Source organism: Polypterus senegalus, chromosome 1, assembly GCF_016835505.1.
Source record: "Polypterus senegalus isolate Bchr_013 chromosome 1, ASM1683550v1, whole genome shotgun sequence".
Lineage (NCBI taxonomy): Eukaryota > Metazoa > Chordata > Cladistia > Polypteriformes > Polypteridae > Polypterus > Polypterus senegalus.
The window spans coordinates 34644874-34765640 of NC_053154.1; the positions used below are offsets into that span (position 1 = coordinate 34644874).

General features: G+C 39.3%; 2 protein-coding genes across 10 annotated transcripts; both read right to left on the reverse strand.

Annotated features, from left to right (window-relative positions):
* Positions 1–6853: 6853 nt before the first annotated feature.
* Positions 6854–44075, reverse strand: lpcat4 (lysophosphatidylcholine acyltransferase 4). 6 transcript variants are annotated; one of them, XM_039745992.1, is made up of 18 exons: positions 40887–44075; positions 40392–40527; positions 37121–37838; positions 32354–32438; positions 28942–29036; positions 28717–28859; positions 24856–25076; positions 20417–20529; positions 20230–20290; positions 18813–18871; positions 18098–18132; positions 16534–16588; positions 15877–15959; positions 15487–15612; positions 13144–13297; positions 12528–12626; positions 9196–9337; positions 6854–7590 (listed from the first exon to the last, which is right to left on the reverse strand). In XM_039745992.1, exons 5-18 carry the CDS (start codon positions 29005–29007, stop codon positions 7385–7387), a joined length of 1563 nt encoding a protein of 520 aa, XP_039601926.1. In that variant the 5' UTR covers positions 29008–29036; positions 32354–32438; positions 37121–37838; positions 40392–40527; positions 40887–44075; the 3' UTR covers positions 6854–7384. The 6 variants fall into 6 exon arrangements, 5 of the variants coding, with proteins under 5 accessions (XP_039601926.1, XP_039601938.1, XP_039601932.1 ...); XM_039746004.1 differs by lacking the exons at positions 32354–32438; positions 37121–37838; positions 40392–40527; positions 40887–44075 and adding an exon at positions 29798–29996; XM_039745998.1 differs by lacking the exons at positions 32354–32438; positions 37121–37838; positions 40392–40527; positions 40887–44075 and adding an exon at positions 29186–29610.
* A 12481-nt stretch (positions 44076–56556) lies between these two features.
* Positions 56557–80885, reverse strand: LOC120524141 (G-protein coupled receptor 4-like). 4 transcript variants are annotated; one of them, XM_039746029.1, is made up of 3 exons: positions 80865–80885; positions 77940–78114; positions 56557–59953 (listed from the first exon to the last, which is right to left on the reverse strand). In XM_039746029.1, the coding sequence occupies exon 3, from the start codon at positions 59316–59318 to the stop codon at positions 58392–58394; it is 927 nt and encodes a 308-aa protein (XP_039601963.1). In that variant the 5' UTR covers positions 59319–59953; positions 77940–78114; positions 80865–80885; the 3' UTR covers positions 56557–58391. The 4 variants fall into 4 exon arrangements, with proteins under 4 accessions (XP_039601963.1, XP_039601956.1, XP_039601979.1 ...); XM_039746022.1 differs by lacking the exon at positions 80865–80885 and having other exon boundaries at positions 77940–78248; XM_039746045.1 differs by lacking the exons at positions 77940–78114; positions 80865–80885 and adding an exon at positions 74746–74804.
* Between the last annotated feature and the right edge of the window lie 39882 nt (positions 80886–120767).

Consider the following 120767-nt stretch of genomic DNA (forward strand, 5'->3'; position numbering starts at 1 on the left):
AGCCCATTCTTGTTGTTAATTAAACCCGTTATTCAAAACCATGGCTTGTTGGGCTCTTCTTCTCCAACAGCAGACATTTCCAAATTTTTTTCTAAGACCCCCATCAAAATATTTTATGGACTTGAGCTCGTCCACATTACTGAGACTGTCCCCTCTCTTTATTTTCTGATATTGTATAATGGACACCATTTAGCTGGTCATGTGTTGGCTCCTTTATATTTCAGTATTGTTTGGCTGCTAATTAATGAAAACATCTTATATATAAACATTGTGGTAGGTGGCCCGGACACCGATGGCTCAAACACCAATACACGTTTACTGTACATATTTACAAATAAAGTGACACACAACCCCAAAACTCCCCCAAAGTCCAGGCCTATCCAAAATGCCTCTCTCTCTTCAGGCCACCTCCACTCCTCTCCTCCTGAGCTCCGTCCTTCTCCGCTCCCGACTCAAGCCATCAAATGGAGGGAGGTGGCCCTTTTTATAATCACTCGGACGTGCTCCAGGTGCCACCTGATAATCTTCTCCCGGCACCCCGCGGTGTGGTGGAAGTACCGGCTGTGCACCCGGAAGCACTCCAGGTGTCCCTGGTCATCTTCCCCCCACTTCCGGGTGTGGTGGAAGTGCTGAGGACCAGGGCTCTCCAGGCATTGGGGCGCCCCCTGGCGGTGACCACAGGCCCCTATAGGGTTGAGCTTCCAAGCTCAGTTCCCGTGGTCCCCAAAGCCACCAGGGCGGTCGCCCGCTCGTGGTCTGGAGGAGGCGTAATCCCTCCTCTGGTCTTTCCAGGCATCCCGGCTGGGTGCCACCCCCAGTCGCTTGCCACAACGTCTACACGTGGAAGTGTGTGCGTCTGTCTGTCCAGCCTGGAAGTGCGAGGCTACAGCATGAAGTTGAAAGAGCCGGCAAGGCGTTCCTAAGTTAGCAAGTCGGAAGAAGAAAGAAGTTCTGGGCTGTAGCATGAAGCTGAAAGAAAGCGACTCTGTCACCAAAGTGAAATCACCGAGAAAAGACAAACGAGAGAGAAACTCACTTAGCCGCTGATAGACAAGGGGGGCGAGCACGTCCACAGAATGAAACTGCTGACTGGCCATTTCAATCAAGTAGCAGCCCCTGGGGCAAAGCAGTGCACTGGGGCCTCTACTTACACAACTACTCACAGGAATAAAAATGTAAATAATTGATAAAACTAAACTATTAAATTATACTATACTTATACTTATTGTATTGGTGCTTCCAGCAAAATAAGTGTTTAAACATTAAAAAACATGCTGTACAGCAAAGATTAATCAACAAGTCACAACACACATAGATTAGCACAAGCCCCCGGGCAACTGCCCAGTGTACCCATGCATTAAATCTTTCAGGGCGGATGTCGACTTTTGTCAAAAGGAGGAGCTGACGGTGGTAATTGACTGTAAACTGTGACCAAACCTGCTGTTACGTTTTAGGTGGATTTTTGTTGCTAGAGGGAAAGTTAGCTTCATTGGTTTTCACCAAGATTTCCTGCTCTCGTGTGAATAGCAAGGCGCAAACAGCAGCAAAAATGGCACTGACATAATGGTGAGAGATCAAAGCGAATGCGTAAAGCAAAATACTCTGACGTTTTGCCTATTATCTCTGAACTAGACTATGACTTATTAGACTCTGATTTTGATACAAGTGATCAAAAATGAATGTGAGGTTCCAGCTTCAGCTGACTGGTCCCCAGCTAATCGTGGTGCTGAACAGGTTCGTGTAGCTGACACGGCTACGGGAATGTTCGCCAGGGAGGACTGCCACTTAAGAACGATAGGAGGTAGAAACCAGATTGCAGTGTACTGCGACCGTGACCGCTGTTGCTGCCCCAGCTATGCAAAGACAGCCTGGCAGCAAGTCTGCCGCACATTCTTAGCAAATTGGCAGCCACAGCATGCAGCAACATACGTTTAATGTTGATTTCTGTGTGAAATTTCTTTTCAGAAACTATGTTTTTTGGAAAAAATTATCCAGCCCTCAAAGAGTTAAGATGGCCCTGCTCCAGGACCAGAGCTGGAGACCCCTAATGTAGAGTATGTTTCCCTATGTGTGCACACCACAACTTCAAAAGAGAGCACTGATGTGCTGCTTTTATAATAAATACCTATTTATAATAATTTTATAATTTATAATAAATACCTATTTAATTTCATACTTCGTGTCATAGAACTAATATTAAAGAAGCCATACCATTATAATCTCTATCAAAGTATGGCAAGAAAACAAAACATCCCGTGAGGTAGGCTTGTGCTGACAGGCCATCATCACTTATATTGCGGATGGATTTTCCTTTGCCGATCGTTAAACAGATTATAAATGCCCACTTTACACTGGGCACATGAACAGAAAGATACAAATCTGTTTACAATTTCTCTCTATTATAATAAAAAATCCTGGGATGAGACAAGACTTTTTAGCCTGGGACAAGACGTGACTTTTTCAGAGGCATACTTTCATGTCCCGCGAGACGAGACTTTGTGCCAAGAGATTTAACCACGCCCGGGGCTGGAAATAAAAGACAAAGAGTAGAAGACAAAGTAGAACGTTGTAAAGAATTCAAAAACGTTTGCGCGATACACATGCAGAGCAGATTAGAGGTAATGAAAGTACTAAAATTCAAAAGTCTTAAAAAAATGACAGTAAAGATCGCATTAGTGCAAACAAACAGAAATTATTACTTGGTGAAATAACGGAACACCGAAAAGAGATCGAATATATTGTTTGGTTTTAAATTTTAAGTCGGAGACTTATAGGTCGTCTTATTTGTGTTGCCATCAGGGAAAAGTAGTGTTTCTTCCCAATGAAGAGGCCTATCCGCGAGAATTAAAAGATTTATTGTTTAGTGAAAGTGAAATCCACATACGCGAGCAGCAGACATGTGAGACCGTTACTGCTACCCACTATTTGTCAAAGACTGCAACCTCTCTGGCTGTCCAACAAAAAAGAAAGGAGATTTTGAAAATGTACTCTTGTCAAAAGGTGTGTCCCAGCCGGCGTTATAATAATACATTTTTATATATTTATAAGTGCCTTTCTAAACACTCCAGGACACAGAACAATAGACAGAACACACTTTATAAACAAAACTAAAAATACAAAAATTAAAATCAGACAGTGCAATTATAATGAAAGAGAAAAGCAGTCTTAAACAGATAGAGTTTATAGTATCTCACCACTTATTCCAGCCTTCTGGAATGAACAAACTATCAGTCAGCCATCACCGTTGTGCTTTCTGCAGGAGACTTACGTCAGGCTCCCACTAGAGAAGTGACTTGGCGCAGTGGGGAATTCGATGGCTCACACGTCCGTCACTGCCCCAAAATGTACGTAACACGGATTATTAAAACACAAACGGATGGCACTTAATTTATGTCCAGGCTATAACTGACTATCTTCTGTCCAGGTGTGTCATTTTGGACGAGTTGAAAGCTGACTGACGGATGTGGCTTAGCAAGATAAACACTCGTGCTTTAAAACGACACTTTGGAGATGATGAATAACACAAACATTTTTTCACAAATAACATGAAGTTGCTGTGATACTTTTATGCCCATCTTGCACTGGACAGCTTATATTCTGTGCTTTTTTAAAAACCCTGCAGCACCAATAAAATTAACAGCCAGTGAGACAAGCCTTTAAATGCTTGTGGTAGCAACACTCTTGAGTTTGTTTGTGAAATGTTTGTATTTGCAACAATCACTTTTCTACTTAGCCAAAAAACAACTTGGGGTACATTTTTCTGTTCATCATGCTTACTTATATTGAAGGCAAATGTTGCCAAGTAGGCGGTTGGTGTTGGGATTGGTGTTTGGGTTCTTCTTAGCCACCCATTTGTGCTTTTTCATATGAAACAAGGTATTTGTTAATACCCCTGCATTCAAACAATGACAACAATTGAAAATTACACGAATTACAGAAAAGCAATGTTGGCTTACTCAGGTAACATGGTCAGGCTGAATCCCACTAAGCTGCCCTCCCTTCCCCTCTAAAAAACTACTGGCGATGTTTATGGGGACAATCGATCCACCTGAGAATTTTACACATCACCCAGTGCTACTACAGGGTGAGCCAAAAACAAGTACCACACTTCAAACGTTTATTCTACAAAGATGATAGATAAAATAAATTTCATTACGACACAAGAAAGGGAATACAAAACAGACTTTTTTCACTGTGCTTTACAAATGATGTCTTCAAGGTGGAGGCCATCATTAGCGATACACACTTTAAGACAATTTCTGAACGCTTGCATGATTCGTTCGGCCATTTCAAGGGGAATAGCGGTGATGTGGCGAATAGCGTCCTTGAGGGCTTCAAGGTTTTCAGGTTGGTGAGTGTATACCTTTGACTTGAGGTAACCCAAGAAGAAATTGCATGGAGCGAGATGAGGCAAACGTAAAGGTCACCCGACATGACTGCTCAGGGAGAACAGCTTCCCCAGGAACATCTCCTGGAAAACTTGCATGGATCTCCATGCCGTATGAGCTGTTGCTCCATCCTGTTCAAACCAGGCATCCACCACATCCATTTCTTCTAGTTGGGGCCGCAAAAAATTTCTCTAGTATTTCAATGTAATGTTCTGAATTGATGGTGACCTTTGCTCCCCCTCCTCAAAAAAAGTAAGGGCCTACAATGCCAAATTCTGCAGTGGCGCACCAAACTGTAACACGCTCACTGTGCAGGGGTCTCTGAAGAAGTTCACGAGGGTTGGTTTCAGCCCAATAACAAAAGTTTTGCTTATTTACGCAACCATTCAAATGGAAATGTACCTCTTCGCTGCATAGGCTGATGGCATCTCGATGAACGGTTTGCAGAATGTTCACACACAAATCTCTACGGCTCTCCCAGTCTCTCTCAGTGAATTCCTGCACCACCATCATTTTGTATGGATTGAAATTAAGGTCCTCATGAAAAATCCTCCTCAAAGATGTGCTGGAAATGCATAAGGCAGAACACACTGAACTTATAGGAGATTGCAAAATTGATGCCCTTACAGCTTGGATGTTTTCAGGTGTTCGTACAGTCCAAGGATGGCCTAGAGATTTTCTGTTCAATGTTACATCTGTCTGTCCAAATTTAGGCAACCATTCAAGAATTGTTTTCCGATTTGGGACGTCACCGTTAGGAGGAATGCTGAAGTGCGTTCGGAAGGCGTGTTGCGTAGTGATGATGGGTTTGTTGTTTTCGAAGAACAGTTCGACAGCAAAGGCATGGTGAGCACCGAACCAAGGCATGTGGCCCACTGAAAACTACAAGGGATCGCCTATCAAAGGACCCCCCACCCCAACCCACTCGGCTGCCTCTACCTCATGCAATGACCTTGAGAAATGTGGTACCTTATTTTGGCTCACCCTGTATAATGTTTTGCAGCCCCAACATGTTTCTGGGTGTACTCTTTGGTTGATAATTTTGTTGAAGGTCAGATTTATTCCTTCTGCGCAGGGTACACAAATGAAGAAGTGCTTATACTTCACAGGCCTTTACTACTAGGATGTGCATAAAACACTGCGGCTGTCAGATAAATGTAACACATGGAATGTACCTTGAAAACGCAAACCATTCACGAGGTCTGAGATCTGTCACCGTGTTTCCAGGATTTTTATCTCCATTGACGCCATTAACCAGGTGAGTTTTTTATTTGGACTTGGAAATAACCACACTGCTAGGTGTCCAACGCTCTACTTTAAAGATATGTTTTGTCCCTTTTATTACATTTTGAGTTTGTCTGCTAATAGCTTACATTTTTTAATGAATTACTGTGCTTTTTTGAGTAGAGTCATCTGCAAAATATAATATTAAGGAACAACAAAAACGGGACAGCTGCTGCTTCACATATGCAGTGTCCTGGCTTTGAATCTCATGTCTGGTTACTGCACACCCTCTCCGTGTCTGCATGCGTTTTCCCCCCACATCCCAAAGATGTGCAGGTTAAGCTAACAAGCAAATCCAAGTTGGCTGTGTGCGGGTGTGAGAACAAATGATCTGTGTAATGAACTGGCAACCCTGTCCAAAAATAATGCCTACCTTACACCCAATTCTGCCAGGATAGACTTTCAGCCCTGCTGCCCACAACACCCTAATGGGCTAAGGTTGAGAACATTACTTATTAATAAAGTAATAAATACTGTGATATTTAGTACATTCAATTGTTCCATGTATAAAGAAGGTAACGGTCCACCCCAGTTCATACAGAAGAGAGTGGCAAATACATTATGGGCTCTAACCCCAGTGGGCAGAAAAACCTTGAAGAAGCTAACTTAGCAGCTTTTTTTTTTTTTTGTTCTTTACTTCGCCTTATACAATTTCTCATATTATTAATTTGTTAGTTTTCACATACCCCTTGGGGTCAGAGGGCAGGGTCAGCCATTGTACACCGCACCTGGAGCAATTACAGGTTAAGGGCCTTGCTCAAGGGCCCAGCAGAGTAGGATCTCTATTGGCAGTGACGGGGATTTGAACCGGCAACTTTGGGGATACCAGCGCAGATCCTTAGCCTCAGAGCCACCACTCTGTGTAAAGTGTTAGCGCAATCAGCAGTAGTTTAAGTAAGGATTCTACCTGCGTGACAGAAAGAGACCCACAGTACAAAGTGTGTACTTCTCTGCTACACATGCGATACTCTGAAGTTTGTACTTTTACAGCCACGTGCCAGACGGTTCCTTTGGCTGAAAGGAAAAGTGGAGGTAACCATAATGATGCTCCATGTAGCACATTACAGTTCAAAAGGAAACAGCTGCTGTTTCTCACTGGGTACACAATGCTCATTTTATTTTTTAACGATAACAGCAACACGAATGAGTGAATACGATATGAACATTCCACAAAGGTGTACAGCGAAACATTCAAGATTTAATTTAGTTCTGAATATTCAGTCTACAAAACACAATCAAAGACATTCAAAGTGGTATTGAGTGTAACAGCCCTATTGCACAGTATGACAGCTTGAAAATAAACGTGCTGCTGAACATTGCTCTTAATTCCATCATAATGTTGTCTTTAATAGAAGATTCTATAAATGAGCAGCATTATAACATGTATTATTAAAAGGACATATTTCTATAAAACGTATTTTTAATAAATCAAATTTCTTTGCAGCACCATAAAAATAACATATAACACATTTTACACAATAAGAAACATTAGAAAAAAATGATCATCAAATATAAAAGAACGCTACTATACCTGAATGCACCTGTAAGTTAACCCTGAGAATATTGTTCCTTTGCAAAAGTAGAATATTTCTTTTAAAAAATAAAAAATTTAAATATGTACAAAATTAGAAAATACTGTTTGTGCACAAATTTCTGTATTTTGTGGCTTACATTCTAGCAGCATTAACAATTTCGTAGAGGCTGTGAATATTTCAGTGTCCCTTTTTATCATCTGGGACACCTCCACTTGATTCACCTCTACTGGACACGGCCTTCATTTTTTGTGACCCGTCACTTTCCAGAGCTGTCATATGTCTCAGAGAGGAGCTTGACTTCTCTGGCATTGTAGACAAAGGCCTCAGGTAACATGTAAAAAGTCTCCGGTACTGCTGAGACTTAAATAACTCCTTGACTTCTTCTGCAAATAAATAGAAAGAACGTTAGCAACTAATGAGCATTCTATACAGACGGATAATATCTGGAAATATTTGTTGTGACCACAGATCACTGGTTTTGTCTCTGTATAAGTCATGATTATCCTTTAGGCTTTTTGTCTTTGCATAAATAACAAGGCACATGTTTACTAACACTTACTTAGATTTAATGAAATGCATTGACAACAGAGTAATTTATAGAACAAATATTGTTCCTTCCTGTTAAAAGATACAGAGAGCCTTGGGAGTTTTGGGAGATAGCAGGCCACTCCCTGCATATCACAGCCATACTTATTGAGCCTGAGCTGTGGGGTACAGTTCAAGATGGAAGCCACTTCACACTATAAAGAACACCCAAGTTTATATTCTCAGTCACTCTTCCAAAAACCATGTTGGAAGACAGGAAGGGGTCCATGACAGAAATGAATTGCTTTAATTCCAAAGTATGTGCTTGGGACAAAGGCAAAGCAACTCATCAACCAAACAACACTACACCTACTATTAAGTATGGCGGTACCAGAAAATGATTCTCTTCTATGGGGACAGGCTCTGACCACATTAGGGGGGAAAATGAATAGCACTAAAATTCAAGACATTGCTTCCTTCCAGAAAGCTGAGGTTAAAAAAAAAATCACCTTTCAACACAGAAGTGATTTGAATCACATGGATAAGCTAAACAAGGAATGATTTAAAAGGCAAGGAAGGTTCATGGCCAGCAATGACCCCAGACTGTGACTACAAAAAGTCACTGTCTGCAAAAAAGAGTGATAAAAATGTCAGAAATACTATAATCAAAAATGTTCATGAAAAGGGGGGTACCCTCATATGCAAGCAAGATGTAAGTTTTAAATTCTTAACATTTTTTTCTAATTTTGATCTATTTTTCATTTAAATGTTTTTTTTTTTAACTAGATCTTACACAAGGTTAATAAAAAGTTGCACATGATGTGTGTTCATTTCAACTTGAACAAAAACGTTTATTTCAATAATGGTAGGTGGAAATGTGATACCAATTTTACTTAAAAAGTCCATTTTGCCCATATAGTAGTTTAGGATTAAATTGTGTGGCTTTTTTTTTTGTATGTGTTCTATAAAACAGAAGGAGTCCCTGCCCTGTGGTCACTGCTGCCCAGGCTCCTGTTCTTGGCAATTATGCTCAGAATAAACAGGTTTTGGAAATTAATTGGAAAATATACGCTGTGCTTTTCACAATTCTGATAGCAGGTTTTCACTTGCAAGAAGAACATTTCCCATGATGGTTATGTTTCTTGATGAATATGAAACATTTCTCACATTAGTGAAGGTGTTCAACATTAACTGTGTGCATACAAAAAAATGTCAATCTTCATTTCCGCATCTGTTTCTATTTACAGTATATTGTATTGCTACATCAATATAACGAGAATACGTCAGTTCACAACAATAAATAAACTGTACTGTGCTTAATCTTCTCACTAAATGAATTTCAGGGCCCATATGATACAGCAGCAAATGGGCATTCTAAAGTTCAAACACAAGTGCAAAATCCTTCCCACAGAAATTCAGCTGAGTTTAAAATATCCACATTCCAGCATAATTGAACATCTCACCCAAAGTCAGTCTGGATTGTTGTTTCTTGTACGTCTCCTGAAATATCTCTGCGGAGTCTAAGTCAGGGCAGGTCAGTAAAGACTGCAGAAATGAGGCAAACTCATCTTCTGACAGGTAGCCTTTTCTATCACCATCAAAAAGCTGAAGTAAAAGAAAAAAAAATATTTTAATACTTTGAACATCAGCAGTATGAACTTTAGACATGGATGCCGGACCATTTACTTTTCTGCAGCATTAGGTGTTAGTTAAGCCTTGAAAGGTGGTACAAACAATTCCTACAAGATTTCTGACTTTTGTTTATTACTTACAAACTCTCAGTCTGTATAAATGCAGCTGTAAGTTGGTTCCCTGAAAAAAGGCCTTTTGGTATGAAATTCAAAATTACACTATTATTCTGTATTTGGTATCCTGAACTTTTTTATTTAACCTCTGAAAGTTTCTTCCTTTTTAATTGTATAATTTCAGGCTAAATGCAATTTAAATTGTGCTTAAATTTCAATACAAATTTTGATAAATGGGAGTGTTTAATAACTTCTGACTGGTAGTATGTGTATATATATACAGTGTGTTTGTGTAGTTATGGACTGCCGGGTGGGACTGGCCTAACAACAACCCCATTAAATGGAGTAACAGGAGAATAATGGCTATCGGCACTGTTTCGTCCCCCAAGCTGCCAGGTAGCAACATCCTGGGGCTAAGAACACCCACATACATACCAGTAGGGGAACTTGTCAATTGAAGTCTTTAAGTACAACCCTGATGGACGCCATGAGTGTGGCCAGGGGGCCCTACTCCTAATAAGCACCCCTATCTGGACTGGGGTCTGCCTGACCCGAAGGCACTTCATCTGTGGGTGGCTATGCCTCCAGAAATGCTCACCAGGTCCAGCATAAAAGGAGCCACCTCCCTTAACTCAAGGGTTTGATTGGAGTCGATGGACAGACCTGAAGAGGAGTGGAGTAGATGCTGCCATTAACCTGGAACTGTTGTGGGAAGTGGTGTCTGAAGGATATGGGGTATAGGATCACACTCTGGTGGTGACAATATCAATTCACCTCAATAAAAGTGTTTCTGCCCAGTTGCTATGCCTCTGACATTCCAAAAGATGGTGCCTCACAAACATTTTTAGTAATAAAATGTATTGTATTTGTCATTCTAATAGATGGCGCATCACAAACATTAACACTGCTTTTATGAATCCCATGCCAAATGGCATATAACAGACATATGCATTACATGGTGCACTGCAAATGTAAACGTGGAGGTCTAGGTTGATTACCATTCTTTACAGAAGACACCACTGTAAAATCCACTAAATCAGCTCTACAGTCCAATTTCAGATACGTTTATTTACAAAACATGCAGCACAGCCACATTAAGCCAAATCTCAAACAAGAGGCAAAGTGGCTGTAGATTTTTATTACAGTCAGATGAGTTAAGAAGTGACTACTGAGTAAGTATAAATGGTCTTCTTGGTTAATTATGTAACTAATGCACTGGTGCTTTGTGTACTACCATGTTTTATTTTTTTAAGTAGGAGAGGTATTATAACTTTACAAATGCCTTCCTTGCCTCCTTAGGTGCTGTCTGTGGGGAGTATTCAGTCTGTTACATCACCATACTGGATGGGTGGGAGTCTACATATTGCTACAGGCTACTTATAAAGGTGGACCTGGGTTTGACATGTCAGCCTAGCTGTTAGCCTACAGTGACAGGGACAGAAAAACCACAATCGTGTCATAACAGCCCCATAAACCATAAACAGACAAATTGAATTTAGGTCCCTGAAGCAAACTGACCTACCCATAATCCAAAATTTGATACAACTGAAATATGTCAATCATCTTTAAACATCTACCGTGGTTCCTGTTTACTGTGTTCATGTCAGGATATGCAGACAACACATCATCATCTCAATGCACAGGGTCAGAGAGCTTATCAAATGAGCAGCTGCCTAAATCCTTCAATAAAAATGACTCATTTCTGAACTCAGGCAGTTAAGTTTGTTGAATGTGACCAAACTTAATTATTATTCATGTTGTAGCCTATAATGTTTTGCCCCCCAATGTTTTTGACAACTAGGTGCATATGCCTGTCTCTTCAGTATGAAGACGATTAATGTTGTAAGAACACGACTCGGACAAGAATTGAAGGCAGTCTTAAATGGACCCATGCTCCCTCAAGCGGCACCAGACACTGTTTAACTCCGATGAACTCTTCTGGCTTACATCCAACTTGACCTCCATATTGGCACTTTTAACAAGCACAATTGCAGCTGCATCATCCTCTAAAGGCAAATTACTGGATGAAATCTGATCGATCAATCTTTGCTAAATTATGTGCTTGAAATGCTATTTTGAACAACAGGAACAGTAATCACACTGTCTTCTATATTTTACCTTATTACCGTTTTTACTTGTGTACCACGCGCCTTCATGTAAGAGGCGCCCCCTAATTTTTACAAAGAACATCGCGAAAATAGTTTTGCCCCATGTACAACCCGCGTTGTTATTGTATAGGAAGCGCTTAGGGCACATTTTCCGCCAAATGCCCTTCTGTTTTTGTTGCATGACGAAAGTTTTTCTTTCTTCCGTTGACAATCTCGAACACATGACTCTGGAACACCGTACTTGCAACCTGCTGCCTGATTTTCTATCTCCTCTGCTTCCAAAATCACTTTTAGTTTCTCTCCCACCGTGAAGGAGCGTAAACACTTGCTACTATCCATGCTGAATGTTGACACCAAACTGATTCAAAAACAAGAGCGAGAGAGAGAGCGAGAGAGAGAGCGAGAGTGCGAAAGAGAGACAGAGAGCGCGAGCAAGAGAGTGAGCGAGCCCAAGCAGAAGAAGTAAACATTACAGAATTACAGTTCCTCATGTATGACGCACACCTGATTTTCTAATTCTAATTTTCGGGAAAAAACGTGCGCGTGGTACACGTGTAAATACGGTATATCTTCTTAACATCCTAGAAATTCTTTTAGCATATGATAGGTCATTATCAACACTATCCTTACCTAGTAGATCTTAAAGTAATCCATAACATTCAATATCCACAAACTTAATAGCTGCTTTGTTAATCTCTGACTGAGTAAAGTGTTACCTTGAGGCATGAGGTCATGGAAATCATACGTTTATTTTTTATAAAACACACTTGGCAACAAAGACTTACTGAACTATGAAAATTCCACTTTTCCTACAAAACAATGAAGTACAGTTGCTTGTTTAATTGTTTAAGTGTGATTTCAGAAATAAAAAATAAATGTTTTGTGCATACTTTGTAAACCTCTAAGCTACACTCTTGTCTCTTATGTATACTCAAGCCTTACTTTAAAAGCCAGTTCCAGCACTTCATCCACAGCCCATCTTCGATCTGTGACAGCCAAGCAAACAACAAATACTCTTAAGTCGAGATGTTCTTCAGGACCCTGAAATATACATTGGGACAAGAACAATAAAAAAAATGACTCGCCAAATATTGAGAGAAGTAAAGATGGATTATGTCTGTCAACCCGATGCAGTGATTACTAATGTCAGTTTTGCAACTGCAAACAATATGCTTGCATAAAGTCAGCAAAGGTTTAACATTCAGTGAAGCGTGTTAAAAAATGAATTTAATTCATACACCTTCTAGCGCATTCTGAAATGGCAGCTGGCCAGTTGGAAAAAACATCTCAAAGCATAATTAAAATTCAAACCATGTTATCTACAAAAGAATTACAAATTAACAGACCAACAATCATTTGACTTTTCTTCTAAATTTCAGTCGTGAATTTCACTCATTGTGATCAAGTTATGATCTAAAGATAACAGGAAAAAAGAAGAATACATCTTAGTATAATAATAAAAAGTCACTACAAAAGCAAAGAACATCTTTAACAACCACAAGGCAAAGGCAGTTAGATAAATAGGTCAGTCTCAACAGTGTAAGAATTGTAATTGTACCTTGCCAAAAATGCTGAATATTTTCTGGATGACATTTTCTGGTAGTGTGTTTATCAAGGAACTGAACTGCTCCATTCTCAGCCTCGGGCCCACACCTTTATGACACTTTTCAATCAGCTCTTCTAAGTTCATTTGTAAATTATGTTGCCCATGGCTGTGAAGTATCAATCACAAGATAATTACATATATTCTGATAAAAGTCAAAATGCAAGAAACATGCAAATAATGGAAGATTGTTCCATTTTATTTAAACATAAAAATCTTAAATGTCTTTCACCACCACATCTAGGAGTTAGTTTTTGAAATGCACCTTGAAACATACAGTAGTCATTTACATTTTAAAATAATTAAACACACAATTTGTTTTTACACTTTAAATTTTCTTTTCTTCTGTTTTCACCTCACAAGTCTGCGCTCCTGGGTTTATTATTGTGCCAGCTGCAAAGTCAATCTGTGATGTTTTGCATGTTTCCTACAAGACTTTGTGGGTTTTCTGCAGGTCTGTGGTCCATTCCAAAGGCATGCCTGTGAGCTTAAATAATGACTCTAAATTGTCCTAGTGTGAGTGAAGAAGAGTGGTAGAGTGTGTGATGATGATGATGGTGATGAAGAACTTGGATCCTGTCTGTGGATGGTTCTAGCCCTGCACACACCAACCACAGGACAGGATTCAGTTCCCAGTGATTTTCTTCTACTGTTATGTCCAATAAATCACACATTAGAAAGACCCACCTAGACTCAGGTAGTCATTTGTTTCTCAAACATCCTGAATTTATTAAGCCATGGATGCCATCAGTAGCCTGCAAAACTAATACAAGATAAGAAGGATCCATGGATTCAAGCAGTTTATACCAAATTCTGACCCTATCCTTTGGATATCACAGCAGAAACAGACATGTCAGACCCATTTCCATTCTTCAAATGTAAAGTTTTCATGATTGCGTGGCTATCTGTGTCTCATCTTCGTCTGCTTAGCGGACACAAATTAAACACTGTATGGTCTTCTGGTGCAGTAGCCCATCTGTTTGATTGTGTGTTTAAATAATCACTTCTGCTAACTGGTGTAGTAAAAAGCTGAGTATTTGTGGCTTTTTGGTTCATTTAAAAGAATCTGGTCATTATTCTCAGATGTTTCTGCCTAAAGAACTACAGCTTTCTGATTACTGTACTATTCTCTGTAGTGTTGTGGTAGTGTATGCAACTCCCAGGAAGACAGATGTTTCTAAGATGCTAGAAGCACAATGTTTAGCAGGAAAAATGACAGACACAATCACTTACATTATGCACCTTGTACATAATAAGCATTTTATTTATGTATCTTTGAAAACATGTAATCCAATTTGGAGGAGCAGGCTATTTGTGTTAATGGGTAAGTGGGACAAATAAAGTGGCTATTGAGCATATAAAAGCAAAGATGAGCACAGAAAGAACTGATTCAGCAGGATTAATCAGCAGCCAAGGTCAAAACATTAGAATAATGTCTGATGATGCATGTTCCATCTTCTGTAAAGGGCAAGTGGATGAGGATCTATCACTATCTCAAAGGCTTCCAAAACGATGTCCGACAGAATATATAGAATCTCAACCCAGAGTGTCATATATAGTGCATGATTTTATACTGCATTAGTCTGTGTTTGTGAAAACTCAAATTTTGAAGAAGAAATCATCTCAGTAAGCAATGTGGAAAGATAGGATTCTAGAGGATAACACATCCTGTTTCTGTATATGCTACATCAGGACTGAGAATCCACTGATGACGCCACTAAAAACTGAGTAATGACTGGGAGAAATTCAGCACTACTCCTAAACAGCAGGTAGCAGCAGGCTAATCATCAGTAGATCAAGGGGCCATCACAGGTCACTATGGCATTAACACACTGTACTGGTGTTTAGAAGTAAACCCAAATGGGGTTTAAAAGCTTCTCTCTGTCAATGATATATTAAGCCATGAGACAGAGCAAACGCTCACACACAAGGAAGGAAGGCAGACGTTTGTGAACATGGCCTATTTTGGTACCCAGAAAGCTGGGATTGTAGATAAGCCAACCTATATGCCTATAACTGTGTATATACTGCCTATATCTATATGGTAAGACAGGCAGTTGGCTCATGTTTGATTTTTTGTTTCATACTTTGTGATTTTCGTTTGTTCATACCACCCTGTATATGTATTTAATAAAACCACTTGATTAATGATAAAGCTTTCTTTTACAGTTTACAACTGGCTGAAGTGACCGCTGTTGGCACTCCAGATAATTCACATTGAATATAAGAGTTTACCGCCACAAAATATTTTGAATGCAATAGGATTCCACTGTTGAAATGAAACGTCTGTGGTTTTACCTGGAAAACTGAAGCACAGCCTCCAACTCCCTTACTTTTGGCTCAAGAGGCAGTTTTAGCTTTCCAATGCAAAAGACTGGCATTTTGGATTCAAATTCAAATTCTGTTACAGGAACTCCCAAAGACCTACAAATAGCAGAGAATTGTTTTTATAAAATGCAAACTGCATATTAAAAGTCATAATGAAATAGCAAATTCTTAAACTATCACTGCGCCTTGATGACTTACGGTTTCACAGGCATGCAAGTAATTCACTTTCATTTTGGAAACAGTATTTAAACTATAGCGTCCAATTCCATTAACAAAATTTACCAACTTACAAGTAGAATAATTAAGGCTATACAATCAAATGCATATAACCAAGAAAGAGATTACAATACAAATGCTTACTTTCCCATTAACCTTTGAACATTGCTTGCAAAGAGAACAGGGTTGGACTTTTCATCTTCATCTGGGTAATAAACAGGCAAAAACTACAGTAACAAAAAAAATAAAACAAGATTTTTCTATGATGTTGTTCTTCACATATTAATCAAAAAGATTATGTACATACTGTATATAATATCATCACTTCACTCAACATATACAAGTATGTAGTAATACATTCACTGAATATATATATATGTATATGTGTGTATATGTGTGTGTGTGTATGGATGGTCATGTAAATCAACTTGAGGTTTTGTTTCTCTAATGTGTCAATCTTTTTCTCCTGTTTTGAAACATGTATGGATGCTGTTTAGGAAGCACACCTTTTCCACGGCAAAATGTACACTACTCACATGATATTGTACTTTCAGGCAATAAAATAATACAAGGTAAATATACATCTTAATTAGGGCTGGGAAAGTTAACACGTTATTAAGTGACAATGCCAATTAACCATTTTTCTTTTTCATCTCTAGCCAGGAAGACTAAGACCTAGAAGAAAAACAGTGAACCGAATGCAAACTATGAACCAGAATTGTCTGTCAGACAGACAGACAGACAGACAGACAGATAGATAGATAGATATTGTTTATTTTTGTGTTTAGAGGAAATCCTTACCTCAATCTCAACATTTGTGTAGAACTGGGACAAGGTGTAAAGTAGAACCTGCAAGCTAAACAAAAAGGATACAATAAAAATCTGCCAGTAAAATCTTATGGCAACAAAAGATTACATAGTCTTACTTATAGCAGTGTTACAATGGTTAAATCTTTACTTTAATTCTGGATTACCTGCATGCTTCACAGTTAGAGCAGGTTGGTAATATAGAGTTCTTTCCCACTAATGCCAAATGTTATGTTTCAGTAAAGGTTGTTGCCCTGGCTATGTTTAATGTGTGTGTCTGTTGATTTTAAAATGTCATTCTGCATTGTCTTATGTTTTTGGATAATATCATTTTATTTGATATTTTGTATTGTTATATTATATTCTTACATATATGTAGTTCTGTCAGTTGTCTGCCTAATGGAGGTGGGGCCACCTAATCTTGCAGATCGGGTACTGGCCCCAGTGGTATTTGTCAGGGTCTTCAATTTTGAATATCTTTTGAATTTAATTAAGATTTAACAAATCTAGTAGCCTCAGTTATTTTTGAATTATACTTATAGTTTTATTTTGCTTGTTATATCGCTGCCATTTTAAAGACACTATTGTTGATTCCTGTTGCCAGTAACATTCGGAAGTGGACATGTCATCAGAGGTCGTGGCTCTGTCAATCACAACGCAACAGGATAAAAGGTCATCTAAGGGTATACTTTCACATCTGACTACACAGATTAGAAAACCCTTCAACTCTTTTTAAATGTTTTTTTCCTCTGGTTTTTGAACTCTCTGCAACTCTTCTGACTTTTCTTATTTTGTCATTGGTAGCTGGTTGTTGTTCTTCTAGTTCTGAACCTCACTTCAATTTTTCAACTAGATCCTTTCTTCCACTCTCCCTCTGAAATCTCGGGCTTGCTATGCATAGTAGTATTTAAAGGGTAAAGTTGCACTGGAAATTTGGCATTGCATTTGTTTTGTGATTGTTTGGTTTGTTTGGATTTACTGACTAAAACCTCAGCTTTGCTCTAAAGGTACCTGTGTGTTGGCTTCTCGTTTGTATTTGCCTGTTTTATCCTTTTTATTTCCTTGCCTTTTTGTTTTTCTTTAAAAAAATAATAAATAAAGGAACTTGGAGCTAGAGGACCATGGCTTGCCTCTCGTCCTTTTTGGACATCCTTGTAGTTTTGTTATTTAAATGCCTTAGCCCCATTTTTGGACCTGAACAGACAAAAAGCCTGCCTTTTGAGGTTGGGGCTATGCTGCCGGGGTGAGGTCTACCAAGTGGACACCTGTAAAGAAAGCACGTCTGGTAATTTATTTGTTTATGTCTGAGGCCTACACTCTTATTTTTTTAGCTTTGTGTGTGACATTATTCACAACAAATGTATGCTCACTGATAATGTAGAAAGATTGTAATGCTTATTTTGTATAATGCTTTATTAAAACATCAAATCTTGTCCCCTGTGAAGGAATCCATTTTGAATGAAATTTGGAAGGTTTATCCTTGGATAACGTTTGTTTCTCCATTATTATGCTACTTATATATTCACCACTACAGTAATTAATCAGTCTTCCATCTTACCAGTTAATTCCTTTCCAAGTCCACCTCACTGTATCCTAAAAACAAAGATAATTGTAAATACATCAAACAGAGGTATTATTTGATCACAGTATTCCTTGTAACTCTTCTATAATAATGTCTTATTTGTTTTTTCTCATAAAGAAAAAAAACCCAATTAGTATTTTAAATAGATTGATTACCTGGGAAAACAATGAATGTGTGAGGAGCCATGGAAACATAATTATATATAAAACAGTTATAAATATCTTCAATGGGCTGGCACATTGTGCAGGGACTGTCCCTGCCTTGAGTCCCTGCTGGGACAGGCTCCAGCTCCCATGTGACCCTTGATGGATGGATGGATTAAAAATATTACCATTGATATCATATCATATCATATCATTATAAGCTGATAACCTTTAATACTTCATCAATAATAAATATAATGAAACTTAATAATGAATAAAGAACATTCTGTTGGACTGAGGTGTGATAGAATAAGTGTCCTCTTGGCCACTTATTTGACAGAGAACTGCAGTTCATTTATTAAGTCATATGAGTACACGTAATTGTTGTTGGGATCATTTTGCATAGAAGGTATATTATTTATTTTTTACCATTAAGTGAATTTCCAATGACTTCAAGTAAGTACACATTTGAATTCAGAACATTGCTGGTGTAGGACATGAACAGCTATAATGGAGGAAGTGGAACATAAGAAGACATTAACACTTACCAGTTTGTTTGTATAACGTATGAGCACCGGTTGAATAGGCACACCAGAGATGAAGGCCCCTAGAATAAAAATGTGAAATGTACTTGCATTACTCATGATAAAATTTTCCATTCCCTGTCTGGCGATATTATGGCAGTCAAATCACGCACTCACTCACTCCATTTTTCTCTGTAACTTTACAAAATCCCTCTATAATTCACAATCTAATGATTAGCAACTAGCTCTGGCCTCACTTCACATGGCAATTGACAAAACTAGTAAAAACAGGGGTTAATGCTTCCTTCTCTGGCCCCATGCAACAAAAATAAGTCATTGATTCAGATTATTTACTGACCTAAAACCTACTAAATGGATAGAGAACTTGGAAAAAACAGTCAAATGAAATGCCACTGAGAGAGAACTTTAAGGACAGTTATCCATGTCAAGTAACACTTACACAATTGTTTTAGTATTCTTTAATTGTCAACTTAATTTACAAACCTAAACCAAAGTGACCAGCAAAACCATGCATCTAGGCAATAACAGGTGACAAAGTGGGGCTTATATATATATATATATATATATATATATATATATATATATATATATGAGAAACATCAATTTATACTGCTTACTGTAATTATTGAGAGTCAAATTTCTATTGCAGTATTGCAGAATACGCAATTTTAGTGCATTTGTTTACTTAAACTGATGTTTGTTGTTTTGCTTTAATCAGAAATTTGTTTGTTCCATTAACCTGATACTTGAAGACATTTCATCTACTGTATAAACCTCATATTTTTCTGTACAGGGTGTGATGAAAGTAGAATTCATTTGGCAGCAATGGGTGCAGCTACTACATCACAAGTACACTTGTGCACAATTTCAACCAGCCTAGCTTGGATTAGCCAGTTCAGGCAAAAGCAGGTCTTTGGAATGAAAGAGAAACATACACATTTATGCAGAAACTACTCCAGCTGGAATTCAAATTAGGGTTAAATGTTGTTTAGCTGGAAATAAAATTGGGGCACCACCATATTACCTTTCTATTTTTCATCTGAAAAACAATTCTGTGTAGTAAATTGAGTAAGCTACTGTTCATCATCCCTCAAAGTCGCTGTACTTCAAAATACAAAGCTGAAGTCTGACTATCTATTAAATAACAAAATAGTGTTAAATTGGAGTACACTAATAAAGCTGTCCAAGACACTAGCTTGCCACTACACAAACGTTTCAAGTTTAAATCAGAAAGAGAAACATATTTATTAGTACATTTTTACATCTTTACTTTCCCACTTCTAGGTGTGATCCAATTAACAGAATAAAAATCAGAAACAATTTTGCTACTTAATGTGTTAAAAACAAGACATCTGGTTAAAAAAACTGGTGAAAATAAACTTAAATATAATTCTGAAGCTATTAAAAAACTGAAACATACCAGGTTTAAATTTAATAAGAGCTTTCCCATTGGTTGTGGTACCCTCTGGAAAAATAAGGATCTGCAAACAATAGTGGAAACAGAGGTTAAAGAAAGATTTTCCATTATATTAATTTGTAAGAATGGCTGAAGTTAGATACATTAAATAAACTATCAACAATGGTGGACCCACTGGATGTGCACTTACTTGAGACCACCGGCCAGCAGAGCAGACTCTTCGTTTGAGCTCCTCTACACCTTTCCTTCGTGACTCTGGATCTTGTCGTGACACCAAAATAGACTGACTGAAGCGCAGCAGTGCTGAAAACAAATGTTGAACGGTAATAAGAGATTATGTTTTCATGCTGGAAACAGCTGAGACTGAGTTTCAGGTTTATTTAATTGAGAGAATACTTTGTGTATTGAAGTTGGCTGTTCTCTCAGGGTTTGCTGGCGTAGAAAATGTTTATAAATGAAAGAATACACATTTGGCATCTTATTTTTTTTACAATTAATCTGTAAAGGTCTTTAGAAACAATGTTATTAAAGTGGTGACATGTTACATGTTAATTAGCATGTGCACATAAGAAATTCACTATACTTTGTACACATGTCGATAATGAGCTTTTAAACCTATTATGAATAAAAAATAACTACTAAGCTAATCATATATCATACTAATATGGTTATCATATATTGTAATACAGATTTAATACACTAGATTAAACAATGGAATTTTGAACCAATGTTTGCTGATTCAATCTTTGCTTTAGATGAGTGAATACTTTTCTCCCATTCCCCCTTATGAAGTTGCTTCCTGCAGTAAGGATTGAGGCTATGGAAACTAAAGGAGTGCCTAATACTTCATTCACAAAGTCTCAATAATAACATTCTGAACATCTAACTCTGTAAGATGGTAAATTCAATTTAAGTCACTTATTTACTACAGCAAACAGGTGGCTTGTACAAAATATATAAGGAATATATAGGGGATGAATAAAAAATTGTAACTACTGTTTAAATTCTGCGGTGTGTTGGCGCCCTGCCTGGGGTTTGTTTCCTGCCTTGCACCCTGTGTTGGCCGGGATTGGCTCCAGCAGACCCCCCGAGACCCTGTAGTTCGGATATAGCGGGTTGGATAATGGATTGTTTAAATTTTGATACAGACATCATTGATGGTTGGATTAGTGCTTACATCATAAGCTAAACTAGTCTAATAAAAAATATAATGTTGAGACTGCGGTTTGGAGAAGAGAATATCAGCATTCCACTCAACAGCATATTTCTATGTGCACTTCAAATGTACAGTGCCATCCATAATATTTGGGACAAAGACACATTTTTCCTTGACTTACCCCTCTGCTCCACATTTTTAAATTTCATATCAAACAATTCAGATGTGATTCAACTGCACATTGCAGAGATTTATTTAAGGCTGGAGTTATACTTCACGCGACGCAACGCATGCTGCAGCGGACGCTCCTGCCATGCAAGTGTTGTACTGTTTATACTTGTGAGCGTACTTTATGTAAATCTGGAGGAATCCGCCAGGTGGCAGTGAGAGATATCATCACGGTGAGAACAGGTTCGGCTTCACTGTGTTGTGAATTGCCTGGAATGCCCATTAAATTCCGATGACACCTTACCACAATATCTCTGAAAATGATGTTTAATGATTAAATACATCAATCCAGGGGTGTGTCCATTTCAGCTAGCATTGGGCACGAGGCAGAAACAATCCCTGGACGGGGCCTCAGTTCATCGCAAGGTGACTGCAAGCACTCACATACAGTACACTAGCATCATTTTAGTATAACCAAATCTGCATATCTTTGGAAGGAAACTGGAGCCCACTGAGGAAACCCAGCAGGAAAACATGAAAACTCCAGGCAGGGAATATCAGTGACGTGACTCCCTGTGAGACAGCAGTGCTACTGCTCTGCCACTGTGTAACCCACATGTGTGTAATTATTAACAGCATTCATTATTTAAACTAAATTACGGATTTATCTGTAAAATGTAACATACATACTGTAATGCATTTCATCATGAAAGTGATATCAAGTATAAATCTAAGGATTCTAAATGTGCAGAGAGTTGGAATATCAGACATTTAATGTGCTCAGTGTGGCAATCTAGTGCTGTTTGTCGCTGCTGTCAGGACTGGAGGAAGCCATAGGAAAAAAGACAGCACAGACGACGGTATGTGAGACTTTTAAAATGTATCGTGTCATTACGATCAGGAATATGTGACGCTTGAATATAAAAGCACCACGAATGTATTTGTATGTTGGCATTTTGCTTCACCACATTGAACCATTCATCAAACTTTGAAGCGCGCACACCGATCTCGTAAGATCTGCAAAGTGGCTTTTTTTCACATGTAGATAGTAAGAAGAGACCCTGACGTCACATTCCAACTTTTATCACACTGCGCCCCCCTACTTTTTGCTGGTACTGCAACTCACGCACGCGTCGCGTTAATTTTTGAGGACCTGCTCAGAGGATGCATCAAATGAATGCTGGGAACGCGTGGCAGCCATGATGCAGGCATGTACGCCTTCTGAGCATGAAGTATAAATAAGCCCTAAGAATACTTGCATATATTTCGGTCACACCATGTAGAAGAGACAGCACTTTTTATACATTCCTACCCCACTGTTCACCCTCAAATTCTTTTATCTGAGCATGATGTAGGACTTCAGGCATTTTGAAATTTCATTAATATATTCAAACAACTGGGATATACTCTGATCCTACAGTGGTTAAATGCACCTGCCGAAGAACTACTCAACCCTTCACCCATTCATTTTCTACCTCAAATTTTTCAATTACAGCGTGCCACCTAAGCAGTATTAAGTTCAATGTAGGAACCAGTCTTCTATATCTGAAATGACCTGTACATTTCCTACCAGTCTTTACAGAGGAGATAACATGATGTACCAGGGTGCAGCAGAAATAACTCCCACATTTCGAAAAATCACTGTGGGGTCCCCAAAGCAGGTAGAGGGATGCAGTCCGTTCCGTTAGGTATGGTCCATAATAAAGTTTTCAGTCGTCACCATGCCGTGGTTGGGTAAGCATCGAGGCTTTGTGGTGTTGCTGTTGTGATGTAAGATTTTGCATATAACTTGATAAATGTTTTGTATGTCTTTATTTAGAATTTAGGTGAAGCAATGTAATTTAGTGTTACTTTGGTGAGAGGCATTCGTGTTTGTAATTATGACTTTTGTTTTAATTTTACGACAGGATTTGGGGGATGTGTCTTAAACCAGTTTGATGAGTATTTCTTTGCTAAAGTCTTTGTCTCATACCCCACACAAAGCCAGTTTAGCTTAACATATGGTCTTGGGGGGTTGTAGGTGTTAAAATATACAATTTCCCCCATTGGTCTGAGATATGGCTATCTGGATTGGAAGGGGTTGGACAGAAAACCTATAAATTTGCTTGCTCAACCACATTCTCTCTCTCTCTCTCTCTAACCAACATATGATGAAGAAGTACCTTTCTCTTGCTAACAAGTGATGAAGACCATCACACCATGAACTGACAAGAACAGCACAATGAAGAGCACAGCTCAGCCATTTTGAACAGACATGTGGCTGAAAGCTGAGCACCAATGATGCCTTAACTAGAGACACTTGAAGTAACTACAAGTCTGTGTGCCACCTGAATTACACATCACCATTTAATCAGGTTGTATGGTTGCCAAGATTCAAATGTACTTTGCATTTTGTTATTATTTATGAATATTATCAATAATACATTATTTTATATGTAACTAAACGCCTGCTTGTCTTTTTACTACATCTAATTGCCTGAGGTTATAGATATAGAAGGGAAGTTGGGGATAAGGCATATATAATAATACCTTATAAACAGTGGTAAGTCTGTGAGATTAGGCATTCTAAGGCTACATATTAATAATTCAATAGGGGAAAGTAGAGCAATATATATATATTACTCTACCAAGATAAAACAAAGGCTTTTTTCAAAAACGGCGAATCTGTAGCTGTGACGCAGAGGGTGTTTCGCACGCGGTTCGGTTTACGTGCTAATGAAAGTGTTCCATACCGGAAAACAATTTTGCTGTGGGTTCAAAGAGTAAGGGCAACAGGAGGTTTTCAAACATCGTCCTCGGTCCTTGGACCAACTAAAGGAGGCTATTCAAGAAGAAATTGAAGGAATTTCGCCCGACATGCTAGTGAGAGTGATGGAAAACTTCCAAGAAAGGCTCCAAATATGTATCAGCCGTCAAGGCCACCATTTGGACGATATAATTTTTAAAACTTAAAGTAAAAAAACTTTTTTATATCTACATTTTGGAAATAAAAAGTTTTTGGTGATACCTTGTAGCATTTTTTTTCAATCCCCCTTTGAAATGTGGTAGTTATTTTTGCTGCACCCTGTACTTTTCTTTAGTCTCAACATTTTGACTTGGCTTTACCTGGCCTTCAGGTAACTTTTGATAACAAAAATATTTTACTTTACTATATTATAAGCCAAGGCACTAGTAATATGGTATGGTATGCTATTTTTTTTGCCTATTTTCCCAGTCAGAATCTCACTAATTCTCTGTTCAAATGGTTTACTAGCTGCAGACAGAGGCATTCAATTCACATTGTTGTGCTCCTGAAAAGTGCTCACCTCCCAGCACAGGAATACTGAGATTCTCCGAGCGTGACATTACACTGGCAAGGTCACACGGTATTTCCACAACAGCATCCATGAAACTTGAATGAGGCGCTGCTACAAGAATGGGAGCTTCTGTCGATGAAGCCCGTTGGCCTTTCACTTTTATTCTGATAAAGCCCAAGAAAAAAAAAAAAATTCGACACAAGAGCCATATCGCCACATGTGTGAATGACCTGTCGCAGAAAGAGAAGTGAAAATGAATGAGTTTAAAAATCTTCATTTTTACAGTGTACACCACTTTATTTTTAATGACAATGAATCCAATGTGACTCTAGTTTTCATGTCTCATATCACATAATAGTACCTTAAAACAATCGATAGTTATCTGTGTTTAATACATGTCACTTACTAAAATGCACATCTATTTTATACTTCTAAAGCTTCTATGACTTTACATATTTTTAATAAAAGCAAACTTGCACTCAAGGCATAATACTGTGGGGGTTTGACCCTTTAATTCCATTCCTAACAAAAAAATAAAAATGGTTGGATAGACATGTTTGAGAAAAAGCAAGAAACTGTTTTATTTGCTTGAATTTTTAAAAATGTTTAAATGAGATTCAGCATTACATTATCATGTATTATTGATACAATAATTTCATTCCTTCAGTACAAATGTATAGAGGAGATCATTTGTAATTTTTAGCTGTTTTATGTGAAACGTTATAGATGACTAAATTGAATATACAGTAGGTCAATATTTAAAAAAAAAAAACAAAACATTCTCAAATTTGCTCAATCCAATTCAGAGTTGCAGCATAGGCCAGCATGCAGCTGGCAGCGCTGGGCACAAGGCAAGAAATGCAAGGCCCATAAACAAACTTGTCTGCAAGCTAGCTGTAGTAGAATCTAGTTAGATTTTGTACCCTTGCTTTTTTCTATACTGAAATTCTTTTAAGTGTTTGTTTCTGATGTGCATCAGAATCACTTTTACTCCCAATGCACAAGAATTTAATTTGGTATGTTTGGAGCTGCTTATAACAGAAAACATTACATATAAATAACATAAGTTAAACAACATACATTATAAACAGTTATAGAATAGTGTAATTATAAAGATGTGTAAATGAGAGTGTGTGTGTATACATGCACATGTACACACATACAGTACATACATCGTACATATACACATACACTCACACCTTTTCATACAGTCTATTAAAGAACACCATGAATAAGCAAAAAATACAGGTGAAATTACTGGTTTACAAGGGCTATGGTGCTGGAAAAGAAACTATCTAGGTGTCTATTAGTTTTAGTTATAATTGACCTAAAGTGTTTACCAGTGGGGAGTTTTTGTAACAAGTGATGACCTGGGTGATAGGAGTCAGTGATGATCCTTTTGACATGGTTTAATTTTCAATATCAATTCTTTATTGTCACGTGTACAAGTACCATGTACAATGAAATGCTTGCTTGCATGTGCCCCTGCAGACAGTGAACATAGACATAAAAAACACACACACACACAATAAATAAATGAATATAATTAAGTAAATGGGAGAGAAAGAGAGCAGGCTTGATCTATACCTAATCTATCCTTTTAATCTTCATAATTATAACTTTCAGACAGCCTTGGTCTCACAATCCCTCCTAACCCATTAACAGCTGTGTTTGGGGTTCTTCTAGATGGGCTTAAAGTGGAGAAAAACAGACAAACTGTGATTGCATTCACTACACTTTTGGCACACAGACTTATTCTGATAAACTGGAAGAACCCAAACTCTCCTCTTTTAAGTCAGTGGGAAACCGATGTGTTATATTATTTGAAATTGGAAAAAAATAAATACTCAGTTAGAGGATCCGTACAGACTTTTTTCAAAACATGGCAGGATCTAGTCAGTAATATTTTAAAATAAGTTTATAAAGCACAGAGAATTTATTAATTTAGGTATGTTTACAAGCCTTAAATTTCACACCTTTTGCCTTGCTCTCTCTCTCAGGGGTGGAGATCGATTTGTCCTTAACTCAATTTTTCTTTTTGTAAAAACTTGATTGATTTGTATGGATTGCAATAAAATTAATAAAAATATAATAAAAAGAGAGGAAAAAAAAGAATATAAATAAGTAAATAAACAAAACCAGAATCCTAGGAATAAATAAAGACAGTGGCACAAGTATATGTGAAGGTAGCAGTGGAAGTGACACAAGGTTACTGATTGTTCACGAGTCTGATTGCAGTTGGGTAGAAACTGTTCCTGAACCTGGAGGTGCGCCTCTGAATGGACTTTAGCTGCTTCCCCAATGGGAGGGGGGTGAAAAGTGACAGTGCAGGGTGGCTGGGGTCCCGCCTGATACAGTTCACTTTCCTGAGACAGCGTGTAGTGTGGATGTCATGGGTCGCAGGGAGCTGTGTGCCTGTGATCTGCTGTGTTCCCGTGATTTACTGTGTTGTGTTCACCACCCACTGCAGAGCTCTGCAGTCCTAAACAGGGCAGTTGCTGTACCAGGTTGTGATGCCTCCTGACAGTACACCTGTAGAATCTGCACATGATACTAGATTCATGCAGTTCTGCCACAGATGGAAGTGCACAGCAAATTATTTTCTTAGCTGACCTCACAACGTGCTGCAATTTATTTCTGGGTGGACCATATGACAAGGTAATCTAATATACAGCAATTAAGTGGTATACGATTTTCATTAGTTATTATGTGCAGCTGCTTAACAAAAATTGGTCATGTTAACAGAACCATTTTTGGAAAATTAAAGTGGCTATCACCAAATATGTTTACAAAATGTCACTGTAAAGGCAAGGATGATATATATTTATGAACTGAATAATTATCAGGAAGGATATGTGGCCATAAAAAAATGACTCCTAGGATTTATTATAACTGGTCGAAGTGGGTGAGTCTGAAAAATGGTTGTTAAACTGGCAGGGAGAGATTAATTGAAATGTAGGTTTAATAAAGAAAACAGGGCATGAATGCAATTTTCCTTTCATTTAAAAAAATGTAAAGTCCCAAGGGACAGGTAGCTGACAACAAACATTCTTACAGAGTCCACAATGACTCGTTACACAGTGACTACAAATGCATCCCTCCCACACACAGGACAGACCCACATTTTCTTTTAACCTCTGCATACAACAAAACCTGTTATGTGGTATTCAGTGTGTACATATCAATAAGCAATGGAACTTCAAGCGATATACTCTGAAGTTATATTTTATCTTGGAACAAAAAAGGAAAAAAATTCAAATGCAACAGAGTCTGACCTGTCCTTCATATCTCTAAATTGACAAAAGGAAACAGTGAGTTGAATAAGATAAGAATTTTCATTAGCATGAAAAATTACAGGCTTGTGGTATATAGCCACAACAATATAGACTGAATTTGACAATCTATGCGAAGGATCCCTGACATGATTTATTAAAAGTGTATTTACTATATCATACTATATTTGAACCGGCAGTTCAACCTAACAGGCTCATCCATACTATTTACCAAAATAACATCACGTTGAGACTTGAAGGTCCCTAAAATTGTACTCTCAATCACACTACATGGTAATTTATTGTTTGTGTGAAGAAAAACTTTCTAACATTTGTGTGAAATCTTCAACTAGTTTCCAATCATGCCCCTGTGTTCTTGTTGAAGTATTTTAAAGCACCGGCTATGATTTACTGATTAACTGAAGTACAGTATTGGTGACTTCCTGTTGCAGCAGGGTGAGCAAAGTAAGAGACAGATATAAAGTATTCCACTACTAATTTAAGTGCTACAAATTGAATACCCTTCCTGCAGTGAAATCCGACGCCCATACGACTAGCTTCAAAATATATTATAGTAACTTTACTTTTCTTTCATTACCTTCTCCAGCCAGTGATAGGTGAAGACATCTGTTCTGAACTTAGACCCAAAATCTTCAGCAGACAAAAAGGCCACAGCAGTAAAAAGAATATGGAAGACAGCACTGCTCTGACTGGAACCAGCACCAGGCCCAGCAGTACCATCTGCAGGAGGGAAAAAAAAATTTAAATTAACATTCCTTAAAATTCCCACACTGTACCACTTTAGGGTTTAAAGGAAGCTTACCTTCACTTTCTGCCAGAAAGATAAGTGAACGTAATGCACAAATGGGTTGATATAATCATGATCCATTGCCTCTGTGCTGGTGTCAGGTCCAGAATCTGGTAAATTGAGAACTTCCATTTTAGTGTGACTAAATTTGACAAAATATTTAGAAACTACAAAGTGTCCCAGTTTGAAAAGTAACAAAAAATAAGAAAAAAAGTAACTAGAAAATATAAACTCAGGAATATCAGTGCGCAACACTTACATTAACAAAAAAAACAGAAATGTGTGCCAATACTGGCTCTCATCAGCAGTTATTATCATATAAAAACATAGTAAAATCTGGAAGAGTGCAAAAGTAGGAAGGAAAAGCCAATGCTGCCTCCTGATTACGGTAATTTCAACTCTTTAAGTAAAAAAAATCCTTTCACATTGGGTAGAGAACAACCAGGTGGTGTTGTTTTAGGCAGAAGGCTGTGTTAATACTTTAGAAAGCAGAAACATCCAGGAGCCTCTTGTCTGTCCCACATGCAGCTAAAACTGACAGTTAGGAATTCTCTCTCTCTTTCACTCATTCAGCCACTCATTCTTTCACGCATAATTACAGACACACCCCTTTCAGAGGGGCCAGTGGCTAAATCATTCCTGCAAAGGAGACCGGCTGCCTAGGACTAATGCTGACCTGACTTAAAAGGAAACTACTCAATGACTAAACTGCTCATGCTCAGGCCGGCAATATGACTGGAATGTCTATTTCAATTATTTTTCATTTAAAAAAATAAATAAAAGACATCCAACACCACAGGCAATACAAATAAATGGAAAATATCTCACAAAGGTCCTGAGATGTTAGCAAATATTTTTTAATAAAGTTCACCTTTACTTTTACTTGCCAGTATAATGAGATTAGACAGCTCTGATTGGTACTATTAAAATCCACATTATAATACAGACTGAAAATTCTGTGTGCTCCCCCTGATCCTGTGATATTTCATAGAAATGCTGAATCGAGGCTGATACCGCTTCCTAATCAGGTTCAAACTGCTAGCTGTTGAAAGCTTTCAGAGTGATTGCTCTTTTCCATGCTACGCTGTTGCTTACTGAGGACGGGCGGGAGGTCACGCGTTGCCGTGCGCTAGGGGGGTGTTTGCTAACGCTTACTGGTGGGGCCTTCCTGCAATGTCACTGAACAGGTGTGGCTCGTTTCTCTTGCCTTTTCAGGTCGTGGAATCTCAGAGGACTGCAGGGTGTGGAGTGCAATGTCTGCATGGTGCATTTAACCCCTGAAGAGCAAGAAGCTAAAATAAGCTTTTAAGACTTTATTTGGAATAAATGTGGCTTCAGGGCTGGACGCAGTTACACTAAAAGGAGCTGTGTCCCGATTCCTACCTTGTGAAATACTGAGTGAAACACCAAATACAGGCTGTCTTAATGCGTTTGTACAATTTTGCCTGAAGGTGTTATTAATTCAGCCTCAATGACATTGTTTTTTTTAAAATGACCTGTTGAACTATTTTACTTAAAAGCAGGATCACGCATTATAGTAACAAACTAAATGTATTTGTAGGCATAGAAGAAAGGAAACTGGAGCATTATTATCAAGTTTATATAAAGCAACAAAGGAAAACTGTAATACGCAACACTTCCTGGAGCAAATCCCTGCTTTTCTCAGACCCGCCTCTTCTCTTAACTCATTTCGCTTCCTGGTTTTCCTCAACCAACCCTGTGCTTTTACTATATTCAGTTGATTTGTTTTAGTAATTTTTATGATTTCATATATTGCTTAATCCAATTTCGGTTCTACGATTGATTTAAAAAATGCTTTTAAAGGTTTTAAATAAAATTTTAAAATTAAATATTATACATTTTCACATTAGGTACCAATTAATCCCCTCCCAGATGCTTGTTTATTTTTTAAATGAATTACATACTTTAATTTTGTAGTGCTAGGGTGTTGTACCGTGTTAGCCATTATGACGGTCGAGAAAAGCCAAGCAAAATGACACCTTTTATTGGCTAACTAGAAAAATTACAATATGCAAGCTTTTGAGGCAACTCAGGCCCCTTCTTCAGGCAATCATTACATCTTGCATGAAGATGGGGCCTGAGTTGCCTCGAAAGCTTGCATATTGTAATCTTTTCAGTTAGCCAATAAAAGGTGTCATTTTGCTTGGCTTTTCTCTACATACTTTAATTTTAAATTAGTCAAATCAACCATGGTGTAATATACAGTAGCTAATTAAATAACAGATAACATGTCCGTATAATATCATATGCATTACTAACAAGAACAGCAAAGCTGGCAGTCCGACTGATTAAGATTAGAACTTGGGGCCTTGAGGTTTCAAGATCATTAGAGCCACAAGCTGTTAATGCTTATTTATAATTCTCACTGTATCTATAAAAAACATCTATAAAACGACACATAAAATGTTGAAAAATGTCTGCATTAGTTACAGTTTTGCTTGCCAAGAAATGAACCTGTTGTATCTGTGTGTGAGATTGACTCTAAACTGCAAGATATTAACTACCATTAATTTTGTGAAGCTAGGTTTTATGTGTCATCCATAAGAATAAAAAAATTATATATAGAGGTCGACCTTCACTAGTCCGGCACCATTGAGACCTGAGGAATGCAGGATTAGTGGAACTACCAGATCACAGAATAATCATATCTAAACAGTAGCACCATACCTTGAAAATATCATCTTAATCAGTACAAGTTGGATAAGAAACGAAACAGAAACATTAAATAAAAAAACAAGTGAATTCAAGTTGCACACATCTAATCAGGTTTAGGGGCCTCGACTTTACCATACATGTCCATGATGTAATGTGACATGCCCAGTCATTCATGTCTATCTCAACATGCCCATTTCAAAGCATACCTCGTGCGTCGTTTTCATGAAGCAAATTTACACTATGTTTAAAATTACGATTATGGGAGGATTATCTTACTCCGGAGTAATTACAACCTTACAAACCATGTCCTGTAGTGGGTGTGTTGTGTAGTAGTAGCGCCGTCTAGTGCTGCCAATTGCAGCCAGGCTCTTTTCAGAGTTTCCACTGTCTAAATCATGGGAAACATATAACCAGAATTAACAATACATCAAGACCCTGGGCTATAATGGATATAGAAAAGTTGCTTATGAACTGGATAAAGCAGCAGACTAACAATCAAATCCCTATCCCCTACATAGCACAATGACGATCACAGCAAAATCACAGAGACTATTTTAAATATTAAAAGAAAAAGATGCACCTCAATGTGATGTGCACTTTACTGCTGGCTCAGGACATTTCAAGTGCTTGAAGAACCATTTTGGATTGCACAATGTAAAAGTAAGTGGTGAGGCTGTAAGCGTAGATGCTAAAGGTGCTGAAGAGTTTGTAGAAAAATGAAACAAGCTTACTAGTGAAGAAGTATAATCACCTGAATTATGTGGGTCCACTTAGTGAAGGAAATTGCTTTACAGCTGCTTGGTTGGAACCATATAAAGTAGTTGAGTGATGCATACCTGTAAATACAGGAAAACAAGAAGGTGGTGCTTGTTTAGGTGATATTTACAAATAAACAGTTGTAGCCCAACCGAAACAGAGAGCAGTGGGTGGGTGAGTGAGTTTGGGTGAGTGAGTTTGGGTGGGTGGGGTGGCACGGGAATTTTCAAATTACAATGGCCTGGAAATTTTGAAATCGATGCCAAAATGGAAACGAAACCGGATTGTAGAGAGGCGGATTAGTGATGGCTTACCTGAACTATACATGCACACACCACCTTTCTATGGCAAACAACATCCTAAGGCAGTTTACAAGTCTTATTAGGGTTGTGCAATTGCATTGTGGAAAATACTGTCTAAGCTAGGTCCTAGGTGCAATTCTCAGCCCAGTGATATGTGAAAAATGCTGCCCAATACATGGATGACTTATTTTTTTCAGTTGGCACAAAGGAAGACTTCACAGGATCATGCAGTGAATCAGTGGTTCGGATTTAACTAGCCATGTTGTGCTCTCCTTACTTACAATACCATATTTTCTACAAATCACCTGATCTGCTAGTGCCATCATTTCAGAAATACAGACCTAAATGTATTTGGACTTGTAAGTGGCTTTTAGATCAAACAACTTTTTTCTATCCTGCATCTTCTTTCAGGTCTGGAATAATTTCTAGTAATAACAGACAGAAGGAAGGAGGCAACCCTGCAGGGAAACATCAGCTGTACTCAAAACACATTTATGGGAGGCATCAGCTGTACTTTAAACACATGTATGGAAACATTCATTGTGACTCTTGAGTTGGTTTACAGTCAAACATTAACAAAATATGCACAAGTACAAAATGAGAAAGTAAACCAGAATAAGAACACCTGGAGAAAAGACACAGAAACATAGAAATCAACCCAACACAGATAGGGATTCATCTCAGATACCTAGAGCAGTAAGGCAGCAGTGCCAACTACAAATACAGTAAATCAAAAAAAGTCAATATGTGGTGTGAGCAGAAATTAAATGCTGTGTCACTGGGTAAAGTATTCTGTACATTAGTCTTTATTCAGGCACTGATTTACAGAGTGCTACACTTTCATTAAAGTATTTGCTCAGATGTCTGCATGCATTCAACTATTAATTTAACACAACTTAGTGTTATGTCTATATGGAGGCATATTAAATGAGGTTATATCAAGACTACATTGTAGATATTCCTAATTAAAATATGCATTCATTTTTAGTACATACTGAGCACACTCTAATTTTAGAACTATTAGCATTATTAAACTGTTTGCAGTGAAATATGCCTTATTAAATAATACACATTTGTTCAATGATTGAGAAGATGCCATATTTAAAAGAAAGGGGCCAGAGAAATGATTCCAACAATTATTTCATCTCAATGTTCTACTCTCATCATTTACTTTACCTCTCTACTGGGCTAATCACTGTTTTAAAAACAAGAGATAGAAAAACTTGTATATGCAACTGCAACATTTTAACTTTTGGGCTATACCATTCAATAAAGTTATTTTATTCCAAATTAAAATTTCAAACACTCTGTTTATATCTAGTTTTTACATTCAACTAATACTAAGGTAGTCCAAATGATTTAAGTATATATGGACATGTGAAAAATGAATTACATCTCCAGCCATTTATTTCATTGTCTATATCTAAATACTCAGACCAACATTTACATAACTGCATAGAGCGCCCACAATTTTATATAAAAGTAAAATAAAGACCATGCATCAAACAACAGATAATAACAGATAATGTATAGATAATAATATACAGATAAACAACACAGATAATAACAAACTAATAATAAAAGATTTAAGATAGATAGACAGACAGACAGACAGACAGACAGACAGACAGGCAGATAGATAGATAGATAGATAGACAGACTGATGGCCTTGTCTGGGTCCTGTTTTGTGCCTTGCACCCAGTCTTGTTGGAATATGCCCATGCTCTCCATGTATCGCTATATGCATTTGATAATGTTATGTTGTATTTACTTAACTGCTGTTTAGGGTCAAGAGAACTGGCATATCATGACAGAAGACAAGTATCATTCCTAGATGGGACACGGTACACAATGTACCGCAATTTGTAACCATAAGCTCAAAGCAAATTGTACATAGGTGAAATATCTCAAATACACGTCACAGACTATTTCTTCAGCGTTATTAGTGATACTGTATCTGAATTTTGCTCTGCTTCAGTTCATACATCTACAAAACCATCTCTTGGTGAACAGCTTTGTAGAGCTGACCTCTGAAGTATTCTTCCAATAGCAGACCAGGAAACTCCTCTGAAGTTTTTGTATGCATAAATGTACATTCTTTTTTGCTTTAAAAAAAGTACATGACCATGTTTAACCTACTGTACTGACTTTTTCTATTATATATTACATTCACAAATATACATACCAGATCAACAAACTACTGTTATATTCTGGAAGCATGGTGACACTGGTTAATTCTGACACCTCACATTCCCAGAGTTCCAGTTTAAATCCTGGCCAGGCACTGTCTGCACGGAGTTGGGAATTCTTTTAATTTTAGAACTATTAGCATTATTACATTGCTTGCAATGAAAATGCCTTATTAGATAATACACATTTATTCAAGGATTGAGAGGATGCAATGGTCAAAATGCAAAACACAAACTAGAATGCAATGGACCAAATTCAACAGCCTTCAGACTGAGGTAGTTAAACTCTTTATTAAATGAGACGGATTGAATATGTACTGTAAATTCCTCAAATATGTCACACTTCTTATGTTTTTAGGTCGTATAGTACATTTTAGTATCCTTACTTTTATTCTCTTAGCCTGTTTTACTTTAATTGAGGGATAGACAATGCATGTGCTGGACGCCTTTCGAAATGATTTTTCATGTGCTTGCAATTTAGTTAATAATTTGGGAGTCTGTCAAGCTTTGTTATTTAGGGTTACCAGTTATATCATACCAAACTACCACGATTGCTATATAATTTGTGGCTACTAGTTGGGCTAAATGTATTTTGAGACTGTTCAGGTAATGAAGGCATTAGATTTGAGCTAAAGTAAAGTGGTGACATGTTGATTAGCACATGCAAGTATGAAGGACTTGGGACTTGAAATTTGGAATGTAGTGGCGCTTTTCCACTGCATAGTACGGCACGACACGGTTCAGTTCAGCTCACTTTTGGGGGGTTTTCCACTAGGAACAGTACCTGGTACCTGGTCCTTTTTTTAGTACCACCTCAGCCGAGGTTCCAAGCGCGCCGTTCCGTTACCAAAACGTGACGTGTAAACTCTGCTGGTCACTGATTGGCCAGAGAAAATCGTCATTACTGCCTCACTGGCTATTTTTTTCTTTTAAGTACACACACGCGGAAGTTTGTGTCCCGTCTCTCCATCGCTGGACGCAGTTTGTTGCATAAGTGGATGAATGTTTCTTCAGACATTCGAAAGTTCTCCAGCCACTGAGTGTTTGTAAAACTGGGAACAATCACATCCCACCACTCTGAAGCACGGTTAAATGTCCAAACAGATGGTCTGTTGCGGCGACTTTTTTGCAAAATGTGGAAGATCTGTAATATACAGAATCAGCATTTTAATGTTACACTGGCAGTTAAGTTCATTTTATGCTTTGCAACAGTGATAAAAGTTAGCTAGTGATGTGCTTTTTTTAGATGCTTACCCTTGCGCGTCGTCGAGCTAAAGTGTTGTCGTTGTCTGCGTGTTGTAAAAGTTCCACGGTGTCACGGCAGTAGAGGCGGCACAAGTATAACGACACGTGAATAATCCCGCCCACTCTAAAGCGGTACTAAACTGCAGTCGAAAGCGAAACCGAGCGAACCAAGGTGAGCTGTACTGAACCGTGCTGTGCCGTACTATGCAGTGGAAAAGCGCCTTAGGTTACCCATGGTCCATAGGTGCTCGCTAAGAAACGGTTTTAAAAATTTTGTGATCCAAGCGCGAAAATGCTTATAGTTTTTTAGATCTGTTTGTATGCCTGTCTACTTTTCATGAGAGAACTACTTAACGGATTTTGTTTTTTTTTTTCTATGATTTGCTTGAACATTCCATCGATTTTGCAACTTTCTCATCGTGCTAAGAATCATAGTTCGATTGCGGTACTGGTTTATTATCGCAAATCCAAGACTGACTAATCGAGCTGTGGGGCCCTCCTCACTCACGTGTCTGCCTCAGGGCATAATCTTAACTCCGCTTAGTTGGCGAACAAGAGAACTACTTAAAGATTTAGATCTTTTTCTTTTCTATAATTCGCTTGAACATTCTGGTTGATTTTGCGACTTCTCTCATTGTGCTAAGAATCATAGTTTGCTTGCAGGAGAAATATATTCGTGCTAATTGAGACAGGGGCTGAGGGGAGGGGGAAGAGAGAAATCAGGAGTAGAGTGCTGGGTGGGGCCCACCTCACTGTCCTTTTTCAATAATATGCGGACAAAGCCGCGGGGGATGGCTGGTAAACCTAGAAGAGAAAGCTTATACACAATGGTCACTTGGGACAGTTAGCAACCACACATTTATCTAGTTATGTCCAATGTAATTCTCTTTGATTGCTGAGTCTGTTATTGCAATAGCTAGAATGTGCAACAAAAAACGATCTATGAAAATTGCTCCTTTTTCCCACTGCAAACATCACAAGTTGACATTCCATTTAAGTGTACTATATGTTATGCCAAAAGCCTACCTCCTCCTAGCTCTTGGAGTCTATCATTATGCAGTCCTAATTAAACACATGTCCAGATCACACTGTATAAATAGGTTTCAAAATGAACTTGATTGGGGTCATGACACACCTGCGTTAGGCATCACTGCAGTTTTCTGTAAAAATTAAGAAGAAATGCATTATATTACAAAACAACACATTTATGAGTTAAGTTCCTTTCCATAACAAAGCATGGAAAATATTAATATATAAAGTCCAGTTAAAAGTCACTGTAACACAAATGGATGATCACAGGGATATCAACAATGAATGTGCATGGAAGATAACAGGAGGGTAAAAGTAAAAAAATACAGAACAAGACTAGAAAAACAGTGCCAATGATAAAGCACTGATGTTTGTAAAATAAACTTCATATTGACTAAAACATACAAAAGGAAGAAGAACACAAAATGGTAAACCAAACTGTATTTATTCTGTATTCTTGTCCTGGCTCGCCCACTACCTAAGTCAAACACTGTACTTGAAATTCCAAATGCTCATTATTACCATCATGCTGTCTTCTGGCCAAACATTCTACTTGTCAGCAACTCCATTAAGATCAGCAGTTCCCTGGAATCAAGCAATTACTAAATCCATCCACTGAAGGCAGTGTGGCGTAGTGGTTAAAGCTATAGACTTGGGTCCCTGCTATTGACACTTTGTGATCACGATCAAATCACCTCACCTTACTGTGCTATGGCTGCAAAAACAAAAGAAAAGTAACCAAATGTATTCCTCAAATGTTATAAAGTTGTCTGGCAGCTAAATACAAGCAAGCAAAGGTTAAAATCTTTGCAACCTAACAAAAGGCTTCTGGGGTCAGGAATGCCATTTGAATGGCTCAAAACTAATGAAAAGAAGAAATATATTGCTAATTATACTATGAGAGATAGAATGTCAACAGTTTTCAATAATGCAGTTATATGAAATAAGGTGCTAATTCATCCCAATAATTTTAATTGTCACAAAAAAAGACAACGCTAGGAGGGGGAAAAACATGCACAAAGCAGATTACTCCACACACATACTTGAAAGACTTCCGATTGTGCCACATGCCAAAGAACTAGTTACTAAACCTAAATAACCCATTTCCTAATTAATTTAGATTAGATATCTCCAGAGGCACCTTGCATTTTCCAATATTTGAATCCCAGAACCTCAAATCTATAAACATTTTATTAAATACGAAACCGTGCACTTGGTCTCTTTGTGACATGTGCTTTATTTACCAATAGATGTTTGCCGATTGGGAAAACAGAAAGTGTTTTCCTTCGCAACCCTAGTAACTCAGAGTTGAACTGTATATAATCAGGAATGAGGTCTGTTCACCACCCCATTACAAGCCTTTATTTTGTCATGAGTTATCCCAAGAAACATACAAAACACTGCACTGTTTGGTTTTCTTTTAAGCTATCATAAAACCATCCTGCCACCAAGCCATTTTATCTATTTCTTCTCAAAACGGACAACTGTGCTAGCAACATCAAGGTATATGGCTCAGCAGTCTACCAATTTTCGGCCAGGATTCCCCATAACCAAGTTAGTTAGGGAAGGATTTCTGCTAGGTATCCCATAAGCAAATCACCTTCCACAATCAAAAAACCCATTCTAGTAGATGGCAGCAAGTTAAATTAAAATATGATGTCCCTTTACAATCTTTACATGTAGCGTTCCTAATCAGCTGACATCTTTTTTAACTTAACTAACACAGAATGGACATGGTAATATCATGCTTATGGTCATCTCTTGTAGTAGATGGTGCAGTACAGTGTAGTGATTAAGACTTTGAACATCAAATACTGAGGTTGTGTTCAAATCCTGCTAATGAAGCTGCTACCATGAGCAAGTCACTTCACCCACTTGTGATCCAACTGGAAAGACAAAACAGACCTAATCAATTGTACCTTAAATGTTTTAAGTCGCCTGGGATAAAGGCATCAACCAAATAAGTTAATAATTAATATTAGTACTTGTTATTTTGAGTTAGCGCACAGTTATGCAATCAAGACCTATAAAACTTAGAGAGTGAAGTAGTTACAGTATATGTATTTTTGGCTTTATGCAATACCGCAATCCCAGCATAAATTGTGACTCCACCTATAATTGTTGCCAGAATATGGGTAATGACTCATCTATGGCTGTGATAGCATGTCTTTCTTTCTCTCCATTCCTAGTATGTCCCGCCCACATATTTAAACTTACTGATTTAAACTGCATTGTTAACTCAGCCATTGACGTTTCTTTCTCAACACCTGCTTTTCGAAGTCTGCTCTAGTGATCCAAACAATGTCTTAGTTATTTTTACATTCATACTCAAGTGAGTACTCATCTTGCTTCTCTAGTTTTTCACCATTCACAAAATGAATTTCTTACTGAAAATTGTACACTGTCATCTGTGAAGCAGTATGATTATGGAGCTACTGTAATTTCTGCCCACACTCCACTCATTATAGAAACAGCCGCAACAGACCAACATCTCCTAACATATAATCAATTTCTGTAAATCTTCTTATACATCTTTCCTCTAATGCTGCTTTTTCAATTCTGTGGTAATCTCACAAAGCACACCCATGAGGTCAAATTATATCACACTTCTCAAATTAGAAGAAGCAACACACTAGCTTCTACAAACTGCACAAATTCATACTTTTTTTCCCTAATAGATATGGCAAGGGACACAAAGATGCTCCTTTCCACCACTGCCACTGGGTTGCTCACTATCAGCTTATGTGATAATATCGATGTTATCTGGAAAGGAAACTCCGGACAAAAGGTTTCCCTGCTAACAATACGAAACTCCAACTTTCTTACCGGCCAGATCATTCAATTCCACATTAATTATAGTTTATAAAATAGAGGAATACTTAAAAAATATCAGGGTTCAACTTAAATAACATAAAAGTATTATTTCATGAAAATGTTATTGTGTGATGGTCTAAATTTGGACAGTTTCTATTTACTCACTGCATCACACAAATTAATAAATTGAAGTGTTTTTATTATGTAAATGCTTTGCAAGACTTAATCAAGCAAACTTTTACTATTCGTCTTGTGGGAATCTAACAACCCCTCTACAATTATTCCAGGATATATTTCTTTAAGTCAGGAACAAATAACTTGGTTAAAATAAACATTACCACAAAAATGTATAGTGTCTCTCATTTACAGAATGTTAAAATATTGTGCAAAGTAATTTTTGAGAAAGTAAACAGAGTTATATCATTATTAATATGGAATAAGAAATGTTCCTTACCTGAGGCAGTTGCTTCTCATAAGTAAGGGTTTGGTCTCTCCAGGCTTTCAGATGTCTTAATGTGTAGCGAATGCTACAGAAATGAGACTTTGGTATGAACCATATCCCACACTACTGGTGCCAACATGTATATACACTGATAAATAATAAAAAAGTAATTCACTGATAATCATCCAGCAAAACCTGTGCAATTTTAAATATGTTTCATTACTGTTGATTGCCCAACCAAACTATACTATATTTCCCCCCTTCTTTGAAATGCTATCAATGCTCCTACTAATGCATGCTTTACATCATTTTCTGAAAAATACACCTTTCCATAGTATCATTTCAAGTCAGAGATTTCAAAACTAATACATAGTAAATGTCATTAACCAACTGTATACACAGTTGTGCTAGTTTTAAATCATATCAATGCCTACAAAAAGTTAACACTTAGATTAGTTAAATGGACTAATATGACTTAAAACTGCATATTGTATGCAATGCACCAACCTCATACTCTTCGAGTATTCGATCTAATGAGTGAGAGTAACTGCCAAGCACTAGACTCCAGTGGTCACAATTCTTTTTTTTTTTCCCCACTTCACTTAAATCTTCTTGGAGATTCATTTTCCACGTGCTGCAAGAATTCATTCAAACCTAAACAAATCCTCCTTCACTAATTGACTTTAATGTAACACTGATTCTTAAAATACTAACCTACTGGTTTTTAGCAAGTCATACAATTCTGTCAGTTTGGAAAATCACACATAAACCTCCACCTTGTACTAGTTAAAATAATACTGTATGTCATACTATCTGAAAAGGGACTAAATTAAAGCTTATTTAAATTGGGTGTGTCCAGCTATCCTGTAATTCACAGAAGGCCCCTACTGAATTGCTCTCTTCTTTTTTAACTACCACAGCAATCTTAGATAATAGAAATTAGACATTTTCTATCTCTTCAGTGCTTATTTTCTTTTGGTTACAAGTATAGTATGCTTATTACATTTAGGTGAGAATGTGGAGAGGACTGGATAAATCAGGCGGCAGAAAAATCTTATTACATGTAGTATCATGTTAATGACATGGTGAATTATTTTAATGTTACCAGAAAACTAAACTAAAAGAGATTTATAACCAAAAAGTATTGGGGTAGGTGGTGCTGGGCGATACAGTATGTATGGAGTTTGCGTGTTCCAGTTGCTTTCTGCATACTCCCAAGTTTTCCTCAAACAGATGTTTTTATGATGGGCTCAGCTATTCCTCCATTCTTCTGTCTTATTTCTTACTTGATGCCTACAATGTAGCTTGCATTACATAAACAACTAGTTAATGCACAATGCAGTGATATGTACTGCAATAATTAGGAAGCTGTTACTCCTACCTGTTAATCTGCTGTGATTCTCCAGCAAGTATCCCCATGACCTCTACATAATTTCAGCATATGCTGAACAATTCTTCAAACATAAAGATGTCTAACAAGCAAGAGGACACCATTCAGTCCATCTAGCTCATTTAGTTGTGTAACATCTAGTTGCCTCAGTATTTCATATGGATTAGATTTAAACATGGCCAAAGAGTTGTGCTTCAGCTGCATGACTATATAGTTTCGACTGTCACAATGAAAAACGTTTTTTGGCTGAACTCTAATTTATTTCCACTGGTGTTCTTGAGAGTGCAACCCATTATTTAACTGAAATAATTCTGCTAAATCAACTCCATCGATGCCTCTGTGAGTTTTGAATCCCAGGATTAGGGGCACCATGCAGGTGTCTCTTTTTAAGATTACAGAAATGTACTTCCTTTAGCCTATATCAGTGGGACATGCCTTTTAGTTTCAAGATGCACTTGGCTGGTATTTGCTCTGCAGCTTCTAGGTGCTGCTTTGTCTTTTTTGTAGGATAGTGACCTGAAATGTACAAAACACCTCAGATGCATTCTCACTAGTACATTATACAGGCTGAGCATAACAGTTCTATAATTATATAGATCAGTTTTTACAATTTTTTGTTCTTTTAATTGCTTGTGCATATTGTGTACATAATGAGAATTTTGCATCAAAGCAAACCCCTACATGATTTACAGAGATAATGCCAACATCGCCCATCTTGTATTTATAATTTAAGATTTCTTTGGCCTACATATACTTCTCCCAAGTGTTTGCTCAGTTTCAAAATTGTTTTGCTCTCTGCTCAGGATCAGCTCTCGCTCTAGTTTTGGTGTCATCTGCAAATTGGACAAGTTTATTAACTGTATCATAACAATTTGAGCACACTTCCCCGATGGCTGTTTTTCTACAGTGGCATGGTGAAGCCCTTTAGTTAACAGGGCGAGTTCCTTTTGGAAGCAAGCACCCTTCTAAATCCATTCATCACATGCAATTGCTATACCTCTTCTGTCCCTGGCAAACAGTTATATTCCAGTTTTAAGGATTTTGATTCATATGTTCTCTGTTGCCCAACAGACCACCATTACAAGCTACTGTGGGAGATGCAGTATTTGTGCTTTATTTTAATTATACATAACACTTTATTTAACAACTTATATTTCTGGAGCATATTAATATATGGCAAGAAAAAGAAAATACTTCAAAAATACCAAATGTGTGCTTTTTAGGGCAGTTAACCTATACTCAAGCACACCTTAAACATTTCTAGGAAACATCCAGCAAAGTCATGTTACTTTAACTCAGGTTAAAGGCAAACATATGAAAATATAGACATTAATTGAAGATTCTAATTAAGAGCTGGAAAAGGCTTCCAAATAATTGGAACAAAAAACAGCAGTTACACTACTGATAGACTCTCCGTTAATCAGAGGCTCTGAAATTAAATATCTTTGTTACAATCAAATGATTAGCATTTGTTATTATAAAAACAAGTTTTGTGACAGTTACAGAAAAAAAAAAACACACGTCAACATGTGAGTGATAAACAATGTAGATAACAACAGAAAAGTTCCCACACTGTCAAGTACAACATGACTATCTGAAATATATCTAAAATAAAAGTTAATGTTGCGCAATTACCCAAAAGTACACATTTGTATATACTGTACAAAGTAAACAGTAATGAAGGATGATGATAATTGCAAAGAGTGTGGGACTGGACTCAAAAATACTCGCTAAACTTGCATGTTCTCCAACTTAAGAAATAGCTGTATAGAATTCTGCAATGTGTTAGTTATCAAAGTATCAAAAAAGGCAAAACATACTAGAACATTAGAAACATACTAGCTATAAGACTACTACTACATGTAAAAACAGAAATATGAACACGGATGTTCAACACAAATTCACCTTCTGTTTCTTATCATGATATTTTAGACAGTATCGCATTAAACAAGGTCTTCATCACATTTTCTTTTTTAAATGTTCACACAAAATGCCGCCAATTACAACAAGAAAACAATATTTAGATGTAATAAAAGAAGACATTATTTAGCAGCGCTCTACGCCAAGATCTCGTTCCCATTCACTTCTTTCTATTGCCATACCCAATACGGATGGATGATGCCACTGTTTTTGAAAATACCACTGCAAATATTTTATTCATCATAACTGTTGACACAAATACCAATACAAAGTTTTTTAATGATAATTATATCATTTTAAAATGGCTATTAATTGGTACAAGTCAGTCTAAATTACGTAAATCATGTGATACAAGCTGGCCACCATAACATTATTTAAAATAAATACTACAAAATAAAATAAGGAAAATTATAACAGAAATTAAACAAACATAATAAGGAATATAAGCTTTCATAGTTTTAAAAACTTTGCTCGATGCATTTAAAAAATGGTATAATTTTACAAAAGCTCTTAAATGGAACCTTTCAAATCTTTAGTGTTTACAAAAAACAAGTGATACTTAAACCATTTTCAGGTACATTATGGCATTTCTTCTTTATCATAAGAAAGACCTTAACAAGTTAACCTAATACTTACTCAAGTTTCAGTATTTTGGAAAAGTAGCATTTTGAGGCTCAATGCAATTTCGCCTCTGACTAATATAAAAAATAAATAATGTGCAAGAAAAGAGATTCTCTTTTATTAACAGCCCTCCAATAGAACACAATTTTAATAACATGAAATTGAGAGTGAATTTTTTTATTTTAATAAGGCAGAGGCTGATATTAACGTTATTAAAATATTATTAAACCCTCTAAGTTGACCAAATAGTGAATGCTATTTTATTTACATTTACTTCGAGAAAGAAATCAGACTAGTTTCATTCTCAGATTAGACAAAACTATAAACGTATTGTGCACACGGTGTGCCTTTTTAACACTTGTCCATATCAGCTATGTTGTCCATTGCACTGTATTTCCAAAACTCAAGAGTCTGTAGCACAACGGCTGGGACAGTGAAGTGCTACTTTACGCCTAACAACTATTCCTTTCGGAAATACGAACCCGTAGTAAAAATGAATAAGTTTTCAGTAAACCCCGATCTAAATAACTCTGTCAGCAGCAATTCGGCTACTTGGACAATGTCGGTGTCCTGTGTACACACTTCTGCGGTTGGACACGGGCTACAACTAAACGGAGATGTTCCACAATTCAAACTGACGAGATGTGCGTTTTTGAAATGTTTTATTAGGCTAATACTACTGCTAATGTCCTACACATTCGCATCGGGAAAATACGCTCAAGTCATGCTCAAGTCTTTTCTCCGTCTGTGAAATGTAACCCTACGTTTTTGCTCAGCCATTGTCGTTGCACATACTCTGTGTGTCTCTGTGTGTGAGTGTGCGTGGGGTTCACGCATCATAGTGAGGTCTGCTCGTTCGGGCCGCCAGAGCAAGAAACGTAATTGATACCAATTGAGTACTACTTGAGCATCGATCTGGCTATCGTCAATATAACTCGCCACGTACTGTCGAAATTGCACCTTCTAAACGTTTCTGTGAAAAGTTATGTTCTAGAAAGATGCACGCGTTATTTTCTACCAGCCTACACGTCTTTGGATGGAGTTGGTGGGTTGCTTGTCCACACCTTTGTAAAGTTAAGCAAGCAAAAGCATTGAAAATCCACTTAATTTCACAGCATCACATTCTGCTGCTTCTTCACGTAATCTTTTCTACGCAGCGGCTCCAGTCGTTTCTTGTAATTCCGCTCACGTGGCCACGTACAAGCGCAATGCGCACGCGCGGTGTGTACCTTAGCGTCAGAACCATATACAGTACATGCATACACAACACACACGCACATCCATTGCCGCTGTCGACTTCTCATTTTAAAACCGATTAGAGTGTATCGATTGTGCCAGTACGGAAGCGTATTATGGCCACGGAGAAGAAAAAAAAATACGGACACAGTGAAGAAAAAAAAAATATATGTCGAGTATAAAGGCGACGTTTCCAGTTTATTCTTGCTGTTTATATCGAGATTAAAGTAGTCGTTTCCACTTTTTTCTCGACATTTCCACTTTATTCTCGCCGTTTATGTCGAGATTAAAGTCGATATGTTGACTTTATGCCCGTAGTTTATTTTGACATTAAAGTAGAATGTTGTAAACTTCATCTTAAAATAAGTTTTAAATTTACTAGATTTTCTCAAACCCTGTCATAACTAATGTAGCACATTAAATTCTTTGTATTGTGTTCCACGAGCCATTGTTAATAGGTATGTGCTTCTTAAACTGACTTCCTCTTGCACTGAGAGGAACCGCAGGCAGCGATCGCCACACATAATATATTAATTTCACGATATTCCTGCTCCCTGAACATTTATAATGCTAACATAGATACTTGATATAATTTTCATGTTGAAATGCATTAAAGCATGTATTAAACATGTGGGGGCATCGTGGTATGGAGGTTGCACTTCTGCAGTTCCAGATGTTCCCTGCCTTGAGTTTGCGTGTTTTTAGGTTTACTCGGCGTGCTTCAGTTTCCTTTCAAAGTCATATAGGATGTGGGGTTTTGTTATGCTATATTGAAACTGCTAGTGTATGTGTGTGCTCGTATTCACCTTGGAATGAGCTGGCGCCCTGTTCAGGAATTGTTTCTGCCTCGCGCACAATGCTTGCTGGGATGGACGCAACCCTGAATGGATGACATAATTAAACATGTATTTTTCAAAGTTACGAACACTCCGTGGTCTAAGTTTATATTTATAGTTTTACTTTCACAAAGACGATTATCGTGTGGTGATTGGTTATGTGGAGGAAGAAAAAGGAAAGGAACAGGGGGTTTGGAAGGTCAGACATAGAGACAGCACACATGCAATAAAGAAAGCCTGAATTCTGTGTTTGTGTCAAGGACCACCAGCTCACGAACCCAACATTTACACAATATTTCAGTTACACCAGTGTGATACCCATTCATACATCCAGCTTTTTGGTGCCTCGTCACACCTGCCATAAAGTTCTCTACACAGAACATACACCTGGGGACCCCTTGCCCATGTTTAATACGTGCTTTAATGCATTTCATCATGAAAGTAATATGAAGTATTTATCTTAGCATTCTAAATGTTCAGACAGCAGGAATATCATGAAGTGAATGTATTCTGTGCGGCGATCGCTGCCTGCACCTCCTCTCAGTCAGTTTAAGAAGCGTGTAGCGATTAACAACTGGGTCGGGGAACACTTAATACAAAGCATTTAATGTGCTACATTAGTTATGATGGGGTTTGAGAAAATCTAGTAAATTAAACATTGACTTTAAAATGAAGTTTATGAAAGGGCAAAGTTAAACTGGAAATGTGGAAATGTCGACTTTAATCTTGACATAAATGGCGAGAATAAAGTGGAAATACATCTTTTTCTTCACTGTGTCCATATTTTTGTTTTTTCTCTGTGGCCGTAATACGCTTCCGTATACCTGTGACTCTAAATACCTCAAAATTTCACAGCTGGTAGATGCAAAGAGAGGAGAAATCTGAAGAGAAGACAGGAAAGAATCACTTTTCATAACTGTTATATATGCGTTATTGTTATTACTAATTTGTATTTCTACTACGAGTGTTCCCTATGACTCTGTCAGAATAAAACACAGGCAAAACAACAATATATTGATATATTGATTTGTGTAAAGGTACTTATGAATCATACCTAAATATTTATTAAAGATTCATTGTTGTGTGAACATAATTAATACATTTTATTTTAAAGTCCTGACACAGTTGTGTGCTTGTTTATATGTGTAAAATGATAATGTTTCAAGGATATTAATACTTATTAGATTGGATGGGAATGTATTCAAACTACCTGCCAAGTGTTTGGAATTGACAGTAATATTGGTCATTACTGTGACATTCAATAATAGCTGTTACAATGTAAATTTAAATAAAACAAGATATTATGTTATGCTTGAAGTATTTGTTGCAGAATTTGACTCCTAGCCTAATTAAGCAAAGTGTTATTTCCCAGTCTGTGTGTTTTTTGTAACTGTTGTTAGGGATGCCAGGGGCGACGACCCGGCCGGGACACCTTGAGGGACCGGAAGAGGGCGTGAGCCCACTTGGGATCACGTGGGGGCCGCCACCCTGGTTGTTTTGGGGGCCACGGGTTAAGGGCTTGGAAGCCCAGCCCTGTAGGGGCCTGTGGTCACCGCCAGGGGGCGCCCCGATGCCTTGGGAACCCTGGTGTGGCGGAAGTGCTGAGGGGAAGAGAGGCAGGGACACCTGGAGTGCTTCCGGGAGGACAGCTGGCACGGTGATTGCCGGGGAACACCTGGAGCACATCCGGGTGTGGATAAAAGGGGCCGCCTCCCTTCATTCGAGGCTGGAGTCGGGGTGGAAGTTGGACGAAGCAGGAGACGAGAGTGGAGGCGGCCCGAAGAGTGAAGGCATTGTGTGCTATTGGCCAGGACTTTGGGGACTTTTGGGGTTTTGTGTGTGCACTTGAAACTTGTATATAGTTGTAAATAAACGTGTGGTGGTGAATTTACAACATGTCTGCCTGTCTGTGCCCGGGTATCGTTCACACTGTTTATTAGAATATACCGAATATTTATGTATTATTATATATGGCTTTTTTATAACTTAATGTTTTAAATATTTTCATTCTCATATTTTCATTCTGCTTTTCCAGGTGTTCCAAATCTATTATTTACTAACTATCTGCGCTACGCATCTAAGATGGGTTGAAATCCAAGTAGTCAACGTAGATCTCAGCGTTGCAGGGCACCATGCAATGGATATGTCTCTGGTATATGCCATTTGGTATGGAATTTGTAAAAGCAAGGTTAATGGTTGTGATACGCCACCTGTTGGAATAAGAGATGCAATGCATTTCATAATTACAAATGTTTGTGAGGCACTATCTTTTGGAATGACAGAGACATAGCAACTGGATGGAAACAAACAGACTGGCAGACAATTACATTATGTTTAAGGTGGATAACCAGGTTAGTGAGTCTGACACTGAAGTAGCTGCAGCCTTTCGGCATTCAGTGTTGTCTGTATACTTCTCTTTGTTAAGTTTACATTATTATGATCCAATTAGGGGAACAAATGACACACAAAAAGGGCAAATGACAAAAGAGAGTTAAACATTTAAAGTCAATCAGTCATTGTCAAACCCGCTATTTCCTAACTACAGGGTCACGGGGGTCTGCTGGAGCCAATCCCAGTCACCGCTGGGCAAAACACACACACACCAAGCACACACTAACCTGCATGTTCTTGGACTGTGGGAGGAAACCGGAGCACCTGGAGGAAACCCACGCAGACACAGGGAGAACATGCAAACTCCACGCAGGGAGGACCCGGGAAGCAAACCCAGGTCTCCTTACTGCGAGGCAACAGTGCTACCACTGCACCACCGTGCTGCCCTAAACATTTAAAGCGATAGCAAAAATACAAATATCTTATAAATGTAACAGTCACACTGGTGTGCTTTTCAGAATTGAGAATAAAATGAAACTGTAGGCTTATTACAGTAAATGAGGTCAATTAAAAGTAAAATCACTGCTCATATTACATCATCTTTGTTGTAAACATCATGAAGTCAGCTGCTTATTATGTGCAGTTCACATTTGTTGTTTTGTTGTTTTTTTTTTTGTTTTCTGTGGCTTGTAAAAATGGGAAAATAAACTCATCAGTTCCATTTGGCTGTTAGCATACAGTGTTGCTGTTTAATGTTGTTCACCAAACAAGTCCATTATTGAACTAAGTTGTCCAGCAGTCAATAGAAATGCGCAGGAGACTTTGCTAGAAAGCCTTGATTGGTGCAGACTTTAAAGGTAATCAGCGTTCACATACAGAAATGATCAGAGAGGAGCTGCAGCAGGTTTTTACATACAGCTTCTTACTGCATATGTGTCACAAACAGCGCCTTGTGTGATGGTAACCAGAAGCACAAGATGTCCTTGCTTTTCTCTGCATAGTTTTTATCCCTGTAATTCACATGATGTGCTTACTTAAGACAGGAGCATCCCAAGATTCCTGTGGCATTCTCCATAATTAGTTCATTTTATTTTGCATAGCATTAGAGTAATATTAGAGATCAGCAGAGGTGGGCACACTAATGGGACCACCTGATTACCACAGGGCGTTTCACACACTGTTTGCAACAGTTAATGTTTTATTTTACTCTACACCTATTGTACCATTTTTATAGCTAAATAACTCAACAAAGCCAAATGCTTCCAGGTTTTTCGTTACAAGCAGTAAGTATAAAGGTGGCATTTCTAGTAATATTGCATCATTGAGATTTATGCATAGTTACTGCATAGAACGTGTAAAAGAAATTGTTGTATTGAAAGTTCTTCTTTCTTTTTAGTTTGATAAATACCTATAATTAGTTCATTGTGGATGTGAGTCTCCATCTTCCACTGAAACTGTCTACAAGCAGTTCAACAGCTTATGGAAGTTTACGCTTGTTACTCTGCTTTGCATAGAAAATAAGCAAGTATATAAATGGCATTACACAAAGAAATATAGCTTTGGATACAGGTTTGTCATTGACATAATGACACAGGCTGTAAACAGTCTGGTTTCACACACAGGACAGGGCAGTGCCATCATGGTTGGTTCCTGCAGACTTTAGAAACAGAAAAAAAAGGAAACAAAACCAGAACCAGGATTATCAAGTTGCTAGTAGAAAAGTGACATTGATTTACCATTGATTTAGGAGTTTCCACTGATTTTGGCATTTGAAAAGGTTGTATCGATGTTTTCTTTTCCATTAATTCACCCCTTTTACTACTAGGGTTTTATACATGATCTATATTTCTTCTTAGGTATACTACAGCTGTCCATGATTTGTATACATTGTATTGATACAGTACTTGCAGTTTAAAATCAATGAGGTGTAGTGTAATTCCAAGCTCCTCCTGGTGTCGGCCATTCTAGATTTATAGTGCATTGCCTTTCTTGAGTTTGCTGTTTATTTTATTTTCATACCATAGTAATTGTAGGCCTGTAACATTCCTTCTGATGGTACTGGCAACTGTTAATGATGCTATGGAAAAATAAAGTTTGATTGATCATTTTCTTTTTTCATGCCATTCACAGTGATTCTTTATCATATCCACAGTACTCTGCTTCTTTTCATTTTCTTCTTGCATAACTTCCTCAATAAAGTTGATTATTTCAGAATTTCAGTATTATCTCAAGAACTAGCCAGTTTAGTGTTAGGCTGTGGTATCTATGAAGTACTCAGAAGCTTATGGGCTTTGGTTGCACATTTTCCAAATGGTGTCTCAGTCTAATTCATTTTTTTATAGACACATGCTAAACAAAACAGAGGAATTATAATTCCATATTCTGTGAACATCATCAGCAAAGTGATAAAAAACAATTCTATCTACTTTAAGACTTGGCCCATAATTCCTTGTACCATATGCAAATTCCCACACAATATATAGTATTCTGTATAGTGCAACTACAAAAATCTTTGAAATTAATTAAATGACATTTGTAAAAATACAAGAAACATATTAATATGTTTGCAGGAAAGAGACCAGGGTTTGCATCCCAGGTCCTTCCTGTGTGGAGTTTGTATGTTCTCCCCATGTCTGTGTGGGTTTCCTCCTGGTGCTCCGGTTTGCTCCTGTAGGCCAAAGATATTTAGGATAAGCGGATTGAAGATGTTAAATTAGGGTTAGGTCCTAGTGTGTGGTTGGTGTGTGTGTGTGTTTGCCCAGCAGTGCACTGGTACCCTGTCCTAGGATTGTTCCTGCCTTGCACCCTATGCTAGCTGGGAAAGGCTCCAGCACCCCCCACGACCCTGTTTAGGACTAAGCAGATTAGAAAATGACATGAAAGTTTATATCTCGGGTTTTAACAACTGTTCATTTGTCTTGTGATTTCAGTACAGTTTATTCCCAAGTAGAACTCTTTTATTGAGTATGGGCTGGCATAACAACACATGCATAGTTACAGATATAATAAGGTAACAGTAAAGTACAAAACCTAAAAACCTTAATATACTGTACATAAATATAGAAGATAGAACAGGTCGGGTAGAAAGGATCAGTGACAGTTCATAATCGACATGAAACTTTTATTTTTGAGTGGATGACTAGCAAACACAATGGCAAGATAAATAACCAAATCAACCATTCTAATCTAATCTGCCAAAGTATTTAAGTGGAGGACTTTATAGCTAGCCTCCTGTGGCATTTTTATGTATCCTTGAAATATTCAGAAGGTTGGTATCAGGCAAAGTTAACATCTACTGTGTGTTGTATGCTTTCATACATTCTAATATTTAAGTAGCGGTAAGGACAGTTTAGCACAGCTGTATATGTTAGTTGGAGGATTTTGAAATTGGCACAAAACGTATTTTCTAGAAACTTAAGAAAGGTAGCTATATGTCTATATATGCTTACTTTCTTAAAATATTATTCTGAATCAACTGAAAGCTAAATATATGAGGAGAAGTGGAGTGAAGGTGATGATGATGATAGAAACAGAATGATTTAAATAACTTGTGAATAGTCTTTCACAGCAGTCTGATTCTACTTGAAAGAAGTCCATTAATTTACTTCCCTGTATCCTACATAATGACAAATGTTTTAGTCTCTCGGTATTTACTTGTGTGAAAATGCAAAGTCAAAGGCAACACCTAAGTTATTTAGCAAAATTAATAAGGCCCTGTGAGGTAAGCCTACAAGAAAGGGCAACTGGCACAATTGAACCTTTTAGTGGAAAATGCCATCAAATTGTATGTAATTCTAAAACAAACTGCTGCAAAGATGCAGTCGAATCATTAACCTGTAGTTCTTTTTGGTCGTTTTGAAACTGTTTGTTCTTAGAAAAGGTTGTTTCATCCAGGGGTCAGATATGTTTACTGCTTCTAGTTTTGTAATGCTCTCATTGAGAAGATGAATTTGTAACTCTTTAAAGTATACTCATCTGTTTTAAAATCTTTAATAACAGAGCAGTTAACTCCTTACTTTGTAAACTAGTTCATTTCCTGTTTCCTGATTATCATTTTCCTCTCCGACACGTTTTAAATTGTCCATTCTGTGCACAGTATTTTTTTTTTGCTCTTTGTCTTAGCTTCCATTGCCATTGTAGTTGTTTTTTTTCCCTTTTGATATAAATAAAGCAACAATAAATAAAAATTCAAGATTTTTCCATTATTAAATACATATTAATGCAAATTAATTCCTTTAGATAGTAGCTAATTTATTTTAAATTGTTTGTATTTTTTTCTACAAAGCTAAGTCATGCCTGCTGCTGATATATTGTGGAAATCTTGTTTTTTTATATAGTACTAGGGGGCTTTGCCCCCTGCTTGTTTCGCTCGCCAACCCCTTTGCGGTTCTGCCACTAATGTATGGGGATGCGGATGTACAATTTACTATTTTACATTGCAGTGAGTAATTATCCATATTAAAAAACTAGTAAAACGTAATAATTTGCAAGTAAATTATGTTTCATGTTGCGTTAGTGTTGCATAATACGATTTTGCTCTATTTGGCTTTGAAATTTACACGCAAAAACTTTTTAAACATACACTTTTACTGTAAAGCTTCAGTAAAATCATTTTTTTTTAATTAAACTTTTGTCAATATTGCATTGAATTTTGATTCTGTGTTTGGACTTTTATCATGACAACGGAACGTATAACTTACTGTCAGTGAATTTTGTTTCTTTCTCTCTATTAAATAAAACAACTTTTTCAAACGTTTGGCTCTGAGATTTGTAAATTGGCTTTGCATAAGCTATTCTAACGGGAAACTGTTAACATTTTAATACGAATGTCATATCAAGATCTCCTTTGTTGTCTAATGTTATCCACTGAAGATGTACTACATTACATTTCTTGGATACATCCTTCTTTCTACAGTAATTTGTGCGGTGGAGACCGGACGGTGTTAACGGTTGTAAATATTCTTCGGGATATTGTAAGTTGATGTTTTCATCTTCCCCACAATCACCACCAACTGTTTCAGCATAGTCTATTGATACGCATTTAACCAATTTGCTGTGTAAACTGATCGACATTTTCGGTGTTAATTCATTTGACTTTATCATTTCTCAGTGCTAGGATTGCCTGTGTACTCATTCTTATTGTTGATAACCCTTCGTGATGAAATTCTTCAATAAGATTTGGACATAATACATCTTCTTTAATTGGGAACTTAAAGTGAGGAAAATGTTAAAATTTATAAGAGCTGAGAGAGCAAGAACCGTGTCTATCAAAAGCATTCACACGAATGAGAGGTGAGAGTACTGTGTGCGAGGAGGGCGTGACTTAAAAACATCTCATGGCCAAAGTCTCGAGTCGCGAGTATACTTTGCATGGAGGTACACCATGTTGCTGTTCCAAAATCTGACTTTCCCTTTTTGAAAAACAGGGACGGGGGGCTGCACTGTTTGCATGTCCACCTCGATTAAAAAAAAAAAAACTTAAAATAAAGCAGAACACAAGCAAAATTTGACATTAAATAATAAAATCCAAACTCCATAGTGAGCCAAAATATTAATCTAAGTTTTTTAAATACCATAGACAAAAACTACTGAAAACGAGGCATCTTAAAAGCAAAATTCCTTAAGCAACCTAGAAAAAAAAGTAATCTGCATGAGTAGAATGCTGGAGTCTTGATCATTTTTAGGAAGAGGATTTGGGGTTTATTGTGAGTAATGAATGTCTGAACAGTAAAATATATGCAGGTAAACCTTTAATAGCCCCATTTGTAACTGTGCAGATAGGTGAATTCTGAATGATATCGTTCATTCATTCATTTGGTGAGCCCTCTTGAGTCTTGGACATGCATAACTCCCATTAATTTGGTTAATAACTGATACACAGTCCTTCAAAGCTTGTGAAGGTAAGTTATAGTGAAACAAGGCACCTGAGAGTATGATATGCTAGGAAGAGTGTCATTCATTTACGATGAGTACTGTCTCATCAAATGAAGAGATCATGGTGTAGGAGGCTGCCTAGCACACTAAGGGGGACTCCATTGCTATGATTCCATAAACATCTTTATGGCTGTTACGGCAGAAATGGAGATTGATGTTAAGTGTACAGTCATTGATGTAATCTCTCAGGCCTGCGAGATGAAGTTAGAGGCTCATGTACCATGCCAAGCAGGGAGGGCAATGCCACAGTATCCTTTAACTGGCAACTCTGCCTTTTCTCTGTATGCAGGAATATAAGTGCACATGAGTGTGTACCATCCAGAGTTGTACAGCAACAAAATAGAAATAGTTCAGCACTGTACTAGAGAATGTTTTGAGAATATTTCTACTTGACTTGAGCATATACTTTTCTGCCTACTTTCACTTTTGCTTCACCACATTTTCAAACTCAAGTGTCTACTTTTGTTGTATTAGTTTTTGCAATATTAAATGAGAAAACAAATGGGCTACACCAAATACATCTAATATGTATTACTTCAGAAAGTACTGCTTTAGGAAGATTTGTGTGCACAAAGATTCTGGGCTGATTTTCAAATGTGTGCTGCTGGTACCAATACCTGGTCACCTATGCAGTAATTCCAAGTACACCCCACCCTAGGTGGCAGACTTGAACAGGTATGGATGCTTGTGGTGGGGCTTCACATTGAAAACACCCAATGCCAGTCTCATTCATTCTCAGAACTGTCACTGAGTCCTCGTGGGAGCCTTCCAAATGGGGCATGGCCAGTTCTGCAGGCTGTAGCAAGGCGAACTTGTGCATTCACCATTTGTATTTCACTCCCTTTATTATGCGTGTTGCTCAAATGCCTTTTCACATTATCCTGGGCCTCACAGGTCTAAAATAAATCATAAACTAGTTGGTAACACTAAAGACAAAGTAAAATGCTATTCCTTTGAATGTGAAACTAGAAGGGAATAAAGTCTAGGTAAAGTGCTTTCTAGTTATATATATATACAATATAATCCAATGTCTGTCTCTCTTTCTGTCTGTCCACTTTTTCATGAGAGAACTACTTAACGGATTTGGATCAGTTTTTTTTCTATAATTTGCTTGTTTTTGCGACTTCTCTCATTGCACTAAGTATCATAGTTTGCTTGCAGTACCAATTTATTTGCACGAATCCAACAGAGACACAGCGGGCCGAGGGGCCTCTTCACTCACGCGCCAGACTCAGGGCGTATCTTACATCCACTTAGCTAGCAAATGACATAACTACTTCACGGATTTAGATCGGGTTTTTTTCTAGAATTTACTTGACCATTCTGTTTGATTTTGTGACTTATCTCATTGCACTAAGAATCATAGTTCGCTTGCTGGAGCAATATATTCTCGCTAATCTGAGAGAGAGGCTGTGGGCCGAGGAGAAGGGGAAGCGTGACATCAGGAGTAGGGAGCCGTGCAGGGCCGTCCTCACAGTCCTGTTTTACCACTTACAAGGACAAAGCCGCGGGGGACAGCTAGTACATATATATGTACTATATATATAAACATGGAGAAATCCTATATTTGCTTGTTCATTATGTACATGTTCATTAGTATCAGATACTTTAAAAACCATGGTAGTTTTCTCTTGAATAACTTTTGCTTTGACTTGGCTCACTTTCCAGAAAGTCTGCTCTACTTTTACTTAAATATAGCTGTTGGGTATTTTATATAACACTGGTACCATCCAGCACTGACTGCTTCTATTCATCTATTGCTGTGGGGTTTGGCTCCAACCCTCACAACAGAAAGGACATAACTTGTACATGGAATGGATGGATGGTTTATTGAAATGAAAACATGAATGAACAATATAATCGAAATCTTTAAAGGATTTCAGCAAGCTTGTTTAAGGTGTGGGTTGCATACACTTCAGCTATTAAACAAGATTGCGTTTCTACCTACTTTGCTGTTAAATTTTATTTTAGGCCCATACTTTAAAAAAATCAAATCAGAACAAAGAACAGAGCACTCTTCACAACACTTGCATAGAACATTTGTTAAACAGAGCAGTCAGCACTGAAACCATTGAATTTGTTTGTGCAGAGCCTTTTTAATGACAGTCAGAACATCAATTGATTGTTGACCTGGATTCCCAGTTATTTTAAGAATATAATTCCACTTATTGTCCATTTGTTTGAGTTCTTAGGGACTACAATTATTTTTCTTCTAGCCTCTATGATTTGTTTTCATCAAATTTAATTTCAATCATGCATTTAACATTAAATGAAATGTAACGTCTTAAAGTTAAAACATTACTGGGATGAACTGTTGGTTTTTAAAGACCCCAATGGTACAGTATCATTAAAGCATAAACAGTGTAATCATAGAAAAAATCAGCACTCATTTTTCTACCAAATAGGCAACCCTGAAGAAGGACACACACTCAGATTCTATTAGCTTCCCATTCAGTAGATTCAGCTAACATTGTTTTGAACACACTCCTAAAATCTGTAATGGAGACATTGAGTATCCCTTTATTTTGCCACAAGTGTTTTAGCAGAACTAAGAGAGCATCTGTGGAGTCCTGTGCTGCCAAACATGCATTCTGATTTCAACCTAAGATGTGTGTCATCTCTGGCAGAAGCTGTTTTGATATGATCCACTCAGAATATTTAATTGGCATTAAAGTTAACGTTGCTCAATGTAGACTACACATTGCCTTTAGTCCACTGTTATTAAACATCGAAGAGTCACTTATCTTTTCTATAGACATTAAGTGTGCTGAATATGGCGCTAGATTTGAAATCCTCAAGGTTACGAATTCAATATTCATGTTTGACTCTTGATAGCTGAACTAGCCTCATATCGTGTCCAGATACCTCTTAAAGGATTCTTCTTCAACTACATGACTCTGTAGTTTTTCCAGATTCCCCACTTCTGTCCTAAATGCACTTCTTCACTTTTAATTTTTTTCAAAGTTCTGGTTGTAGTCTTTACTCACAGGAGTAACAAATTGTAAATCTACAGCCAAATCAGCTCTCATCCTGACTTCCGGGTGGCTGATCAGACATGACTGATGGACCTCTGCAGTATGCTGAGTTCTTGTGGTTTATTTCCAATATTGCATTACAAGACATGGTGGGGTTATACAAAATATATTTTTTTCATGGTCAGTTTCACACTTCATTAACTTGCTGTGAATACCTTGGCTTGTCAATTGAAATATATATAGATTTTTTTATAAAGGAGCTGTGATGCAAAAGATCTGAAGCCGTTGAGTATTTGCACATCCAGAAGAGGTTACCATGAAAACAAATCTCTCTGTCTTAGTAGGAATCAGACCCGGCTTTCACATTAGGCAAGTCACAGTCATACATCTTGATCATATTTATCATAAAATCTTTTGACATCTCTTGTTCCATGTATATTGACCAATTTGCAGCACTATTTGCCATACTGTCAATTATTAAATCATTTATTAAAAACATGCAAACCTACTTATTTTTCTTTCAGTGTATGTTGTCTAGTTAAACTGGGAGATATCTCCTGTGTTCTGAATCAGATTCCCATAACGTCTGTTGCTTATATATATCTTCAAATACAAATAGACAGAAAACACAGTGTACCACGATACAGAAGATTGTAGTACCCATCCGTGTAGTTAATCCGTTTGAGATCACATAATATTTCTTGGCATTGACTACAGTATATATTTGTAGATTTAAAGGTAAACGTCATGGAGTGAATAGAAATCACTTTCATTCTGAACTGCTATCCACTGGCCTAAGTCGTCTAAAGATGAATGGGCAAAGTTCCTGCAGCTCTTTATGAATATCTTTGGAGATTAAAATGTAGAAGACTGGATCCAAGAGACTTGTAACACTGAGCAATGCAAATGTGCATCTATAAGCATAAAACATTTTTGACTCATGTTGACATTTGTCAGATACGATTAATAATCCAACATATCTGATGAAAGCTGTGGTACAAAAGGGCCCATAAACCAAAATAAATATTAGCACTATCGTGATGAGAAGGTGCTTTATTTTCTTCTTGTTTTCATCTGGAACTGATTGTGAACTTCTTAAGATCTTTTCAATGCGAATGTAAATAAAGATGAGGAGAGCAAGAGGCAATGGGAACCAGAAAACAGACATACTCAGACACAAAATGGAGAACGTATTTGTTGCTGGATAACTTTCAAAGCAGAGGTGATCTTTTGAGTTTCCTCTTATGAAATACCAGACAAGAAGACTGATTCCTGTGAACAGACCCCACAATGCCAAGCATAGAATACAGGCATTAGACAGCTTCCGGAAATTCTTATACCATAAAGGATGTGCAAAGGCTATATAACGTTCCACAGCAATCAGGCTTAGAAATCCAACGTTGCCAAAGAGACTTATGTGCAGCAGCACACCAAAAATGTCACAAGTCACTTCATGAAAACGCCACACATGTCCATTTTTGTAATAGTCAATCCACAGAGGCAGTGTGACTATCTGAAGGATATCTGTTAAAAGAAGGTTGATCATATATACCGGAAGAGAATCCCCTGCTTTAAGCAGTTTGTATAGGCCATAAAGTGCCAGACAGTTTGTGGGCAAAGCCACGCAGAAGATGGCACCATAGAGACCAGGGAGAAGATCTGTTTGTGAGCTGGAGTCGATGTGACAGTTGTTCATGATTTTTGATCAGAACTGAAGATTGGCGGTCTTTCTCATTTATTTTGAGTCTTTGTCCTTGATAAGAATAACAGAAATAAACATAATCCACTTAAGGAGTTCTAAGGTAGTTAATGAGAGTTTAAGTATTCAGGAAAAAGGAATTGCAGTGAAATCTATTGGTGCTTTACTTTACCTTTGCCATGTTATGTTGATGTTGATCAAGTAAATACCATAATTTAATGTAATGAAAGTGTTCTTTAAATCTCATCTCTTTTATAGTATAAGTTTCTTGAAGGGACATTGAGTTACAGAAGAGAAACTAAGATATTAAATGAGGCAGTTGTATAAAAAATTGAACTTTCTGCTCATGTAGAGGTGAGAATGTATTGAAAAGTTATTCTTTGAAGGCAATACCACTCAATAAAACAAATGTTTACCACGTTTGGGTTGCCAAATTCAAAATGCTGTGTACAGTTTTATTAAGTGTTCTTTGCATTCCTGGCAGCAGGCTGGTGCAGTAGGTAGAGCTACTGTCTGACAGATTGCGTGTCCACAGTTCAGATCTCAGCCAGGTTCACTGTCTCTATAGTGTTTGTACATTCGCCATCTGTCCGCTTAGATCTTCTCCAGGTATTACTGTTTTCTTTTCACATCTGAAAGACATGGAAGCACAACATCACCAGCTGTTTTACATGACAAACATGGATCCATTTTATAATAAACATTTACAGTATGTATAAAATTGTCTAAAAAATTGTCTAACATGTAGACTGATCTTCATCTAAGTTATAATAACTAACAAACAAAATCTGTTTTAACCAATAACACACCCTGGGCTCAATCGATGACAAAAGATTTCAGCTTTAGAGATACTCTGACCTATTAAAAACATTAAAACATTACGAGTTTGCTATTCACAAGAAGCATCTGCTGATGTGAAGCACGCCTGGTAAAAAAAAATAAATCTCAGATCTATGGTCAACAATTGTTCATTTGAATAAAGCTGGAATTTCTTAGAGTTTAGACATTCATCAGTCCACAGTTAGTCACATTTTATACAAATGGGGATATTATAGTACTGTGGCTGCTCTCCCTAGAAGTGGGGGACAGACAAGAAGACTCACTAGGCACAAGGCAGAATGTTCAATGAGAATAAAGCAGAGTAACAAGAGTAACAGCTAAAGGCTTAAAGGAATTATTGGAACTGATTACATCTTTATTCAAGTGTCTACCACACACCAAATACTGAACAGGCATGAACTTCAAGAAGGAAGCTGAGCTATTGCTCTCCAAAAAGACACCTCTGCATGCCAGACATTTGCCAAAGACCATCCGGACACTCCACAATGTTATTGGGAAAATATTTTGTGGACTGATGAAACTAAGGATGAATTGTTCAGGAAGAATATGCAGCAGTATGTATAGCATAAAAAGACCATGACATGCCAACATGAAAACATCAACTTAATGGTGAAGTACAGTGGAGGGAACATCATGATTTGGGGCTGCCTTGCTGAATCTGGGCATGGATAGCTTGCCAGAATTGAGGATAAATGAACGTCTAAGTTTATCAGGGAATCCTATCAGGGAAATATCAGTGTGGCCGTCTGCCAGCTGAAGCTCAGTAGAGTCTGGTGGAAGAAGCAGGACTGTGACCCTAAACATCAAACCTACTACAGAATGGCTTCCAAAATGGCTTTTTGGAGTGGGTCAGTCAGAGCTCAGACCTTACCTGTAGATACGTACTGTAGAATGACCTCAAGAAAGCTGTTCACACCAGACAACAGTTCTGTAACGTGGAATGGTCCAAACTTCATTCTGAACATACCTGAAGAGCTTGTTTCAGATTACTGCTGCCAAACTGGTTCAACCAGTTACTAAATCCAAGGGTTCACTTTATTTTTCCACAGCACACTGTGAATGTTTGATGGGTGTGTTCAATAAAGACATGAGAGATTATAATCATTGTGTGTTAGCAGCTTAAATATATTGTGTTTGTCAAAATTTGTGACACAGATGAAGATCCAATGTTGTTTTATGACTAATTAATGCAGAAAACAGGTAATTTCAATGGGTTTACATACTTTTTCTTGCCAAGGTAAATGCAAGATCTTTTAAAAAGTGTGCTCCAAATATACAGTAGGTTAAAGAGTGCATAAGTAAATATCAACAGTGGAGTAGATGAACAGCCCTTGGTGGCAGTCTAGCAGTGTTAGGACTAGTATGGCTGTGAAATGCAACTTTTATCTACCATTGCACCAGGACTGCCATAAATCCCCCTCCCCATCCCCTTTCTTCCCACTCCCTTACATCTATGTCAGTATGTAAAAATCAATTTACGCATATTTTTAGAGGCCCCCATATCTCCTTTTGCCATGTCTGGCACTCCATTCCATAACAGCCCAGTGCCTGCTGCACTCTTGGAGTCTGAGACAATACCTCTGCACTTACTTCCCAAACTCCATGAGCCGATCCAAGCTATTATTCCAGTTTCTAGTCTCTTTACAATCCACAATTTAGTCTCTACAGGTACAGCTTTACAATTTGGTGACATACTGGACAATCAATATTTATTACTTTTTAAAAAGCAGTCACATCCATTAACTTAGAGTTTTACGGTACATACGATATTAACGATAAAAAACAACAACAAGCACAGTGCCAATCTTATGCTGACTTTGTTATAAAGGAGTGTGAACACTGGTCCGGACACAGACAGGCAGACACGTTTAAGTCACCCCACACACGTTTATTCACAAGTGCCATATTTACAAAAGTGCTCTACTTAACCCCAAAGTCCTGGCCATAACACACAATACCTTCTTCAGGCCACCTCTGTGTCTCTCCTCCCGAGCTCCGTTTTTCTCCACTCACGACTCAAGCCATTGTATGAAGGGAGGCGGCCCCTTTTATACAACCCCGGATGTGCTCCAGGTGCCTCCCGGCAATCTTCCACCGGCACTCCCGAGTATGGCGGAAGTGCTGGCTGTGCGCCCAGAAGCAATCCAGGTGTCCCCGGTCCTCTTCCCCCCAGCATTTCCGGTTGTGGCAGAAGTGCTGAGGTCCAGGGCTCTGCAGGAATCGGGGCGCCCCCTGGTGATGACCACGGGCCCCCAAAGGAACCAGTGCGGTCACCCCCACATGGTCTGGGGAAGGCGTGAACCCTCCTCCAGTCCTCCTGGGCGTCCCGGCCTGGTCGCCACCCCAGCCATCTCTGACAGGAGCTTCTTCTCAGATGATTTGTTAACTGATGTATTACTGTATACACGTTATATCTCTCTATTATAAAAGAAAATCTTGAGACGAGGCTTTGGCCATGAGATTTTTTCAAGTCCCGCCCTCCTCTCAACCATTTTCAACCACGCACACGGTCCTCTCACCTCTCATTAACGTGAATGATTTTGTCAGACACAGTTGCTGTGCTCACAGCTCTTACAATTTTCTCGTTTTACAATTTCCTCACTTTAAGTTCCCAATAAAAGAAGACTTATGTCCAAATCTTATTGAAGAATGTCATCCAGAAGGGTTATCAACAGAAGAAATGAGTACACGGGCAATCCTAGCACCAAGAAACAATGAAGTCAAAGGAATTAATGCAAAAATTGTCGATTGGTTACACAGCAATGACCTATAAAATATTAACAGGTGACAAGAAAGGTAATGTAGTACATCTTCCGCGGATAACATTAGACACCAAAAGAGATCTTGATATGCCACTCGTATTAAAATGTTTACAGTTTCCCGTTACAATAGCTTTTGCTATGGCAATTAACAAATCACAGGGACAAACATTCAGAAAGTTGGCTTATTTATTAGAGAGAAAGAAATGATATTCACTCACGGGCAGTGATACATTGCATTGTCACAATGTGAGTCCAAACACGGAATCAAAATTCAATACGATATTGATGAAAAGTTAATTTAAAAAATTGTTTTCACTGAAGTTTTACAGTAAAAGTGTAAGTTTAAAAAGTATTTGCATGTTAATTTCAAAGCCAAACAGAACAAAAATGTATAACGTAATGAATACCTCAAATGCAACATGAAACATAAATTTCTTTCAAATTATTACATTTTGCTATTTTTTACTACGGTTAATTACTCACTGTAATGTAAAATAGTTAGTTCTGTTATGCATATGTAGCAATTCCCATGAAAATAACAATTTGTTTAAATTGTACACTTGCTTCCCCATACGTGAGCATCAGAGTCGCAAAGTGACTAGCGCGTAGTGCCCGTCCGGGGATTGACGAGCGAAGTGAGCAGGGGGCAGAGAACCCTAGTTTAACTGAATGTAGAATAGGGTACAGAATCTTAAGGATGTTCTTAAAAAATTTTGGTAAGATACAGCACAACAAATCAAAAGGCTCATTCATTTTTGAACGTAGTCTCTTATTACTCACCAGACAATTTATTTGATGTGTTTTATTTAACAATATTTCAGCTATAATACACATGTTTGAGCTGTTGAGTGTATATGACTGGATACCTGCGGATTATGCAACATTAATAATTTGAGATTTTTTCATACATTTTTTGTATAGAGTATTAATTACCTAAGGCTGGGGGATGACTGCAAGGGCAATTAAGTATAAACGTTAGAACAATTCTAGTTATAAAACTGCACACAAATTTGGTCATTATAAATAGCTGCGTATGGGGGCCATATTAGACTACAATAACAATCATGACAAGCATAGGCCATTCGTACCTCATCAATCTCCAGTCACCTAGCAATTGAAAAAATAAAACGTCAAGTTTCAAAGGCCCCAAGGTACTCCTGGAAAGCACACAACTTGGGAACTTGTTCCATGAATTTCCAGGTATCATTCTTTATTTAAGACAACCTTTTTATCATTTGTGTGGATTATGTACAGCAACCCCAATTTCATTGTGTGTTTCACTCTTCATACTGCTAGCATTAAAAAAATTATTTTTAATGTGTTACTGATTTTATTTTGACTTATTGCCTGTAGGCTAGCAATTTCAAAGTTACCTTACAGATATGTATTAAAACTTCCATCTGCTCTAATTTGCGAAAAAAAAAAGCTTGTTGTTTTACTCTAAAGCGAAGGTGAAATGATCTTCTGGGTGCAGTTCATGCATCAAGATAGTGAAAAGATAGCATTGTCTGGTTTGAATTAATTTAACTGGTAGCTGACTTAAAGCATAATGGAGTTCTGGAGAATTCCTTACCAGTTGAAATTCCATTTTAAACCCCATTTATATTATTCTCTGTTTGGGCTAAACCTTTCTAAATGAAATTTTGTTTTACTCTTTTGATGCCATGTAAATTTAGGCCCACAACAGGTTTTTGTTTTAACGGCAGTTAACTACTGTTAACTTTGCATTTTTAGGCAAACAACACCAAATTCAGATGAATACACAAATCTGAAAATGGGTCCAATTTTTGTGTCTACACAGCAACTCCAGGAAACAACAGAAAAGGAATATATGGCTTCATTAAGCAATATGTTGGTGCTTATCTGTACTATCATCTAAAATGCTTTTTATTATATTGATGTCACAGCAGCCTCCAGGTTGACTTATAATCTAAATAATCAGTCTAAACGTAATGCTTACTCTAGTACAGGCAGCGATATTACGAGTAAAGCAGAATATTTAAATGCCAAGGTGAGACACAGTGGCCTCTGAAAAAATAGTTAAGAAATCCTCCACCACGAAAATCCCTTGGAAGACTCCTAGAGTGTCTGATCTTAAGAGAAAATACTGAGAGCTGAGTGCAAATGGAGAAAAACTAAACTAACAATCCAGTATGAAATACTTTAGGCACATAGGACTGAATACATAAAAGGCAGTCTGTCGTAATAGGCAGTCCTACTTTTGTAAAATTATAAATGAAAATAATATCAGAAATCCAAGACTTTTTTTCAACCACTGATCATCTTCTAAACCCAATGGAAAGCCTGCTGAAAACTTCTAGCAAAACATATGAGGCTTTCGCAGCATTTTATAAACAGAAAATAAACAGTATTAGATGTACTGACAGAGTGATGGCTCTGAGGTTAAGGATCTGTGCTGGTATCCTGAAGGCTGCTGGTTCGAATCCCATCACTGCCAAAAGAGATCCTACTCTGCTGGGTCCTTGAGCAAGACCCTTAACCTGTAATTGCTCCAGGGGAGCGGAGCCGTACAACGGCTGACCCTGTGCCCTGAAACCAAGGGGTATGTGAAAATTAACAAATTCCTAATACGAGAAATTGTATAAGGTGAAATAAAGAACAAAAAAAAAATATCCCTCCAAAGTTAATCCTGTATACAGTTTTTGTGAATTAAATTACTTCTCTCAAATAGGGTCACCTAATCTCCATAGAATCATTTCTCAACTGAAACCTTCACTTGTGCCCTTGACCCACTCCCAACAGACTTTTTTAAAGACGTCTCCCGAGTCCTAATTAATAGTGTATGTGACATTGTTAACTCATCATTAGATATGCGGGTCTTCCCGGACAATCTGAAGACTGCAAAAGTTAAACCCCTGCTTAAGAAAAATAATTTTGACTCCTCCGTCTTTAATAACTTTAGACATATTTCTATCCTGCCTTTTTAAAGTTAAATTCTATAGAAAAGTAATTGTTTGGCAATGATTATTTTAGTAAACATTCTTTTCTTGAAATGTTTAAGTCAGGTTTTAGAACAAATCACAATACAGAGACTGCACTGCTGAAAGTAGTAAATGACTTGCAGGATAATGCAGACAGAGGCCACATATCTTCTTGAACATACTGTAGCATTTGACCCCGTAAACCACAGCATTCTTATAATTCACCTTAGTCTCTGGCAGTTTTATTTAACAGGTAGAAAATTGTTAGTTGTTTGTGGTGATTGTAGTGATATTGTATATGGTTTACCACAAGGATCTGTTCAGGACTTACTGTTGTTTTCAATCTACATGTTCCCATTAGGCCTGATCATCTCAAAACACAAGGTAGGCTACCACAGCTATGCAGATGACACGCAGCTTTACTTATCTATAGCACATGATGACCCTGATGCTCTGCACTCTGTAGTCCAATATCTTACTTGTATTTCAGAACTGATGAGTAGTAATTTCAGTCAGTCAGTCATTTCCCAACCCACTATATCCTAACTACAGGGTCACAGGGGTCTGCTGGAGCCAATCCCAGCCAGCACAGGGTGCAAGGCAGGAACAAACCCCGGGCAGGGTGCCAGCCCACCACAGGGCACACACACATTCACACACCAAGCACACACTAGGGACAATTTAGGATCACCAATGCACCTAACCTACATGTCTTTGGAGTGTGGGAGGAAACCGGAGCACCCGGAGGAAATCCACGCAGACGCAGGAAGTGAACCCAGGTCTCCTTACTGCGAGGCAGCAGCGCTAGCACTGCACCACCGTGCTGCGCCATGAGTAGTATTTTCCTCAAGCTAAATAATGAAACAACTAAATCTTAATTGTTGGCAAAAATAGAAATAGTGAAGGTCTAGAAATAAACCTGATCCCTTGGGATTAAATATTTAGGTGGAATTGAAGAATTTAGGTGTAATCATGGACTCTGACCCAAACTTTAAATCACAAATTAACCACATTATGCAGACTGCATTTTTCCATTTAAGAAACACTGAAAAAGTTAGACATTAAATCGCACATTAATCAGATTACTAGGACTGCATTATTCCATTTAAGAAACATTGCAAAGGTTAGACCTCTTATAAGTTAGACTTCCATCAGTAGTAGTTACCATACATCAGAATTCTTAACTAGAAAAAGAAGACTTTGCTTACCTATGTTCTTTAGAAAAGATTTTAAAATACTATTAGTCGTATACTAGCAAAATACCCGCGCTTCGCAGCGGCGAAGTACTGCATTAAAATTTTTATTAAGAAAAAAATTTAACCTTTTTAAACTGAGGGAAAATATGCCAATAATTATTTGTTAAGGATCTCTTTGTATACCATGTTGTCAGTTCGGCCCTCCGGTTGTAATATGACCAAGCTGTGCGCTGAGCTTACTCTTGAGCATGCAACTTACAGTTGGCCATGTGAACAGTAATCTTGTCTCAATTCTCACAGCTTCGATTGCTGCTGTCATAATCGGTTTGAGTTTCATGGTTTTTTTCAATTATGACAGTATTTGCAGGATTTGTTGTATTGAAGTGACATTCGGCATCTGTCAAGCGTTGTAAGCACACAACCGGTTTCAGCGATAAAATCACATCCAGCTTTTGAGAGTGTAAACATTCATAAACATCAAAGTGTCAACTACTGAAATCATCACCTGTGAATCTAAGATGTTTAAGAGGTATTGGCGGTTGTCGAAAGGTGTAAAATATTTGGCCATTTCGGTACACTTGAAAGCGACAACCGAACAATTCAGTGGCAGCCATCAACTCACATGCAGAACCATAGGTGAAGGGCTTAAGCATTTCACTCTTCTAGTGCTCCTGTGTAGTATAATTATCTCCTGTACCGTCATCAGTCCACACGTTGAACCTGTCCCAGTCATTCAATACATAAGACACAATGTTCCTCTGGATATCAAGAGTGAGCCTGATATGGCCGTGCAATATGTAACAAAGAGAATGGAAAAGGTAGGTGCCATCTCCGGGCATGGAAACCACTCGGTAAGTGATAATTCTTTGATCAATAGTGATCATCTCGATAGACATGGTAATGGGGGTTGGAATAATAAAGGAAATGGGTACCTGAGCAATGTAAAGTAAGTGTAAAATACCTATACAATAACTATAATTGTAATAAACAAACAATAAAACAGCGGAGAAGCCGTGGATTAAACAAAAAGGCTGTAGTTATCAGTAGGGAGACGTGAATCCCGTGGCGAAGCAAGGAAGGGAATGTAGAGACTGGAGCGACTGACGGCCTTATATAGGCAGGCAGCCAACAACGGGAAGGCGTTGGGATGGGGGACCCAACGCCGCCTCCACACGGTGACCGAGCTGCAGGCTATGGACGTATATATGTACGTAAGTAGGATTCAGTTAGCGTTAGGAACCCGTGTACCAAATTTCTTGAAGATGGGCCCATAAGTAACAAAGACTGTTGAAAAGTTCAATATGGCGGCCGACAGTGGCATCATACCACCGAAATGAGTACGTACATTGGTTTCAGTTAGGTCAGGGAAGCCACCTACCAAATTTCGTGAAGATGGGGCCGTAAATAAGAAAGTTCAACATGGCGGACGTTGTTGACCGTTACGCGTAGAATTTCGAAATGAAACCTGCCCAACTTTTGTAAGTAAGCTGTAAGGAATAAGCCTGCCAAATTTCAGCCTTCTACCTACACGGGAAGTTGTAGAATTAGTGACATTGGAAAGTTCAATATGACGGCTGATAGTGGCGTCATACCACCGAAATAAGTATGTACATTGGTTTCGGTTAGCGCAGGGAAGCCGCCTACCAAATTTCGTCAAGATGGGGCCATGAAAAAGAAAGTTCAATATGGCGGACGTTGTTAATCGTTATGACCGTTACGCGTAGAATTTCGAAATGAAACCCGCTTAACTTTTATATGTAAGCTGTAAGGAACGGGCCTGCCAAATTTCAGCCTTCTATCTACATGGGAAGTTGGAGAATTAGTGATGTTTGGAAAATTCAATATGGCGGCCGACAGTGGCGTCATACCATCGAAATAAGTACGTACATCGGTTTTGGCTAGCGCAGGGAAGCCACCTACCAAATTTCGTGAAGATGGGGTCAGTCTTCTACCTACACGGGAAGTATGAAAATTGGTGACGTTGGAAAGTTCATGGGTAAGTACATCGGTTTCGGTTAGCGCAGGGAAGCCGCCTACCAAATTTCGTGAAGATGGGGCCATAAATAAGAAAGTTCAACATGGTGGACGTTGTCGACCGTTATCGACCGTTATGTGTAGAATTTCGAAATGAAACCTGCTTAACTTTTGTAAGTAAGCTGTAAGGAATAAGCCTGCCAAATTTCAGCTTTCTACCTACATGGGAAGTTGGAGAATTAGTGATGAGTCAGTCAGTCAGTCAGTCAGTGAGGGCTTTGCCTTTTATTATTATAGATAAAGCTTTAAATAATAATATTTTGGAATGTTTGTCCTTGTACACTCCAAGTCATAACCTTAGATCTTCTAAAAGTGGTCTGCTTAATATTCCAAGAGCCAGACATAAAAAAAAGCGTCAGCCTTTTACTGTTATGTACCAAAAATCTGGAATGCTTTACCAATAGAGATACGCTAGGCTATCAGTGGTGATCATCTATATACAGTCGATCTATGACCGGCCTGACGTGCGAACAACTTGATTTACGACCAAAATTTTTGTTTTGATTTACGACCAACATCTTGTGTTACGACCCGAATGCGGTCATGTGTATCTGCTTGTGCGACTGTCAACAAAGAGCCAAGAGCGTTCGTAAGCGTCAGTCAGAGCCCAGATACGTGTGTTTGTGGACGTAATTTCGGTCAGTGCAGTGATTTATCTATATACTGTATATAATTCACTAAGACCCTGGCAAGCAATACGCATAATTGTTAAGGAAGGAAGAGAAGGTAACAAAGGTAAAGAAAGCGATTGTTAAGGTATGTTAGCTAGCGGGCTGGTGCGGCACATGATGATGTCATCAGGCTGAGTCAGCACCGGTCATCTTTGGAGTCTATTATTACAGCAGTTCACAACACGACCAGCTTTGAACTGAGTGCTCGACTACTGTCATTATTAACTTGAGAAACAGCGATAACAATCGAAACGAAGAAGGAAATTGTACGGAAATATGAGAGTGGTGTTTGTGTTACCAATCTCGCTAATATATACAGCATGTCGAAATCCACCATCTCGACAATTTTACAAAGAAAAGATTTGCATAAGGAGGCTCCTTCTAAACAATAATCACCTTTTCCATTTCATTCTCCTCCTCCTCCCTTCCTGCAGCCCAAAGATGTCAAATTAAATGGTGAGTACAGTATGAAATTGTTGTTTCTAGTAGGCTAGGCACTTTTTATAACTTTTTGGTTAGTACATTAGAAAAATTATTGTTTGTTAAACAGAACCTTCCAGATTTTCCTCATCTTGCACCCTCATCCACGCTGGAAAAAATATTGCTCAATCTCAAGGAATTAGACTCCATCTCTACAATATCCATCCATCCATCCATTTTCTAACCCGCTGAATCCGAATACAGGGTCACGGGGGTCTGCTGGAGCCAATCCCAGCCAACACAGGGCACAAGGCAGGAACCAATCCTGGGCAGGGTGCCAACCCACCACAGGACACACACAAACACACCAAGCACACACTAGGGCCAATTTAGAACCGCCAATCCACCTAACCTGCATGTCTTTGGATTGCAGGAGGAAACCGGAGCGCCCGGAGGAAACCCACGCAGACACGGGGAGAACATGCAAACATCACGCAGGGAGGACCCGGGAAGCGAACCCGGGCCTCCAAAACTGCGAGGCAGCAGCGCTACCACTGCGCCACCGTGCCGCCTCTCTACAATATATAAAATCATTTTACAATCCCTTCCTTTCAAAGATCCAAGAGGACACTGGGAAAAAGATCTCTCAATTAATATATCAGAAAAGGAGTGGAAGGTAGCAATGCAGAGAATTCACTCGAGCTCCATATGCGCAAAGCATACAATTATACAACTCAAAAGTATATATCGAGCACATCTGTCTCGACTAAAACTCTCCAAAATGTTTCCAGGGCATGATCTAACCTGCGAACGTTGCAAACAAGTCCCAGCCTCACTGAGTCACATGTTCTGGGCCTGCACCAAATTAACATTATTCTGGACAAAAATTTTTAATTACCTCTCAGACAGCCTTGGACTCACAATCCCTCCTAACGCATTAACAGCTGTGTTTGGGGTTCTTCCAGAGGGGCTTAAAGTGGAGAAAGACAAACAAATTGTGATTGCATTCACTACACTGTTGGCACGCAGACTCATTCTGATAAACTGGAAGAACCCAAACTCTCCTCTTTTAAGTCAGTGGGAAACTGATGTGTTATACTATTTGAAATTGGAAAAAATCAAATACTCAGTTAGAGGATCCGTACAGAATTTTTTCTAAACATGGCAGGATCTAATCAGTAATATTTTAAAATAAGTTCATGAAGCACAGAGAATTTATTAATTTAGGTATGTTTTACAAGCCTACAAACATACAAACATTTTACGCCGTTTGGCTTGCTCTCTCTCTCAGGGGTGGGGATTGATCTGTTCTTAACTCAATTCTTCCTTTTGTAAAAACTTGATTGCTTTGTATGGATTGTAATAAAATTAATAAAAAACTATCCAACCCGCAGCGTAGCATACGCCACATAATCAGGGCGCTTTTTAAATGATTTTTAAGCACAGAGGAAAAAATAAACATTTGAAAAATCCGTAATTTAATAAACCACCAAGAAAAGTAACATTGCAACAATGTACGCTACGAAGCAACATACAATTGTCCGTGACTGAAAACCGGAGGAGCGCCTTCTCCTTCCAAAGCGAAGGACGGGTTGAACGGCGCCGCTCAGTACGCACTGCCCGCTTATGTGCCCGCCTCAACTCCGCACCTGAGTCGCTGCCTGTGTACAGTCCACACGCACCTGTGAGTCACGTTGACTGTTAATTTTCCAAACACCGCCTCAGTCGGTTTCCATGTTGACTTTTCATTGTTCTTTGCGGTTCTGGGTGCTTTTTTATATATAATCCACCAAGTCACCCGACCGGGGGGGGATGGGTTACAAAGGGCAGGAACGTAATCAGTGCGAGTGTATGACCCACACGTACTGGGAATTTCTCGTTCGTGGGGAACAATTGCAAGCCACGGTCTCCATCACGAATGGGGTTCAACGGCTTACCCACGCCGGGTAAACACACGTTGATCCATTCAGTGTAGCGCGCGTGCAGTAACGGACATACAAGTGCATCACAGACCTGTTAATGCTCAATCTCACGTGGCTGAAAGCCACTTCCCTCTAAGAATTTGGACGCCGACCGCTTATTTGTTTGTATTAAAAGTGGTAACCCTACCTGTGACTCACATAGAATTTTCATTGCTTTGTGCGGTTTTGGCTGCCTTTCTATATATAATCTACCAAGACACCCGACCACGGTGGGGGTGTGTACAAAGTGCAGGAGCATCTAAGAAGACGCATGTTTGTCGCGGATGCGAATTGCTGTATGTAGCGTGTAAAACAGTTTGCTATGAGCAACAGTTTCGTCAATGACATTTCTCCAAAAAAACCCGACTGACAGAAACAAACAGTTACCTGAAGCAGGAATTTCTATAACATTGAAAGAAGTGTTGTTTCCATGAAATACATTTGAAGCGGCAGCCATGGAGGGCAAAAGAATAGTCAACGTGGCTCACAGCTGGGTTTGGACAGCAGCACAGACCAAAGCGAGTGAGTATGTGTTTGATGAGCTGTTTGATTTGGCGGGCAGTGGTCTGAGGTGCGTTCCTGAGCACGTGGGAGGAGGGGTAGAGTTTGTGGGCGGGCTTCGTTGTTCCTTTCGCATGGTTTTTCATGGTGGACGCGGTTGGTGTCGAAACCGAAAAGAATATTGAAAAGTCAAATTGGCTTAGACGTGCATGTGGACTCCTAGCACAGACGAAAGGGGCTAACTGGGTGGTCGGTGAGTTTTTGCATCCGGGCACATGGGCAGGCAGTGTGAATGTCTAGAGAGCGAGGGTAGACGTGGGCCGGTGAAAAAGGAGTGTTGGTGGGCAGGAAAAGTCTTCCGTGTTCCTGCAGGAGCATCTAAGAAGATGCATGTTTGTCGCGGATGGGAATTGCTGTATGTAGTGTGTAAAACAGTTTGCTATGGTGCAAGCGGTCATGCGTTGTAACCGAAAACTCGTAGACTGCTTACTTCATTGTGTTTTAACCTCAGTTGTAAAGGATTGTTTTAAAGATCCCATGAGATACCCCTCGCAAACCGTTTAATACGCTGCATATGGCGATTCACCTCCGTGAGAAACATGCCTCTATGAACAGTCAACGTAGCTCGGAGGTGCATGACATGAACATGGCATTAACCTGACCTGCACTGTATGTGGCCTCCACGACAGACGAATATAAATGACGCCACTTTTTTCTGTGTCCTCGCGTCCGACTTGGTGGGCGCCCTGCGAAGTTGTCGCCATATCCAATGGGCTTGGAGTTGGTGGGCGTGGCTCCTTCCTGCGTGCGCCATAGGTGTCTCACTTGTCGGGGGCTTAGTGAATCCACGCCCCTTCCGGCGTGCTTTTCATGGTTGTCTTGCCTTAGTGAATTTTATATATATATAGATATTAAAAAAAAAAGAAAATTTATTGGTGTTTTGGTAAATTATGCACATTACACAACCCTTTTTTATTATGAAAAGGTTAAGTAAGTGTTGCTGTGGGAGGTTCGGAGCGCATTATGGGTATTTCCATTATTTGTTATGGGAAAAATAGTCTTACTTACAACCAACTTGAGTTACAACCAGCCCTTGTGAACGAATTGAGTTCGTAAGTCAAGGGTCCACTGTATATAATTCACTAAGGGCACGCAAGACACTGAGCACAAGCAAGACACTGAGGGCTCGCAAGACAGTGAGCGCAAGTAAAACAGAGCCCCGTCCTCCAACTCTAACCCTCCTACCGCATCATGGGATACGGACGACAGAGCCATGCACACCAACTGTAACCGTCCTCCCGAGTCCAGCGTCGCTCTAGAGGCACACAATAACTCACCAAACACGGTCTCAGTCGCTTTCGTCTGTGCAAAAGTCCACATGCACCTCTGAGCCACATTAACTTTACGCCGCACGCAAGACAGAGAGCCACGCCCGCCAACTCACAGAGCCCCGCCCACCAACTCTAAGACCATGGGATATGCACGCATTTAATGTATAAATGGATATAAATAATTGCATGTAAATGATTCGCTAAAATCTGTTGTATGTAAACGATATTTTTTAAAACGTTATTGTTTTTTCATCAGAAAACCCGGTTTCCATGTCTACCTGTATTAGTTTAAATGGCACTTTTACCACTCGCAATAGGGCGGACGGGCTGACTTATCGGGTCGACTGGGCAACACAGTGAATGTGGCGTCTATCTATATATGTCTATGTTTTCCGTAGCCTGCTACAGGAAGGTACTCTCTCGACCATTGGCATTGGTTTCGCGCCTTGCTATTTTTGTTATACTGCGACGGTGGTTTCCTAATCCTTTGTTATACTGAATTCCTTTCTCACCGTTTTCCGCTCCTATTCCTACACCGGCATATGCTACGGCAGGCTTCGGCTAGTTTTAAAAAACTCTAAAAAATCCGCTTTAAGTTTATCTTTACGATAACTGCATTTTATTTGTACTCCTATTAGACTGTAAATGCATAGAATTATCACATTCTTCATTGGATTTGCAATTATTAACCTCTATGCTTCTTTGCTTTCTTTTCTGTTGTAGTGTTTTGTGTCTTCCCCACCTGATTGAGACTCTGTGCACTCACCTGTCATGCCCGAATAAAGGCAGGTTCCCCGACTATCCATGAATCCCCTTGCATTAAATTCTTTTGATTAAAGCCTAAAAACAATAAGGAAGGACTTAAGAATATTTTTGTTAGGGAGAAAGCCCAATGGGGGCTGGGTGGTCTTTTGGTCTTGGAACCCCAGCTGATTTTCTTTCTTTCTACACCATCTCACCACTGGAGTTTAGTTTTTTAATTATTATTTTTTCTGTCCTCCCAGCCATCTGACATTAACATCAGACTCATCTTTAGAAACTTAAAGAACAAATCTACAGTATATACTGTATAATGACTCAACATTTCTACTAATTATACAGTATATCTATTTTATTTAATTGTGCGTCAGTTTCTTCTTGTGTTGTTTGTTAATTTTTATTCTTTCCTAATTATTTTGGTTTTCTTTTCTTTAACTATTTTTTTTAATTTTGAAAAGCACTCTAATCTACTTCCTGTGTATGAAAATGAGGTATAGAAATAAACATGGTTGTTGTTGATAGTCTCCTGGTACTTTTCAAGTGAAGAATCTTGTTTGTCCAGTTTTTTGACGCTTGACTGGTAAACTGTGACATCACACATTATTTTTTTCACTGTGCAGTCAGATTTTGAGTAAACCTGATGTTTCTGGCAAAAAAGAGAGTCTTAATGCTATAATAAAATAATTGTGACCACTGGATGGTGGCCCAGACTCCCCAAAACAAAGACACAGCTGCTGAGACATGAAAAACATTTAATATGCTGGACCCTGATATCCTGATGACTACGCCAGTTGTGACCACTAGGGATAATCTTAGACCCCAGTGTTCTGAATCAACGGCAGATGTTCAAGTTCCAGGTTAGATGAACACTTTACACTGTATAAGGCTAGAGCCAGAGCAATTGTGGCCAGGCATGAACCCCTGCTGGACGAGACAGGGAACACTCACTCCCATTATCACACTCAGTCTTACGAGGACTACGTAAGCCATGTGTCAGACTCTCTCAGTCACTGTCCTGCAGTTTTCATGTCAACCAGTTTCTTAATTAATTAGAGTCCATTTATTTGTTGCAAAAGCAATATGTTTACTCGGTTTGATTTTAGATAACTCACTTGTTGCGATTCAGAACTCTTAATGGCCTATTTTAGTTTTAATCATCTAAAATTAGGTTTGAACCAGCCACCAGTTAACAACTGTCAAGAATCCAGAATACCCTCACTCAATATTGAAAGCTCGGCCTAAAAACCAGATCAGGCCAGAGGTGGATTGGAGAGACTCACATACCAAAATACTAAAAAGGGGCTGGTGATGATGTGGCTGTCAATTTGAGAAACTTGTAACTTGAGTAATTCTCTGAACATGGGGGTTTTTTAATGTCAGTTAAAAAGCACACCTTGTGAAGTGTAGCACAGTGAACTGACCTTTTGAACTGTCGTTTTTATCTTTAGTCATGTAACAAATGCAGAAGAGAAAGTTGATCTTTTGTAATGGTACATTATGAAATGACAAACGTAAGGGAAGTGGTACAGCATCTCGAGTGGGACAAGAAATGAATCAATAAATGGGAGAATCTCAGCACAGCAAACAGAATGAAATTTGTTAGAGGGAGTTAACATCTTCAAAATAGAGAGGAATGCCTGTGAGTGTGTCATTGCTGCTAATCTGCTGTAAGAATGTTATTTTTCTATTGTTTACATTCTGCATTTAATCTTTTTACTGTTGTATGTTATTTGTGTGCATTAATAAATACGCTAAACGCTGTAAATATTCATTTGGTCTAGATTCTTATACTGTGTTTTCTGGTATAAAAGATACAGGTTTACTCATCTTGAAGGGCTAAGCAGGGTTAGGGATGTGAGACAATGGCCTGCAACAGGTAATCACACCTGTTATAGTCTCAACACCAGGTGCATGGACCAGAGATTTTGGAACACTGACGAGTGGACCTTAAGGTCACCATGGCCTCCACATCTCTTGCCCCTTAGCCTGGGTAAGGGAACCAGATAACCTGGGTATCCCTCCAGGCCTGGATCAAGACACAGCAAAATAAAATTCACAAAGAAACCACCAGCTCTCTAGCTAACTTGGTTCCGTTTTGAACTGTCCATAGGCATCATGAAGTATCTTTGTAAATATATTTTTTGTAATTAAATGAAAGAGAAAAGGAAAAGACAACAAAGTGCAAATCTGTTCCAGTCTCTGAAAAGGAAAATCTACAATTTAAATTGTAACTTGTCTTGGATGAATGAAAACACAAACAAGCAATAAAGTTTCATTATCAGTGAGGACATTCCTCTAATTAGGAAACTGGTTGGATGAAAAACCTTCAGCCACTGCAGCCCTTCATTAACCTGATTGAGGACCCCCACACTAAACCTTCAGCCCGTGTTTATACAGAAGGGAGCATGCAGAAGTGTAGCACCTCACAGCTTGTAACAGTTCAATCAGTTTGCATTCTTCTGCAAGATGTTTTACCAGTCACTCCAGTTTCCTTCCCAGTCCTAAAGTCATTCAGATTGGTTGCTGTCTATGAACTGCCCCCAGGTTGGTTGTCTACTTACATTTGATGACTGTCCAGTCCAGAAACAGACAAACCCAGACCTGGGAAGGTACAAGTTTTGTTTCCAGACAATTTGGAAAGGAGAGGCTATAACGTGTCCTCAGCTGAAACCCTGTTTAGTGTGGTTTTAATTCACTCTTCTCATAAATATTCATAATCTTTGTCCTGTTTGTTGAGGTCACTGTTCCTTTACTTTTACTCTGTTATATCTTATATTTAAAATTCTATTATAAAACAACTGGCAAAATGTTATTTATCTCCTGTTCTTCACAATGGTATCCTTTCTTTCTTGTCCACTAAGTCATCTGACTGTAAGTGAACAGGGAAATGTGATCTCCGAAATAATGAAGATATTTCTTGCTAATAATTACCTGAGAGACAAATTACACTTCACCTCTTTTTAAGCAGCAAAATATAAAAGAGAAGAAGAAGCCAAGAGTTTCCATTACAGACTCAAAGTAGATGCTCATAATTGGCTGCAGTGTGTATAGTCTGTCTAATTCAGTTCATTCACAAGTGTTCAGAAGCAAGCAAGACAGAACCAGGAAGCCAAATGTCTCTTACAATTAACAGAAAGAGAAAGCCAGCGTAAAAACAGTAACTGCAGCCTGCTGCTGCTAAAGACACTACTTGTTACTTACCTGTGCAGCTCTGATCAGGCAAACACACATCTGACATCTGACAGCTGCAGTAAATGTCATTCCGTTTGTGTCAGTGGCTCTCTCTTCAGCTGACCTCAACAGTTTTTAAAGGTTGTGCTCCTCCTCAGATGAGTCTCGCGCTGTGCTCTGAAGGCTTTTGCAGAACATCACTCCTCTGTGTAGGTGGCAAGTTAAGAGAGGAATTGGTCAGGGTTAAAGTATGCAACACTAGCGTAAATGTTTCCACTGCAATATGGTATCACACAGGCACATGTTTGATTTAACAAATGACAGCCTATACCATAGAAGTCAAAGTCTACTAGCTACAGAAACAGACCTTATGCAAAGTAAGAGGTAAACCAAACCATAAAAATATCTGCAGCTTCACTTAGTACAGACCAAATATTTTTTAATTGGTTTATTTGCTGTATGTCAGCAGGACTACAGAATTCTTACATGCACACATGCATGTAACAACTGAAAACACGTCTTTTCACAGCATCATAAAGGCCATGTCACATTAGACAATGTAGTCTTCTTTTACATAATCATAAATTAGAGGCAGTTGGCGGCAGGCTCCCGTTACAGCTAGACACATAATTTGACATACACTCCAACTCTCTCTCACTCCAACTATACTGCTCAAAAAAAATTAAAGGAGCACTTTTTAACCAGAGTACAGCATCAAGTCAATGAAACTTCTGGGCTATTGATCTGGTCAGTTACGTAGCAGAGGGGGCTGTTAATCAGTTTCAGCTGCTTTGGTGTTAATGAAATTAACTACAGGGGCACTAGAGGGGCAACAATGAGACGACCCCCAAAACAAGAATGAATGGTTTAACAGGTGGAGGCCACTGCCATTTTTCTCTCCTCATCTGTTTTTTTCACTAGTTTTGCAGTTGGCTACAGTCAGTGTCACTACTGGTAGCATGAGGCGATAACTGGACCCTACAGATGTGGCACAGGTGGTAAAACTTCTCCAGGATGGCACATCAATACGTGCCATTGCCAGAAGGTTTGCCCTGTCTCCCAGCACAGTCTCAAAGGCATGGAGAAGATTCCAGGAGACAGGCAGTTACTCTAGGAGAGCTGGACAGGGCCATAGAAGGTCCTTTGCCCATCAGCAGGACACACTGGTATCTGCTCCTTTGCGCAAGGAGGAACAGGAAGAGCACTGCCAGAGTCCTACAAAATGACCTCCAGCAGACCACTGGTGTCAATGTCTCTGACCAAACAATCAACAATCAATATCCTGTAGTGGGCCCTGTGCTCACTGCCCGGCACCGTGGAGCTCGAATGGCATTTGACATAGAATACCAGAAGTGGCAGGTCCACCACTAGCACCCTGTGCTATTCACAGTGCAGGTTCACCATGAGCATATTTGACAGACGTGAAAGGGTCTGGAGAAGCCGTGTAGAACGTTATGCTGCCTGTAATATCGTTCAGCATGACCGGTGTGGTGGGGGGTCAGTGATGGTCTGGGGAGGCACATCCACACACAGACCTCTACAGGCTAGACAACAGCACCTTGACTGCCATTTGGTATTGGGATGAAATCCTTGGACCCATTGTCAGACCCTGTGCTGGTGCAGTGAGTCCTGGGTTCCTCCTGGTGCATGACAATGGACGGCCTCATGTGTTGAGAGTATGCACGCAGTTCCAGGAGGATGAAGGAATTAATAACATTGACTGGCCTCCACGCTCGCCTGACCTCAATCCAATAGGACATCTCTGGGACACTATGTTTCGGTCCATCTGACGCCGCCAGGTTGCACCTCAGACTGTTCAGGAGTTCATTGATGCCCTGGTCCAGATCTAGGAGGAGATTCTCCAGGACATCATTCGTCATCTCATTAGGAGCATGCCTTGACGTTATCAGGCATGCATATAAACACGTGGGGGCCATACAAACTACTGAGTACGATTTGGAGTTGCTGCAATGAAATTTTGGCAAAATGGACTAGCCTGCCACATCATTTTTCCACTTTGATTTTTTTGGCGTCTTTGAATTCAGCCCTCTATAGGTTGATAATTTTCACTTCCATCAAATAATGTGGCATCCTTTCATTCTTAACACATTACCCAGTCCATATCAGTATCGATATCCAGCTTGATTTTTTTCTCCCATTGAGATCTGATGTGTTTTTAAAGTGTTCCTTTAATTTTTTTGAGTGGTTTATTTCATGACTCGCTCTGAAAGAATCAAACAGGATTGATTTTGTCTTTAGTTACAGAGGTGGGCTCTTTGTGCCTGACAGCTGACAACCAACAAATGCTCATGCAGAATTACAACGTGTATAGTGCAGCAACGAGGAATAAAAAAAAAACTTCTGTTTCTGATCCGACAAACAGAATAGAAGCTTGTCTGTCTGATGTCTCATGTTTTACGCATCATGACAGAATGGAAGAAAGGAATAAAAGGGCAGGGATTGCAGCTGTTAACCCTTCATACAGCACCACCTCCATCAGGCAGCACTTTATTGGCTGTCACAAGAAAGGGACACAGGAAACTGTGCTGGAAATTTGACATGCTCAACAATTTCCAATCGTGTAAATTGACATGGTCCCGCTACGAGAGCTGTAACTGCACACAGCAAGGGTGGTGTGCCTAACAACTAGAAGTCACATAATGTGACATCGACTTAATTGGCTTAGTAGAGTATTGAATGACATGCATGCTATTCTTGAGTCCTTCAGTGTGGACTTGGATGTCATCTTCAGGTAAGAGCTTAGGCTTATTTGGGACTCCATGTTATGAATGAGCTAAACATGCTCAGTTAGAATGAGAAGTGGACCAGGAAATGTTCAACGTCAAAGGAGCAAAACAAAGAATAGCCCAAACATGGACAGGGATCAAAACCAGGAAGATTAACAGCACAAGCATCAGAGACCTTTATTAGAAAAATGAATCCAAACATACCTACCTGCCTTTTAAATGTTTAATAGTACAAATCACACCACTTTAGTTTAGAATTTATGTAGATACTTGGATACGTGGGAATCTCCAAGTCCCCCTTAAATAGTTATGGCCACATGTTGCATCACTGTAAATTCTATTCTTGATAACAAAGTCTTACAACAATACATGAACACAAAATGGTGGTGTTGTGATGTCAACACTAAGAAATATAAAAATAAAAAGAAAAACAAAATAAATATGCAAAATAATGACAAAACTAACTTTAGGGGGTGCAAAAACAAAGATTTACAACCCTCCACAGCAGCCAGCAGTCACTGGTGCGACAGGATGATGCATAATTTACAAGTTGTGGAGGAGCTGCACACCATCTTTTAAACCAGCTGTCAATACTACATGACTGACCACTGTCTGTTTTAATCAAGCACCTCAGAATTACTCCTCGGAATTGCACTAAAAGTCTGACCAGAGTCCTACCCCAGGATACAAGACAGGAGAAGCAGACATGTAGCGCCTTACACACATTCCCAACAAGGAGTAGAAGCTTACATTTCAGAATGAATAATATCGTGATTTTACAGCAACGCTAGCCACAAAATGGCTGTAAGTCTTCACCACAAATATAATAATAATAATAATATCCATCCATCCATTATCCAACAAACTATATCCTAACTACAGGGTCACGGGGGTCTGCTGGAGCCAATCCTAGCCAGCACAGGGCACAAGGCAGGAAACAAACCCCAGGCAGGACGCCAGCCCACCACAGATAATAATAGATAGAGAAGATAGATAGATACTTTATTAATCCCATGGAGAAATTCACATACTCCAGCAACAGCATACTGATAAAAAACGATATTAAATTAAAGAGTGATAACAATGCAGGTATAATAATAATAATAATAATAATAATAATAATAATAATAATAATAATAATAATTTTAAAAACTTTGATGGAGTGGTGTCTTGTCCAGTGGGTTGTTTCTACCTTGTGCTTTATGCTTGCTGTGATAGGCTCCAGCCCCAGGGACCCTGCTCAGGATTAAGAGGGTTTAAAATATGGTGTGATATGGTATAATATTAAAAAAAGGATAAGAAGAAGGAGAACATAACAAGGTAGAATATTGCGCTAAGCTGCAAGTAATTTTTGCCACTTCACAACAACATCAAGAATAGCACAGCTTGCATCCATGACCACCTGTGAGTTGACACTGTGATATTGTTTGAATCTCACTTATACCGTACGTTCTCATCCACGCTTGGGGCAATGATCTTTATATGTGTGCCAATCTGCATGAGTGCAGCTTGCTTTAACGTGACCTCATGTGGAGTGGTACATCCATCCATCCATTATCCAACCTGCTATATCCTAACTACAGAGTCACGGGGGTCTGCTGGTGCCAATCCCAGCCAACACAGGGCGCAAGGCAGAAAACAAACCCCGGGCAGGGTGCCAGCCCACCGCAGGACACACACACACACACACACACACCAAGCACAGACAAGGGACAATTTAGAATCGCCAATGTACCTAACCTGCATGTCTTTGGACTGTGGGAGGAAACTGGAGCACCCGGAGGAAACCCACGCAGACATGGGGAGAACATGCATACTCCACACAGGGAGGGCTCGTGGAGTGGTACAGAAATGTATAAATCTTCAAAGTTTGGTGCAAAATTTGAGAATTGATTGGTTGTGACATGCACAACTCATCACTATTGCAAAGCTGCGTTTACCCCAAAAAAGTAACATTATCAACACTTTCATTTTGTCTGACAGCACGCAGCTTCTTCATGTAGATCTTAGTGATCACATATCATAGCAGTTCATTGTTGCCCTGCGTTTCTAAAAAATTCAGCTATTCCCGAAAAATGTGCACTGATACCTGCCTTAATGCCATTTTCTGGCAGCACCTACCAAGCTCACAAGCTCTTCTAAATGCTGGGGAAGATAGAAATACTTTCATAAATTTGGAAAATTGATAAAATGCTATCACTCCTACTCTAAGAGTAGAAACAAATTAACGTAACTTAGATTTTTGAGCCAGTTAGGACTGTTTTGCTATTCTGAGACACAAGCAATGGTCTCCAATGTTATGATTCTTTGTATTTATTATTTTATTTCAAAACATTTCAAAAAACTGTTTCATATGTGAATACCAAGCACTTAGGTTTTAAATATATTTATATTGTGGACCACCAGGGGGTGTACCACTTCCTAAACTCTGACACAAGTCTTGCCAAATTGCACACCTTTCATTCAAGTGGAGAAGCATTTTTCTTTTGCCCCCCACTGCACAACACAGTACAAATCACCAAATAGCACACAGTCCTTTCTTCCTCTTTCTTCTCTCAGTCTCCACTCCTCGTCCTGAAAGCTTTGTCCTCCACCTCCTGACTCTGGCTCCCTGACTGATGGTGAAGTGGCTCCTTTTATACAGTAATGTACCCGGGAGTGCCCCAGGTTTTCCTTGACCTTCTCCTGGCTGCAGTTCTGGGTGTGGTGGAAGAGATGCCCCAAAGGGTACAGCTGTAGCTGCCCCTTGGCAGCACCCATGGAGCATAACAGGGCTGCTCCAAACTACAACCCTAATGCCTTGCGGGGACGCGTGATGTAGTAGCAACCCAGGGGGGCTGCCTTCCAGTGTCTCGGGGAGGATACTGTCCTAAAGAGGTTCTCTCCCTCAGTCCATTCAACCAGCTGGTGTTCTGGCTAAGTAATGGTCCTGGCCATCCATCACTATATATATATATATATATATATATATATATATATATATATATATATATATATATATATATATATATCGTATATACATTGTGAGCTGGCCAAGCAGAGATCCAAGCAGAACTGGAACAAACAAAGAATATTTGGGACACCAGCCGGGTAGTCCCATATTAATTCCCTGATTTTCTTCTATAAACATACACAAATGCCTTCTGGCAATAGTGAAAAATAAGCCCGCAGAGTACGAAACAGAAAATAAATCTGGCTTTTAACTTAACTCTTGGAGGTCTTCCGTAGCGCTCCCACTCGTCTGGATCCAGTCTCAAAAAGACAAGTCAGTGGAGGCAGCTGGGCTTTTAATAAAGAGGACTGGAAGAGGCGGAGCTAATTTACTTCATGGGGAGTTTCCTGGGAGCTTCGGGGAAAAAGAAGACACAATTAGTGACAGCGCCCCCTCTCGCCCAGGTAGGTTACCATTTACCTCGAAAGAGCCAGCATGGAGATCCTCAGACGGACATGCGTGACAATATGCATATATATTCAGTTCTGTTGGTGATTTTTTACTTTCACTTTCATTTTACGGTGGTTGAAAATATTTTCAGTCTTTCCGCAACACCATTTTGTTTTTCACATTAACTACTGTTTTGAAGACTATTTTGTGTGCAGTTGTTATGCTCGTTGCAATGGATGGACAGCCTGATATCTTGACATCATTATCACAACCATATAACGGTCAGCAATGTGAAGCACCAGGTTGTCCAAGACTGTGGATACATTTATTAAGAATCTTTCACTAGTGCTATACTGTTTGACTTTCCACCTTCTGAACTTTAGCCAGTGAGTTTCAACCTTTGAGCTCTGATTTATGTTCTTGAACTAATGTTCAATCTGCTCTATTTTTTGGTTAGGATCCTTGATTTACTTCTGACCACATTTCATCTCGTGTTTCACTTTGTTCCCAAGTATCCTCCTATTTCATACCCTGTGGCAGAACAGGTAGGTTTATAGAGGCAGGCTGACATGAACACTCTGTGTCATGGAAGGGAGGCAGCAACAATAATTTAGCATTTTTAGTGAATCATACTTCATAAAGCAAAAAAATTCCACTGTTGTTGGAAAGCAAATATGAAGAAACAGACCTTATTGATTTCAAATCATGGTGGATGTCTCTCTTTCTCTCCCAGTGTCCTCAAGGAATGCTTCATGCAACTTTCAGGAATAGGATAGATGAAGAAATGTGATCTGTAGATGTTCTCCTGCTGATCACTGTGTAGACAGCAGATGTGCTTTGATCCCTTCAAAATGTATTAAAATATCTCTGTCTTCCAAATACCTTTATCTTTCTCTGAGGATCCTTATTGTCACTTAGGTACACAATCAGTCCTTGAGACCTTTATATACAATTGTTCTGGGAGTGCCCTCCAGTGCTTGCATTCTGCTCTGCAGTTTCCAGTTTTCTTTCCTCTAAATACTGGTTATCTTTCCCCTCTTGCCATAAATGTTTCTTATTTGGTGTTTCTCTTTCTAATTTTCAACAGAGGCTTTTTGACTTAGCTTCAATAGGGGCAAAGACTTTGGAAATCTCCAGACTGCCTTTCATTTCTGCTTGGGAATCCAATCTTCTTTATTTAACCTTTGAATGTCATTTTCCATTCATCTCTTGCTTTGATATATATACAGTATAGTTATAAGCTCTTTGTAGGTATAATTTAGTAAGTACTGTTGATCCTCTAACTTGATTTAGTAAAGTGGAAATTAGGTGAAGAGGATAGCTATTCTTGCCTGTAATTTCATGTAGTTCCTAGTAGTCAATACATGGACCAAAGCCCCCGTCTTTTATTCTGCACTTTCATCTGTAAGCCTGACACTGATCCACCCCAATTGGACTGTTGAACCATCTAATAAAGCCATTTTATCAATTTTCTTTAATATAGGATTTCATTGCCTTAAACAATGTATAAATCATTCCTTAAAGAAATTGATGGGCGGCACGGTGGTGCAGTGGTAGCGCTGCTGCCTCGCAGTTAGGAGATCCAGGCTCGCTTCCCGGGTCCTCCCTGCGTGGAGTTTGCATGTTCTCCCCGTGTCTGCGTGGGTTTCCTCCCACAATCCAAAGACATGCAGGTTAGGTGGATTGGTGATTCTAACTTGGCTTTGGTTGGTGGGTGTGTTTGTGTGTGTCCTGCAGTGGGTTGGCACCCTGCCCGGGATTGGTTCCTGCCTTGTGCCCTGTGTTGGCTGGGATTGGCTCCAGCAGACCCCCGTGACCCTGTATTCGGATTCAGCGGGTTGGAGAATGGATGGATGGAAGAAATTAATCTATTATTAAATCAACACAGCCCTCATGTTTCCTATGAAGTGGTAGTTATAACACTTTTTGCTTAATGGTAGCAACTCGGTGCGAGTACCACATTCTCACTCATAACTGTGGAAATGAAATGAGTTTTGTAGAAATTAGTTCAAGCCGCAATGCTTTTATTAGACCAATCAATCTTCGGATTGTGCTGTTTTAGCCATGGAATCCTCTGTATCACACTGAGGAATAGACGAATGTATTACAAAGAATGCAAGATGTTTGTCATATAAGAGGCTGAAGGTTACTTTAATGGAAGACCTTATAAACTCCAGGATTCCTAGACCAAGGGGTTTACTGTCGATTGAAAGAACTTTGGGTTTGTATTTTAATGGTAGGAGAGACATATCGTATGTAAAAATTTCACCAATGCTGTACTTATAAACATTTTGCTCCGCTATTGAATCTAACGTCTCTGTGGTAAGCTTATTAGTAATCCTAACTGACATATACAACAAGATGTTATATAGGCTTTCACTCTAAATGACCCAGCTCTGATCTGAGACGAGTGTTTTCATTTCCCTGAAATTTGGGACAAGTAGATACCATGTCTTTTAGCACGTCAATAAAAGCACAATTTTTCTTTGATTCTTTGTTGCCATTCTTTTAATGTCAATGCCAAGTTATTTATAGAGCACATTTAAAACAACCTCAGTAATGCTGTAGCCAAAGTACTTTACAATAAAACATAAATAAAATAAATAGAATAAAATACAATAAAACATAATACAAACCAGCATTACGTTTAAACAAACAAATGACTATAAGGAAGGAAGGAACCATCAGTATCACTGAAGGTCACGGAAAGTTAGAGAGTAGAAATGCGTCTTCAATTTCCTTTTAAGCAGTTCAATTAAAGGTGACTCCTTAATGTATTTAGGTAATGAATTCCACAGACGAGGTGCAGCAGCTGCAAAAGCCCTGTGTTCCTTAGTTTTGCACTTAGTATGAAGGACAACAAAAGACTACTGGTCAGTAGATACAAGCTCTCTGGATGGCTGATGAAAAACATACTGTAATTCAGATAAATTGGTGGAAGCATACCCATTTATTGATTTAAAAACCAGCAGCAAAATTTTAAAACCAATTCAGAAACTAACAGGTAGCTAGTGTAAAGAGGCTAAAATTGGAGATACAGAATCAAAATTTCTTGCCCTGACCAAAAAAACAGGCAGCAGCATTGAGGACCAACTGGAACCTATGTATCAGGGATTTGCTGATCCCAAAATACAAGTTACAGTAATCAAGCCGAGAAACGATGAAAGCATGAGTTACTTTCTCAAGATCTCTAGGAGGTACAAAGGCTTAACCTTGGCTAAAAGACAAACCTGAAAAAAGCAACTCTTGACCACAGAATTTATGTTTCTCAAAAGAGAGGGTACTGTCAAAAATAACTCCAAAATTCCAAACATGAGGTTTGCAAAAGTTGGGGAAAGAGGCAGGGAGTTCAAAACCAGTGTGATCTTTGGCAGGAGGACCAGCTATCAGCAATTCCATTTTATTTTGATTAAGATTGAGTAAATTGTCAGCCATCCAAGATCTTAGTTCTACAAGACAACTGTGCAGCTGACTTATTGCAGAGTTGCACACAGGGATATAGACTTACATGTCATCAGCATAACAATGAAAAGAAACATTAAACTTCACACAATAGGAAGAAGATAAATAGAAAATAAAATAGGACCCAGAATGGACCCCTGAGGAAAACCACATTTAACAGGAGCAGTAGACGAAAAAGAGGAATTTAAAGTCACTAAAAAGTGCCTATCAGTAAGATATGACTGAGAAATAAGGAATACACAAAGAGGAAACATTCAGTGATAACAAATTCAAAACCAGAGATCTGTCTTTCTGTATGCTGCTACCAAAATGGCAATCAAAGAATTGTTATAAGAAGACAAAAAACAAAACAGCAGGAACCAAGGAATCTAGAACACACACACACACACACACACACGTAGGATTGTTTTTTGATGGTATGTGCAAACTTGGATAAAGATGTGTCTGATATATCATTGCATTGATTTTGCAAATTGTGGTATTTGCTGAACCATGCTTTCTGCCAACTGACACCGTATTGTAATGATGGCAATTCAACATAGCTGAACCCATAAAAACGAAAGAGCACCAAAAACTGCACAATAATTCATTAATTATAATAATGTCATTTCCATCCAGCCATCCATCCTCTTCCACTTATCCTGGGTTGGGTCGCAGGGGCAGCAGTTTTAGCAGAGAGGCCCAGACTTCCCTCTCCCCGGCCACTTCTTCTAGCTCTTCCGGGAGAATCCCAAGGCATTCCCAGGCCAGCCGGGAGACATAGTCCCTCCAGCGTGTCCTGGGTCTTCCCCGGGGCCTCCTCCCAGTTGGGCGTGCCCAGAACACCTCACCAGGGAGTCGTCCAGGAGGCATCCTGATCAGATGCCCGAGCCACCTCATCTGACTCTTCTCGATGTGGAGGAGCAGCGGCTCTACTCTGAGCCCCTCCCGGATGACTGAGCTCCTCACCCTGTCTTTAAGGGAATGCCCAGACACCTTGTGGAGGAAACTCATTTCAGCCGCTTGTATTTGCGATCTCGTTCTTTCGGTCACTACCCATAGCTCATGACCATAGGTGAGGGTAGGAACGTAGATCAACTGGTAAATTGAGGGCTTTGCCTTATGGCTCAACTCTTTTTTCACCACGACAGACCAATGCAGAGCCCGCATCACTGTGGATGCCGCACCGATCCGCCTGTCAATCTCACAATCCATTTTTCCCTCACTCGTGAGCAAGACCCCAAGATACTTGAACTCCTCCACTTTGGGCAGGATCTTGCTCCCAACCCTGAGAGGGCACTCCACCCTTTTCCAGCTGAGGACCATGGTTCTTGGATTTGGAGGTGCTGATTCCCATCCCAGCTGCTTCACACGATTCAGAGAGAGCTAAAGATCACGGCCTGATGAAGCAAACAGGACAACATCATCTGCAAAAAGCAGATGTCATTTCAGAAAACCCAAAATGGAAACAGCTATAAACAATAAGAAGCTGAAATGAATGCTCAGCAATTTTTTTAAAACATGACCAGTCGGGACGCCTCCACACTGGAAGGACTGGGGGAGCAATCGTGGCCAGAGTGTTACCTCTCCCCGGACGCTAGATGGCAACCACCCCTGAGTTGCAGCAGTGTCTCGGACTCCCACAGGGCTTCATGGGAGTTGGAGTTTGGTGTAGCACTGTTTCTAGAAGTGCTGCCAGAAAAACATCATCAAGCACCTGGAGCACTTCTGGGTGCTTTATAAAAGGAGCCAGCAGCCGGAGTCGGGAGGAGGAAGACGAAGCTTGACCAGAGGAGTGGAGGCGAAAGGAGAGACAGAGAAGGAAAAAAAAGTATTCTATTTGTGCTGTGCTTTGGACTGTGTTGTGCCTGCGGGAAACGGGGAAGGCGTATCCCACAAGGAAAAAGAGAAAAAGTAAAATGTGTCCCACGCTTGTCTGTGTTGGGTTCAGCAGGCAGTGCCAGCCTGGTTAGTCCACAACACAAAGAATTGTAACACATTTTTGTTTGGCCTCATTTTACTTAGTGTATGCGTGCTTTCTGTGACTGAGGCATATCGAGTTGTTGCAGGGTCCTGCCCAATCCTTTTTGACAATTGGTGGCCTTTTGAGAGTTAAGAGACATGTGAAGTGTCCAGCAATTATTGTGAGTAACAATAAGAGCAGGAAGAGATTTCCTTGACAGAGTTGTAGTCTGGGGTGGCAAAAACCAGGTGATCAGCAAAACAATCAACCAACCATGAGTCAAAGGGGGAAGACATAAAGATGAAGTCAAGGCAAAACAAAAAGTCAGAAACCAGAAAACAATCATAACGCTAGGGACTACTTGGTAAATAAGCTAACTGCATTAAAGGGAATCAAGACGTAGTGAATCCACCAGGTGATAGCGCATAGAAAAGCCATTACAAATGTGTCATGTGACATGTCCTGATGGCATTGTGTCAACAAAGAAAATTGAGATGATAACAATATTAGACTTTTTAAAACTTAGTTTAAATAATAAATAAATCTCAAAATTAAATATTTATATCAAAAAACTTAAAATACAGAAAAACACATGTATACAAAGTTTAATATTACACCGACCACTCCAAATGGTACATTAGTGGGTTTGAAAGTTTAAAAATATGATTCACCTGGAAACCCTTCAGACTCCAGGAAGCCATAAAATGTTTATACACTCATCTCTTTTGCTCATAAATGTGTTTGCTTTGAGCGGCTCTTACAGGAAAACCTCTCTAGTATGCCACATTGAAGTGTTACCATAAAGTACTACAGGCTAATAAAGGGCGTTATGCTTCAGTACCCTGATGCAATATGCACTCATAAGATAAGATTCCTTTATTGTGGTTGCATAACACATACAATGAGATTCCAGTAAACTACCTGAAACGATGGTCAAAACTATACTTTTAAAAAACCACCTATCTAATATTCTCACATAGACACATAGAGCTCACACATTACACCAGGGGTGCCCACACTTTTTCAGCTTGCGAGCTACTTTTAAAATGACCAGGTCAAAATGATCTACCTACATTAAAAATATATATATATATACATATATATATATATATATATATATATATATATATATATATATATATATATATATATATATATATATATATATATATACTGAGTATCAGAGGTGGGTAGTAATGAGTTACATTTACTCCGTTACATTTACTTGAGTAACTTTTTAAAAAACTTGCACTTCTAAGAGTAGTTTTACTGCACCATACTTTTTAGTTTTACTTGAGTACATTTGTGAAGAAGAAACGCTACTCTTACTCTGCTACACTGGGCAACACTCAAATCGTTACTTTTTTTCCATTAGATAAAGTCTGACAGACAAGTTTCAATCTACTCTGTGTAGCGTAAGCTGTCAAGTTGCGCACACGCCTTCCATTGCGTCTCCAGCTCTGACGCGAGGATTTGGATGTTCCCCAAATCAAGGTGCTGCAGCTTTGAGGACAGATGTTGCATTTTTCGTTTGAAAGCATTACCTGAGCTAATCATATTAACCATATTGGTTTTCTCTTTGCCTTGCAGCTGTAAATTAAGCTCATTCAACATGTTGGTCAGATTGGAAAAAAAATGGCAAGTCTTTGTCAGTTGTCATTGATCGTTATTAAGTTGCTTGTATTCTGCATATTTAATGACAAGGAGAAACTCCTTTTTCTCCGGCCAGGGGTCTTGAAATCTCAGCAGGAATTTCTCCCTGGCCATCTGCCTCAACGAAGGCATCTTTTATCATCTCTCCATCTTGAAAGGACTTCTTATGCTTAATGATCGAGTGACTCACCCGGAACGATGCTTTGGTGTGTCTGCCTTTGCTTTTGAATTCAGTGAAAAATGACGGCTGTCCGATTAACTCCTTTCTCTTTCTTTTTTTTTTTTTTTTGCTTTTCGGAAGGAAGTCAGTTTCGTAGTTTTTATGAACCGTTCGAAAGTGCCTTTCCACATTTTCCTTCTTTGGAATAGCAATGATAGATTGATAGATCAGGCAAACGCACTTCGATTGTGAGAAAAAAATCCTCTTCCAATTCCACATCCAGCCCATAATCAACATTTTTTTTTAAATCCCTTCTTTAGTCGATATAAATTGGAAGGCTAACTAGATCACATAGTTTTGCAGGAGCTTGCGCATTTGATCGTGCATGTGGGATGACCAGTCTGTTAGAAGAAAAGAGATCACAGACTGGCCGCCCTGTATGTCAATCAAGTGGCAAATGCCATAGGGAGGATATGTGGTAAACTAACATTTAAAAAAACTTTTTTTTAAATGCAATGTGATCTACTTGCACTACCTTTGCAAACTACCAGTCAATCGCGATTGATGTATTGGGCACCCCTGCATTACACAATCGTCGGCAGACACAAAAGAAGTTTTTCTAAAACTATTGCACAAGTTAAGAAAAATAATAACTAAATCAACAGTAATGATGAATACATTACAGAATTTAGTGTAGTAATCGCTTTGTGGTAGAATCTTCTCCTCAGTCGTGACTCATATGTCAGGCTTAATGTTGAAGATCTGAAATTCGAATGCCTTGCAGGGTCCAGCCTGAAAAACAAGCTACCACCAAGAAGCAATACTTAAGTGATTAGGCGACAGGGTCAATGGAGGAGTGTTCTGAGCACAGAGAGTTATGAAACATACTGAGGTGCTCAGCCTGGTAACAGTTCAGATGGAGAGCTTTCTTGTTCACTGCTCCGTCAGGCAGCACTGTCAGCTGAGCACTATTCTCAGTCAGTCTGATCACTTCTTTATAGGTGTCAGGAGGAGAACTAGTAGTAAGTAGAAGTAAACTTACACCACCTCTGATCAATTAGGACTAACGTCAACTTACTGAAAAACTCTGCATCAGCACCTTGAATGGTAGCTTGTTATGCAGTAAACAGTAAATTTATGCTTAACTAATAATGGACACACTATATTTTATAATCCTAAACACTCTGCACATCCTGTCATTCTCATTTGACACAGTGGTAAAGTAGTTATCTCTATTGTGATCCAAACATTTTCTGACCTGCCTACTCCCCTTCAGGGCCACTTTGGGTGAGACTTTATTTCTTCTATTTTCCTACTGTGGAATAAAGCGCTATATAGGTACCGACCCGACACAGACTCACAGCGGAGACATGGGTAAAATGAACAAATAAGACTTTATTTTCTTCAGCCATGGGACACGTCTTTCCTGTGTCCCTCTGGCCCTACACAGTCCCCAAAACACACACGAATGAAAAACACCACAAAAATCACTTGTCTTTCTTTTCCCCTTCTCCTGGGCAGCTTTGTCCTCCTCCTGCCGACTCTGGTCCCTCGAATAGTGGGTGCGGGCTCCTTTTAAAGCCCACGCGGAAGTGCTTCATGTGATAATTAACCTAATTAAGGCTGCACTTCCGGGTGTGGCTGCGTTACAGCCCACATGGGCTCTGGAAGCCATGCAGCTCCCCCTGGTGGTGGCCACGGAGCTTAACAGGGATGAGCTTATGGTGTTCCGCAATTGTGGGCCCGATGCATCCTAGGGGGGCTGCCACCAAGTGTTCCGGGGGACGTAGTGTGCATGCCATGGCTGCTCACCCGGACCCAGTGTCAAAGGGATGTCCCCCTATTGCTATCAGTGGTTCCTGTAGGTGAGTATTAAAATGGCAGGGAGCAAATGCCTTTATTATTATTGAGGTCTGTTCTTCATCTTTTGCATTGTGGTGAATCTATGGTTGAGGATACAGGTAGTCTGGTTAGATCTGCTGCCTTGGAATTCAAGCCACTGTATATGCTTGGGTTCAGGATTAGGTTAGGCTAGGTTAGATTAGATAGATTTTATTAGCCCAGGGAGAAATTTGTTAACATACCTTCATGTCTCTTTGAAGGTTTTCCCTACCTGTCCAAAGATATACTTTAGGATAGATTACCCACAAAGGCGGTAAAAAAGATGAATAATATTCATGATGTCACTGTTGTCTGTATACTAAAGAAGCTTTGAACTTATATAAATAGAATGCCATGTGAAACATTACTGTTTCATATAAAATGTATATATTATACTAGGGGGTTACTCCCTGCTCGCTTTACTCGCCAACCCCCGTGGCCTGCACTACGAGCACCCGAAGGAGACGCAGTCGCTCCCCTCTTAAATGGTGACACAATGGGAAACAAGTACAGTTTTGTCTTTGCTCAATCAGTTGCTGGCTTGCCATGCCGGGTGATCTGCATCTCGTGTGGCGCTTCAAACATTTAAAAGCCTGTACAGCAGCTGTCTTTGTCATCTGCTCTTTGTCTTTTATTTCCGGCCCCAAAAATGGTTAAATCTCTTGGCACAAATTCTCGTCTCGCGGGACATGAGTTCTTGATATTTTTTAGTTTCTAATTAAAATACGGAATAAAAATCTGAAAATCTAACAACATCACATTAAATTTCGATAAATTCTGAAAAGAATGATACCAAACATATATATGTAGGTTTTAAAATATGCCCGATTTAAAGCATTACAAAAAAGTGACATAAAAACGTGACATAAAATCGTTGCACTTTTAGGCTTAGGATTTTATATATAGAGAGCAGATTTCTCCATATTCTTATTATCCAGTGTAACCCTAAGCCAAACTTGGGCTCTTAGTGGAATCTTTTTGGCCCAACACCACCCAACCAGAATCCACTATATCAGTATTTCTTTGAACATCTTAAATTTGAACAATAAATACATAAATAAACAATAAGTAAACAAAGAAGCACACATCACAAACTTAACTAAAACGTTGAACATCAAATACAAAAACTTTCTTTTCAAATAATCACAAATTGAAACAGAAAATGTTGGGTTATCTTCAGCCTCTTTGTAGCATATCACAACAGTACACGTCTACAAACTCATATAGGAGGTCATCACATGACAGCTTCTGTGTGACGTCTGAAAGCAAACGGATGATAGCCAAACTGCTTATACGTCGTTGCTCCATGGATGACATTTATGAATGTCTTGATGAGCTTAAGTTTTGAAAAACAGGTAACTGAAAGGGTTGCTGCAATCCAGAGGGCAACATATAGATCTAGACCTCAACAGTATTAATGACAATGGCCTACCAATTGATTTGTTTCTTTTATAAATAAAGGCCTAATTAGTAATAATAATAATAATAGTAATGATCCAGGGCATCAATGTGCTGTTAATCTTTGTTACATTATTGCCAAAAGTATTTATAGTGAGGCAACAAAAACAAAAAACAATTAGATAGATAGATAGATAGATAGATAGATAGATAGATAGATAGATAGATAGATAGATAGATAGATAGATAGATAGATAGATAGATAGATAGATACTTTATTAATCCCAAGGGGAAATTCACATAATCCAGCAGCAGCATACTGATACAAAGAAACAATATTAAATTAAATAGTAATAAAAATGAAAAGAATTAAAATAAAATTAATGTTTGCATTTACTCCCCCGGGTGGAATTGAAGAGTCGCATAGTGTGGGGGAGGAACGATCTCCTCAGTCTGTCAGTAGAGCAGGACGGTGACAAAAGTCTGTCACTGAAGCTGCTCCTCTGTCTGGAGATGACACTGTTCAGTGGATGCAGTGGATTCTTCATGATTGACAGGAATTTGCTTAGTGCCCGTCGCTCTGCCACAGATGTTAAACTGTCCAACTTTACTCCTACAATAGAGCCTGCCTTCTTAACAAATTTGTCCAGGCGAGAGGCGTCTTTCATCTTTATGCTGCCACCCCAGCACACCACCGCGTAGAAGAGGGCACTCGCCACAACCGTCTGGTAGAACATCTGCAGCATCTTACTGCAGATGTTGAAGGATGCCAACCTTCTCAGAAAGTATATTCTGCTCTGAGCTTTCTTACATAGAGCATCAGTATTGGCAGTCCAGTCCAATTTGTCATCCAGCTGCACTCCCAGATATTTAAAGGTCTGCACCCTCTGCACACAGTCACCTCTGATGATCACAGGGTCCATGAGGGGCCTAGGCCTCCTAAAATACACCACCAGCTCCTTGGTTTTGCTGGTGTTAAGATGTTAGTGGTTTGAGTCGCACCATTTAACAAAGTCTTTGATTAACTTTCTGTACTCCTCCTCCTGCCCACTCCTGATGCAGCCCACAATAGCAGTGTCATCAGCGAACTTTTGCACGTGGCAGGACTCGAGTCATATTGGAAGTCTGATGTATATAGATTGAACAGGACCGGAGAAAGTACAGTCCCCTGCGGCGCCCCTGTATTGCTGCATACAATGTCAGACCTGCAGTTCCCAAGACGCACATATTGAGGTCTGTCTGTAAGATAGTCCACGATCCATGCCACAAGGTGTGAATCTACTCCCATCTCAGTCAGCTTATCCCTAAGGAGCAGAGGTTGGATGGTGTTGAAGGTGCTAGAGAAGTCCAAAAACATAATTCTTACAGCACCACTGCCTCTGTCCAGGTGGGAGAGGGATCGATGAATACTACTAACTACTAATAATTAAAATAAAAAATACCACTACTACTAAAAAAATAATAAAGATAAAAATATAAAATACAACTACTACTACTATTACTATTACTACTATTAATAATATCCATCCATCCATTATTCAACCCGCTATACCCTAACTACAGGGTCACGGGGGTCTGCTGGAGCCAATCCCAGCCAACACAGGGCGGAAGGCAGGAAACAAACCCTGGGCATGGTGCCAACCCACCGCAGTATTAATAATATAAAAAATGTTAATACTAATAATAACTAAAGCAGTGAGAGGAGGACTAAGGCCAGGGTGAAGAAGCTAACAGGAGGAACAGGATATGAGAAATGAAGTGACTTGTGTGGCACTTTCAGGTGGGCAAGTGGGCGAGGCCAGGGATTCAAGCCCCAGCTTGGTAAGCCAAGAGTGGCAGCTGTGTTTTCGATCGGTTTGATTTCCCTCTCTCTGAAATTTTGCACAAACTGGTCCTACCACGGACTGGTGCCCTGTTCCTGCTCCTGCTTATTTGTTTTTCTTTTCTGGTAACTTTCTCGTTGATGTCTTGTAAGGAAAGCACTTTGAGCTACATTGTTGGTATGAAAATGTGCCATAGAAATAAATGGTGCTGCTGTTGTTTTTGTTGTTTTTCTTCCCAGAGCTACTGAGTTAAGCTCAAGCACCGCAGTGACCCTAAATTGGGTGGAGTGGGCTTGAAAATATCAAATTTGATTACAACGCCCCCTTTCTGCCAACATACTGTATGTCTGACTATTGTTTTCTAACTCTCTCTATTCTCCTTTTTTACTAACTCTCTTTATTGTGTTTCCTTATCACATTTTTCTTTTTTTTAATCTGTTTCCTAGCTTTTATTTTTGTGATTTTCAACTGTCATCTTTCTTTTTTTTTATTTGTTTTTGTCCTTACTGAAATAAGTCCCTGTGGATCATATACCCTTCTTTTTGTGAAGAGTGCCAGACAAGTGACTGTCTGACTCTAATAACAGCAATGTGCTGGCCACGTTTTATATTTTGTTTAAAGTAATCACATGTTGATGACTGGACTGTTCCCTTAACATTAAATGTGTGATTTTTTTATTTGTATTCTTCTAGGAGTTGAACTCCTTAGACATGAAAGCCCTTTAATCTGTTCTCACCGTTCTTTGGAATGAGCTCTTCTAGCATCTCCTGCGTTCCTCTACCTTTAAACCCAGCGATGGGATGACAGACACAACGGCTTTGAAGCCTGTAAAGCCTTAATGAAGCTCCCTGTGTTGAAGTTTGTATCGACGTTTCATCAACACATGACTGTTAACGTCTGGAGTTTGAACGTCTCTGAAGCATTAGGAGCAGCCTGACTGTTTCAAAGCTCTGCGCTGTCCCACGTGCAGTCATATTTTATACAGTGAAGATAATGAATTAAATATGGAATCGAAATGTGAGGAACTTGCTATCTGACAATAAAGTAAATACCATGCTATAGTATGCTGGAACTTGTGACGTGACATTAATGCTCTAGCCTACTGTAAGCACATTCCCTACACCATCTTGTATATGTTAAGATCCACAAGCACATTCCTTAAATCCTGTTATGATTTTCTTTGACCCTTACTGATATTTTTCCCCAAATACTAATGAAAATCTTTCACCTTACCTCCCAACAAAAACACCCAGATGTGAAGAAGCTGTCATATAATTATGAATCAGTATATTGTATGGATTCTTGTTGTTTGTGCCGCTGTTGTAACGCCTCTGACAAGTTATATCAGCCCAGGTATGAGTTGGCATCAGTGGGAGTTGGCATTCCATCATTCAAATGAGCAGCTCAGTACCAGCTGCCAGAGAGCTTATAAAAATGGCAGGCCTACCAAAGTCACATAAGAGTTCCAACTCGTGTGACAACAGTGAACAGGCCTTTAAAGACAGCGAGCCACCTAAAAGCGTAAAGTGCAAAGACTCCATTTGGCACTTGATGCAGGTGAACACCGGTGTGGTGCTACAATTTTTAAAATGTTGCTGTAATGGCATCAAATTACACCTTTAGGACAACACATTTAAACATTTTCTAGTTGGAAATTGTTGCCTATCCTAACATGCACTCTTGTTGCTGTATTTTAATGACAGCGTGATTATCATGAGATTGAAATGAATGCACAGAGTGTTCTTAGGTTTTTAGTAACCGTGTGCTCAGTAAGGGCTTGTATGTGTGCTTACTCAAATGGATACCTCGAGCTCATGGCGTCTGTGATTTATGTAAATCACTGGATGTCACTGTTTTTCAAGCCAAGACCTGAGAACCCCAAATATTTAGGCAACGTTTGGACCATAAATGGTGTAGGAAATTACACCCTTATAATAAGGGTAAACCAATGGATGTCTTCAGCAAAAATGATCAGAAGTTGTGGATACCACATCAACCACCCAGGGCCATCTTAACAGCATTATAGGCCCCCGGGCAAAGCAGTGCACTGGGTCCCCTACCTACACATCCACTCAGCAAGTCACAACATACATAGATTAACATGGGGCTCCTATGCTTGTGGGGCCCCCAGGCAACTGCCCAGCATGCCCATCTGTTAAGACGGCCCTGCAACCTCCCCCAGGTGGTTCTCATGGTGGCCTGAATGCTGCACTTTCAGGTTCTTCTTCTCCTTTTTCTTTAATCAGTGCTTGCTCTTTCTTAGAATCCAGCAACTTCCAGTGGTTTTAACAACAGCATTGTCTTTGTGTATATTTTTAGCTGCTTGTAAATTACTGATTCCTTCTCTGCCACGAGCACATGAACAGAAGCTCATTTCATGGTATGATGCCATTTGCATGTGCATTGTTCTTCACCACTACAGCAGCAAGTGAGCACTAAATAAGCTGCAGACGTTTCCTGTTAACTATGACTGCAAAATGTTTTGGCAAAAATCAGTCAGTCAGTCATTTTCCAACCCGCTATATCCTAACTACAGGGTCACGGGGGTCTGCAGGAGCCAATCCCAGCCAGCACAGGGCGCAAGGCAGGAAACAAACCCTGGGCAGGGTGCCAGCCCACCGCAGATAATAATAGATAGAGAAGATAGATAGATACTTTATTAATCCCATGGGGAAATTCACATACTCCAGCAACAGCATACATAAAGAACAATATTAAATTAAAGAGTGATAACAATGCAGGTATAATAATAATAAAGGAACAGACCCCGGGTAGGGTGCCAGCCCACTGCAGAATCCTAAATATGTAAATACAAATGAAAACATCTATATATGTAAGCACAAAAGACATCTGCGCAGTTTGAAATATGAAACATGACTTGTTTTATACAGTAGTCCTTTACTGTGCCGCTCGCAGCCTCGTAGGTTTGGTGTCCTTCAAGATCCACATACTCGACACAGTGACAGACTTACAGATTTGGTGTCCAGTATGAGGAGTTAAACTTTACCCTTCGTTCATCAGCTCTTCAATGGGTCACATACTCTCACCACTCAAAGCCTTAGTTCTCTCTTTTTTAGTCTGTGATTTCAGGAAGCGACTGTGAGCCGAATGCTTCAGCAAACCAGCTGCACCGACTCTGCAGAAGGCAAGCATCTGAAACTTCCTCTTCTTTAATAAATTTTGAAATGGAGGAGTTGAAAAGGACACGTCGCTGACACAACACACACACCTGCGACTCCTACAACCGGACTTACTGTCGCACACATTGACACACTCACTGGTTGATTTTCACAGTTTTATGTAATAATTTACATTAAACACACAAATTCAGAGCAGTAAAGATGTTTTATCTTGTCCTACTGCCCCATGAGCCCGAGGTGATCCCTTTCATGAGCTTGTTTCAGGCTACCTGGGGGGAGATTGTGATGTAAACTGAGACTTACACATTTTTTATGGCTTGTTATTCCAGTCTTTGTATATTTCATTGCACTTTGTTACACCTCCAGTTCTTTCTCAGGATCTCAGAAGAAGTGACCTTTTCTTGTTAGTTTAAATTTAGTCTGCTGGGGGTTTTTGAGCAGATTTACAATGGCTAGGCCCAGGCTTAGTAGTCACCACCCTAGATTTATTACTTCTAGTGACAGATTTAACCTCCTTATTCTTGGATTTACTGTAACCCTCTAGAGACTCACATTTGATGTACCTCACTCCAAACACACGATGCTCAGAGTCACTCTGACCAGGCCCAAATTCACTCAGTGCATTCACAGACTCCATATGGACAGCCCTGGATTCACTTCAAACATCTTTAAACTCTCAAGCAATTTCTTAGGATCCATATTAGAACATATTGATCTAAAATTGATAATCTACAGTAGTTGAATACGATGAATGTGCTTGTTGGCCAGAATGGCTCGTTTTCATTATAATTGTTTTAATGTTCTAATAATAAATTCAGGTTACGTGCTGCTTATATTGACAACAACAACAATGACATTTATTTATTTAGCACATTTTCTTACAACAATGTAGCTTAATGAGCTTTAAAAAGATGACAAAGAGAAAGTTACAAAAAAAGAAAAACAATTAAGATTTGGCAATAATATTAAAGAATAAGTAACACACAAAATAAGGCAAGGTCAGATGGTTGGGAGGACAGAAGAAATAAAAAAAACTGCAGTTAAGCCAGAGAAAAACAAAACCAAAATCTGCAGGGGTTCCAAGGCCAAAAGACCTCCCAGCCTCCACTGGGTATTCTACCTGACATGGATGTTCATAACTTCTTCCTTTTTGTTTCCATGCTTCACATGATTGCATTTGATGAAGTTGGTCTTGTGGACAGCTGAGACACCCACCTTCATTCCGTCATCTCTTGGTGCCTTGATCAGGTGGTGGTCGCGAAGAACCGGAAAATTACAGCAGAGAATAGTGGGAATTAGTACAGGATTGTGAATCCCAGAAGAATATGATAATTATATACTGTGAACCTTGCCCGGACACAGACAGGCGGACATCTTGTTTAAGAACCACCACACGTTTATTTACACAATATATACAATAATTTGGTCACTAAGACCCCAGTTCAAAGGTCACTCAGACCCAGTTCAGTGCACAAACGAACCCCAACACAAAGTCCTGGCCACAATGCCTTTCTTCGGGCCGCCTCCACTCTCTTCTGCTTTGTCCTCCTTCCACCCGACTCTAGCCTCGAATGAATGGAGACGGCCCTTTTATAGAGGACCCGGATGAACCCCAGGTGTTCCCGGCAATCTTCTTCTGGCCACGCCCCAGCGTGGCGGAAGTGCTGGCTGTCCTCCCGGCTGCTCTCCGGGCACCGTCATAAATCTTCCCCCCAGCACTTCCGCCACACCAGGTCCCCAAGGCACTGGGGCGCTTCCTGGCGGTGACCACGGGCCCCTACAGGGTAGGGCTTCCATGCCCTGTACCCGTGGCCCCCAAAACAACCCGGAAGGCAACCCCCACGTGATCCAGGGTGGCTGCAGACCCGCATCCGGTCCTTCCTGTCGTCCCGGCCGGGTCATGGCCCCTGGCATCCCTGACAATACCCAGACAGTCTATTAGGAATATAACTGAAATGTAGCTACGAAAAAAGAAATTAAAATAATGAGCTTTTAGCAGTTTTTTAAATGCTCCACAGTTTTAGCTTGGTGAATTTCTACAGATAAAGTATTCCAGATTTTAGGTGAATCACAGCAAAAGGCCACCTCATCAGTTCTTTTAAGCTTGGTTCTTGGAATTCTAAGCAGACCTCCATTTGAAGATCTCAGATTACGACTTGGAGTGTAGGGGGACAGGCATTCCAAAATATAGGACAGAGTCAGATTATTTAGGGCTTTATAAACCATTGGTAATATTTTAAAGTCGATTCTGAAAGACATAGGCAACCAATGTAACGACACATACCTGGGGAGATGTGCTCAGATTTTCTTTTCCTAGTTAAGATTCTGGCTGCTGAATTCTGCACTATTTGCAAATGATTGATGTCTTTGTTAGGTAGTCCTGTTAGGAGTGCATTACAGTAATCTACTTGACCAAAAGCAAAAGCGTGAATTCATTTTTCAGCATCTTGTAATGTTATAAGAGGTCTAACTTTTGCTATATTTTAAGTGAAAAAATGCAGTCCCAGTAATCTGATTAATATATGATTTAAAATTTAGGTCAGAGTCAATAGTTACTACTGAATTCTTTATCTTTGACTTGATTTTTAAAGCTAAGGGGTCAAGTTTGTGTCTAATATCCTTGCTTTATCCATTTTTGCCAATAACTTAGATTTCTGTCTTTTCCTTATTTAGTTTGAAAAAGTTACTACTCACTCAATCGGAAATACTGCTAACCAGAATCAGAATCAGAAAACTTAACAACAGACAATTTAACAACAGACAAGAGACATGTTACACTAAGAACAAGTATAAAGTAATCATGTAAATATAAATAAAGTATAATAAATGTAAGTATCAAACTAGAGTGCAGAGTGTTGCACCTTAAGTTAATATTGCACATTCTGAGAACAAATAAGGTTATTCTCTTGAGAAGAGAAGACAATCTAAACCATTGGATCAAAAAGCAAAGAGCATCAGGGTCATCAGGTGCTATAGATAAATAAAGCCGTGTGTCTTCTGCATAGTTGTGATAGCTCACCTTATACTTTGAGATAATCTCTCCTAATGGAAGCCTGTTGATTGAAAAGAGCAGCAGACCCAGAATAGATCCTGTGGTACACCAAATACAGTATCACGTGTCTCCAAAGTACAGTCACCACAACTAACAAAGAATTTTCTACCCGTTAAGTAAAACTGAAACTAATTAAGACACAGGGAGGCCCACCCACTTGTCTATGTCAATTTATAAGAATACTGTGGTCTATGAGATCAAGTGCTGCACTCAAGTCTAAGAGAACAAGAACAGATATATGGCTTCTGTCCACGTTAACCCGCTAATCATTTACTACTTTAACCAGCGCAGTTTCTGTACTATGTTTGTTCTGAAACCTGACTGAAATTTGTCAATAATGTAATGCTTATTCTCCTTAATGACAGCTTTTTCTAGAATTTTATTTAAGAAAGGCAAGTTAGAAATTGGTTGAAAATTGTCAAAGACAGAGGAGTGGAGATTACTTTTCGTGAGCAGGGGTTTAATAACTGCAGTCTTTAGACAGTCAGGGAAGACTCCCGTATCTAATGATTAGTTCACTATGTCAAGTGCACCATTAGTTAGGACATCACAGACTTCTTTAAAAAATGCTTGTTTGTACTGGGTCAAGGACACAGGTGGAGGGTTTCAACTGAAAAAACTTATTTTACGTAGTTCGGGTCAATCTATTCAATTGAAAGAATTTAACTCACTTTAAAAGGGTATGCTGGGATTCAATAAGATTAACTTTTGGGGGATGTACTGTATTATTTTTAATATCATTTATTTTGTGTTTCAAAAACATGACAAAAGCTTCACAAGTTTCACAAGTAGTTTTTAGGAGGCATTCCATTGAGTGAGCCGGGTGTAAATGATGATCAGTAGTTGAAAATAAAACTCCCAGATTACCAGCATTATCAAGGTGGACTACATTGTTATATTCAGTTATTTCTGCCTTCAATATTTCATAGTGGACTACCAGTTTAGTTTTTCTCCACTTACGCTCAGCTCTCCAGCATGTTCTCTTTAAATCAGACACTCTTTGGGTCTTCCAAGGACTCCTATAAACACATGCCCACTTGAATTTGAGCATGGTGAATCTACAGCTAGGTTTATAGACTGGGATGGGCATACGACAAATTAGATTGTGCCTAGTGATCCATCCTGGACTGAGTGTACAGAATCTGGGGTTATATTGAGTGACTCTTGGCCTAATTACTGTAAAGTTAGCAATGGGTCCAGTGAATCTGCAAGTGAATGGGTTTTGAGCCACAGCACCTAACCCCAAATTTTGCTTATCTTATATCTTGGCCTAGTTTCACTATTTCTAGCCTTGCATCCATTGTACCAGTTCCCTGATCCTGAATGATCAGCCACATGTTCAAAATTCTGGGTCAGGATTGTTAGTTCTTTGTGTCCCATATGCCCAGCACAGACTGTCAAGCTCCATTTACTACCCAGAATCTCTTATTAGCTCCAATTCTGTTTACTCCTTCTCCAAAGCAGACATCATAGTGTGTTAGTAAGTTAAACAATACAGTCATTAAAACAGATTTCAGGTTTTATAATATGTAACAACTGCATAAAGATAAAACAGCTTGTAGATCTTTAGAGATGCCAATAGGGCAGATGATATTAATGGGGTTTTGGGGGGCATCCTAAAGAGACCCATTGGTGCTATAAGTGTGGTCTGACATTCGGTTGGTACCTTGTTCTTGCCGGCAGAGGTGCACTGTAGAGGTGATGAAGGTGAAATGACTAAGAAAACACCTCCATGAAGAAAGAAGGAACAGACATTAGTTTTGATTAAACGGCTTAATTACGCTTTCTGTAGGAGATGATAGTGGACATGAGGAAGGAGAGGAGACCTCACCGGCCACTGTTCATCCGAGGGTTTGAAGTGGAGAGGGTGTGCAGCATTACATACCTGGGTGTCTACATCAGTGAGGACCTCACTTGGACACTTAACACCACACAGTTGGTCAAGCAGGCTCAACAGCGGCTGTACTTTCTGAGGAGGCTGAGGAAGTTTGGTATGTCGACTAAGATCCTCGGCAATTTTTACAGCTGCATTGTTGAGAGTATCTTGACCAGCGGCATCACCATGTGGTACGGCAACACTACAGCTATGGACCACAAATGCCTGCAGAGAGTGGTAAAGATCATCAGGACACCACTGCCCTCTCTGCAGAACATCTATGACTGCAGAGTCCGCAGGAGAACTGCCTTAATCCTTATGGACCTCACCCACACCCAGCACAAACTGTTCACACTTCTACCCTCAGGCAGGACGGATAGAAGTATGAAATGCAGGACTTCCAGGCTAAAGAACTCTTTCTTTCCCAAGGCCATTAGACTCCTAAATAACTGACTGGAGTTTATAACCGTGGTTCACCTCATTCTGTCTACCTCACACAACTGTATTTGACTTGTCCATCACACACCTACCTGCACATTACACTTTATACTTCTATTCTGTTTTTATACAGTATGCTGCCTCTGTTACTTTTTATCTATCTGCTACTTATTATTTATATTTATCTTTATATGTTGGTTTTGGCATTTGGTGTGGACAGCAAAAAAACAATTTCATTGTACAGGGAAACGTGTTTCCTTACTGTGCACATGACAACAAACTTTAAACTTTGAAACTTTCCGTACAGTGTGGTGTTAACTGATGGCCACCAAAAGCAGACGTCACACCATACTGGTGGTACACCCTAAATGGACACACAGGCTTTCTCTGTAGTTCAGGCAATTGAGCCAGTAGAAGAAGATACATGTCGCCAGTGACGTTGTTTAAATACAAATAGTGACATGGATGAGCGAAGGTAAACAATACTAAGAAAAGCAGGTGACAGCATAACTATGGCTGAGCACAAATACAAAACAAATGTGGGTGATGGGGAAAGACAAACAGCTCCTTTCTCTTTCATTCACCTTTGTTGGTGGAGGTCAACAACAGTCAAGAAGAGTCTCCAGCTCCTCCTTGTGAATTCTCACAAACTCCCAGGCTGTTCAAGAGGTAAAACCTTAAGGACCTTCTAACATACTGGGCTGAAAGGTGATATCAAACTATAAGAGGAAACAAAACAAGCTTAGGAGAATGTGAAACTTCATAATGGAGGAGTAAAGAGCGGTGAGATTAAGTCCTACATAAGAAAGCTTCAAAAGACTGGAAATAAAAATAAGCTTACATTTTCACCACTAGGTGGCCCGGTGGCGCAGTGGGTAGCGCTGCTGACTCGCAGTAAGGGTTCGCTTTCCGGGTCCTCCCTGCTGGGTTTCCTCCCACAGTCCAAAGACATGTAGGTTAGGTGCATTGGCGATCCTAAATTGTCCTTGGTGTGTGTGTGCCCTGCAGTGGGGTGGCACCCTGCCTGGGGTTTGTTCTTGCCTTGCGCCCTGTGCTGACTGGGATTGGCTCCAGCAGACCCCTGTGACCCTGTAGTTAGGATATAGCTGGTTGGACAATGACTGACTGACTTTCACCACTATCTGCAATTAATCTAATTATAATAATTTCTCAGGGAAAAAATACAATTCTCAATAAGAAGTAAAACCAACTGGTGTATAAATAATCTGTTTTACTTTCATTTAAATAGGTAACATGATTTCCTCATAATTGGACCATGTCTGCATTAAAAGGAAAGAAATTTTGAAAATCTATGTCACTTCCAAGTAATGTAGTTACATAAATCGATTCTTATTTTAAAATGACTGCTTTACATATTTACCGTATGTTAAAATATTTTCAAAATTCCTCATCATATACAATGGAAAACGAAAGCTGAGCAGATTTTTATCACTTCTTTGTAAATAATGTGCCCACATTGTCACCCACCCATCACGAGACACCTACAACAGGGTAGCTGGATGCGGCACTCTCAGCGTTCACCGTGCCACTGTGAACAATGAAGAGGAGTCTGTCTGGTCATCGTCCAAAAATAGAGAAGTCTCCTGACCATCCCAGGTATCCAAGTAGCGCTGTAAATAGTGTTTTTTTATTTTTATTGTGATGCTTTTATGCAAATAGTCCTGATTAACTGCTCCCTCACTTGGTCCTGTTTTTCAGTTCAAGAATTAGTAGGCTGCATTTGGGTCTGCACAACCTGCATTACCTGTTTTAGGATCATCTCTAGGAAACTAAACAGCTGCTAGTTCCACAGGGTAAAAGAAAGAAACCTAAGATCTGCATGCAGCATTGTAATGACATGCCAACTGTCGATTTTACTGTATATCTTTGGCGGTGTTTAGCTCATGTAATGTTTGTGCCATGCAATAATTTCTCCTCTCCCATTAATCAAAGTTGCCACGTTACTTTGAAACAACACAAAGGTGACGAGACAAAGAGTTAAACAACGCAAGCAATCTTAACTCAGATTATTGTTAGATGGTGTCACAAATAAACACACCAGACATCACAAAGGTTTGGGGCAGCCACCCGTATAATGTGTCCTGGCTGCAAGTGTAGGAATTTTTAAACACTGAGTTCAAAACAGAGCTGATCATATATAGTAAAGATGGCAGATGTAAAGGCCCGTTCAGCAAGCGGCATCATCTTTAGGGCCGGAACCAGAAGTGACATCATCTCTGGGGCCTGGATGAAGAAGTAGTGTCATCGGGACCAGAAGTGACGTCATCGAGGGCAGGATTTCCCGGGAATGGTCTGCAAGTAACTGAAAAAGATAGTCAGTACACTCTGCCACCTCCCTGTCAGTGGTGGTATTACAACTACTCAGGCCCTTTAGCTGCCTCCTACTCGCACATGTGTGACAATGGCTAAGACGGTTAGATGCTCGATGTAAACTAAGTGATATTTAATTCACGCTGTACACAGGTACCACACTGTAACGTCTCGGTCTTTCTAGGAAAGCCTAACATTGTGAGCTACAGTAAGGGGCTGTGATGCAGGCCATAACAGCAGCCCCTGCACAGTGAGTAAGTCTGGCCCTTTGGCTGGGCCACTCAAGTACAGTCAGAGACTTGTCCTGAAGCCATTTCAGCATTGTCTTGGTTTTACACTTGGCCAAGTTTGGGTCACAAAGTTGCACAGGAAAGTTCAAGGAGTAGAAACTTTATTGCTGTTCTGCCAGTTACAAGCACAAGTTTCTTACAGAGGCAAACCGGCCTCACAGGGAACAGCTGACAAACGTGATGCACCGGTCCCGACTCCTGCTCAAAAGAACACAAAGTCCTCTTCATCAAGGGGGTACAGCAGGCCGGTGGCAACGGCAGGAGCAGAGGAAGTTGGGGGGAAAAGAGACAGGAGAGTGAGAGACCACAGGATGGCCGCAGCGCAATCTTTTAAATGTTCGTAGCCTCGTGCGAGGAGCACATCATGTGGCAAACTGGCAGCTGATCCCACAAAGAGGTACTGAAAGAGCGCGTTTCTTTTCCATTGGTAAACTGCTTAAGAAGGAGTTGCTGAAGGGCCGGTGCGTCCGCCAGCGGCAGCGGTCACAGCTTCAGGTCATTTACAAGCTGAAACATAAACTTATCGCCCAGTCAGAGAGTGCATGCACTGTGGAGCAGGTTTTCTTTAAGGACATCTCTGTATTTGGATGCATTCACCCTTCCCTCAGTTCTGCACAGTCCCCCTGTGCCTGCAGCTGAGTGGTGCCCCCATAGCATAATGATGCCACCACCATGCTTCACGTAGGATGGTATTAGGCAGGTGATGAGCAGCACTGGGCCTTCTAAGTGCTTAGAGTTCTGCCCAAAGAATTCAATTTCTGTCTAGTCACACCCAAGAATATGGCTCTCAAGATTCCTTTAAACCGTCAAATACCTTTTACTCAAGTGTGGGTTTCGTCTAGCCACCCTACCATAAATGCCTGATTGATGGCCTGCCGCTGAAATGTTCATCCTCTCAAAAGGTTCCTCTGTTGCAACAGAGAACTTCTGAAGCTCTGTTAGGGCCGGTTTATACTTCACGCTCAGAACGTGTATGTGTATGCATCATGGCTGCCACGCATTCCCAGCATTCATTTGATGGTGTCCTCTGCTCAGGTCCTTAGAAATTAACGCGACGCATGCGCAAGTTGCAGTCCCAGCAAAAAGTGGGGGGGCGCAGTGTGATAAAAGTTGGAATGTGACGTCAGGGTCTCTGTTTACTATCTACAGTACATGTGACAGAAAGCCACTTTGAGGATTCTACGGGATTGATGTGTGTGCTTCGATGTTTAATGAATGGTTCAATGTGGTGAAGCAGAATGTAGACATACAGATGCATTTGTGGTGCTTTTATATTCAAGCGTCCCATATTCCTCAACGTAATGACATGATACATTTTAAAAGTCTCACATCTTTTATGTTGTCTTTTTTTTTTGTACCTTCACAACAGCATCAGAATGTACTGCGGCGTATTTCAGCCACAGAGAAAAAATGAAGGACATGGTGAAAAGGTCTATTTTGTGATTAAAGTGGAAATTTTGGCTTAAATCTTGTAGTTTACTTTATCATTAAAGTAGACCGTCGTAAACGTCATCTTAAAACTGACCCAGCTGTTAATCGCTACGAGCTTTTAGGGCTTCTTCCTGACCTGACAGCAGCGGCAAGCAGCAATAGATCGCCACACAGAACATTAAATGTATGATATTTCAGCTCTCTGCACATTTAGAATCCTTAGATTTATACTAAATATCACTTTCATGATGAAATGCATTAAAGCGTGTGTTACATTTCACAGATAGATCATTAACTTCGTTTTAAATAATGAATACTGTTAATAATTACACATATGGGGTGGCACGGTGGCAGAATGGTAGCGCTGCTGTCTTTCAGAGAGTCACATCGCCGGTGTTCCCTGCCTGGAGTTTGAATGTTTTCCTGGTGGGTTTCCTTCCAAAGACATGAAGGTTGTGTGTGTGCTTGAGTTCAGCTTGCGATGAGCTGATGCCCCGTCCATGAATTGTTTCTGCCTCGTGCCCAATGCTAGCTGAAATGGACACACCCCTGGATTGATGGATTTAATCATTAAACATTAATCCTTTTCAGAGATATTGCGGTAAGGTGTCATCGGAATTTAATGGGTGTTTCAGGCGATTCACCACACAGCGAAGCCAAACCTGTTCTCACCGTGATGATATCTCGCACTGCCACCTGGTGGAATCTTCCAGATTTATGTAAAGTACGTGCGCAAGTAAAACCAGTACAACGCTTGCGTAGCACGAGCGCCCGCTGGAGCATGCATCGCATCGCATGAAGTATGAACGTAACCTTAGAGTGACCATTGGGTTCTTCGTCTCCTCCTTGCCGAGTTACTCATTTCAGCTGGATGCACATCTCTAGGAAGAGTCCCAGTGGTTCTGCACTTTTGTCATGCCACAATTATTGACGCCACTACAAACACTCCAAGCTTCAGAAATGGTTTTATGCCCTTGCCCTTATCTATACCTCATCACAATTTGATCATGGAGGTCTACCAAGAGCTCTTTGGCCCTCATTGCTTGTTTTTTGTCCACACATGCAGCGTGAAATATGGGAACTTCCATACACATGTACATGTGTGCCTTTCTAAAGAAGGACCAATCGATTTAATTTGCCACTGATGGACTCCAATCCATTTTTAGACACATCTCAAGGAGAATTAATGCAAACAACAGGCACCAGACCACACGCCAGAGTGCCACAGCAAAGGGTCCGAATACTTATATGAATGAGAGATTTCAGTTTTTGATTTTTAATAAATTTCCAAAGCTTTCTGAAAATATGTTTGTGCTTTTGTCATTATGACTTATTAAGAGTAAATTGATGAGTAAAAATGGAAAATGTATCCTTTTAAAGTTAAATACATAAAAAATAATGTGTGCAGCACGTGAATAAATCGCATTTGCATACTTTCTGAATTCACTGTATACTGAAGAACCTCGGGTCACGACTGTAATTCATTCCAAAACTCTGGTCGCAACCTGACTTGATCACGACCTGAAATAATTTCCCCCATAGGATTGTATGTACAGTAATCCCTTGCTATATCGCGCTTTGACTTTCGCGGTTTCACTCTATCATGGATTTTAAATGTAAGCATATCTAAATATATATCATGGATTTTTCGCTGGTTCGCCGCTTTCTGCGGACAATGGGTCTTTTAATGCTTCCTCAGTTTGATTGCCCAGTTGATTTCATAAAAGGGATGCTATTGGCGGTTGGCTTAAAAGCTACCCAATCAGAGCACGTATTACATATTAACTAAAACTCCTCAATGCTATAAGATATTCTTCCCGCGCTGTGCTTGTTTGCTTCTCTCTATCTTTCTCGCTCTCTCTGCCTGACGGAGGGGGTGTGAGCAGAGGGGCTGTTTGCACAGAGGTCACGGACGCTCTTCTACAAAATGCCGCTTTATCGCGGTGCTTCTGTATACTTAAAAGCATGTATTGATTTTTTGATTGTTTGCTTTTCTTTGCGAGCTCTCTCTCTGACATTTTCTGCTCCTGACGGCGCTCTTTTGAAGATAAGATATGTTTGCTTTCTTTTAATTGTGAGAAATAACTGTCATCTCTGTCTTGTAATGGAGCACAGTTTAAACGTTTGACTAAAGGGTGTTATTTCATGTCTAGAGGGCTCTAATAATGTTAACAGTGTGGGAGAGTTTATAAGGGCTTAAAATATATAAAAATAACCATACAAACATATGGTTTCTACTTCGCGGATTTTCACCTATCGCGGGGGGGTCTGGAACGCAACCCCCGCGATCGAGGAGGGATTACTGTAAATACAATTAATCCGTTCCAGACGTACGAACTGTATGTAAATATATTTTTTAAAGATTTTTAAGCACAAAAATAGAATGCACAGCGTAATAGTAAACTAAATGTAAAAACATTGAATAACACTGAGAAAACCTTGAACAGAGAAAACTAACCTTGCAGACTCTCTGTAAACACTTTTTGTTAATGAGTTTTAAGCACAGGGAAAAAAAATGAACATTTGAAAAATCCTTGATTTATACAAAAACTAACCATAAACAACCAAGAAAACTAACCTTGCATGAGTCGAGTTCTGGCATGAAGGAAGTGAGGAGGAACTGGGTGGAGAGGAGATTACAGTTTTGAGGTAAAGCCTGTGACGATACGGGTTCGCTGCATGCTCCCATCTCGCTTCCGGGAGACCTTAAACCCGTCACCGTCAGTAATGTTACCGATGAGCACGACAGTGAGGCAACACAATGGAGCAATCAGATGGTTCAAAAAGTGCCAAAGTCCAAATTAAATAAAGTGCAGTAAATGATCCCATAAAAACAGAAGTAAAGTGGAGGTTAAAATCCAATAGAAAAAAGTCTTCATTAAATACAACGAGATTAAAACAATGCTTGAAGCAATCTCTTTAAAAACAAGTCCCATGCATTCTTTAACTGCCTTCTCGCTCTCTCTCTCTCTCTCTCGCTCGCTGCACTGGGAATGCACAGGGAGAGACTGAACACGTGTGGAAATCATCTGCGCGTACGAATCGGAAGGGAAACTGGCTTGTTCGTTATCCGAGTGTGTGGTCGTGAACAGATGCAAAAGTTTGGCGAACTTTTTGGTCGTAACCCAATTTGTACATGGTCCAAGACGTTCGTGACCCAAGGTTCCACTGTATTTCTTTAGGGTACATCTCTCTATTATAAAAAACAATCTTGGGAAGAGAGACGAGACGTGACTTTCTCAGAGAGACACTTTCATGTCCCGCGAGGCCAGACTTTGTGCCAAGAGAGTTAACCACGCTCGGGGCGGAAATAAAAGACAAAGAGTAGATGATAAAGTAAAACATCGTAAAGAATTCAAAAATGTTGGCACAATACACATGCAGAGCAGGTTAGAGAAAATGAAAGTACGAAAATTTGAAAGTCTGAAAAAAATGAAAGTAAAGATCGCATTTGCACAAACAAATGGAAATTATTACTCGGTGAAATAACGGAACAGTGAAAAGAGATTGAATATATTGCTTGTACATGTAGGTCATCTAATTTGTGTTGCTATCAGGGAAAAGTAGTGCTTCTTCCCAATGAAGAGGCATATCCACGAGAATTAAAAGATGAAAGTTGGTGAAAGTGAAATCCACATACGCTGTCACGCTTGGGTTACAGAGTTGCAGATACACAGGAGATTTTAGAGACAGAAATGTTATTCAGACACTTCACACAAACATAAGTCTCCTTCTGGAGTGAATCGAGCTCTGTGTGTAGTCGGAGGGGACAGTTCCATCTCTCAATTAAAAAAAATAGAAAATCTTCTGCTTCATAGGGGCGCGCCTCGGGAGTGGGACCCTCAACAGGAGCAGAGGATGTCTGGAAGAGAAGAGAGACAAGGCAGTGAGACAAAAGGACAGCTGCTGTACAGGCTCTTAAATGTTCAAAGCACCGTGCATGATGCAGAACATGCAGTTCGGCAGCAGCTGCAAGCCAGCAGCTGATCGAGCAAAGAGGAGGTAAAAAACAAAAACAACTATGTTTGTGTCTCATTGTATCACCGTTTAAGAGGGGGTTTTGGAGGAGCGACCGCATCTCCTTGGGGTGTGCAGCCCCACTCTTCACAACATGAGTGGTAGAGATGCGAAGTGGCTGGCGCGTAGCGCAGGCCTTGGGGAATGTTGGTTGGCGAGTGAAGCAAGCAGGGGGCAAAGCCCCCTAGTACTACAGTATATTTAAAGCTAATACCAAGTTCCAGAAGATTAATTTTCCCCATGATTCAGTTTAACTCAAATGAATTTAGAGGTTCATGGCCAATAAAAAAAACTCCTGAAGTCCACTTTTTCTGCATACGTCATAGTTCTGAGGAACAGAGAAATTAGAACCACACATCTTATGATCTAATTGACATTTCACAATAAAGAATAATGAAAGGCCAAAGTAAGTTCACAGAAAAAAGGGATATGTGGTGAGGCTTCTTATATTTAACACTCCTTAGTCTGCACGTAATTTTTATTTAAGTAGCGTGTGGCTCCTTGTTTTGTCACCTTTGCTAGTTGAAGACTGGGCTTCATATTCAGTTAGACAAAAAGACATGCATGGCTCATCACCATAGTGCTCTGTGCCAGCAGTCCTGGCATTGTACCTTGGCAGGGCATCTAGTAGTTCACAGACAAAGGATGTGACAGTAGCATGTAAGGAGGCTTTAAAGTGCAAAAAATGTTTCCACAACAAATAATTAAAGTGTCCACAGTGCATTGTAAAAACAATGTGACTGGATTAATAAAGAGGATTCAAATTTATTCCATTAAAAACGCAAGAACAAAATAAAACACTGTCACTTTCAGAGAGATCAAATAAATTCAGTGCATTAAAGATAATTCAGAATCTCAGTCTCCTTGGAAGTACAGAAATTCTGATCCAGAGCATCACATGTAGTTGCGCCTATCCTGGGAGTTCTGGTCAGACCCCAGCCACCATTGCTCCAAGCCCCTCACACAGCAGCAGCTTCACTCTGCTTTGCACAGGACTCCACCTTTGCATGCTTTCACCTTACCAGCCTCCTTCTGCCTTAACTGCTTTTAGTAAATGATTGGTAGACCCGTACCTCTCCTCTCAGATGGACTGCACTCTGCCCTCTTCCTCTCACCTATAAAGTAACCTGCATAAAGCTCACTCCAGCTTGTTCTGCTGTCATCTGTCTGTCAAGCCTGTGCTCACTCTTCATTCTAAAGGTTCTGTCATTTTGATCCTCTCCGTTTCATTTCCCTGTTCACAGCTGAACAGTTTCTTCTCTTCTAGTTGGCTTTCATTCTCCTTGCCTTACTTGCTTCTCTGCCATTTACTGCTTACAGCCAACCCCAACATACGCCATGCACTTGGCAATTGGGTTGTTAAGATGGGTGCACTGTGGCGATGCGTGTTGGCTCCATCCTCCCACTTCAGTTTAGGAGCCTCTTTAGGCCATCACCGCAGATAGGCATGCTGGAAAACAATGGCATTGTGCAGTGAATGGATGGTGAGATTGCATTCTTTGCCTACATAGAGTAGGATACAGTCAGCAGGAATTATGGCTAAATGTTTATAGATAATCATTATGCTTCATTTTTTGGACAATTTGGATTAAATTAGACTAGTCATTGTTATTTGAAGGACTCATTTTAAATGTATTTGTTTATACACTGTGTGCACAATTATTAGGCAAGTGAGTATTTTGACCATATCATCATTTTTAATGCGTATATTCCAACTCCAAGCTGTATTAACTTGAATGCTTTTTGGATTTAAGCACGTCAGGTGATGTGTATTTGTGTAATGAGGGAGGGTGTGGCCTAAGGAGATCAACACCCTATATCAAGGTGTGCAGAATTATTAGGCAGCTAGTTTTCCTAGGGCAAAATGGGCCAAAAAAGAGATTTAACTGACTCTGAAAAGTCAAAAATTGTAAAAAGTCTTTCAGAGGGATGCAGCACTTTTGGAATTGCTAAGATATTGGTGTGTGATCACAGAACCATCAAACATTTTGTTGCAAATAGTCAACAGGGTCGCAAGAAACGTGTTGAGAACAAAAGACGCAAATTAGCTGCCAAACATTTGAGAAGAATCAAACGTGAAGCTACCAGGAACCCATTATCCTCCAGTACTTTCATATTCCAGAGCTGCAACCTACCTGGAGTGCCCAGAAGTACAAGGTGTTCAGTGCTCAAAGACATGGCCAAGGTAAGGAGGGCTGAAACCCAACCACCACTGAACAAAAACATAAGTTGAAACGTCAAAACTGGGCCAAGAAACATCTGAAGACAGATTTTTTCAAAGGTTTTATGGACCGATGAGATGAGAGTGACTCTTGATGGACCAGATGGATGGACCTGTGGATCAGTAATGGGCACAGAGCTCCACTCCAACGTGGAGGTGGGGTACTGGTATGAGCTGGTATTTTTAAAGATGAGCTCGTTGGACCTTTTTGCATTGAAGATGAACTCAAAATCAACTCCCAAACCTACTGCCAGTTTTTCGAAGACACTTTCAAACAGATCAAACAGTGATACAGGAAAAAGACCATGATTTTTATGCAGGCCAATGCTCCATCACTTGCATCGAAGTTCTCCACTGCGTGGCCAGCCAGTAAAGGCCTTAAAGATGAAGAAATAATGACATGGCCCCCCTTCCTCATCTGACCTAAACCCTATCGAGAACTTGTGGGCACTTCTTAAACGCTAGATTTACGGGGGAGAAAAACAATACACCTCTCTGAAGAGTGTCTGGGAGGCTGTAGTCACTGTTCCACAAAAGCTGATCGTCAACAGATCAAGAAACTGACAGACTCCATGAATGGAAAGGCTTATGACTGTTATTGGAAAGAAGGGTGGCTATATTGGTCATTGATTGATTGATTGATTTTTTTTGAAATGTCAGAGATGTTTATTTGTAAATTTTCAGGTGTTTGTTTATTATTCTCACTATAACAGATGAAAATAAACAAGTGAGATGGGAAAATTTTCATTTTTCCTTTAGTTGCATAATAAATCTGCACACTAATAGTTGCATAATAATTGTGCGCACATATGTATTCCCCTGATGATGTTCACACTCACATTTCCATTGTGAAACATTCAGGTTTCAGGTTTATTAACATTTTGGATTGACTGATAGCACTGTGTTCGTTCCATATTAAAATTAATCCTCAAAAATACAACTTGCCTAATAATTCTGCACTCCCTGTAGAGTTGTATGGTAAGATCATGATAAAGTTGTCACCATCACCATAATTTGCCTGTTACACTGCTGGATTAAATAAAAAAGCTATCATTTCAACTTTTTGTTTATGTTGCTGTTAAATAGTAGCTCCTTTTTCACTCATGTGGCAAAGATTCAATCTTTTTAGAAGAGCGTGAAATGCAAAAAATGAACGAAAGTCTGTCAATACTATCCAAAGGCTACGTGTTTTTCGGAAAGGCACTTGTTTTTGTGGGACAGTCTGAGCATCACTGAGCAGGTGCCATCGTGAGCCATTGAGTCCTGCACTTTAAACAATTTGCAGCCTTTGTTTAGCTGGTATTCATGTTTATCCATTTGCATCTGTCAAATGAATATATTTTTATTAATTTTTAATTTTCAGGATAGAGATTGGCGCATGGCTGTAAAGAATTTAAATTACTGGTAAAATTAATCTGAACAGTCAAATCAAAAATTAAGAAATGAGAAAACAAGTGTAACTGAGTCACTTTTACTTGCGATCTGAATGTAGTTTTAGTAGTAAGATATGGACTCACACACCTCTAGTTTGGATTTCTCAGTTATTTTTACCATTGCAGCTTTTCTCTAGCATTGCTCCGAGACTGTGGTGCCAGCTGTCCCTATGCCGCCCCAGAGATGGCACCTTTTCAGCCTCCCCCCCTGCCCAGACGGTGTGATGTAAGCAAGTCACTTAACCCACCTGCCCTCCTCTTGAGTGGAATATGTGAACAACTGGGCTGCATCTTCATCAAGTAAGTCACTTTGGATAAAATTATTAGCCCGCCATAAATGAAATTCCTGTGTAAATCTGTGTAAAAGTGACATTTATATTTTTATTTTTAGATTTTGAAAATTAGTGTGCCAGCTATGAAGGGTCAATTAATATTTCAAGTAAATTACTTTCAGTTCTCTATAATAGTACTGTTAAATGCGTTGGCATGTTTTCATGTTTAGTTTCATGCCTCATAAAAGGGTTTGGTTGGCCGCCTGTCTGTGTTCAAATTTAACTGAAAGTTATCTCTGTCACCCACACACTTGTATGAGACCAAACCCTGAAATAGAAAATAAATAGATAAATGAGGTAGGTATTATTTCTCATTTCAAAGAGTTTATATATACTGTATTTGATCAATGAACAAGGTACTATTCATCTGTTTATTCATCCATCCCATTACTTAACCAGCACATCTACAGAATCACAATGCGCCAATGTCACCAGGCACAATGTACCAAACATGGTCACAAGTGTGACATAATAAGACAGTAATTTCGATCGAGTATGTTCATTCATGGCTGGACAGTGACAGCTGATGCTGCTTTGTCAGTGGACTTGGTACGTGTCAGAGGAGGTTTGAGCACAGATGGTTGACGACTGCTGAGGACCGTTCATCTCTGCCAGCCTCTGTAGCCTTAAGTCCCAGAAAGTATTTATTATAAAAGAAGGCTGAAATCTTCACGCGCATCCAGAGAAAGCGGATTTTAGATAATAATGGCATTAGGACTGAAACTTTACAGTTATGGTCTCTCCTGTAAAACACTCTGACTGTAAAAATGGAGCACACACATTATTTGGCCAAAATGAAACTGGCTGCCAGATGCACAGAGAGGAGAAGCAAAAAATAAATAAATAAGAAACAGACTTAAATAAACTGAGAGACAAAAAATTTGCTAACCAGAATGTGTGGCCAAAAAATAGCATCAAGTTCAAAGTAAAAGTGATTCTATAACATAAAAGACATTGGCAGCAAAGTTATTGTATTAATCTCAAATCTAGGATGGCAAGAGCTCTGTGGCTCTGTCTTAGCTAACTTCTGTAATGTGTGACGTCACAAACAGTGTGACATGAATCACATGGTGGCACCCAGTCTAAGGAATCGTAAACAACATGCTTGCATGAAAACATTGCAAAATGGTGGAATAAGTTAAAAAAAGTAAGTGAACAATTCCCTTTAATGCACATTCACTGAAGAGCTAGTTTATGACTTCATGACACAAATAACACAGGAGAAATTACAACAGTGGCTCGTGAAAGTTTCTTTATATCAAGGGAAGATCAACTCAACCATCTTCTCTTGCGAGAAGGAATTATCAACATTAAGAATATCAGATTTTTAGGATCAATGTTATTATCTATATATACGAGTATATATATATATATACTGTATAATATAAGATACCTAAGTTATGTCTTAAGACCACTGCAGCAGAAAAGGATGGAAGAAATGGTTCAAAGATCTCCTCATGTTAAACATGAATAAATGCAAAATGCAGTATCTCTTGTTCAAAGACCAGGGCCCACATTTATCGAGCAAATCAGAATTACTCCAAGGAATTGCAATAAAAGTTGAACTAGGATAAGAATTTGTCCTACCATAAAGTAGAACATTAGAAGTACGTATTTATGAAGCATTCTGTTCTTACTCACAGCTAGAAGTAAGAGGTAGAGTTAAAGAATGAATGATGTCACAAGTCATGGGGTCAAAGCGGCACTTATTAGGATGTTTTATAGTTTTCTTGGAAATTATGATGACGCTTTGTAGTTTTCTGATGCTAAAACTATGGCTTCACCACAAAGACAACAATAATAATAATAACAAAACCTGCGATGTAGCACCCTATCCATGGGATTGTTACTGCCTTGTACCCTATATTTGTTGGGATAGGTTCGGGCCCTCAGAAGCCTGATCAAGATTAAGCAGATCTAGAAAATGGTATGATATAGTATAATATTAAAAAACGAGAGAAAGAAGAAGAAGAAGGAAAACATAATAAGGTAGGATATTATGGTAAACTGCACGTAAATATTGCTACAAACAGCAACATCTCTATATATACAAAATCCAACATCTGTCTGTCTGTTTGTATGCCTGTCCGCTTTTCATGAGAGAGCTACTTAACGGATTAAGATCAGGTTTTTCTATAATTTGCTTCAACATTCCGGTAGATTTTGCGACTTTTCTCATCGCATTATGTATCATTGTTGGCTTGCGGTACGATTTATTCATGTGAATCCGAGAGACAGGCAGTGGGATGAGGGGAGGGGGCCGAGGCCCTTCTCATTCATGTGCCAGCCTCGGGGCATGTACCTTACCTCCACTTAGCTAGCAAACAAGAGAACTACTTAACGGATGTAGATTGGGTTTTTTTCTATAACTAGGGGGCTCCGCACCCTGCTCGCTTCACTTGCCCACCCCCGGGTTTGGTTTACCGGATATACAATTTAAAGAGATTGTTAGTTTCATGGGAGTTGTTACATATGCATTGTTTTCACTTTTTATTTTAAAACTTTTGTAAAAATAATACTTTATTTCTGGCCCCGGTAGTGGTTGCATCTCTTTCTTTCAGGACGTATAACGCTGCTCGCGTTGTGTAGGGGGTGCAGATGAACGCATGCTAAGGAGATGCCGTCGGATCATCTGCTGTCTTTCTGCTGCTGGCGAGCTGACTGTTCTACTTGTCTCACTGCCCGATCATTTCAAAGCCTTTTACAGCAGCTGTCCTTTTGCCACTTTTGCCGCTTGCGTTGTGAAGGGGGGGATAAGCTAAGGAGAAAGGTTGGATCATCTGCTGGCTTTCTACTGCTGACAAGCTGCATGTTTTGCTTGTCGCTTTTTGTTGTTTTAAGAGCTGGGAGCAAGTTAAAGTGTCTCTCGTGGGACTTCAAATTGTCTTCTGAGAAGATCACATCTCGTTTCCCTAGTCTCCCTCCCAAAGATTTTTATTTATAATAGAGAGATTTGCTTGAACATTCCGGTTGATTTTGTGACTCATTGCATTAAGAATCATAGTTTGCTTGCAGAAGCGATAAATTCTCTCTAATCCAAGACAGAAGCTGTGGGTCAAGGAGAGGGGGAGTAGGAGTAGGGAGCCAGGCAGGACCCTCCTCGCTGTCCTGTTTCACTTCTACGCGGGTGGAGCCGCGGGGGACAGCTAGTCATAAATATTACTGTAATGAGCAGTTTTACAAAAATGTTCAACATTCAGGGTAAGAGAAGTCTTCTCCTCCTGTATTTCATTTACTGAATTCCAAATGACAGAAAAAATCAAAACGAATCTTAAAATAAGCTATCTATGGTTGAGCAGAACTACAGAAGCCTACGTGAACATAATGGTTCATTATATTGATCAGGCATCCATGCAATGCTGCTTCTGTAAGAAGGGGGACGCAGGTGCTCAAGGACTGAGTCTGGTAGTGACGGGTAACACTGTGTCACAATGTAAATACTTCTCGAGCTTATCGGATTTTAATCAGTGCTCTACTACACCAGTACACCTAAACTTATCAGTTGTATTTGTATTCACTTCTTAATCTTATGTTACTGTCATTTCATATTTTTATCACATGCTTTACTTTCTAATACACATGCAGCATGCAGTACAGCAGACCCTAATTTCACATTTCCAAGTTTAACTTTTCCCACATTTTTCATTGTTGAATGGTGAGTGGATGTAATGATTGATTTTTCAGAAGAAACGTTGATTTTGAAAAATAGGAGGAATGTTTATGTTATAGTTAAATGTTATTATATAAATATGTGAATATCAGTAGTACTAGGGTGTTGTACCGTGTTAGCCATTATGTGTGTAGTGAGACGTCAAGCGAAATGACACCTTTTAAAGGCTAACTAAAAAG

What these genes read in the sequence shown, in the direction of transcription:
- lpcat4 (XM_039745983.1), bottom strand. Translation starts at nt 29,058, where the DNA reads ATGGAAGTTCTCAATTTACCAGATTCTGGACCTGACACCAGCACAGAG. An exon ending in TCTTATTAAATTTAAACCTG is followed by an intron (nt 18,872 to 20,229) that starts GTATGTTTCAGT and finishes TTTTTATTCTAG; the next exon opens with GGGCCTTCATCTCTGGTGTG. An exon ending in GCTGTGCTTCAGTTTTCCAG is followed by an intron (nt 13,298 to 15,486) that starts GTAAAACCACAG and finishes GATACTTCACAG; the next exon opens with CCATGGGCAACATAATTTAC.
- LOC120524141 (XM_039746029.1), bottom strand. Translation starts at nt 59,318, where the DNA reads ATGAACAACTGTCACATCGACTCCAGCTCACAAACAGATCTTCTCCCT.